General features: G+C 42.7%; 4 protein-coding genes across 14 annotated transcripts; all 4 read right to left on the minus strand.

Moving 5' to 3' along the window:
* Nucleotides 1-14,220: 14,220 nt before the first annotated feature.
* Bnip1 (BCL2 interacting protein 1) lies at nucleotides 14,221-25,398 on the minus strand. Of its 2 annotated transcripts, none has more exons than XM_027425183.2 (6): nucleotides 25,267-25,398; nucleotides 22,831-22,923; nucleotides 19,968-20,059; nucleotides 17,006-17,107; nucleotides 15,739-15,857; nucleotides 14,221-14,820 (listed from the first exon to the last, which is right to left on the minus strand). In XM_027425183.2, exons 1-6 carry the CDS (start codon nucleotides 25,348-25,350, stop codon nucleotides 14,624-14,626), a joined length of 687 nt encoding a protein of 228 aa, XP_027280984.1. In that variant the 5' UTR covers nucleotides 25,351-25,398; the 3' UTR covers nucleotides 14,221-14,623. The 2 variants fall into 2 exon arrangements, with proteins under 2 accessions (XP_027280984.1, XP_027280987.1); XM_027425186.2 differs by having other exon boundaries at nucleotides 14,624-14,820; nucleotides 19,968-20,100; nucleotides 25,267-25,314.
* Crebrf (CREB3 regulatory factor) lies at nucleotides 25,397-93,133 on the minus strand. 10 transcript variants are annotated; one of them, XM_027425177.2, is made up of 10 exons: nucleotides 92,998-93,133; nucleotides 68,717-68,911; nucleotides 66,597-66,722; nucleotides 63,004-64,090; nucleotides 47,301-47,495; nucleotides 45,167-45,356; nucleotides 42,853-42,926; nucleotides 41,906-42,028; nucleotides 34,714-34,849; nucleotides 25,397-25,535 (listed from the first exon to the last, which is right to left on the minus strand). In XM_027425177.2, exons 2-9 carry the CDS (start codon nucleotides 68,723-68,725, stop codon nucleotides 34,734-34,736), a joined length of 1,920 nt encoding a protein of 639 aa, XP_027280978.1. In that variant the 5' UTR covers nucleotides 68,726-68,911; nucleotides 92,998-93,133; the 3' UTR covers nucleotides 25,397-25,535; nucleotides 34,714-34,733. The 10 variants fall into 10 exon arrangements, with proteins under 10 accessions (XP_027280978.1, XP_035303185.1, XP_035303184.1 ...); XM_027425176.2 differs by having other exon boundaries at nucleotides 25,405-25,538; XM_027425178.1 differs by lacking the exon at nucleotides 25,397-25,535 and adding an exon at nucleotides 68,512-68,586 and having other exon boundaries at nucleotides 29,416-34,849.
* A 15,428-nt stretch (nucleotides 93,134-108,561) lies between these two features.
* On the minus strand, nucleotides 108,562-132,318 carry Atp6v0e1 (ATPase H+ transporting V0 subunit e1). The gene is made up of 4 exons (XM_027425187.2): nucleotides 132,143-132,318; nucleotides 125,147-125,194; nucleotides 114,081-114,210; nucleotides 108,562-109,025 (listed from the first exon to the last, which is right to left on the minus strand). The coding sequence occupies exons 1-3, from the start codon at nucleotides 132,244-132,246 to the stop codon at nucleotides 114,117-114,119; spliced, it is 246 nt and encodes an 81-aa protein (XP_027280988.1). The 5' UTR covers nucleotides 132,247-132,318; the 3' UTR covers nucleotides 108,562-109,025; nucleotides 114,081-114,116.
* Nucleotides 132,319-138,041: 5,723 nt separating this feature from the next.
* On the minus strand, nucleotides 138,042-142,846 carry Rpl26l1 (ribosomal protein L26 like 1). The gene is made up of 3 exons (XM_027424817.2): nucleotides 142,841-142,846; nucleotides 141,919-142,380; nucleotides 138,042-138,353 (listed from the first exon to the last, which is right to left on the minus strand). The coding sequence occupies exons 1-3, from the start codon at nucleotides 142,844-142,846 to the stop codon at nucleotides 138,324-138,326; spliced, it is 498 nt and encodes a 165-aa protein (XP_027280618.1). The 3' UTR covers nucleotides 138,042-138,323.
* Nucleotides 142,847-144,179: the final 1,333 nt, after the last annotated feature.

Raw genomic sequence — 144,179 nt, forward strand, 5'->3', positions numbered from 1 at the left:
GTGTAGCAGAGACCAGGGGCCTTGAATCAAACCAATGATTCTTTGCAATGGATGCCTGCACGTAAAGATGTATGGACAATGGGGTTTACTGCGTGACTCAATGTATCACACTGCAGCTTCCCTGAAAAGATTTCCCTTTATCCTTTTTCTTCTTTCCCCTCCTTTTTATCTTAAATTTTATTTTATTTATCTGGGGGGAGTGTTGCAGGTGCAGAGGGCGGATGTGAGGAGACAGGAGATGGGTGGGATGGGGATGCATGAAGTGAAAGACACAAAGAAAAAAAAGAAAGTAAAAAAAAAAAAAGAATGTTGACTCAGGCTACATCATGGGCAAATCTTGAAGGCCTTTTTGCTTATTGAAATAACACTGACAACCTAGAATGCTTGTGGCCCATGCCTGACCCCAGCACTTGGGAGATGGATGCAGGAGTATCCAGTTTTCAAGGCCAACCTTGGTGCATGGGCCCATCTCAAGGTCCTGTGCCTAATTGCATTTCAGGACAGCACAGTGGGGGGATGCCGGAGGGCCATGAACCAGCCCTCATCTCTTGCTGGTGGAGGGTTTTGGGAGCGCTGACATGTGAGGGGCCAAAGTGGACCCAGTGGCAGCAGGAAAGAGACATAATGTGTTGGGTGTACCACACAAATTTGCATGGAACTTACAGAGGGAGTCACCACAGCACTGAAAGGGTGGCCTGAGCACAGTCCAGACACAGGCGTCTCAATCGCCTGTCTGTATGTCACCCACTTCTGGCATTCTTGGTCTTTCAATCTGCTCTGGTATTTGTGATTCAAAAGAAACCCTGTGGGCAAGCACAGGCACATGGAAGCAGACACTATGCTGGGTACCACAACATTCCGCAGTGAAGGAAACTCCCAGACCCCTGGCAAGTCTGTGAAGTTCAGAGAGCAACTCAATTGGATGCCAGAAGATGGGGAAGATTGTTGTCGTGATCATAGGGGTGGGGGGTGTCGTGCATTGGACCACACATCTAATTATCACCCCACAGATCCTCACAACAGCTCTGCCAAGTGCTTCCATCAGTCAAGGACCAGCCCTGGTCTAGAATGGACCCTGTACACATCACCCCGTCACTTATGGCCACAAGCTACTTTGGAGTAGGATCATGGCCAGTCAGGTCCCCACCCTTCAGGTTCTTGTTCTTAGATGGATAGAAAGAATTCTTGGGCAAGGCTTTATGTGACTTGGTGAGTGTAAACCACCTTGCTGGTTCCAGCATCAGAAAGCAACCCAAAATAAAAAAAATGTATCTATAGTTGAATGGGTAATGGCTCTAACACTTGCCCTTGAACTAGGCAGTGGGGCAGCTTCCTAGGTCCGAAAGAGTTCCTTTTAAGTAGGAAGGTGTGGGTTGACTGGGGACCCTACTTGTGCACTCATTTCTGGGTCAGGGGTGACTGTCTGTGGGAAGCAGAACCACATGGCCAAAGCTACCAAGTTCTGCTGCTTTCTCCAGCTTTTGGGTTTTGACAGTTTCCATCACTGCCTAAGTTTGGCTGTTCTGGAATTTGCTCTGTAGACCAGGTTGGCCTCAGACTTAGAGATCTACCAGTCTCTGCCTTCCAAGTTATGGGATTAAAGGTGTGCAACACCACACCCAGTTCTAAGATTTTCTTTAATTCCTTTTCACAAGTTGGAAATTTAGTTAATGGGATCGTGCCCTGAGGTCATTACTCCCTTTATTTCATTTCTTAGTCTATTTATGTCATTGAACACAGAATTTAGCTTCATTCTACCCCCTGGTGCTCCTTTTCTCCTCAAATTGTAATTTTGTATCCTTACTTGCTCAGCTTGCTCCTTTTCATTATAAATCTTCATTAGAGTTAACACTAATAACCACATGAGAGAGTCCATACTAGGCTACTTTGAGATTTCCTCTGCCAACACCATTAATCCAAAACTCTTCAACTTAGTCTCAGGCAGACTTTTCAGATAAGGGCAAAAAGCAGTCACACTCTTCACCAAAATATCACAAGATTGATCTCTAGGCAACATACTAGAATTCTTCTCTTCTGAAACATCTTGAGCCAGGCCCCCACAATTCATCAGATCACACTCAGAAAGCACCCTCTCTCACATGCTCCTATTGGTATGGCCCATTAAGCAGCCCTTAAAGTGTTCAACTGTTTTTCTAATCCACAGTCCCAAGGTCCATATTCCTTCAAAGAAAAACATGGCCAGGCCTATTACAGCAATGCCCCACTCCTGTACTAACTTCTGTCTCAGTTAGGGTTTCTATTGCTATGAAGAGACACCATGGTCAGGACAACTCTTATAAAGGAAAACATTTAATTGGGTGGTGGGGCTTACAATATCAGAGGTTTGGTCCATTATCACACTGTCAGGACATAGTGCTGGAGAAGGAGTTGAGAGTTCTACATCATAATCTTCAGGCTACAGGAAGCAATTATAAGCCACACTGAGCATAGCTTGAGCATAGGAGACCACAAAGTCTGCCCCTCACAGCAACACACTTCCTCCAAACGAGGCCACACCTACTCCAACAAAGCCAGACCTCCTATTAGTGCCACTCTCTGTAGGGGCCATTTTCTTCAAACCACTACAGGGAAGGTAAGTGATCACTGTCTGATGGGGAATGTACTGTGTATGTTTATCTTATTGATTGTTAAATAAAGTTCTGTTTGGCCAATGAAACAGCAAGTTAGACAGGACTAGGAGTCAAAGAGGATTCTGGGAAATGTAGTAGAGAAGTGGTGATCCAGGCCAGAAGTGACATAGCAAGGAGACTCATATTTGAGCGAGGAGAAACAGGAAGTGTCCCTTTTTCCACTTCCTCCCTCAGCGGCGAAATGTGATCCACCAGCAAGGAGGGACGCCAATAAGGCAAAGGATAAGTCTTATAAAATATATAGATTTATGATAATTAAGACTGAGATAACAGATGAGGAATCCTAGTCATTGGCTAAGCAGCTTTGAACCTAATACAAGTTTCTGTATATTCATTTGGGTCCTAACTCAGGCGGGCGGCTGGTGTAAAGTGCACATGTGGCAGTAGGGCTCGGGTGGCTTTTGGCGGAAAGATTTACTGTAACAACTGTCTATGCCAGGAAGCCCTCATTCCTGCTTCCTACATGAGTGATCTTGATCAGGGCTCTTTACAAGTGCACTCTCCACTCCCTCCACCACAGGAGCCCAGAAGCATGTTCACAGTGACTGCTCAAGTACTAGAAAGCCACAGAATGGGTCTGAACTACAGGATCTGATCAGAATAATAAGGTCATAGACTCCACAGCTGCTTCTGCCAGCAATGGCCATGTGATCAATTCTTACAATGAGGTCTGCCTTTCTGTTCACTCCTCTGTTGATGTCCCTGGGTACCTTGGGCACATTTAACATGCCAGAAACAAAAGGTGTAGTGGGCCAGTGTGGGCTGAAAGGAGTGGGTGGCAGTCCCAGGTCTGTCATATGAGTGCCACACACTAGAAGGGGGCTGGAGCCTCAGTGTGGCTTTTATGTTCTATATTTACCACTACTGGTTCATCTGATCCATGTCCAGCGCCTGACTGGCTCCCAGGGGCATTGTTATCACCGGGCTGAACGCCTTATCTCCCAGCAAGGCTCAGGCAGCATTCTGCTTTCAGGTTGGAACCTCCACAAATCAGACTTCAAATGCTTTCTACGTGACAGCTTATGCCCTGCCCTGCAGTCTTCTCCATGGTCCCTCTCACATTGGTCTCAGCCCCTCTACAGTGATCTAATTTGAACTTTGCCCCTCCACTGTGGTCTCCTTACATCGGTCTCTTCTTCCCCATTGTGGTCCCCTCACTTTGGTCTCTCCCTCTCCACTTTGATCTCCTAATGTTTGTCTCTGCCCCTCCAAAGTGTCTCAGAGGTGGCTTCCTAAGAAAACTCCCCCACTCAAGCCACTTTAAAACCTTTTTTTTTTTTGCTCTCTGAACTTTCCCCACAAAGTGGCCAAATACTGTCAAAAAGGGGCTACTATTTGTCTCATGATGAGCTATCCTAGGATTATTCTTCTGGAAGTTCATACCTTCTCCAGGAGCAACTGCAGATCCTCCCCAAGCTGAAGGATGCTCCCTGGTCCTCTGCAGACCACTTCATCATCTGCCATCCCTTCATGAACTCTGCTCAGATGGAAGTTGAGTCCTGCCCAATGATAACTCCTCACAGATATCAGCAATGGAGCATAAGGCTCCCTTGAAAGGGCTGCCTTTGAAGCTCGTGGTAGGACTTTGAAGATCTCAGGAGCAGGGAGCAGAGGAGATCTAGGAAGGATCCATTAGAAGGATCCAAGCTCAGCAATAAAAAGAAGACAAAAACAATGAGAAAGCCACACTTCTGCTAGCCAAGGACCTTGGTTCCCCAACAAAATGCATGGCTGTGGGTTCAGAAGAATGGACCAGAGAACAAAGGTCAAGGAACAAAGTCCTTCTCATTGCAGCTAATGGACCACAGCCATTTCCTCATCCACTCCTTTATTGAGCTCTCAGTACAAAAGGATTCATGGTGGACTCAGTTGGCAGTGTGCCTTGTCTGGTGTGCATGAAGCCCTGGGTCCATTCCCGCACCCATAAAACTTGGTGTGGTGGTTCATACCTATGAGCTCAGCACTCAGGAGTAGAAGCAGGGGATCAGAAAGTCAAGGTCATCCTCAGCTACACAGAGGCTTAGAGGCTACAAGAGGCCCCATTTTAAAAGAAAGAAAAGAAAGCAAGCAGTGGAGGACCCACACTGGCTCTGCTGGTCTCTGCAGTTCTAGGTAACCAGTACAGAACTCCGCCATATCTCCTCCCTCTATATAGACCAGCCTGAGTTCATATCCTGCCTTAGCCAAGCCAAATGCCTGTCTATGTCAATTCCTAGAGCCAGATAATGTGACCTTCTTTGGAAAGGGGTCTTTGCACATGTGATTAAGAGTGCTGAGATGGAAGGCTGGAGAGATGGCTCAGTGGTTAAGAGCACTGACTGCTCTTCCAGAGGACCTGGGTTCAATTCCCAGCACCTACATGGTGGCTCACAACTATCTATAGTAGGATGTGGTGCCCTCTTCTGGCGTGCAGCGACATATGCAGATCATTCATACATGAAATATAGATTTCAAAAAAGAACGCTGAGATGAGGACCTCCTGCACTATCCAGGAACTCTAAAGGCAATGCCCAGTGTCCTTATGAAGGGTAGTACACAGAGGGAGCTGTGAGGCAGGAGATAGTCAGAAGAGATGACAGAGCAGAGGCAGTGAGGTAGCCACCAGTGGCTGGAAGGGGCAGGAAGGACCTCCCTCAGGTCCTGTGGCAGCAACACAGCCCTGAACGTGCCTTTCCACCTCCTGCCTCCAGAGCTGGGAGAACATAAACTTGGCCTCTCTGTGCTCATCTGTTACAGGAACACAGAAAACTAACACACTGGGCTAGACAGCCTACCTTCCTACAGAGTGAACTTTGAACAGCCATGTGAGCTAGCACTGCATGGTGCATGCCACAACTAGACTGGCACAGGACAGAGTTTCAGGAAAGGCTAGCCCTTCTGTTGGAAGCAAGGCTACTCTGTAATGGGTTTCTAGGTGGGGTCCTGAGACCTGAAGACACAAAGCTCTGCTCATCTACCCTCACTCTTAAGGGCCACCTATGGGGTACTATCAAAAGCCTTTGGGATCCTGGACAAGAATGAATTCTAGGAAGGTAAAACATCACACCCCTAGCATATAAGGCAAGTGACACTTGTCTGCATTTGCATGTGCCCTGGACATTGCCTAGTGAGCCTACCCAAGGAAGCAAATGCCAGCATTCAGTTGAGAATTTTTCTTAAAATTTTTTATGTGCATTGGTGTTTTGTCTGCATGTATGTTTATGTAAGTGTGTCATGTCCCCTGGAATGGGAATTACAGACAGGTATGAGCTGCCACGTGTGCTGGGAATTGAATCCAGGTCCTTTGGAAGAGCAGCCAATGTTCCCAATTGCTGAGCCATCTCTCCAGTCCTGTTCTTTTAAATTTTATATTCATCTGAAGTAACTCCTGCAAAAAAAAATGACCCCTGATGACATACAGCTATGCTCATAGATGAGTGTCTCACTCAGCCATTATAAGAGAAGCTTTTCCTTACAATGGGTGGGAACTAACACAGAGACCTACACCTGGTCAATGTGTAGAGAGAGAGAGACTTTGGAGCATTCCATCCTAAGTGGGATGTCTCTTCATCAAGACCTCCCCTCAGGGCAGGATCTAAATAGAAGAGGAGGCAGAAAGAGTGTAAGAGCCAGAGATGGTGGATGACACCAAGGAAGCAGTGTCTTCCAGACACAACAGGACAGAATCACATATGAACTCACAAGAGACTGTGGCAGCATGCACAAGGCCTACAGACAGGTTCAAGCCAGATGGGGTCCCAGCACTGAGAGGGGAAAGTGGACACAGGTCCCCACCCCTAATCAAGAAGCTTTATGCAATTGATACCTTCTAGCAGAGAAAAAAATCAGTTTTCTCCAATGGTGTCTCATTGGGTTTGTTGGCTTGTCATATCTCAGGACAGACCCCATGTCCAAGAGTAATTGACAAATACAAAATGAACTCAACAGCATTTGTGTAGATGTTTTGTCTCATCTTGTTTCTTTTGGACTTTTTTTTGTCTTATCAATCTTTTGCATGTTTAATTTAGTTTCATTTTTGTGTTTTTCTGTGTTTCTTTTTGTTGTTTTATTTTTTGTTTGTGTGTTTTAAAGAGAGAAAAGACAAAATTGGGTGGGGAGGGAGGCGGGGAGGATCTGGGAGAACTGGGGGAGGGGAAAACATGATCAAAGTACATTACATGAAAAAATTAATTAAAAAGTTTAACAATTTTTATTTTTAATTATGTATATTCGGGGGTATATGCATGAGAGCACAGATGCCCCCAGCCACAGATATCAGATCCTCTGGGAGCTGGAGTTATGGTGGTCATGACAGACACCTGTGGTGATATTTTGTTTGTGCCATAACAAATAAAGCTTGTTTGAAGATCAGAGTGTGGAGTTAGCCACACTAGTTAGTCATAAAGGCCAGGCAGTGGTGGCTAACACCTTTAATCCCAGCACTCGGGAGACAGAGACCGACAGATCTCTGTGAGTTCAAGGCCACCATGGGCTATGTGAGATTGAATCAGTCTAAAAGAGAAACAGAGCCCACACCTTTGATTCCAGCACTTGGGATCAAATGCCTTTCATCCCAGCACTAGGGAGGTAGAGACAGGAGTGATATGGCTGGGCAAAGAGAGGAATATAAGTCAGGAGGAGTCAGGAGCTCCATCCATTCAGTCTGAGGATTCATAGAGAAAGGATTTTGTGGATCTGGTCTGAGCATTGGTAGAGGTAAGAACTCTAGTGGCTGGCTGCTTTGCTTCTCTGATCTTTCAGCATTTACCCTGGTATCTGACTCCGAGTTTTTATTATTAAGATCAATAGAATTTGTGCTACAGACACCTGTGCTGGGGATTAAGGTGGAGTCCTCTGCAAGAACAGCATTCTAGTTTGCCTTCTGATTAATGCTATGACCAAGAACAACTTAGTAGAGGAAGAAGTTTATTGGGCTTACAACTTATAGTTCATCATTGAGGAAGCCAGGACAGGGACTCAAGCAGGAACCTAAAGACCCTAGAGGCAGAAACTGAAGCAGAGATATGGAGGAAACCCCTTATTGGCTGGCTGTCTGTAAGTCACCCAGTTACCTTTCTTATATAACCCAGGACCACCTGCACACTGTGGGCAGAGCCTTCCTACAATTGTTAATCAAGAAAATGTCCCACAGACATGCCCACAGGCCAGCCTGATGGGAACAAATCTTTCTTCCATGTGACTCTAGTTTGTGTCAAAGTGACAAAAACCTGGATAAGCAGTAAGTGCTCTTAACCACTGAGCAGTGTTCCCACCCCCATTAAAATCCTTTTACTTAAAAATGACTGTAGATTAATAGAAAGTTGCAGAATCAGCTCGTAGGAGTTTGTGTGTCCTTTACCCAGATTCCTCCAGTAGTATTATATATAGTCAACTGCCTTAGTCACTGTTCTGTTGCTGCAAGGAGCCACCAGGGACAAGGCAACTCCTGTAAAAGAAAACATTTAATCGGGGGCTGGCTTACAGTTTCAGAGGTTAGTCCATGATCATCATGGAGAGAAGCAGACGGTGTGGCACTGGAGCAGTGGTTGAGAGCTTTACAACCTGATCCACAAGCGGCTGGCAGAGAGGGAGTGTTGGGGGAGGGAGGGGGAGGAAAGGAGGAAGGAAGGGATGAAGGGAGAGGGAGAAAGAGACTGGGCCTGGTGTGGGCTTTTGAAACCTCCAATTTGTGAAAAGGAATTAAAGAAAAGCTTAGAACTGGGTGTGGTGGTACTGGACTTTAATCCTAGCACTTGGGAAGCAGAGGCTGGCAGATCTCTGAGTTTGAGGCCAGCCTGGTCTCTATATCCAGTTTCAGGACAGCCAAGCTTAGGTAGTGAAGGAAACCATCAAAACCAGAAAGTTGGTGAAGATGCAATTGAACGAGGGGACTATGTTCTAGCCCCAGCAAGCAGCAGAACTTGGCAGCTTCAGCCATATGGTTCTGGAGTCAAGGATAGAAGAAGGGGCTATGGTATTTGCCTCCATGACTAAGGAAAGCCACTAAGGCCAGGCATGTGTCAGGGGTGTCCCTGAAAGTAGGCCTAGAGAGGCAATTTCATGAAGCTGAAGCTGGATTGTCTTGGAGACCTGAAGATGTTGGAGATGTCAGAAATGTTTTCTCCCAGCAGTTTTGGCATTTGAAGTTTTTCATTAAAGGCTTTGGTCCATTTTTAATTATTTTTTTTATGGTGGATGAGAGATATGAACTCAGTTTCCATTGCTTTGGCTATTTGGAGTGTCTGTTGTGTTTCCATACGAATTTTAGGATTTTTGCTTATAGCTCTGTGAAAAATGTCCCTAGAATTCTGATGGGGTTTTGTTGAATCTGGACACCACTTTCAGTGGAACTGACATTTTCATAAATTTCTGCCAGCTCATGGATGCTCATTCATCTTGGCTACAACTTATCATTTCTAAGTGGCACAAAGCTATCTCTTTGGCCTCCTAGAGTCCCGGGACCCCTAAAAGTCAGTTAGTCTGTCGGTCCTGAAAAGCAAGTGTTATCGTCCTCTTGTCTTCAGGATCCAGCAGTGTCCTCCAGTTGCACAACAACCAAGAGCAGATTGGAATGAAAGGAGTTGCTCAGGAGCAAGGCGTGTCTGCAAGCACTCTTGCTCCTCTAACAGTCCCATCTTCTAACCAATGCATCTCAACTCTCAGGGTGGAGGGAGAGGCCAGAGGTGATGGCTACTCTGTTTGTTTTCACAGCAGCAATGCTAATGACTACAAACTGGGTTTGATCCAAGACAGATGTGGCTGACACCTTGAAGGACTCATCTTTGTCTTTCTGAGACAGGGTTTCTCTGTGTAGCCCTGGCTGTCCTGGAACACACTCTGTAGACCAGGCTGGCCTTGAACTCAGATATCTGCCTCTTGAGAGCTGGAATTAAAGTTGTGTGCCACAACCACCCAGCAGGTGATGGCTATTCTTGGTTGCCAACTTGACTACATCTGGAATTAACTAAAACCCAAAACTGGAGCACACCTGTGAACAGTTATAAATTTTTTCCTTCACCTCCCATACAATGAGAAAACTGGCATACACTGGGCTGCTCTGCTCGGGCTCTTTCACTTGAAAAGGTTTACCCTAGCCCAGATGTGCCAGTCAGTCTCTAGAGGAACAGAAGCAGTAGGTTGAATACATATTCTAAAGGGCCTTTATGAGACTGGATTCTATAATACAGGCTGCCCGGCCTGTATTGTAGTCCAACAATGGCTGCCGGCACACTGGAGAAGCTGAGAATCTGGTTGTGGCTCAATCTGAAAGGCTGGGTGCCTCAGCCTTGCCAATCTGGTACTGAAGGCCTGGGGGATTCCCAGAGAGCCAATGGTCTTCAGTCCATCCATGTTGGAAGCTAAAGAAAGTGGGTTCTGATGTCAGTGACAGAATGCAGCAGCAGCTGCAGCAATGCAGATGCACTCATCAGCAAGGAGGAAAGTGGGTGGGCAAAAGAGCATAGCATTTCCCTGAGACGTCTTCATATCTGAGCGACTCCTAGCAAGTTCTTCCCACACTGTGTCCCCACCTCACTTAATCCTTCCCCAGAAATTCCCCTCACAGATTCAGCCAGAGGGATATTAGTTGATCCAGATCCAGTCAAGTTGACAACCAAGATTAACCATCACCACTGGTCCTGATTCCTCTCCAATCACAGCATCTTCCTCTTTATCTAAGCACATTTTCCTCCAAAACGAGAAAGGGGAATGAGGCCATTTGCTTCTGCTTGGTAGTACACAAGTGACATAAGTGGCTGTCCTGTGAGCGGCTGCTATGTTTACCCTGTGATCCTCCCTGGGCTGGAGACACTATACTGTCCAGAGGTGCTCTAGTGAAACCACAGCACAGAAGGTGATGCCTTAACCCTGGAGACACAGACCAGGAAGAGTAAAATTAGTACTCAAGTCTCCCTGACCATGTTACCATGCTCATTTAAAGACCCACGTGCAAAACATCCTGCCCAGTGCTCTGGGCGCTGGATGTCTTGTGTAGCCTGAGCCCGATGCTGGAGGCTACAGGGACAATGGGGTGATAACACGCCCCAGCCCCACGCTGCAGCCCTTCATCCCTGACAGCACTGCCAGACCGTATATCTCTTAGATAGCTATAGCTATTTTTATTCTGTCCTTGCTCAAGCACAGCTTGGGCAAAGCTGTGAGTAGAGGCCCAGGGAAGACCACCATTGGCCCAGAGAAGACCACTGTAACCCAGGAAGTAAAAAAAATTATATTGCTGTCTTAAAACAATCAAAAAACTTTAAGCCAGGCATGATGACACTCAACTATAATCCCAGCACCCAGGAGGCAGAGACAGGTGGATCTCTGAGTTCGAGGCCAGCCTACTTTACAGAGCAAGTTCTAGGACAGCCAGGGCTACATAGAGAGACCCCTGTCTCAAACCAAAGAAAAACTTGAAGATTTATTTTATGAGTGTCTGGCTTGTATGTATGTATGTGCCTGAGCTCACAGAGGTCCTCTGCAGGAGCAACCCTGAGTGAGTCATCTCTTCAGCCCCCAGAAGTCTGTCTTGAGCAGCATATTCCGATCTCACATACTCACATTTCAGGGTGGCATATCCTCAGCCCTAAGGATCCAGGGAGAAGTGTTAGGGAAGACAGAGCCAGGAAAAGGGTTAGGGGTGAGGTGGGAGGAGACACAAGCACAGATGCCTGCGGGTCCTGAGCTCCTCCGAGAAGGCTGGGACTGGTGACATTCTTCCTATAAATGACTAAGGCTGTGTGTGGGTCCAAGGACCTCAGCTTTGAGGCCACGCAGGAGAAAGCAGAGGCAGGGAGGTCTAAGTGGGCATTTAGGGTGTTCAGAAGATGAACAAAGAGTGAGAACTGCCTGGCAGGAACTTGGCATGTAGACCAGGCTGACTGCCTTTGCCTCCTGAGTACTATGTCCACCATACCCCACCCTGACCACTGCAAACCTGCCTTCTCTCCTGCACTGTGACACTCCTGCACTGTGACACTCCTTATGCTCAGCCACTCACAGCCCTGTGCACTCAGCAATTCCTTGGTATTCCAAGCAGTGTAAATGCTAAGAAAAAAAAAATACTTGTTCCATTGTACTATCCAGAGGATAAATGACAAGTCTATACATACAGGGTTTTTTTTTTTTCCTTTTTAAAGTTGGTTGAACCTGCAGATGGGGAACCCAAGGCTTGCTTCATTTTAACACCACTACCATCTGCCAATCAAAATGTAGTATATGAGCTTGCCTTATTATTTAATCAAATATCAAAGGAACTTATGGAACACATCCCAACCAAACACAGGGAGACCTTCCATATTTAGTTTTTTCTTATCCCTCCCCATTATAAAGGGGGAGGTATTAGAGTATTCCAGTCTATGGAGATGTCACAACGCCTACAGGAGTGCAGAGTAAATGCGGACACTGCCCCCTCATGGCTGAGTGCAGAAGGCCGCTTTCTGTACAGCTGAGAGGGTGAGGAAGACTCAGGCTGCAGATGGGGGATCAAGATACATTCCTGATGATGCTATAAATAGGTCAAATCAGACTTTTCAGGAGGCAAGTAAAAGGAAGGAAGTGTCTAAGGAAGAACTTTTAGGGAGTGCAGAGCCCACGTTTCCATATTGTGAGGACGTTGACGATTAGCGGGAGGAGCAAAGCGCAATGTTCAGACAAGAAAATCCCTACTTGATAATACCCATCTGCTGCACTTACAGCTGGAATCTGAGTGGGAGCTGCCTGTCAGTGCTGCACAGTCAGCTTCATTTGACTATAATTCGTGTGCATAATTTGCACCAAGTACCTTTGGAGGCCAAGAACTGCTTGAGACTCCTCTCTCTCTCTCTCTCTCTCTCTCTCTCTCTCTCTCTCTCTCTCTCCCTCTCTCTCTCTCTCTGTGTGTGTGTGTGTGTGTGCTCACGCGCGCGCGCGCGCACACACACATACACAATAATTCCTCCTATACATATCTTATCTATGATTTTGCTTTTCATGATTTTAGCTATCTATGGCTGACCACAGAAGAAAATATAAAATGGAAACTTCCAGAACTAAACAGTTCCTGGGTTTTTAGTTGCATACAATCCTTAGTAGAAATCTTATGTTGTCCTACTCCACATTGCCTCTGACGGAGCCAATAGTCTACCCAGCATATGCTCTCTGTATAAGCAACAAAGCCACTATTCCCTTAGGAGCCTTCCCAGTCATAGACTGTTCTGTGCTACTGTGTAGAATTCAGTACTACTGGGGTGGTAGTTTCCATCATCCACTGTCACACACACACACACACACACACACACACACACACACAAACACACACACAAACACCTTTCCATTTATAGTGTACTCAGTAAGTCAGTCTGGTATATAGAGCCAATGCCACATACTTGGTCCCAAGATGATCTGTCCCTTCACAGTAGAAGTTTTAACTCTTGGTATCTGCTGCTCAAACAGATCTAAACAGAACTCTTTCCCTGGCAGCAGGGAAGGCCTTGTGCAGCTGCTGTAGGACCCCTCAGGGTTCAGAGTTCCCAGCATTTGTGAAGCTGGATGAAGGCTCAGTAATGAGCCCCATCCGCTACTCTGCATTTCCCTTTCTTTCAAACCTGCCCCTATGAGGACTACCACATCCACTGTGTGGGTGGAGAAGCTGTCACAGCAACATATGGCAATTTGCTCCGGACAATGTGGTTTGCACGTTTGAGTGCCAGTTCCAGCCTATGCTCACTTACTCTCTGCCTCTCAGGTCCTCCAGGGCTGTGAGAGGTGCAAGAAAAACTTCAAGTACAAGACCAGCCAAGCTGACAGCATGGGGGACACTGGCACCTCCAGGGCTAGTCTAGCTGGGAGCCTGGACCTGGCATGGAGAGAACTGAGGCACAGTTGGGCATCAGTAGCACTGGCTTCTCAATTCAGTCTGGACCTCAGAGAGAAGGGAGCCAGCAAGCTCCTCAGTCACCACGATGCCCCAGACTCTGCCAGGCTGGTGGGAGAAAAAGCTGTCTCAGCACTTTCAGATGCTGGTGTGGGCAGTTCCAATGGCGGCTATTTGCAGTTCCTCATGCAGACATCTCACTTCTGTTGCTGCTGGAGGAGTGTGTAAGCATTACAAGTACGTGTGTAATGTCTGGCAATGTCTAGGAATCAGCCTGTGGCAGCTGTTCCACACCTAATTTTCTTATTTATTTGTGTATATGCAGGGACGGACACATACATGCCACAGCTGCACAACTTCCTGGAGTTGGTTTTCTCCTTCCACCTGTGGGGCCTGTGGATGGAACTCAGATCATCAGAGTTATTGGCAAGTGCCTCTACCAGCTGAACTATCTCATTGGCCCGCAATAAATTAAAAAGAAAGAATTCATATGAGTGTTTGTATGTATGTGTATAAGAACACTATGTGCCTGCTTGGAATTGGAATTAGAGGTGGTTGGGAGGCCCCAAGTGGGTACTGGGGAATGAACCTTGGTCTTCTGAAAGAGCAGCAAGTGTTCTTTCTGACATCAGTAATTTCTTGTTGAATGAATAATTTAAGCTCACGTCCTAGGAGTTAGGACACGATGAAGCATGGACATTCCCAGTGGGATATCCTGTAAAACTAAGCATTTATCACTCCATTAAATAAATGAGGTTTATTCAGGGAACAGCCACGAACTGTCATCACCTTCCCTCCCACAGGCTCTTCTTTTCTCCACCAGATCTAGCATTTATGCCTCAGGACATGGAGGGAGGAGGTGCATCAAACCCCAGAGTTGAAATATTCCCTGTGGCAGCCACAGCACTTGCTAGCTGAGTGAACGTGGAGTGCCTCTGTCCTGAAGGCTTCGTTTTCCTCTATTCCACTGCCCTTTCCAAGCAGCTTCTTGCAGGAAACTGGGCTGCTGTGTTTCCCTCCACTGGCTGCACTGAGCAACAAGAGAAAACCTGAGGGGAGGAGCAGTCCAGTTTGGCGGCCCAGCCAGTCCTTGAGAGCCCAGTCCTGAATCGGGAGTGCAAAGGGCCACAGCTGGCAGCTCTCACAAAAATGGAAAAAGGCGCTTCTTCACAATATAAAGGACTGTAGCAAGGAACAGGGCCAGGGCAAGGAAGATGAGAAGTTTGTCTGTCAGTTCCCGGCGGTTGTATTTTGTGATGAGCTTCCGGCCCAGCTGGATGGTCCCTGACATGGACTTAAACTCTTCATTTGCATCCAGGAGAGTCCGTGAAGAGCTGACTGCAACAGAAGAGGAAGGAGCCTGATTCAGACTGTGCCACCTCAGCAACGAAGAGGATGCTGGCCATCTGACTTTCAACAAGGCCAGTGCTTGAGCCAGGCAGGTGAGATTTATTTTTATTATTGTTAGTTATGTGCATATCTGTGTGGGTCTAGGCACATGAAAGTTAGCATGCTAGGTACTGAACTTGGGTCCTCTCCAGGAGCAGTACTTGCTTTTAACCACTGAGCCACCTCTCCAACCCCCTTGTCATTTGCTTTAGACGTGTTGAACTGTTTTCATGGATAATGTATAGAGTAGATAGAGGATGAAGTAAGGGTAGAAATGAATCAAGGTGGCTGTGACAGCCATGAAAGCAAGGTGGGAAGTTCAAGAATTTACCAAACCTCGCCGTCTACTTTGGTTGACATGTGAAATCTTACAAAGAACAAACTCCTTTTCTGTTTCCTACAACTGAAGGGCCCTAGAGGAACAAATTCTCTACAAAGGAGCCATGGTGGGAAGGCATTTGGCAAGAATATGGCAGTCTCAAACAGCCTCCTCTGTGACCTCTGGCTAGGACATTTAAAGGAACTCACAGTAATGGTCTTGTCAGTGGTCCTAATTCCCAAACCTGTCTGGCAATACTAAGCCCACAAGCCAATGCTTAAAAACCAGACTCCTGAACCCCTTGCAAGCATCGATGACAGACCCCATCTCCAGAGAGACTGCCATTCCTGCTTTTCACATGAGCCTAGCAATGCTTCCTCAGGGGAGCACTGATGGCAGGAGGCATGTCAGCACAGCTGCATAGCTGGAGGAGACAAAGAGCAGCATCTACCCACCATCCTGTCCCCCCCCCCCCAAAGGACCAAACTGCCTTGCCATGTCCTGAGGCACAGTTTGGGTGTGCGCTCTGGAGCAGCTTCTCTCCTTACCTAGAGTCTGCATAGCCTCTTCACTCTGCTGCACCTGCTGTGACATCATCCTGCTGATCCCCATGAGGCTCTCTGTGATGGTGCTAGATGTCTGTGCCAAACTCTCTTTGGTAGTTTTCCTGAAAGTTCAGAGGAAGGAGCAATAACTACAAATCCTAGCTTGTAAAAAGCACCATCTTAACCTATCACATCAGTGCTCTTTCTGTTTGTGCTTTGAGATGGGGGTCTCACAATGTAGCTCAGCCTGGCCAAGAGGGCAGAATGTCCTCGTCTCAGTCCACCCCCCACCAGTGAGTGCTAGGATTACAGGTATGTACCACATAGCCAGCTAGCATATATTCCTTTCTTCTTCTTCTTCTTCTTCTTTTTTTTTTCAAGATAGGGTCTCACTATGTAGCCCTGGATGTCCTGGAACTGGCCCTGTAGACCAGGCTGGACTTGCTCACAAGGATCCACCTGCCTCTGCCTCCCAAATGCTGGGATTAAAGGCATGGGCTATTACTGCCAGCTTGCACATTCCTAAACCATCAGTGTGGCTAAGGATGTATGCTGAGCCCACGTTCTCAAGCCCTGCTGGGAGGAATGGAAACCATGCTGCTGTCTGTAAACCAATTTGCACTAAGTACAAAGAGATTAGAAATGTTCATTCACTCCCAGAGAACTTATTGAAGGAACTGGATGAAAACCTGCATTGATGCAGCATACGATACTGAAAAGGCAGAAATGCCAACACACCAACAGGACTGGTTAATAACATAGATATTATGCATGCACAGTTAAAAGAAGAGTCTTAAAAATTGTCAGGGAGGACTGGGAGTTAGCTCAGTGGTGGAGCATTTGCCCTTCATGCATGAGACCCCAGATTCAACTCCTACTACTACAAAAAACAAAACAAAAACAACAACAACAAAAAAAAATCGAGCAAACAAAATCCCAAAATCAAAAACCAATTTTAGTCAAATTTAGTCTGGGTTGGGGATGATTGGTTGATAGAGTGCTTGCCTAGTATGCACGAAGCCCTTGGGTAGGTCTCCAGAACCGCATAAACTTGGTGTGGAGATGCACACCTGTGAGATCTGAAGTTCAAGGCTATCCTCAGCTACACAGCAAGTTTGAACCAGATGGGGATGTATGACACCCAGTCGCAAAAAAAGAAAAAAAAAATACTTATGCATTAACATAAAGTACAAATGTTATGAAAACAAAAGGCCACCTCACATGGCGCTTAGATGTGTTATCAGAGCCCAAAGGGACAAAAGGAAGATACCTTTGCCTTAAGAGGTCTCCTCCCTGCATAAGTTCTGCTTTTTCCAGGTTGTCAATGGCAATTTTGCAGGTAAGATTGGCTTTCCGCCATGAGGTCTGGTTGCTGGAAGAAGAAGGGTCACACATGAGGTTCTGGTGTCACCACCAGGTTGCTTGGCCTAACCAGTCCACTCTCCCAGGTATGACTCAGAGTTCAACCTCATCCCTCTCCACTTCCTCTTCTTGGTAGCCCTGGTAACTACTTTAGCATAGGTTCTAATATCTCTCCTTTGAACCTCTGGAAAATGTTTCCAGAATGGTCTGTCACTATCCCTCTTCTGCTAGGCAGTTGGGAGACCAGGGAAATGGCACTCTACTAGACACAGACCCACAATGGCTTTATTGCCTGACAAGTGTCTTTGAGAACCATGACCTAGCATTCCTCCTCCATACCTAGTACTGGAACCATCACTTATACCTCTTGCAGTGGCTGTTAGAGTGGTTAAAATCCCAAAAGCCAACATTCCTCAACATTCCTCCAAGGCTTGCTATTTTTGTCTATTTGACACCAGTCACAGACACTACAAATATCACAGGGCACCCTGACTGGTGTGATTTATTCACATTCTTCACCTGCTCCTTTGTAAATGATGTCTCAAGTATAAGCAACACGAGATCAGCAATCCATTTTTCACTGACAAACAAGAAAAGCCAACCATATCCCTCTGACAATCAAATCCATGCTTTGGAACTCTCACACAGCAGCTCAAATCAACTGAGCTAAGCTCCAGACACACAAAATACTAGAACAGAGTGCTTAACTAATAGGGTAAATTTCTTTAAATTAAAAAAAAAAAAAGTATGTGTCTATGATTGGGGTGGGGGAGCATTCCGCAACACATGTGTGGAGGTCAGAGGACAATTTTGTGGAGCTGACTTTCTCCTTCCACCTTTTTTTTTTTCTTTTTCTTTTCTTTCTTAAGACAGGGCTTCTCTGTGTAGCCCTGGCTGTCCTGGAACTCCACTGTGTAGACCAGGCTTGGCCTTGAACTCAGAGATCCTCCTGCCTCTGTTTCCCAAGTGCTAGGATTAAAGGCACTCTTCAGCTGGGCTCTCAGATGCTGAACAGCACCTCCCAGCCCATTCCACACCTGCCATTTCAAACAGTTAACATCTTCAAACTGTACACAACAGTGTTCTGCAAGGCTCAGGGTTGCAGAGCTGAGCTCCTGGTCTTCAAGGAGCTCACATTTATTAGGGAGGAAAGTAAGCAAATACTATACAGCTTGGCAAACCTGGTAACCTGATAAACATATCTGCTGCTTCAACATGAATTTCCTGTTTTCTTTCCTCAGACCTTTAAAACCACACCAGGAATAGGAAAACAGGAAAAATGTTTTGTTTTAAGCCCACACTAAACTGACAGTGTTTGGTGCAATTTACCACACCACACACACACACAAACTCCCTGTGAGTTCATGCTTACAATCTGAGAACCTCTGGTGGCACAAAAAGCCATGGCCAATGAGCCAGGCACACTTGCACTACTCACTCCCATGTCTTTGTCAGTCACTCTTAACAGCTGAGTGTTATTCACACAGCTGCTGTTAGTAAGCCTGCAGCTGGAGAATAACTCAACTCAGAAATGAAACCACAAACAGTTGTGACAAGGAAAATGTATGGGAATTCTGACATAGCAGATACTACTGAAATGGCCTTGAACATCATGAGGCTGGGAAAGGTGTGTTTGTAATGACCCTTTTGGACTATAGGACAAAAGTACAACCTGAAGGGAGAAACAGTGATTCATGTTGCCAGAAAAAAAGTTATATTCCCTGGTTTAGAGACTAAGAAATGGCACATACTGCTTTATAATCAAAGACTAGCACACAACTGCAATGTCACCAAAATCTCAATTCTAACATAAACTTACATTCTGTGCATCATTCATTCAGATGATGCCACACTGAAAGCTAAACTATGGTCCATCTTGGGTAAGCAGGCTCACTTTCAATGAGCTTTCCTCATACTAATTATTCTTGAATAAAATTTACCCTGTATTACAAAAGTAATCATGTTCTTAAAAGTTTAATTTTTATTATTTTAATCCTGTGTGTGTGTGTGTGTGTGTGTGTGTGTGTGTGTGTGTGTGTGTGTGTGTGTGTGTGTGATCAGATCCCACTGGAGTTAAGAGTTACAGGCAGTTGTAAGCCATCTAACATGGATGGGTGCTAGGCACTGAACTCAGGTCCTCTAGAAGAGCAGTACACATTTGAAACTGCTGAGCCATCTCTCTAGCCCTGAAAAGTAATTGTATTTTTGTTTTCAACTATATAAAAAGTGGATGTGAGGGTGTAGCTACATTGGTGTGGTGCTTGCCTAGCATGCACAAAACCCTTGCTTTGATTTCTCAGCACCACATAAACATGCGGTGGCGGCACACGCCTGTAACCCCAGCACCTGGGAAGCAGAAGCAGGAGGAACAGAAATCCAAGGTCATCCTCAGCTACATGTTGAGTTTGAGGCCAACTTGGAAGACAAAAGACCCTGTCTTAAAAATAAACAACAGAACCAGGGCCATTGAGATGGCTCAGAGAGTAGAGGTGCTTGTGTGCAGGCCTGATGAGTGGAGTTTCATCCCTAGGTCTCCCCAAATGTCAGGAAAGGACCGACTCCACACACAGCTCCCACACTTACAAAATTTTAAGATACATGAATATACACAGTACAGCAGAAGGTTAATTCTGTAAACATATAAACACTGTGAGCACTATAAACACACATAGCTCCAAATGTCTATGCAGACTCTACTTGTCCCTCTTACCCCCTCCATTTGAGACTTACTAATCTAGAGAACTTCCGGCCTGTGTGTGTTAATAACACCACTACATCACCATTAAGCTAGGCTTATTAGACAAATACATGTGCAAGCCTCACGATTAGCCGGCAAGCCAGCAGAGGTGGCCATAAGCTACTCTGCCTACCTGAGCATCTGCTTTTTGTGGTTCTCCACTTCCTGAAGTAGAAGCTGCTTATCCGACTCCTTGTCTTGCTCCCTTGCTGACTGTTCCAGCTCCTTGGAGGGGAAAAGAGCTGTTAGCCAGAGTGCTTCTGTTTCTAGAAGGGACACACAAAAGCAACTGAAGCATCTTTTACCACAGATACTTGGGAGTGAGAGGGAGCATGTCCAAAACAACCAAATATCCATTTAAAGATATAGGCAAATTTACAAGAAAGAGAAGAAAATCTTGGCAGCCCAAAGGTGATTTAGAAACAGGGTGCTGGAGTGGGCAGCTCTAGAATGGCTGTTCTGGCTGGAAGAGGGGTTGCCATTCCTACAGCCTTGACACTGTCTGAAATAAAGGTGGGGGGGCACACCAAAACAAAAGCCCACTAATCCCAACGCAATATCAGAAGCATACCACACTGATACATGTTTCCAAATGTTGCCCATTTCTGCACCTACTCCAACAGAGCTTTGAAGGTTTGAACTTGTTTGTGAACATAACACTAAGGCCTAAGGCCACCTGACACTGAAGCTGAACTGAAAGCATCACAAACCCAGGCCCAGCAGAAGCTTCCAGTCTGGGGATGTCCACTCACCAGCAGAACACAAACACAGACACTTGTCTGGTTTATTTTGCTTTGGTTTTGAGGGGGCTGGCAGGGGGTGTGCTATGGGACTTTGGGTAGAGGAATGATTTATCTTTCCTGAGTGGTTTGGGAACAGAAGATAAATTAACATAAACAATGTCCCCAGACTTATGACAATCCCTGGAGACTGAGAGATGTGCCCTGGGCCAGGCTGCAGAAGCTCCAGGAGAGGCGTATGCCCATGATTCCAAATAACCAAATACCAAGGAAAAGAGTCTACCATGAGCAAAGGATAGCAGACATGACCAACAGTACCAGAGTTAAGAACTTGAGATAATGGAGTTGTCACACACACTGTAAAGATGCCACAACATCTCATGCCTCAAGTCCTATTTTTTAGTTCCACTTTCAAGCATTTTTAGCCATTGAGCTAAAACATAAACATTAGTTTATCCAGATAACAATCTACTCATTCCAATATAAATTTGCATGTGAATCTATGTATCATTTCAACAGCTCAGAAATGACTTCCAGGTTTATGCCCCTCAAATATTGCTAAAGCAGAAAAAAAGAATAACTGACTATGAATTGAAAAAAAAAAAGAGTAATTTGGCATGATGGCACATGCATTTAAACCCAGTACTTGAGGCAGAGGCAGTCAGATTTCTGTGAGTTCAAGGCCAGCCTGGTCTGTACAGTTACTTATAGTACAGCCAGAGCTACATAGTGAAGCACTGTCTCAAGGGAAGAAAATGGAAAGGGGTGTGCAAATATCACCAGGTATAGACATAAGTTTTTGTTTAGAATCCCCATTCCCTTCAATGCAGTCACTGCACAAAGCACCTTGTGGTCTATTTTCTGCTACAATCTCTTCTGCCTGTGAATGGGTCACTGAAAGGAAGAATGGGTGAATAGGAAAAAGGGAGTTAGAGAGAAGGAGAAATGTACAATATCCTTAGAAGAAGCTGCTTGGAAGATGTCATAGAGAACCTGACATCTTTGGAGAAATGAAAGATGTACTGTTACTCTCAAATGTAGGGAACAGCATATTCAGAAGACAGAAGCCAGTTTTCTTCTACTCACACACAACTTGTTGAAATACACAAAAGAGCACTTAAGTGCTTTTAAGTGTTTCCAGGTATATATAGAGTATGTAAATGCTGAGGAAATGCAGGCAAGAGCTAGGATGGGGCTATTCATTCACTGGCCTATCACCTTGCTAGATGTCATCATCTATGCTTAAGGAGAGGCTGTAACCAAGAGCAAGAGCATAATAAATATGTAAATGTATTGATGAAGATATTTACTTAAAATGAGGAAAGGAAATAAATGCAGGTACTTCTGCAACAGTGGTAGTTAAAAGTTGGAGAGTTGAAGAAAGGCATTTTAAGAAAACAAACTAGCTCTTAAGAATCAAAACAGGGAAGTAGCCCAAATGAATGCCTGTTGGTAAAGAAATGGCTAGAAAAAAATTACAACTATATAAGAAGGCTGGAAGGCTGTTTAAGTGCAGGTCCTTCAGACACAGGTAAGCCTAGAAATTCAATGCTGTGGCATGTCCATGCCCAGAAAGGGAAGACACTGCAAAAAATATCTGTAATCTTTAAGAAGACAAACTCTGGCAAGACATGTAAGTAACAAATCAGAGCTATTTGAAAGAGTGGCACAGAGAACAAATAAAGAACATTACCAAGACACATAACAGAGACTAACAGCTGTGGGCATACAACACACACAAACATAACACACAGGAAGCAATATTTTCCTGCTAAGCAATGGAAGAGTTGAAGGATAGTTTTGGAACAATGTCATTTACTACATGCAGCAAAACCAGGTGGTTCTAGCCCCACCCAGTGATGGGCAGATTCGTAGCATCCGTCCCTGAGGGCACAGCAGTGGATGGTTCTGCTACTCACACAGTTCCCTCTCACTCTCTTATGTTTTGAGACAGCAGTTGCATTGTAGTGAAAGTCAGGTGTGATATGATGTAAACTGTGACTCCAGAAACCATAAGGGGGGGTTACTTCGAAAAATGATAGCATGTAAAACACCCAGGACATGTTGGTGACAGACTCAAGCAGGGAATGAGTGCACAGGTTCCATTCTTTGTTAGTCCATTTACCCTCAGTGTAACAATGTTTACTACTCTCTCCAGGTAGTATGTGAAGAACCTGGTCAACTCTCAAACTCTAGGCCAGAGCTCCCACCCTGGCTACCTACCCTTAGGTAACAAAGGTTTGGAGCCTCACCTACCTGTATCCTGCATCGTAACTGTTGAAACTTTTCTTTCACCTTAGTGTTCAGTTCAGTGAGCTCACTTAAGGGTCCAGAACAATCTCGAATATCCTGTAAGACAAGGAAGAGATGAGGGGCCTTTCTCCAGTCAATGACATATACAGAAGGAAAGCTGATTTAGCCCACAACTAAGGTTGGCCTAGTTTCACCTCATCCTGCTCACTGCTGTTCTCCTTCGCACAAAAGCAAAAACATCATTTTCAGTTTCCTCATCCCCCTTAAGATTAACACTGAGCAGAATACATAAAAGTAGCCGGGATGTACAGTTCAGTGTAAAGCACTTGCATGTGCTTGAGGTCCTGGGTTTCATCACCAGCATCACACACACACACACACACACACACACACACACACACACACACACACACACACACGATATGTATTATTATATGTGTGTAGATAAATAAGTAGCTAGATAAACTCAACCTTGACTTTTACAAAGCACTATCCAGCCAATATGAAAGGCTTGAGCAGCTTACATGTTCATCAAGAATGGGCATCTAAAGCCAGGCGATGGTAGCGCAAGTTTTTAATCCCAGCACTTGGGAGGCAGAGGCAGGTGGATCTCTGTGAGTTCAAGGCCAGCCTTGGTCTACAAAGTGAAGACGATTACACAGAGAAATCCTGTCTGGGGAAAAAAAAAATGGGCATCTAAGAGATACTGTGACTTCATATCCTTCAACTCTAAAGTAACTTAGTCTGATTTTACAAACCATCTATCTGTTGCAAGTCATAATGTTTAAAGATACTGAGAATTTGCTTCTGGAAAGAAATTCAGAATCACTAGAGCCAAGATTTAGTGCAGGCTCTAGACTTGGGCTACTATATGCAAATCCTGTTTACAACAACTTGAAAATTTTGAAAACTTGCAATCTTGAAAAGCCTAAGTTCTCTGTACTTCCAATTCTTCATCTGACCTACCTCAAAGTCATATTTCTTTACATAAAATGCTTAGCAGAATGGCTGGAAGACCATAAGAATGCAATGTATGGGGTTATGCTTACTCAATAGTAACCACAAGAATCCAAAAACCATGGGTCACAAAAGAGACCTAGCAGATCGGAATATGAAAACGTAACTTTTCTTTTTTTAAATTTTGGATGTAGTCTGTTTTTTGTTTTTGAGACAGGGTCACTCTATGTACTCCAGGTTGGCCTCAGATGCATGATTTTCTTACCTCTTCTTTCCAAGTGCTAGCACCAACACACTAGCAGCTTAGTTTTATGTATGTATATGTATTTATTGATGCATTCTGAGGACTGAAAGCAGGGCCTTGAGCATGGCTAAATTTAACTCTAAACTGAGTTACATTTACCCCCAGCCCCTGGTAATTTCATTTGTATAAACCCAATTCTTGTTTATTTTTCTAGAATTGGGCCAGACATTTTGTTGTTTACACATCCCAGGAGTGAGTGAAGTTTGAGACATTTAAGGTTTGCATCAAGTTTTTTCACTTATTCTCTAGCTTATTCTTAAAATCATACCCCCTTGAGGCATAGGATAAACTACTGATGTGGTAAGGTGTGCATCTGGTTTATCAGAGAGTACTACTTCCTCATCCCTTTTTGACAGGGGCTCGAGAATATGTATCCCAGCAACCACCGCCCATTTATGCAGCACTGGGGATGCAACCCAGTGCAAGATAGGCATGCATTCATCAGCAGAGCCACGTGCTCCCCAACCCCCGCCCCTATCCTTTCTTCGTTTGCTGTCACAGATTGTATTATGAGTTTCTTCAGTTGTTTTTTGTTCGTTTGTTTTTCTAAATTGAGGAGCCATTTCCACATTCTCTACTCTTGCCTATGTTAACTTGCTTGCACTACTGTCTCCTACTTACACCTGCTTCCAGATAAGCGCCCCACTTCCCCGTCGGAAGCTCTAAAATGCTTTTCCTAGGCTGGCTTTTCCCCGTCCAGGTCCTAGTATTGGCACTGCCTGCCTTCTGACCCAGGACTTGCACTCCATTAGATGTCTTCATTCAAAAAAAATTACAGCCACGGTCCAGGTTACGTTAGCTTCGGCCAGTGACTCCCGTGTCAGGTGGCCCTGGGTACCCTCTTGGGCCCCTAACACAGGGAAGAGGGTGTGGGAGGTGATCCGGGAGGTGGCAGGGCGGAGGTACCGCCGAGACAGCGGGTGAGCAGACTAGCCCCGGACCTCTGCTGTATCGCCAGGGGACAGGAGAGGGGCGTCGGGATGCCCCAGCGGCGGGCGAACCAACAGTATGCACAAGAAAAGCGCTGAAGGTCAGCGATCCCAGGGACCCGACAGAACGGCGCCGGAGGAACCGGCCTGGAGCAGGGACGCCTGCCGGCTAAGTTGGGCCGTGCGCGAAGGTACCGGAGAACGCCAAGACGGCTAACGAGAGCACGGCGAGGGTCTAAGAATCTGTACCTGGATAAGCGCCTTCACCTCCAGGTCGAACTTGACAATCTCCTGGTTACAGATCCGGACGTGGACGTCCTGGGGAGCCGCCATGTTGGAGACGCGGCTACGGCGAGCAGCGGTGGCCAAACTTGAGCGTGTTTGCGTGACGCCGGCCTTCCTCCCGTATTTCTTTCAATGTGGCACCGGGAGACCTAGTGCGGAGCAAACCAAGTTGCTAGCCCAGACCTGGGATTTTCCTTGACACGTGGAACACGGACAGCCTCTCACGTCGGCTCCTACTAAACGGAAAAGTGAAAGTAATTATGAAGAACCACTAGGGTTGGAAGACACAGCTCATTTGGCGATGGGCTTGCCTGACACACCACAAGGCCCTGGGTTCTGACCCCAGCACTAGCAAAACAACAACAAAAATCCGCTCACTTTCCATCTTTCAGGCACCAGCTACTCTAATGACTTTTTGCACAGGAACAAAAAAGGATCAATTAGGATGCCACTAAAGTTGCATTTTTTCTTTAAAACTTAAAACACAATTTCTACAGTAAGTATGAATTATGGAGTAAGATACAAAAATCTGTAAAAGTGCATAACTCAATGCAGGTCACTGGAGCATCTCCATTAGTACAACCATGATCCTAGGGCTTTCTCAGACACAGAACCTACATTGCCTTCCTTACACATTTTTATGGCTCTGATGTTGCTCTTTGTGTAGAATTGGATTACAAGTATCTAGCAGGAGTGGTTCTGATTGTGCCATGTGAAATGAGGTAATACTTGAAATGCAGCAGTGTTGATAACGTGCTGTTGAACTCAATGACTACTAGTTGCTATTCACGTATTACTAAGCAACATCCTGGGAGTATGTATGTTCATGCATTTTCTATCCCCTGCTTCGATTGCATAGTCACACTTGATTAAATCGTTTGGCTATAGGAAGTGAGAAGAAGAGGAGGACAGAACAAATGGAGTAAGTGAAACGATATATGTATTTTATCTTGGCTTTTCAGAGGCAGGGTCTCATGTAGCCCATGATGGTTTCCAACTGTCTATGTAGACAAGAACAACCTTGAACTCTTGGTCTTCTTGCCTCAAACTCTGAAGTGCTGGAATTACAGATGTTCACCAATGAAGTTGTCAGACTTGCTTTCATAATTCTTTTCCTTTTTGGTGTGGTGGCACACACCTTTATCCCAGCACTCAGGAGATAGAGGCAGAGGCAGAGGCAGAGGCAGGCAGATCTCTGTGAGTTCCATGTCAGCCTGGTCTACATAGTGAGTTCCGGGCTAGTCGGGACTAGAGTCTGAGGTTCTGACTCAAAAAAAAAAAAAAAAAAAAAAAAAAAATAGAAAAAAAATTCTCTTCATAGTGGCCATATCAGTTTACAGTTGCACCAGCAAAATGATAGAAATACCCATTTTCTCTAGCCCACCAGCATGGTGTGCTGACACTGGGAGCCTTACCATTTGGTCTGTTGCTCAAAATGCCTTTATTTTGCATCTCTCATAATGAACAAGACTAGGAATGTTTCAAAGCTATCACATTTACTTTGTTCATTTTTCTACTTTGTCATCAACCTATTTTGCATCAGTTTCCAGGAGCCCTTTCTGTTATTAGTATTCTGGTTGCAAAATTTGCAGAATTCTGTCTTTGCTTATGGTACTTTTTGCCTCTAAGATGACTTAAAATTTCAGTTTCACATAGCATTCGTAGATCTTTATGACTCCTGGACTTAGGTCTATGTTAAAAAAAAATCCTTCCCACTCAAGGATTTAAGATTGTTCACATTCCCTTCTAGTGCTTATACTTTTTAAAAAATACCTATATCTTTACACATTTTGAAATATATATTGGCTCATAGTGTGAGATGCAGAACCAACTTGACATTTTCTAGATTACTCAGTGGCTCCAACACTAGAGAAGGGCCCAATTTTTTTTTTAAACCTTGGTTCTGGATTCCACATTGACTGTGCTATTTGTTCATACATTTGAGTCTATTTCCAAACTCACTATTCTAAACTGCCTGTCCATTCACACACTAAATGGCAGTTTTTATATGGAGTCTTCTATATGATTCGATTAAATACTTGATTTATTCTCTCCCAATCCCAACATGTTTCGGCTACTTCTTCCTCTCAATTTTAACACACTTTGGTTTATTTTGTTAAGATGGTATCACATTTTTAATGTAACTCAACACCAGTAACTTTCAGCTGACAGGTCCTGTTTTGGAGCCTGGTGTGTATTCTACTTCATTTAAGTTTCTTCTGCACTCTTCACTGTAAACTCGTCTTTCAATTTTGTACATTTTCTGTTCCTTATTCCAAGTACAGTTTTAAGATTAAAAACTTTTAAAGAAATAGATTAACACTCAAATCACTGTAATGTTCTGAGTAAAGCTCTCCATTTAGGCCACTGGAGAAACCCCGAAGGCAGTACTGGATTGTTTTTCAGCCTTTGGACCCATGCCTACCTTTCTTCTTGCACAATCAGCAGTCTGCAGCAGCCAGAGCAAGCAGCTCTGCATGTCTACTTTATGTGATACTTTGTTCCAACAAGACAAGCCAACATTGCACCCTGAGCCAGAGGCTATCTCCTAGGGGACAGGTGCACAGCCTGGTACCCACCCACACACCCTCTCATGAGTCTTCCAACCCTATTTTGCTCCTTTCATTGAGGAACTGTCTTTGTTGACTACACTGACTGGGCTTTGGATCTTTTGACCTTAAGATTCTAAGCTGGTTATTTCCCTTTAACAAGGACATTCTACTAAATATTGCTCATGATTTGGCCTGGCTCATTTGAAATGAGCAGGAATTGTCCTCAGAGAGCATCAAGCAGACTCGAGTGTGAACTGAACCTTTATTACCATGGGCTGGATGTAGGGCTAGTACCTACATCTGAGCGCTGTTGGACTCTTCTGTGGAAGGACAAGGCTATCAGCTTCACTGGACCTGATATTAGTAGCCGAGTACTCTTAAACAGAATGGCTAGAAGGCTTGGGGGGGGGTGGAACCTCCACAGCTAAGAACATCTACTACCTTTTAATTCTCAGTCTTCTGGCTGAATAAGGGCAGCACGTCCCACTTAATATTTTTCTTTCAAATCCTCCATTGCACTATAGCTTAAGAATTTGCCAGTTGATGTATCTCACTGATGATATCATGGAAGACTTAGTTCCCTAAGGACTGCTCTGACCCAGTTCCCCTGGCTCCTCAGAGTTCCCAACACTGGGAGAGGTAAATCGTGAACAACAATCAGCCAATCGGAAATCACATCTATTTCGCTTTTTTTTTTTTTTTTTTTTTTTTACTCAAATACAGGGGAAAAGAAGTCAAGTCACCTTCAGCTGTCATTCCTTAGGTGCTGTCCTTTTCAGGAAATGGGGTCTCTCAGTTTCCAAGTAGGCCATGCTGGGCTGTAGGCCCCAGGGATCTATCTACCTTTGTCTCCCTGGCTGGATGTTAAGTGTCCACACCACACCCTGCTGTCCATCTGAGTGCTGGGGATTGAACTAAGATCCTCGTGCTTGCCTGGTACTTTTAACAAACCTGCATCCTCTCCAGCTTTCATGCCTTCTTTAACATTGCCTGCAGGATGTCATACCTTCAGCTTTTCTTGTGTTTTCTGCCATCCTGCCCACATGCCACTCCCCTTGGTGGACTGATTTTTGTAGCAGTCTCTTCAATCACTCTGTAACCCAGAACCTATTCACATGTCCTGAAAAAGTAGGTTCTCAACAGATGCTTTCTGCTGAAGAACATCCACTCCTATGCCACTTTCACCTGGTCAGGTCCCCCTGGTATAGGCCTTAGGCACACAGCTCCCCTAGCCTGAAAAGTGTTTTGATTATTTTGTTTTCCTTGAAGAAATTCCCTGTCCAAATTATCAAAGGACAAATTAAATATAAACTATTGTTTACAAAGAAAGCAAATATTTCTATCAAATAATTTTATGGTATAGCTAAATTTCACTGAAATACTAAAAGCCCAGCTACAGTGTCAATAACCCTTAGCTCTCTGTACACCCCAAGAGGCAGCACAGTTGGCTCCCCTGCTCTGTGCAGCTGGAGACTTCTTAGGGACAGTTTGTACTGAGGAATGGATGGCTGCTGTGTTGCAGGCAACAGAAAGGAGAAAAGACAAAATATGAGGCAAACGATTCAAAACCTTTTCTTTTCATATTTTTTATTTTAAATTACAAAGGGTGCTGCATACACTGATGATTCTGTGTCTGACTACAAGTGCTGAGACAGGTTAGAGGGTGACAGAAAACAAAGCAACCTGTGTATGGCCTTCTCCTGAAAGGAGAACTGCACGACTATTAACCAACGTTGAGTCATTTTTAAACAGCTCATGCGTGAACAAGATACAATGCTTTCTAGACAAGAGACAAGACTGAATCCAATAAAGTGTCACAGCTCCAGCTGGGGGTGGGGAATAAACAAAACTATGGAGTATTTATGATCATATCACAGACAGGATCCTAAGCACAACTATTTGAAGAGGCTGCCAAACCATAGAACAAACACTTTGAATTCTTGCCCTTCTGTGTTGGCAGCTCCGGAGTCACTGAACCACAAATGCTATGCTATGGGACAGACTCTATGGCAAGAAGACAATAGCAGGCAGTGGAGTACAGTGTCGTAAAACATGTGGTGGAAAGGCCGATACAGTACACATACACAGTTTTGTTATTTAGTTCTGGAAAAAACAAAGGGCAAAGGCAAAGGGCAAGACACAGAATCAGTCCCACTCATGGCACCCGGAACTGAGTCAACTACACCAGGTGTTTACACTGTTATGGAAGAGGCAAGCCCGGTTCCCACTTGGCACATAGAGACATAAATCTGGGTGCTCTTCACTAGCCTCTGAGTCTTCAACTCCAAAATACTATCTGGAAGTAGCTGTGAGGTTCTGTTACCTTGATACCACCCCCAAAAGTCTCTTCAAAACAAAATGGCAATTTGGCATAGTGCAGTTCCTAGGTGTCATTTCTATTTTAGTTTACTAAGAATGGGACTATGTTTCAACACATAATCCCACTTGCCTATGGAAGTGTGTAACTCTCAGTAGTACATTTTCATCACATTCCCCCAACACCCTTATTCCTTAAAACGAAACCACCATCCCTACATCTGACATTCATTGTTACATCCCACTGTGTTTGAAATACTAAAAAAAAAAGAAAAAAAAAAGAGAGAGAGACAAAAACAAAAGCCATGAAGTTAACTTCTCATAATGCCCTTATTAAGAGGACAAAGATCACAAAAGAATCCACAAGTATTACGGCACTGTATGAGACTCATTTGTCACGATCCAGGGAAGAACAAGACTGCAGTTCTGTGCAAAGTTGTGCAAGTGGTCGCAGTTCCATGGGAAATGGTATTCCACAAGACTCCACTAGAAACATAGTTGAGACCTTTTCCATTAACACTGAAATTCAATGCATTCTCAAAATTCAAGTTTCAAGATTTGGAGAGATGCTAACATTCTGTCACATAATTAATTAGAAAGCAGTTGAACAGAATTTTAGGAAGACTATATAAAGAAAGGGAACATGAGTTTTGTTAATTCTTGCTGAAGGCAACTTGAATTCATTTCTTAGGAAGTTAACTAAATCTTAGCAGCTAAAATACTATTTAAATGTATGGGATAAAGAAAAGCACATCCATTTTTGACATTTTGGTGAATAAACTAACAGCTTTATTAATGAAGGCAAACATCAGATAATTGTATGAATACTATATATAAAAGAGAAATTCATACCAATAGCATTGTATTTAAAAAGTACTGTACTTCTGTTTCTTTTAAAGAGACTTGTCATCTGTTGTAAAAAAAAAAAACAAAAAAACAAAAAAAAACAAAAATGGGTACTCTTCTCCTAAAAAGTTCTGGAAAACAAAATAGTCACTTTCAAGCAGATGAATGCACCTTTCTGTAATGCAGACTTGCTAAGAAGCAAATGAAGTCAAACATCAGAGAGATGCATGACAACTTCACAAAAGCCAGAGAAGGGATGTAGTAAGATTACTCAAAGATCATTCAAAATTGTCTCTCATACAAGTATATAATAACTACAAAGAGAGGGAACTATGGAACCATGCCCATCTGAAATCCTTCATGATGCTTCTGGAATAGTTCTGATTCTCTTACAAAAAGGACAAAGTTAAGGTTTAGGAAGCAGGAGGGAATGAAGATGTTTCATTTAAGTGTACAAGTAAGGCACAAGATCAAGCCACACCCAAGTCTCTCATGACGGACGTGGAAAGGACAAGAACCCATACATGGTACAGCACAGCAAGCAACCACACTGACAGAAAAACTCACACACAACCTTAACAGGAGCAGCCCAGCAGCGTGCTCTCATGTGGGCACAGACTAAAGAATCCAGTGTATCTGAAACCAGGAAGCAGAAGGTTCATTGTTACTTTTTTACTGTAGTAGTACTAGAGTCAGTTTATGGTTGCTTTTGGAACAATGGGTTTATCTGAGGAGAATTCACAATGCCTTCACTTGGGAAGGTTCTGGACTTCATGAGCTATCTGTATACCATGTATGAACACAGAAAACCTTTAGACAGCTCTCACTCTAATGATTTCCACCCAAAATACATACCACAATTTTAAAAAACAGGACATGTACAACTGCTGGGGTTTTTATGTATTTGTGAGAACTGTCTGTGATACACTAGGTGTAGGTATTTTAACAACAATGGAGGAAGCAGATCATTACTGGCATTAAAAGTACAACCATTTCTAGACGGTTTTAAATGCCACAGAGTCCCCTGGTTAAAATGTAAAGCTGCACAGCTTGCCTATGTCATCTTAAACAGCAAGAGGATTTAACTTGCACTCTACATTTTACTGCCAGGTTTTTATTTAGATCAAGTATCGCTGCAGCGTTCTGACCAGCCCAGGTTTAGCAGCAAATGGCAGGAATCATATAAAATGCAATTTTATAACAAAGTGCTTTTCTAAGATATACATACATATATATATATAAATAGGTACAAAATAAAGTGTCAACATTAAAAAGCTCAACTATTTAAAGGCTTTTCAACCATTTAACTTAAGTAGTACATATAAAACACTGAAATGCACAGGTATGGAATCTACTAAACAGATTCAAAGTCTTTTGAAATGCAAGACCAAAAAAAAGTAAAATTCTGGTTTGCAGACAAGAAAAGGGTATCAAAAAACCAGAATTTATAACAGGGCAGCTATAAAGGGGCAATTTTATAAACTTCACCAACTGAATCGCTATCATGAAGTGATGTTTACTTGACTGCAAAACTGCCATATTCTGGAACTTTCAGTTTACCAAATATACACTGTCAAAACAACATATACTTCCATTTGAGAACCTATGCTTTGCTTTCTCCCACATAAAAAGTAAAAACCTGAATTCTATTAACTATGAGATGTGAGCTCATTGTCTGTTAGGGTGAGTGCACTAACAGGTACATTTCCACCAAACATACAGGAACCTTGTCACAGCTCAGCTAACATGTCAAGACAATTCTTGGTTTCTTATGTTCCATGATGTCAGAGAGGCAAGAAAGACACATTTTTGGATTGTTACTGTGTTCTAGAATTGAACCTTCATGTGCTATAGTTTATACATGGGGAGGAGGGAGAGAAAGGAAAAGAAACTACTGTGAGGACCAAGGACAACCAGTTTAGTTCTATCACTGGGTAATGGAGAAACAGCAACTATGTCTGAAATTTCAGGTTTTTCTTCTAGATATGCTTGCTTTTACTTTTTAAGCCATCAATTTTCATAGTTCCAAATACAAGATTTGAGATAAAACCATCCAGAAAGACAGATGGTAGAACCTGTGGAAGGTTATAACGCTGTCTTGACATAGGAGTTTCTCATCAAGAGGTAAAGCTTGAGCACAGTTAAACACTGACTAATACGGCCGCTTACGTGAGCAAAGAAGAGCACCTAAAAACTAAACGTGTTCATGTTTCTCAATTCTAGAAACTACAGAGGATAAGTCACATGTAAGTTTGAAGAAAATACCTGTACAAAAATATAAAAATTTATAAATTTGTTTTAAGCTTGTGTTGATCTTTGAAAATAGTACATGCACAATAATACATCAATTGGAAAAGTGGCAACTAAAGTATTAGATATTTTTAGCTTTTTTCTTTATATATATATACATAATACAATAAAAATAATCTGTATTTTGGTTGTTTGGTGGAAGTATACTACAATAAGCTAAATAAATTTTAATTTTCAAAGTCAAAAACTATTTTATCAATAGCTTACTAATATGAAATATATTAAAATTTCCTACAATAAGTGCAGAAATAAAAGACACCTAAATGGCCACCAACTTATCTACTATGGAAGCAAACTAGAGGAACAGCAAAATAATATTTGTATGTATGGATGCTCCTTCTGTAGATAATTGGACCCAAACAGAAATAAGATTCACAGTTGAGTAAGATCCCTAACCCTGACCTTTAAATTTTTTCTCTTTTTTGTTTCATACATTCATACAGTATCATGTAAGCTGTGCAAAACTTTACTTAGACTGGCAGTCTGCCATACCAGTTGCATTTGTCTTTGGTAGAAAAAATAAAACAATCGCAATAATGTGCAAGTATTTTCTTCCGGTCAAGTACCGAAATAGGAGTTTTCTAGAGCCATCTTTTTTTGTTTTTTGTTTTGTTTTGTTTTTTTTTATACAATACACAGACTCTGTGGCATATATCTACATTTCAACATAGTCCTATATACATTCAAAAATTTTGAAAAAGTGTTGGAACAAAAAGACATTTAAACCCCATAATTTTCTCATCTATATATATATATATATATCTTGTTTTTCCTCATTAGGGTTTTCATCATACAAAATATTACCAGTTTTAGAATTTCCCCAAAATACAAGGCACAAAGAATATGCTTTTTTTCTTACTTGCACAGACAATTATATATATATATATTTATATATATATCATATTGAGCTCTAAAAATAAACATCTAAACATGGTACACACATCAGTGCTAGGTGTGCCATGAACAAGTGAGATTAATGGCTGTGAAAAATTAGAACAAAAAAGCAGTCATTCTAAAAACATTCTAAATGGACTCAGAAAAAAAATGCTTCCTCGGTATTTCTGTGTGGTTCAGAGCATAAACCCGCCTTAATACTTAGCATTATACTAATACATTCACTCCTCCAAAATGTTTTGTTTTAACAGATGTTTACAATCTGTACCTCACATATACTTAGCATGTGCGCTTCCTTTCTAATGCCAGCAGCAGGGTCACTGGTTTATGCTCTGAAAATGCAATAATCAAGTATTTTGGATCATGCTTCACTTATGCTACAAGTTCTTAAAACAATGTAACCTAATTATAAATGTTTACATAATGCTAATTGACATGCAAAACAGAATGAAAATTTACAATGAATAACGTGACAAAAACAGACATTTCTGACCAGTGGTCCAATGAAGCTGATTATACTTTTGATGCCGGTATCCTTAGTCCTACAAGGCCTCCAGTGGGGTTGCCTTCAGCAGTCTTCCCTAACACTTGGTTAACAAATTCTGAGGTTTGCCCAGCAACTGGGAGACCTGAAGAGAATAAAAGGCACACTTTAAGATACAAATATGGAGAGGACATAAAGGACAGGAAAGAAATCTGAAACACTGATTCTGGCCCCAACCAAGTGCTCCACTACTTGCTGCTGCAGCCCAGAAAACCATCCTACATGGTTGACTTCGTCTTCTAAGGAGACCCACAACAAAAGTCATGAAGCATTTTAAAGTGGTAGATTAACACACAGCAATACCCAAAGGAACCCAAGGCCCACTGGCAGGCACTGTTTCCTAAGTCTACGAGTTTGCTTCCTGTGTCCTTCAACTGTTTGGACCTCGCTGTGTTCTGTGGTGGATATACACACAAATACAACTATAAGTACAAAAGTATGTCTAATAATAATTATCACATATAATTTAAATTCCATTTTATTTATTTTAAATAAAAATGAGTGAATAAGAAAAGGTAGAATACTAGAGGGAGAGAAACTAGGAACAGCACAAGTATGCTGACTTCCTCATCCTTATTCATCCTGGATTGTCAGGAAAGTAATGTTAGTCCTTAAACAGGCATAAGATGTTTTTAAGTATTAAGGAAAATGAAATGAGGAATGGTGACACAGGCTGGCAATCCCATAACTTGAATGACTAACACAGGAAGATCGTAAGTTTGAGGCTAGCCTGGGCTACATAATGGGACCTTGTCTGAGGGTGAAATGGGTGACTGGAAACACACACAAGAAAAAGAAAAGGGGAGTGGAAATCAAAAACACTGATTTAATCACTGATTATGAAATCATATAACAAATTATAAAGATATCAATGCTACCTTAACTATTTAGTCAAACTCAGATGACAACTAATAGGACAAACACACACCATGCTCTTGCCTAATGGAATGGGACAGATATGTAAATTCTTGCCAGAAATTTAGTTCTATCTTGGGATCAACCAGTGAATCACTTACTGCACAACTGCAACCATGTAAAAAGTTGGGCTTAGTCACATATCTTTGTATATCCCAGATCTACAGAAGTGGAGACAGGAGGATCCCTGGGGCTTGCTGGCCATCCAGCTTAACCCAATCCTTGAAACCAGACCACAGTGAGAAAAAAACAAGGTGGATGGCTCCTGAGGAAAGATACCTGAAGTAGACCTCTGGCCTCCACATAGACCTCCACAACATATGCATGTGCAATGTGCATGTGTGCACCTAAACACACACACACACACACACACACACACACACACACACACACACACACACACACACACACACACACACACACAGCTTACTTCACCTTACATGAAGAAATAGATAAATCCAAATGTTGGGACACTTATAAGAGAAGCAATTACTTAGAATTTTCATTTAAAAAGAAAATAGAGACAAAAGAGATATAATCAAATCCAACAAATCACTCAAACAGAACACATGCACACCCATACACATGACATAAAAGGCATAACTGAGCAGGCATGGGTATGTAAGCTTGGGGTACATATTGGAGATCACAGCAGTGCTCATACATCTAGACATACTGCTGGTACTGTGGCTAAGAAGACATACTTGCTGGATGTAGTAGTGCACACATTTAATTCCAGCACCTATGAGTCAGAAGCCAGCCTGGTTTACATAGCAAGTTCCAGGACAGCCAGGGATATGTGAAGAGTCTCTGTCTCAAAAGAGAGACATGATGAAATAGGAATACTTACAAGTTAGCTCCAAATATCCCCCCAAATACACACGTACACATGAGCAGAAATAAAACAAATAGAGTAAAATATCAGCCATTGGTGGAATGAGGTCAATGAAATACAGGCACACACTGTAGTATTTCTTTCTACTCTTCCACTGTAGGATTCAAATCCTAAATGAAAATGAAGATCTAGCAGTACTAACTCCCATTCAAACATTCAGCATCTAAAAGCAAAAACAAAATAGGAGGTGAAACTCAAAACACATTTGTGAGAGCCTTTCTCAGTTTTATTCAGAATATATTGACCCACAGGCAAAGAGGAAGACAACATAAACAGAGAAAGGTAATCTGATTAAGAACACCAGTCAACAAAACATTACTTGGGAATCTTGACAGAGAGCAGAAATCACATCTTTCAGATGCCCACAAAATATCAAATTGTAATAATCTATTCGGCAGTTAAGAAAATCTCAACAAATAATAATACTAGTAATAAACCAAAGTACTTCCTATCTCTGGAGGAATTTTATTTTACTCTTGTTTGAGACAGGGTCTTGTGTAGTACAGGGGGCTCTGAACTCTCAATGTTGCTAAGGATGACCTTGAACTTCTGATCATCTTGCCTTCACCTGCCTCTATGATGCAGCTTCCAGGAGGTAAACACCATGATGGGGTGGGATTCTGTAATGAAAACAGCTATCTAGAGGTAATCAACGTTCCTGCAAGCAACCCCTAACTCATCCTCTCTAAGCCAAATAAACTGATTGGTTCATCAAAATGGACTTGTGGGAAATCATTACTTTGTTCTATTACTGATGACCATCTAGCATGAACAGAAAAAATGTCTCTCCAGGAAAAATGCCCAGGGGGTGGGTGGGTGGGTGGTGGATGGGTGTGTGTGTGTGTGTGTGTGTGTGTGTGTGCAACTGATCCAAGAAATAACAACACAACACACATAGGCACACCCACACCCACATATACACATATGAATGAAAACAAAGTACCTACCATGAGCAGACTACTACTTTTGCTCACATTTAGTAAATTTAAGGTTCTGCAGGAAGCAGAATTTTCTAGGACTATATAAATGATCAAACTGACTCAGAAGGGGCTGCAATGTAGTTTTCCATAATAGAGGTACAAGATTCCAGAAGAAAATGTCATTAGCCAGACAGCTTCTCCAAGTGTTCTAAGCAAAGCATTAATTAATATAAAGAATAATAACAAATAACAACTAATAACAATTATTACAAGGAACCAATAACAAAGTAATTAATAGAAAGAAACCCCAAATGCATCTAACCTGATAGAGACTCTGGGCTGATAACTGTAAGACAATTGTTTATTTACTTATTTTAATTTTTTTTTGTTTTGTTTTTCCAAGACAGAGATTCTCTGTGTAGCTTTGGAGGCTGTCCTGGAACTAGCTCTGTAAACCAGGCTGGTCTTGAACTCACAGAGATCTGCCTGCCTCTGCCTCCCAAGTGCTGGGATTAAAGGCTTGTGCTACCACCTCCAGGTTCTTATCTTAATTTTTTAAAGAGTTTCCCTTGTATTTGGGCAGGATGGTCTTGAACAAATGAACTCAAGTAATTATGACCTCTACATTTGTAGTAGCAGAGATTTGTTTCCATTTCTCTATATAAAATAACAAGTAGCCAGGCATGTAGCATACCTGAAATCTCAGCCCTCCGTGGCTACATACCAAGATCCTGTCTCAAAAGAACAAAATAAAACAAACTCCACAAAAGTCTAACCCCTGAAAAGCTGAGCTACTCAGGACATTGAGAAAAGAGGATCATGTTAGCTCAGGAGTTAGAAGTCACCAGTGGGGACACCTCTGTTAACTTTTTTGTTCTTTCTTTGAGAAGAGGCCTCCTTATGAAGCTCTAGCTAGTTCAAAATTGGGCTTTTTCTGCCTCAGCCTCCCAAATGCTGGAATTATGGGCATGGAGCACCACACTCAGTAGAAATCCTGTTTCTTAAAATAACCAGCCCAAGGAAACAAGCAAGAAGGTATCTCCGTGAGATCTGGATTCTTCTGTATCCCTAACATTCAAGAGGGGGTGAACAAGCCACCCAGATCTGTAAGACATACATGGCATCAGCATCAACAGAGTTTCTGAGACAAACCAAAAGGAACCAATGAACTTGAGAACATAAAATCTAAAGTAGTTAACAGGTAATTTCATGGAAAGCACAGGAGGTCAACAAGATGTGTAGGTGAAGCCTACACCTAGGGGGGATTTTATTCAATCAAGCAGTAATCATTAAATAAAAGAAAGATGCAAAGACAATTAAAAAATAGCTCATTCAGAACTCTGTCAAGTAGCTGATAGTAGCAAGAAGCACTGGTACTAGGACTGGAAATGAAACTGACAAGAAATGTAGAAAATGTCTGAAAGAACAAGATGAACCAGACAAAACAGCATAAGAAACTATAGAAAGCAAGCTGCCATTAACTGAATAGGGAGGCTTCCATGAAACTAGAAAAGCTAGTCTGAACCAAGCCAAATGGACACTGAAAAGGTGGTGTATATATACAATGAAATTTATCCAGTTGTTAAGAAAAGTGAAATTATGGGAAAATGGATCTGTTAAGCATTATGTTAAACAAGGTAATCAGAAAGCCAAAGCCATGTCTACATGGATATATGGGAATGGGGGTAAGTGGAGGTACAGGCTATGGAACTGAGAGGAGGAAAAGAGTCAAGATATGGGGACCACAACAGGAGATAACATGAAAATGGAAAAGTGGCCATGAGTAGTGAATAGAAGGGGAATGGGAAAAAAGAGGGGAGGAGGAGAATCAACAAGAACAAATTTGTTTGAAAATGCCCTAACAAAACCTAGTATGTTGTTTGTACTTTTTTAAGTAAAAAAAAAAAAATCAGGAAAAAAAAAGCAACAGAACAGTGTCAAGTTTAAAATCCCATTGTCTTAGGACAGACAGCAGGCACCAAGATTAGTATATAAGCTGCTGGAGAGATGGTTCATCAGTTAAGAGTACTGGCTGCTCTTCTGGAGGATCCAGATTTAAGTCCTAGACCACAAAAAAGTTTACAACAATCTGTAACTCCAGTTCTGGGGGCCCAAGGCCCTCGCCTGACCTCTGAAGGCATCAGGTACACATGTGGTAAACAGACATACATAGAGGCAAACACACACACATAAACAAATCTTTAAAAAAGATTAGCATATGGAAAGAAAACAATGCCAGAGAAAAAGATTGAAATGCCACCACCATCATTACTCCCCCAAGGGCTATATATAAGGAACAGAGTAAACTCATGTCATGCAAATGTGGTACACAGTGGAAACTACATAAATGACCCATAAAAGACTTCATTTATCCTCAGAAGTGCCTTTATCCTTAATTTCTCTTTTGTCCACATTTCTGTTCTGGACCTAAGAACCTAGCAAGACCAGAAGATGCCCTCTGGACTCCAATACCCACATAAAATACCATAAAAGAGTTGTTCTAAGAAAAGAGAAGCCTGTGGTGGTATATGCCTTTAATCTTAGCACTTGAGAGGCAGAGGCAGGCAGATCTCTGTGAGCTTGAGGCCAGCCTGGTCTGCAAAGTGAGTTCTAGGACATCCAGGGATACACAGAGAAACTCTGTCTCGGAAAAAAAGGGAGAGAATAAGATCATATCTGCAAACAATGAAAGCATGCCTAAAGACTGGATCATGAATGTCATAACATAACCCACTATTAAATCAAAATAAACTCAACTGAAAGAAAAGAAATGAAAGTAAAGAAATGTCATGAGACATGAAAGAGGAAGAGTAAGATGGCTCAGTGTATAAAGGTACTTGCCATCAAGACTGAAAACCTGAGTTCCATCTATGGAACCCACACCATGCAAGTTGTCCTCTGACCTCCACACTCATGTCATAGCATGTGATACACCCATACAATAGATAATTATAAAAACATCAGTAACAAAAGAAGACATGAAGAAGGGAGGACTGCCTGAGTTAGAGGTCAGCCTGGACTATATATAAAGACCCTAAAAAAATCGAAGGGAGATGGTAAGATGGTTTAGTGGGTAAGGTGTTTGCTGCTGAGTCTGACAACCTGAGTTTGATTGCTAGGACCCACGTGGTAGGAGAGATCCACTCCTCCAAGCTGTCCTCTGATCTGGTTAACACAGAACACAGAAAATAAAAGGAAAATTCCTTAAGTTAAAAAATAAAAATAAAAGCAGCAAGAAGAGGTGAGGCTATGGCTCAAGGGTGGTAGTCTTGCTGAGTGTATTTGAGACCCTGACTTCCATGCCCAGAATACATACTCACACTCTCACTAGCACACACACAATCCTATAACATGACACAAGAGTACTAACAGAAAGTGAAAACAAAACAAAAACAAAGAAATGAGATTAAAAAAAGGTTCAAGAAGAAGTGACAAAGAACAGAGATTGAGAAAGGCAAATCTGACACACAAACATCCCCAGGAGAAGCAGGGCAAAGCTACATAACACAGAAACCTCAAAGCACACGCTGAGAGAAACAGGGGAGCAGGATCTGCCTCATGTATCTAGGCAAGAGTAACAATCAACCCACCAAGAAATACTAATTCAGGGATCAGCTCTTTAACCAAAATATTTTATGCAAGAGGAGGAGAAACACCCTCAGGATATTCAAGGAAAGAAAATGCTTGCTAAGAACTTTGTAACAGGTCAAACTGCCCAGTGTAATGGCACACACATTTACAGACATGCAAAAGCTTTTAAATTAAAAACCAAAAAGGTAAAAAGCAATTTTATAATATTAAGTTCTCCCTCAAACTAACACATGAAAACTGGGATGCTTTTAAAGAAAAAGAATACTGGAAGTTCTTTAAAAAAATACATAAAATGGTCCATCTACTTAGGTCAAGCAAACTGCCTTTTTGCTTCGTTTGTACAATTTCACAAGCAGCAGTGATTTTCTAGGACAGCACTTGTTTTTGGACCTGCTTTTCATCTGAGACTGTTTTTGATTATACTACATACAGATGAACACCAGCCTTTTACTGTGGCATGTTTGGAACAGCAATATGCTGTGCAGCCCTCAGGAAGTATGATCCAATGGTGATTTGCTCTTACTGCAACCCTGTAGCATCTCAATTTTATATCTTAGCCATTCCTCTCACAAGCCACCAACCAGCCTGGCCTTTCTTGTCCTCTCCACAGTGTACAATCTGGTCAGGAATGAGAAGCCAGACATGCAAGTTTGCTAGAACCCTGTAAAATACTGAGGGTGACAAATCCCTAGTAAGAGGTAGTGAGGGGAATGAAGTGGGGAGAGTACTGAGAACATCAGGGTTTCCTTAAAATGAAAGAACTATTAGACTATGGTACCACACAGCGTAAGCTGTTGTTATCTAATAATGTTCTCCTTACCGAGTGTGTCTTTAATGAGGATTTCAAGTTTCTGCCCCATGCTGGGTCCTCTCTCTTCTCTTGGATTCTGAACTCGGTTTACAATGTCTTGTTTGATGGAGTTGATTACAAACAATAAATTGTCTAGAAGACAGAACCAAACACTTAGAATATGTCACTAACATGGGAGAATTTGCTTTTAATTATGTAATAAAAACTATACTCAATTAAAAATGGAAGGGCTATGCACACAGCTCACAGGTTGAACACTCACCTCACTAGCACAAAACCCTGAGTTGGACTTCTAACCATGTAAGAAAAAAATAGAAAGAAAACAACAAAATAACCCAGAGTATGAGGAGTTTCAAAAATAAGGATTCTGTTGAATACGATGATACATACCTTTAACCCAACACTCAGGAAACAGAAGCAGGAGGATTACTGTAAGTTTGTGGCTAGCCTGGTCTACATAGCACCTGGTCTAGGCTAGTTAAGGCTACAGAGTTGAGATACTCACCAACAAGAGAGAGAGAGAGAGAGAGAGAGAGAGAGAGAGAGAGAGAGAGAGAGAGAAGAAAACACAGATGTACACTATCCACACAACTCAAGTGAAGGAAAAGAGTAAAGTCAGTCAACCACAGTGTCATTTGTCTAGGGGACCACATATCTAGACGGCCACTCTTATAGACAAGAATGAACTGACAGTGGGCATGTGGTTTTCTGTATAGATAAATACAAGTGAGGAGAGTCAACCTGGGGATTGGTGGCACACACCTTTAATCCCAGCACTCAGGAGGCAGAGACAGGCGGATCTCTGTGAGTTCCAGGACAGCTGGGGATGTGTTGTCTCACACCCTCTTCCCCCACTAAAGAAAACAACAAAAGAGGAGAGCCAAACAGTATGCAGCACTCAGAAGGAAGAACATGCAAACCAAGGAGAAAGAGCGAAGCTGAAGACTGGAATTTACCATATTCAGTGTTGAGGCCCCATAACTTCACTTTATTAGCTTCATACTGGGCTTTCTTCTTTAGCCTACAAGCTCTGTGGAAGAAAGAGCTACTATTAGTTCATTTTTCCTTTTAAGAAAATATTTTAAGAATATATTTCCTTAAATAAGAAAAATGATTTTTTAAAAAAAGAATATGACAGTAGCAAAAGGATTTGCTATCAAACGTTTTTCTTTTTTTGAAATTCTTTCTTTCTTCTTCATGTGTGTGTTTGTGCTTGTGTGTGCACGTGTACATGCATATGCATGCATGTTAGAGAGTTAGAGAATGTATGTGAACGTGTGTGTGTGTGTGTGTGTGTGTGTGTGTGTGTGTGTGTTCAGGCACATGCTACAGAGCCATGTGTACAGGTGAGAGGACAGGTTTTAGAAGTTGGTTCTCTTCTTCTACTGTGGGATCCTGGGACTGCACCTGGTTCATGAGGCTTGTTCTGCAAATGCTTTTACCTGCTGAAGCCATCTCACTAGCACCATAAGGCATTTCCTTTTTTAAAAAAGATTTATTTTTATTTACATGTATGTCTGTGTTGAGTATAAAGCCATATAGGTATGCAGGTGCCTGCAGAGGCCAGAAGAGGTCATTGGATCCTCGTGGAGCTGGAGTTACAGGCAGTTGTGAGCACCATGTGGGTACTGGGAACAGAATTTAGGTCCTCTGGAAAAGCCAAGTGTTCTTAATCGCTGAGCCCCTAAATGTTTCTAATATTAACTCTAAGTCACTTGTTTAATGATGTTTATCAAAGAATTGAATTATATAAACCATACATCACCATTTTTCCAAATCAACATTTAAAAATTAAGCACACATCCGAAAACTAAAGCTGTTATGTACACACTTACTAAATAACTTAAAAAAATAAGCAACTGGCAGTGGGTCCAAGATCTAACACTAATGCACAAACTGACTTAGTGGAGCCCATTCTATATGGAGAGATACCTTGCCCAGCCTATACAAAGGGGTGTGGCGGGTGGAGAGGTGCATTGGTCCTGCTTCAACAAGATTATGGGACACACCTAGACTTCCTAGGGGAGGCCTTACCCTCTCTGTGGAGCAGATGATAGGAGGGGGAATGGGGGGGGGAGAGGAGAGGAAGGAGGGGGAACTGGGATTGGAATATAAAAAATAAATAAATAAAAATGTAAAAAAAATAAGCAAACAACAACAGACAACATGCCAACTGTTGTAGAAGATGTGAAGCAACAGTTCTCAGCTACTCTGGAAGACAGCATGGTTGATAGTTGTGTGTGTGTGTGTGTGTGTGTGTGTGTGTGTGTGTGTGTGTGTGTTTTACAAAGATAAACATATAGACCTGGGCATTTATCCAAAGAAATGTAAACTCATACCCACACAAACATCTATAAGTCAGTGTTTACAGTTGCTTTATTCAAACATGCCAAAAATTGGAAGGAACTCAAAGGTCCTTCATAGCTGATAAGCAGATAAATTATAGTATTCCTATAAAAAGTGACTATACAGTAATAAAAGAAACCAGTAGCCCATGTGACAGAATCATGGGTCTCAAATGCATCACATTAAATTAAAGACAGATAGATTCAGACTACTACAGTATATTCCATCCATGCGTCATTCTGGAAAAGGACTGATCACTATGAGACATTAATAAAAAAAGAAGAAAGATCAATGGGGTCTTGAGAGATGGCTCAGCAGTTCAGAGCATCGGGTGCTCTTACAGAGAGGTCCCTGGGTTTCAATTCTCAGCATCCACAGAGTATCACACAATGGTCTCTGGATCCAACATCCTCTTCTAGCTTCTGTGTGCACCAGGCGGTGTATGGACACACATACAGGCAAAACACTCATACATATAAAATAAAATAGACCAATGGTTGTGAAAGGCCTAGGGTGAGGGCTTGTTTTTATAGTTTTCTAAGGTGATGAAAATGTTAATATATCTCATCTTGGGCATGTTGGTGGTTATATGGTTGGGTATGTCTCTCAAGCTCATAATAGCATACCTAAAATGGATAAATTTTACTGTTAACTGTATTTTAGTCAACCTGACTTACCAAAAAAGGGAACCCAAGTTTTAAAGACTTTTCAGTTACACTGTAATACAATGCACTGACTGTTTGCCTCACCCCCCAATGCTTTTTCCTAAAAGCATAAATGCCATTTTCACTTAAAACAACAACAAACCCCGATATAGGAACTACTTAGTAACTAATTTCTGAGAGTCACCTCTTCCACAAAAATCTCAAGATCTAATCTTACTACTACAGACTACTCGCATGGGTGAGCATCATTAGAATTTACCTGGAAGCCAGCTTGTTTTTTTCTTTCCTTGACCTTGGCCGGGCTGTTAAGGGCAGCTCACTGACTGGAGTCAGGTCACTAATCACCTTATTCAGCTTTCGTAATTCATTACCAATCTGGAGTAGCTTTTTAGGGTTTGGAGTCAGATCTTCCACATCAGTTCTCCGTGACTTCTTAACTGCATATTTCCCTACAGGTCATTTGAAGGGAGTTTTAATTTACATCATTTTAGTGAACAAGACATGCAATTTCTATAGCCACCACCAGCAACCACTTTTCATTTTAGATGCCCTGGCACATTTAAGGAGACACAGAATGTTTAACTTCCTAACTTAGAAGGGCTGCTAGAGAAATGATAGGGATACAGTTCAGTGAATAGCAGATTAAGTGGCTAGTGCACAAAGCCCTGGATTAAACACTTCTGCTATCTTCTAGGTCTGAACCCCAGGATAACAGAGTCCTAATTCTTTGCAGAGTAGGACTAAGTATCTGACATCAAGGACAACAGTTCAACTGTACACAAAAATCCAGGTGCGTTTATGTAAAACAAGTTGTGATTCTGGGAATAAGTAAGTTGTCAGACAATAAAAGGAATCATCTTGGTTTAAAAGCTCTTCTTCAGTTCCCTCCCTCCCTCACCTCTCTCCTCCCCATCTCCCACTTGCCCCAAACCAAAGAACCCCAGGGCCTCATACATACTAGGTAAGCATGACCCCTGAACCATACCCCAGTCCCAGCCCATTCCTCTAAAGTATTACAGTACCCCAATGGCTTTCCTAAGACTCATCACAAGTCTTCCGGAAATATTTACTGGACTTTATATTTTTATTTCTGTTTCTTAAAAAATGTCTGAATATAAAAATTCGCTGAGAGGTAGTAGAGTATAAATCTGGAACTGGGAAAACAAGGCCCGAGTTACAGACAGACTAGGGGGCAATTCTTGTCTTCCGAAATGCTCAGCAAGTGATGTTTATGGCGTGAGTGTGCAATCTTTGCTGTGCTCATTCATACCTTCCCTCTTTGCCTTTTCGGCAGACTGGCTTTGTGCAATGTGAAAACAACAGAAGATATTCTATTTAATCACAGCTTTCTGTATTCACAATTCCTGTCCTGATCTACTGTACAAGGTGGTTTTGTGTGTCAACTTGACACAGGCTAGAGTCATTAGAGAGGAAAGAGCCTCTGTTGAGGAAATGCCTCTATGAAATGCAGCTGTAAGGCATTTACTCAATTAGTGATCAGTGGGGGAGGGCCTAGCTCCTGGTGGGTGGTGCCATCCTGGTCTGGTGGTTTTGGGTTCTATAAGAAAGCAGACTGAGCAAGCCATGGGAAGCAAGTCAATAAGCAGCTCCCTCCATGGTCTCTGCATCAGCTCCTGCCTCCATGTTCCTGACCTGTTTGAGTTCTTGTCCTGACTTCTTTCAGTGATCAACAGCAATGCTGAAGTGTAACCCCTTCCTCTCCAACTTGCTTTTTGGTCATGGTGTTTCATCCAAGTAATAGAGATTCCTATAAACTCTCCTTCTCCACTCCTTTTCCTCAATCATGTGTCCTTTTTTCCCTCTGCTTTTCTCCCCATCACCTTTCACAATTCAATCTCCGCATTAAATTAAGTCTGGGGTGAATGAAAATGGAAGAGAGTGATGAGGAAGGTCTTCTGCTTCCTCCCCAATGTGTTGCTTTTTCTTTTTTCTTTTTTGACAGATTAAGAACCAGCAGTCTTTTGCCCATTTCTTAGAGTTAAGTGGAGGAAGAGGGGGCCAGAAATGATGGCTCTCCACACTGATGGAAACTATGTGTAGGAAGGTGCAATTGTGACTAAAAAGCTCTCTTCGATGCTCTCTCTCCAGTTGGCTGTGAAGGGCTGAAAACCCAAGCACACTGAGCATTATGGTTCATTATCTCTGTTTACAGTGACACCAGACAGGTATGGTAACATATACTTATCTATAGTGCTAGAATATGGAAGAATGAGGCAGAGGGACTCAAAGGTCAAGGCCACACTGGTCTAGACAGAGAGTTAGAGGCCAGTCTAGGCTACATACCAAGACCCCATCTCAAAGATTCAAATAAAAAATACCCCCACTCCCTAAAAAAGAGAAATAGGCATTAAATATTTTTGAACCTCACTTACCATGATGTAAGCCATTTTTCTGATACATGTTACTTGGCAAGGTGTCTCGGTTCCATTCAGATGGCCTAAGAATCCTCTCTTGTTGTGATGGTGTAAGCTGCTCACTGTACTCCCAGAAGTATCTCCTTTTCCCTCTCTTCCGGGAAGATATGGAAGTCATCTCCTTCAAGTCCTCTACAGAGTCGTTTTCATAGCCTTAAAAAAAAGGTCCACAACTATCAAGCTCCATACATTCAATAAGTCTCTCAGAACAAACAAAAAGATCCTTCTGTCTGTAACTTGAGACATTTTCTTTTGTCTGAAGCATCACGAACATGTCAAAATCACTGAATTAAGTTTATAAAGTCCAATATGTAAATCTCAAACTCATAAATATCCAGAAATTAATAAACATAAACTACACAGTTATCTGATGTGGGCTTCCCTTTGGTTTTTGAAAGTTAGCATGAGATACTGCATGATTAAGAAGACAATTAAATACAATCGTAGGAATCAAAGTGCTATTATAGGAAGAAACTAATAAAAATGGTACAAGGCACCACAATAGAGACATGAATTCGCTGATGTCTGGCTTTTTACAAATCAAGTATGCTGGATGTCTCTATAAATCTGTTCAGATAATACAAAACCTGGAAGAGATGCCACCAATGGTGATATACACCGACCTTTCCACTGAAATACTCAAATATGTATATACTTTGAATTTTTGGAAAGTTTAATGATGCTGTCAACTACAGAAAAAAGTATCCCAGTTTACCATGTTGGCTTGGGGTAAGACAAAACTGGCTTAGAAGAGTTCAAGTACATTTATTCCATGTGTACAAGAGAAATGCACTGCATTAATTATGTAAGGTCTTATCTACATGAAGTTGGTTATAGAAACTAGTCTGTAAATAAAACGGTGCCATTACAGGATAGTACTTATACTACACTGTGATTTCTAAATGTCTTTCTTTTAATATTTATGTCTGTTCACAAAGAGCTGTGCACACTGCTATAGTGGTGTCCTACTTTCATAAGCAGTAGTGATCTTCCTTCTACCTTTCATTCTACTCCTTTTGAAAAAGTACAAAATGACAGTTCCCAGGCAGGTTAGCAAATACATGTACAGGTCCATTCCAGGTCATTTTTTTTTTAGTGAACTCAGCACTGCTTATACATTGAAGGGTGTATTTCCATTACTAATGAGAAGTTCCAGAAAATACTTAATTCTGAGCTGCTGGAACTATTGATTAAAATCAGTATAGGATGCCTGCGCCTAAATTCCTTCAGAGAATGATCATTATAGATGAACTTCACAAGGCAGTGGAGGTGCAGATGGGGACACATGCCAAATAAAATGACCACACTTTCCTTCTGAAACATGACTCTGGAACTATCCCTAGAAAGTGATAACATCTGTTCATTAGAGGAAAGCTTTGAATGTTAGTATTTTATCAAGGTTTCTTCAGAGTTGCACACAAATCAGGAGAGTATGATTCTATTTACATAAAATCTAGGAAAGGCAGAAGTAAGGAGATACAATGGCTTTTGGGAGTTCCAAGGGAGGAAAGGTATGAAGGAATTCAGAGGGTAATCAAAGCACTTTCTGTATCTTTATTGTAGACTACATGCATTTGTCAAAACTTATACACCCAAACAAGGCATTCTTACAAGACACACCACAAGCAGAGTCAGTTTTGTTGCATGAAAATTGTACCTCAACAAACAAGATTTTAAAAAGAAGTCCGAACTGGGCTGTGATGGTTCATGTCTTTAATCCCGGCACTTGGGAGGTAGAGGCAGGCAGATCTCTGTGAGTTCGAGGCCAGTCTGGTCTACAAAGCAAGTTCCAAAGCTACAGAGAAACCAAGTGATTGGACACTTGCTTGGAATGTGTAAGGCTGAGGGCTGAGGGTTTGTACTCAAAAAAAAAAAAAAAAGATAAACCTTTAAAAAGATGAAAGATAAATTCAAAGAGCAGAATATGTTTGAGCAATGGTGCAGATAAACCTTGTACTTCATTCCTCATATTTACAGTACATTCCTGTGTGGCTCAACAACATAGAGAATGTGACGTTAGGCTTCTTCCTTTTCTGACCCTCAAAGAGTGTATACATACATAGAAGATAAGGTATATGCTATATGTGCTTCACTTCACCCTGACCAAAGTATGTCATAACTATGTCATCATAGAATACCTGTGTTTCTTCAAAAGCAATGCAGAACACAGTGTCAACCTTAGGTTCTTCTCTTAAAAATAAAACAAAACAAACAAAAAACAAAGGTGCACAGGCAAGTGAGATGTATCAATGGTATAGGCACTTGCTATCAAACCTGAGTTTGATCCCCAGGACCCACATGGTAGATAGAGATAATTGACTCCTACAAATTGTCCTCTGATCTCTACATATGCACTATGGTACCCTCACATATACAATAGATAAGTAAATGTAATAAAAATTTTTAAAAAATGGGTACACAAGCTAAGTGTGTTGGATACACAAAAGGACAACTTAATATACTTGTACATACATTTTATTTCAGATCAAAGGATTTTGCCTTGCTCTAGTTATCAACTCACCTTTGAAAGAGAGGAAGGGTCACATTGTGCCACCAAGAGAGGCATTTTTAATTGGTGCTTAGTTCACAATAGCTACACAAAAAAATTACTGGCTCACAGGGATCACACACCCCAAAACAGACGGATAACCAAAACAATCCTCCCATAACCAGGGTTTTACACATTTAATTTTACTTTAGGCCAAAGCATAGGGAAGATTTTATTCCACTTCTTCAAGCAATCTCCCTTTCCCTCCATATTTTAATATGTTCCCTTAGATGGCATCTAACTTTGCCAGTCTGCAGGTTGCAAGACACCTTCATTCACTCAATATTCATGCAATTCATTTGACGTTTCTAAGAACCCATGACAAAGAGAATGCCTCAGTTGCACAAGCTAACATGATGACAGAGGCCTGATATGATTACAGAATTGAGATGAGTCAGGTCTTATGACTCAAGGAGCCTACGCTGAGTCCACGTCTCACTCCCCTACCTAATTGGTTGAGTGATCTAAAAATTTTGCTCATTTCATGCTAAATTAAGAGTCACAACAATGTTTATTTCTTCATCCCATCTAAACCAGGTATTAGATTTACTTATATGTCCAATCTTTTCCCAAGGAGCATTTAGGATGCCAGCTTTCTGACTCAACCTTTTCTAGTAACATGTTGCAATAATTTATCACCACCCCATCTTCAACTCAGAGTTGTCTCCAGCCATATGCTTTCCAATATAAAGGCCATGGTGACCAAGAAGAACAAAGAAAAATGACATGTTCACGTTATTGGTCTAACATTCAGGGCCATTCATTTTTCTCACAAAATATGCCCTAAGGAATACATTGCTGTAACAGAAATTTCACCACTACCACTACCCAAATGGATCTGTGGTCAAGTTAAGTTCTATGAAACCATGATCCTGCATCTCTGTCTGGCTAGGCCACACAGCACATAAGCATATGAAGAGGCTCTGAGAGAACCTGGTGTAATGGTGTACACCCTTAGTCCTAGTACTCAGGAATACTTCAATTCTAGAACTCAGGCAAGCATATCTCTGTGAGTTCAAGGTCAACCTGATCTATATAGTGAGTTCCAGGACAGCTGGGGCTATAGAGAGGCCCTGTCTCAAAAAACAAAGATAATAAAGAGAGACTCTGAGAGGAGCTGGGAAGGCTGCTCTGTGGTAGAGTTAGCTACGGTATATCATGCAGAAGGCCCAGCACTGCAATGGACAGGAGGTACGACTGAGAAATCCCAACAGCAAATAAATCGAAACAATTCTAAATTCCATTAAGGGAAGGAACACATTAGTCTCCATAGAACTAATACTGAATGTATACAATGACTAATATAACACAGATACTAAAGCATGTTTTGAGAAATGATTTCTTAATTCCCTTCTTCACTCCCCTTCTTTTTTGATATGTTACCATAATGTTCTAACTCACTCCTTGCTGATATGATAAAAAGGAAGTTAAGCTTGGAGTGGTGGTGTACTTGAGAAGGAAGTTGAAAGGATCAGGAGTCAAAGTCATCGGTAGTTATATACCAAGCCATAGGCCAGCCTGGACTACAGTAAATCGTGTCTCAAAAACAAAACAATGACAACTAAAAGGAAGTTTAAAACACTATTGTAGTGAGAGATCTTCTAGCCATATTCTCTGGTTCGTGCAGACTACAGGTAAAGTCAACTATGAAAAATGCTCAGTGAGAATTACAAAATAAGCTCTCACTTTTAAGAGAGTGAGTTCTTGTTCTTGAACCATGTAATTTCACAACCCCAAACAGTTGTAGCCAGTCTACAGGCTCTATTAGCATTAGGCAGTTAGTCCAGACTAAAACTCTGTTTTGCACCTCTCCTGGAACTTTGCAGGCTCATTAACTGTACAGCCATTTGCCAAAAAACATCATCTTGAGAGCTAGTCATTGCAAAAGGGCCTTTGTAGACCAATCACCAATCCTAGACTAGTGCTCAGACAAGAGTATAACTAGCCTTACTTTATTCATTGAAAAATGTCTTCCTATTTTTCACCCACAATTTACTTTTACACCCCTCAAGTTGTTGGTTTAAATCTTTCCCTTCAAGGAATGAAATAATTTGCACCAGAAACTTATTTTAAAGCCCAAATAACTTCTACAAAATTGTGTTAATTTTATGGTTCTAGTATGTCATTCATTGACATCTAGAGCACTGTCCAAGCAATACTAACCAAAAGAGTCACTTCAAGTCAACTGAAAGTGAATGTATTTAATGCCATTTTCATCCAAACATTTAGCAGGGTTATTACTTAGATCCGAAAAGAGAACACTTCTGCTAAGTGCCAGCTAATGCATAAAGCCACTGCCTACCTGCTGAAGAAGAGCAATCTCACAGACAAGGATTATGCATTTGCAGATGAACTGCAAAACTTGTATTCTGTGTATGAATCAAAATAGTAAGAAAATGAAAATGATGGCATGGGGATTAAGAGTGAACAGTTCACCCATATGATCTCAAAAAACTAAAAATGCAAATCTAATATAGTGAGCATACCAACATGGTCTATTAGAATCTCCAGGGAATAAACTGGGAAAAGTTAGAAGACAGCTCTCTGAAGCATCAGATAGTGGCTGCAAATCTGCAGTCTAATAGTGAAGTAAAATAGAAACTTAAAAAGCAGAAGAGGTCCTTTATCATCTTCCAGCTACAGTGGAACTGGTGTCAAGATGCAGCCTTCTATAAAGAATTTTACAAGGAAGACCATCACACTTGAGGCTGAACCCTCAGATACTATGGAAATCATAAAGGCCAAAGTCCAGGATAAGAAAGAATTCTTTCTGATCAGCAAAAGGTGATCTTTGTTGGTAAGCAATACCAAGAGTGATGTTCTTTGTCTGACTAAAACTTCCAAAGGATTACACCTTCATCTTCTGTTAAGACTGTGGTGGGGCAAAGGGAAGTAAGAAGTTGTATACTACTATCAACAAGAATAATCAGCCAGGCAGTGGTGGTGTATGCTGCCTTTAATCCCAAAGAACTCAGTAGGCAGAGGCAGGCAAATGTCTGAGTTTGAGGCCAGAATGGTCTACAAAGTGGATTTCAGGACACCCTGGCTACACAGAGAAACCCTGTCTCAGAAAACCAAAAACAACAACAAAGAATAACAATAAGAGAAAGAAGATTAAGTTGGATGTACTGAAATACTATAGGGTAGACGAAATATCAAAATGGTTGGTCTAGAATGCCCCTCTGACAGACACTTATGTGGCAAGTGTTACAGAAAACAAGTAATTATATGAATTAATAAATACACAAAGAACTGGAAAAGAGTGAGGTAGGGCGATTATATAGGTGGCTCAGTCCATGACGTTGGCTGCCAAACCTAACCACCTGAGTTTGATCCCTAAGACCTACATGTTGGAGGGAAAAAACTTCACAAAGTTGTTCTCTGACCTCCACATATGCACTCAGGCACACATACCCACCCACCCACCCACATATATATGCAAACACATACCAAATAAACATAAATAATATATATACATACATACATACATACATACATACATACATACATACATACATTTAATACAGATGAGGATGTTAGCCTAGCATGCATGAGGCTCTTGGATCAATCACCAGGGAGGGCAAAAGAGATAATAAAACAAAAAGTAGAACAGAAAAAATATAGAGTCCACTTCAGAGATGAACCTGGGGCCACCTGGGAACTAGGAGAGACTGCCAGGAAAGTCTTCTCTTGATCATTACTTGAATAGGACAGCCCAATACCATCTTAAGAAGACCAAAGTGGCAAAATGTATTTTTAAAACAGTTTTTATTGATTTATTTTATATGCATTGGTGTTTTGCCTGTATGTATGTCTGTGTGAGGGTCACATCCCTGAATCTAGAGTTACAAAAAGTTGTGAGTTGCCATGTGGTTATTAGGAATTGAACCTGGGTCCTCTAGAAGAGCAAACAGTGCATTTTTTTGTAAAATGTATTTATTTTTATTGGTGTTTTATCTGTATATATGTCTGTGTGAGGATGTTGGATCCTGGAGTTACAGACAGTTATGAGCTGCTAGGTGGGTCTGGGAATTGAACCCAGGTCCTCTGAAAGAGCACTCAGTGCTCTTAACCACTGATCCATGTCTCCAGCCCCCAAAGACAGTGCTCTTAACTGCTGAGCCATCTCTCCAGCTCTATAAGATGCATTTTTTAACTTTCTTTTTTATTTATTATTTGTGTATTTCACATCATGCATCTTGATCCTACCTGTCTCCCATCCCCTCACATCCACTCTCTGGCCCTTGCAACCTCCCCCCTACAAAATAAAATTTAAGATTAAAAAAAAAAGGAAAAAAGGGAAGAAAGGGAAAATCTCATCATAGAAGCTGCCAAGTGATACAGTGAATCATGCAGTATATCTTTACATGCAGGCGTTCATTGCAAAGTATCATTGGTTTGATTCGAGGCCCCAAGTCTCTGTTACACTATCAACACTGGGTCCTCATTGGGTCCTATTGATGCCCTGTACAGAGGAGAGCCTATAGCCCTAGGTCCACAGGATCCCCCCCTTCCCACGCACACACACCTGAGATCACAGATGGGATGGATGTTGGGGTGAGCCAAACTTAACCCTGGTTCTGGGCCTGGGTAGTTGCAGGTTGGTCAGTCTGCCACCTCTCTCCTGTCTTCACCACCATGGTGAGTTCTCCACCAATGCCCTGGCTAGATGACCGCTTGCAGCAAGCAGTGGGTCAGTTCTCCAGCTTTCACATCCTCAGGATTGGTTCTCCCACAACTACACCTCAGGACCAGCTCTACTGTGTTGCCCAGTTGAGGTGTAGGGGCCACTCCTCCCAAGTGCTACAAGCACAGCTCTCCTGATCTTATATCCTCAGGTCCAGCTCTCCCACCTGAGGTGGGGGGGAGTCCCCCCCAAGCCACCACATGACAGATAAGTAATGGGGACAGCTCTCCCACCTGCCTGAGGAATTGATGGGTAGGGAAATATGCAATTTTTAAAAGACCCCTACAGAGTCATAAGCTTGCCCAGCTGGGCACACTGGCATATGCCTTTAAACCCAGGACTGAGACGAGGGCAAGCAGATCTCTGTGAGTTCAATGTTAGTCTAGTCTACATAGTGAGTTCCAGGACAACCAGCTACATAGTGAGACTTGTGTCTAGGAAAGAAAAAAAAGAGGGGGGGAGGGAGGAGAGAGGGAAGGAGAGGGAAGGAAGGAAGGAAGGATGGAAGGAAGGTGCCAACCCAAGACCTTCGGTGAACCATACTTTTGTAAAAAACACAGGACAAGAGTTACCAGACTATATGATGAAACCTGACAAGCACACTGACTAAAAATGTAAGAAAGTCTGCATCAGAACCACAAAGTACTCAACAAGGGAGAAATATAGCTGGAGAAAGAGTTAGCAAAGGAACACGGACATAGGTTCCAAGCAGCCTCAGGACACTGGAAGAGCCACCCAAAAACAGACTAATGATCTGTGACCCTATCTGTGAAGGACCATTCAGGTCTAACAGACATCTGGAAAGCAGGAAGGACCACTGAGAGTTGAGACTGCAACAAGCAATCAGGGAAGACTGCATTCAGACTCTACCTCACACCAAGATCTTCCGTTCATCTGTAATACATCTTTATTCAATACCCAGTGTCAATTTAGCAGTCAGTTCTATCCTTCTGTTCTCTTACTCCTACTTTGCCAATCCCCTTTCCTTTTTCTCCCCCCACTCCAAGCCTATATTCTTTGCCTTTTTATTTTCCATTTGATAGGTTTTCCCAAAGAATATAGGTTAGCCTGATCTGCAGGGTCTCCTTATTTCATCATCCTGAGACCTGGCAATCTTTTAAATTATCTAATTGCATCTCTCTCTGGTTTTTTTTTTTTTGAGACAGGGTTTTTCTGTATAGCTCTGGCAGTCCTGAACTCACTCTGTAGATCAGGCTGGTCTCAACTCAGAGATTTGCCTTCCTCTGCCTCCCAATAGCTGGGATGAAAGATGTGTGCCATCACTGCCTGTCCCTGATTGCATTTCTTTTTTTATTTTACTCATTAATATTTTATGAATGAGTGCTCTGAATGTATACCTGCATGCAAGAAGAGGGTACAGGATCTCATTACAGATGGTTGTGAGTCACCATGTGGGTGCTTAGAATTGAACTCAGGACCCCTAGAAGAGGGGCCACTAAGCCATCTCTCCAGGACCCAATTGCATTTCTTTGCATCTTTCTTTTCATTCTTCTTTAATTAAACTGCCTCACTGTGTCCTTATTTCACCTTCTCTATTTTTCCTTTCTCTACTTTTTTCTGTATCAACACAATACTAATCACAACTCTTCTTACTACATTTCTACTCATCTGACAGTAACTAACATCTTTGTCTGCCATGCTTTCAGTGTCCCTTTATTTCCTAAAACAAGTAGAGCTTAAGAGGTGATTGTTTCTTGGCTACTACTGTAAAGTCACAGTGGGCTTCTATTTTGCTAGTCATTTTTTTTTCTGTAGACAGTATTTTATTTTCAGAAATGTATCAAACAACAGTATAGCAGAGCAAAAGGACATCTCAATCCTATTACAACCTAATATCTCTCAAATGTTTTAAACACTTCTACTGGAAGAATCAGAGTGCTTTGAAATGAAAAAAAGATCAACCAACAACCCAGTCCCAGATGCATAAATCCCAATGCAAAAATATGAAAACAACAAACATAAAAGGCCACATGACCCCTCCAAAATTTACCAATCCCACAGTAATGTCCTTCAATGACATTGAATTAGATGAAATCCCAGACAAAGAATTCCAGAGAACAATTATAAGTATGTTAAAGAAAAAAAGAGGATATATAAACAAGTTCCTGAATGAATTCCAAGAAAACACAAACAGGTAAATGAAAAACAGAAGTCAACACAGGATAAGAGTGCAGGCTAGTTTTTGGTTTTTTTTTTTTTAAGATTTATTTATTTATTTTGTATATAGTGTTCTGCCTGCATGCCAGAAGAGGGCATCAGATCTCATTACAGATGGTTGTGAGCCACCATATGGTTGCTGGGAATTGAACTCAGGACCTCTGAAGAGCAGTGAAGTTAAGAAGTGCTCTTAACTTCTGAGCCATCTCTCCAGCCCTGCAGGCTAGTTCTTAAATGATAAAAATAGGCTAAAGGAATTTATGACCACCAAACTAGCTCTACAGAAGATACCTGAAGGAATGTTCTGAACTAAAAAGAAAGATAAATCCTATGGAGGGATCTGTCTTATAATGACACACACCACGTTTCTCTCATTTGGGGTGCCTAGGTTTTACATAGATACATAAAATCATGTATGTATATAAGACATGAAAATACAAGTGACACTAGGGTAATAAGGAGAACTAAGCAAGAAGGGGAAGAGTGGAGATAAGGAGAGTAGTTGGGTAGTGCTTTTCAACCTTCCTAATGCTGCAGCCCTTTAATACAATTCATGTTGTGGTGAAGTGAACCTCAAGCATAAAATTATGTTTATTGCTACTTCATAACTGTTATTTTGCTATTGTTATGAATCTATATATCTGATATGCAGGACATCAGATATGATATACTCAAAAGGGGTCACAACTCACAGGTTGAGAACTGTTGTCATAGGTTATGAAGGGAATATATTCAGCATATTTTCTTGTGTGTATATGTGGGAAAGAGAGGGAGAATATTAATAAGAATATCAAAGAATTACAAACGAGGATTGGGAGGGCACCACAGTAGAACATTTCCCTAGAGTTTTGTTCCCCAGCACCTCAAAACTACATTCAGACAGTCAGAGTCTAACAAATTAAGCAAATCCTTACCTATCAACACTCAACAAAAATACAAAGTAAAGTGTGGTATGGAAATGCCTCTAATCCAGAAATTCGGAGGGTGAGGCAGGAGGACACAAGTTCAATGTCAGACTTATGTACACAGCAAACTTCAGGCAAAAGAGACACTGAAGTGCAAGAGAGTTGAAAGGTGGTCCATGACATTATGGGTGCTAGACTTGTAAGTAAGATGGGAAGGTGGTCCATGCACTTAGAGCATACTTTAAGCAACAGGCTATCATTAAAGACAAGGAACTAAGCATACTGGTAAAACTTGAAAATGTACCCACATCAAAACACCTAACTATATAAGCAAATAGTAACATTACTGACAAGAAAAACTGCATAATTTAGTGATGAGGAACTTAAATACTTCCCAACTTTGATAATGGACAGACTGGAAGGAATGAATAAGGACATAGCAGATTTGAAAAACATTAAAGCAACATGGACATACACAGAAGCTGCCATCCCATGGCACCAAACTACACATTCATTTAGAGAATAAACAGCATTCTCCAGGACAAACTGCTAAAGCTACAAAACTGAACTAGTCTCAGAAACTTACAAAGAATGAAGCATTTCATTTTTAAAAATTTCTGACAATACACACCCACACACAAAATGTAGACAACAAAAATAAAAAATGTTAGCCCGGCGTTGGTGGTGCATGTCTTTAATCCCAGCACTCGGGAGGCAGAGGCAGGCGGATCTCCGTGAGTTCAAGGCCAGCCTGGTCTCCAGAGTGAGTGCCAGGATAGGCTCCAAAGCTACACAGAGAAACCCTTGAAAAACCAAAAAAAAAAAAAAAGAAAGAGATACAAACTTTAAAAAAATAAATAAAAATGTTTTAAGAATTTTATTGCCAGGGCTAGAGAGATGGCTCAGAGGTTAAGAGCACTGGCTGCTCTTCCAGAGGACCTGAGTTCAATTCCCAGCACCCACATAGTGGCTCACAACCATCTGTAATGAGATCTGGTGCTCTCTTCTGGTGTGCAGATATACATGGAAGCAGAATATTGTATACATAATAAATAAATAAAATCTTAAAAAAAAAAAACGAACATCCACCACCCTTTCCCCAGAAAAAAAAAAGAATTTTATTGCCAAGCATGATGGTTCTTGTCTGTAATCCCACCATTCAACTGGCTATGTAGGAGGACTGCCCTGAATTTAAGAAAAACCTTTGATACATAGCAAGTACCGCCCAGCCAGGACAATACAGTAAGACCTTGTAGAAAGAGGGAAAGCAGGGGAGAGGGAGGAAGGCACAGACAGGTACTACAGAATAATATACAGAATAATATCAAAGACCAATTGAAGATTTTTTTCCTTTTAGTTCTTTTTATACAAGTGTAGAAAATTTCACATTTGACACCCTAAAGTTGTTTGGTTTAGGAAGAATTTAAGTAAAAAGTACCTTAAGTTTAATGTGGAGGAAAGTAACAGAAGGAAGAGGAGGTGGTATAGAGCAGGAAAAAAAGAAAAGGTAGAAGAAAGCCTAGGAAGGAGGAGAAAGCAAGACGAGACTGAGGCAGAATCTAACACTGCCTCAGTAGGTAGGCCCCAAATCTACCTCAAATAACAAAACTGACAGAGGTTAAGATTCCACAAGCATAGGTGATGCAAGCAGAAACAGAGCAAGGGGGTTTAACAAACTAAAAAGCTTGAGAACAAAACTAATCAAAACAGTGAAGAGACAGCTTATAAAACAGAATATATGCTAGCAGTAATATCCAATATTGAGTTACTATCCAAATAACCCAATTCACAAACAGGATAAAGGACCTAAATAAGTACTTCCCAAAAGATATCCAAATGACCAACAAGTATATGAAACCATTTTCAATACTACTAATCATCAACAAAACACAAATAAAAATCAGAGAGACAGGAAGTGGTGGCACACGCCTTTAACCCCAGCACTTGGGAGGCAGAGGCAGGTGGATCTCTATGAGTTCAAGGCCAACCTGGTCTACAAAACATGTTCCAGAACAGCCAAGGCTATTACACAGAGACATCCTATCTCAAAAAAAAAAAAAACAAACAAAAACAAAACAAAACAAAAAAATAGACACTATATCGCACAGGTCACAGTGACTCATCAGAAGTTGGGCAGCAACTGTTGTCAATGAGATGGAGAAGATGTTTCATTATCGATGGAAATGTAAACTTATATAGTCATTATAGAAAGCAGTTTGGAAGTTCCTAAAAAAAAAAAATTGAAAATAACCTGGTATGTTAGCATGAACCTGCAATCCCAGGGCTCAGGAAGCTGTGTGGCAAGAGGACTCCAAGTTATAGACTAGGCAAGGTTACGTACTTCAGTGCCAGTATAAAGTAGATGGCCAGACCCTAGCTCAGAAAAGGCAAGCCAGAGGCTAGGGATATGGCTCTCGGTGGTACAGTACTTGTCTAGCACTTGCAATAGCCAGGGTTTGATGCCCAGTGCAGAAAAACAAAACAAAACAAAGAAACCAAGGGCTACAGATACAGCTCAGTGGCAGAGTATAGTTGCCCAGCATAAAATACAAGGCTCGGTGGTCAACAGCACTTTCTGCTCTTTCAGAAGACCTGAGTTTGATTCCCAGAATCCATGTCAGGTGGCTCACAACTGCCTGTAACTCCAAGTCCAGGGAATCTGACACCTCTGGCCTCTGAAAGCACCTGAACTCAGGTGTACATACCCCACATACATACACACATACACACACATACACACTCACACACACTTAAAATTTTTCTTTAAAGATTTTTTATTTTATATGTATGAGTATTCTGCCTGCATGTATATATGCACACAACATGTGTGCTTGGTACTCAAAGAAGTCAGAAGAGGGCACTGGACCTCCTGAACTGGAGTTACAGATGGTTGTGAGCCACTGCTTGGGTGCTGGGAACTAAATCCGGGTCCTCTGCAAGAGCAGCAAAAGTGTTCCTAACCACTGAGCCAGAAAAATCTTTTTCTGGTTTGTTTTAAAAGGCCAGCTGTGTACCTTTAACTTCAGCACTCAGGAAGCAGAAGCATGAGATCTCTTGTGAGGTGGAAGCCAGGATAATTTGTACAGCAAGTTCAGAACCACCAGAGATATATAATAAGATCATTGTCTCCAAAAAAGTTAACAAAAATAGAAAGCATTCTCTTGTAAGCTACATTCACCACAACACTACCTAATATCCAAGGTGGGTGTAGAGATACAAAAATGTAAATACATACAGTATTACTATCCTTTAAGGTTTACATTAATGGCAAGATGAATTTACTTGTTATGTCAAGTAAAGCAGCATAGGCAGAGAAAGATAAGACTGCAAAGTCTTTACATGTGGAATCTAGTCAAATATATAGAAGCAGAGGGCGTGGTTGCCATTGCTAGAGACACAAGGACATGTGAGGTGTTGGTCAACGAGCAATTTGTTTTGCAGAATAAGTCTAGAGATCTAAAATACAGAGAGCACAGTAAATGTAGTTAACACTATACTGCTAACAGAGTACGTCTCAAAAAAGAAAACAAGATAATTATGGCAAATGATGGATGTTAATTAGCATGTGATAACCACAATGTAATAAACACATCCAACTATCATGCTGTTTATCTTAAACAGATCTCAATGAAGTGGCACAAATTTAAGGAAAAGTAAAATCACAACCAACATGTCATGAAAGCACAGCCATTGCCTGCCTTGAGATGATGAGATTTACTGAACCTGGGATCCACCTGCTCATAATTACAACTGGAAAAGGCACTTCTTACCCACATTTCCATCCCCCTTACTTATCTGTCCTCTCTGTGCTTACACTCACGGCCCTTAGCACTCAACCCTAATTCTATACAAGAATCTCATGTTAGCTTTAATCTGCCAGACTTTTAAGAGCCACACCTCACAGGGAATAGAGCTACCCCTATTATACCCAGCCAAATCTTCCTTAAACATCTCAAAGAAGAGTTTATCAATGTACCATGAGAAAAATGGTCCTGGCAAAGAGGAAAGACAGCTCTACCTATATTATCCAGGATTCTAAAGTAAACCAAAGAAAGAAAGGTATGAGCCCTTTTCCTCCACTTTAAACTTGAAGTAATTTAACTTACTTAAAACTACCCCAATCAAACAACTTGTGGTATCAAATGCATAAATCTAAGCACTTGAATTTTAAAAACTATCTAAAGGAAGAAAAGCTGTCATGAATAAAAGTACTTTGGAAGGATGTGGCTCAGTGGTAGGCTTACCTAGTATGTGTGAAGCCCAGGATTTAACCCAACACTGCATCAGCCATACCCACTTGTGCATACACACAACAAACATACACCTACACACATACATACAGGCACACATATACAGTGCTGCACTAGCTATGACATAGTCATTGTTCAGAGTCTTAGAATAATGTCAACATTTAGAGTGCCTGAAATGCTAGCAATCACCATTTTAAACAAAAAGGCTCTTGGATAACTTACAAAGTTTAATTTTAACTGGTTTTATGCAGAATTCTTAGTATCAAAACTAATTTTGAAGCAAGTAAATTTTGCTTAAATTTGAAAAGTTTCACTTCTTTGTGCATTTTTAACTGTGTGCCACTTGGCCACAACATTTTTATAAATAGTGTCAGCCAATAGTGGCTACAGTTCAAACATGTAAACGCTAAGGTGAAGCAGCTCCCCGTGGAGTCTGTTTTTTTCTCTTCCATTTATATGTACTGTACACAAAATGGAGCATCCTTCTTCATGCTCTTCAAACTGTAGCATGAACTTTCTCTTTGTACTTTTTTCTATTTATTGCTTTTTAGAGACAGGGTCTCACTGTGTAGTCCTGATTCGCCTGGAACCAACTATGTAGATGATTAGGCTGACCTCAAACTTGTTGTGATCCTCCTGTCACTACTTCCAAGTGTTGGGATTATAGGCATGCAGCACATCTGGTATAGCATATACTTTCTTAATAAAATACAGCAGACAACAAAGAAAAGGCTTGCCTTCAAACTGTTCACTTTTGTTAGCTACAAGCATGAGTGATATGAGCTGACATCAGTTCACTATTAAAACAGGGCAATGTAGTTTAAACCTTCACTTAAGTGTTCAAGAGTATGGCAAAGTAGGTCACTTAACAAAAAATAATCAAAGAATCAGGATAAAAATTATGGCATGGTCACAAATAATCCTAAGCATAAATAATGGTTTTAGAGCTATGTGAATAGAAAAGGCTACTTTTGATCCAAATAAAGACATGAAGTTATTTAATCACCAAACTAAAATAAAGCAACGATCCAAAAAGCTTTCTAGTTCAAACAGTGAATAGAAAGGTCAATTTAATAAGCTTCGAGAGTTATACCTGGTTCAGAGAATGTGTCGCTAATATCATCATCTCTGTCATCCTCATAATCCTCTTCCTCCTCTTCCTCCTCTTCATTTTCAGAAAGCTCATGCTCACTACCAAACCCTTCATCATGGTCTTCATCATCAATATCATCTTCATCATCCTCATCATCTTCGAGACTGCATTTGGTTGGCTGTTCTCTCATGTTGTCAGAGACAAAAAGAGAGTAATTGTGCTCTTCTTTTTTCTGGGATGAATCTGAAACAGAAGTGCTGGCAGAGAGGCTGCCACTCTCTGCTGTGGCAATTGACCCAGGACCACCCTGGAGCAGAGGACTAAGTAATAGTTCCTGGGTTTCTTTGAAAGGCAAAGCAGGAGTGCCATAACCCTGATGAGGCTCCATCCCCCTTTTCTCCTGTCTCTTAGCCACAGCTCCACAATAGCAGGTACTCTCCTTGGCTGCATCTGTGTGTGCCTGGCACAGCAAGGGCCGGCCCTGTTGCACAGGGCTGATCTTAACCTTTGCTTTTTTCACATAGTCTTTACATTCAACATGAAAATTCACCTTTTCATTATGATACATGTGGGTCTTCACCATGATCTGTGTGCTTGAAGTAGGTTTACTTGCTTTTTGGACACAGTCTGACAATGGTACCTCAGCCTGAAGTGCCTTTGAAGAACACACAGGGGCAGCTGCTCTACTTGTGATCTTTTTACTAGGGAATGAAGGGGGCAAGGGATTTTGTTTGACACTGAAGAGTGAATCTGGATAATAAAGGGAATCAGAAACAGACTGAGAGTCCTCACTATTAAGCTGGGCCAAGGTTGGAGTTTTACTTATGACCTCTTCATCTTGGTAAGGACTAGAAAAGTCATCAAGGCCCAGGTAGTCCACTTCTTTTGTACCCCAGATGTCACAGCTGGTTAGTTTGGTGTACTTAGTTAGGTCTTCACAGTATGTATCCCACTGTTCCCAGTTTGAGGTTAAAGCATCCTCATTATCCAGGACATCTGTGAAAGACTCCAGATTTTCAATGTCTTTGCAGTCTTCCAAAGAAAGGAAGTTGTCTCTAGGATTCTGTTGATAGTTCATCTCTCTATCCTAAGGAAGGTTTAAAATGGGAAATCATATACCATGCTTTAGGAAGAAAATATTCACCTCCATCCACACCTGCAAATATCAAAAAAAAAAAAAATACTCTACCTCTGGTCTGTTTTAAGATAGAGGCTACTGACATAATACCTTCCCGTTACATCTATACAACTTCATTTCATTGGGCAAGAAAAAGTGGGAAAATACATTCTTTGAGGGACTAGTATGAGTCCAAATATCAAAGCCTCTTGTAGTTTTAGAAGCTCTCTTTAGAAATTAATTTCAAGTAAGAAGCAAATATTGAAGACCTTACCTTCCTCACAGAATACCTCAACTTAAGGAGGAAATTAAATATGAAGGCAAAGAGCCCAGAGAGTGCTGAAAGTTGACTGTAAAATTGTAAAATCTTGTATAAAATCTAAGTAATAACTCTTGGCATGGGAAGTCAGATATTCCTCATGCATTGCAAAGATGTAACTTTACAATGTAGCAAAAAAGCATACAATGGAGTGGTAGCACACACTATCAATTCATTCAAGAGGGAGAAGCAGGACTGTCTCTGTGAGTTTGGGGCCAGCCTGGTTCACATAGCAAGTTCCAGGCTAGCCAGAGTTACATGGTAAAACTCTGTCTCAAAAATAAATAAATAAAATGCAATTACATTCTATAGCCATGGAAAAAGAAGTTAAGCCCTAATGCACTGACACAAAAGGCTATCTATTACACATTTTTTAGTTTCTTTTTTTTAATAATTTAACTTTATTTTATGTGCACTGGTGTAAAGATGTCAGATTTCCTAGAACTGGAGTTACAGACAGTTGTGAGCTGCCATATGGGTTCTCTGAATTGAACCTGGGTCCCCTCAAAGAGCAGCCAGTGGTCTTAACCACTGAGCCATCTCTCCAGCCTCCTATTACACATTTTTATGTTTAGAAAAAGTAAACTCCAGTTGAAGAGAAGGCTCAGTAGGTAAAGGCCTGCCACCTCAGTCCAGCCTGAGACTTACATGATGCAAGAAGAGAACCATCCTCAGTTACCCTCTAACCTAAACACATACACACAAACTAAATAAGTAAGTGTGTGTGTGTGTGTGTGTGTGTGTGTGTGTGTGTTGGAATAAACTAAAGGATACAAGTATATTATCCATCCAAACATGGAAAAAGCATATTCAAATGTCTACATATTCATTGTATCTGCTAGCAGTAGTTACCTTTTGGGGAAAATCTGAAGAGTAGAGGCTCAGAAAGGGAACGGATTCTCAGTGTTCCAGTTTACTTTGTTCCAGTGGATTTTTAGTTTGTATTTATTTTATGTTGGACTGTGTGTGTGTCTCTGTATACATGAATAGCTTCATTCATTTAAGTAGTTTATATATACCATACCCTGTTTTATTAGGTATAGAATTCAATTATTTTTAATGAATTCACAGACTTGTGTACTCAAATTCGCAACTTTTCTACATTTCTGTGTTATTTAAATTACATATAATTAATAATTCTATTGTGGCTAGAAAAATGACTTAGCAGTTAAAAGCACTTACTGTTCTTCTAAAGGAATCAAGCTAGGTTCCCAGCACTGCTGTCTGAAAGCTCACAACCACCTTTAACTCCCAGCTCCAGGGAGATATGACACCACGGGAGGCCTCCTTGGGCACCTTCACTGATGTGCACAATTAAAATATAAGTTGTTTCCCCCCCTGGGCTAGGCATGGCAGCACAAGCCTTTGATCTCAGCACTCATGAGGCTAAAGTGGCAAGTATCTGTGAGGTCTGAAGCTAGCCTAGTCTAACATATAAAAGTTCCAGGCCAGCCAAAATTACAAAGTGAGATCCTGCCTTTAAAAAAAAAAAAAAAAAAAAAAAGAGGCGGGGCTGAAAAGATGGTTCCAGTTAAGAGCACTTGCTGCTGTTGCAAAAGGGCCTCAGTTCCATTCCTGACACTCACATGGTGGCTCACAAATGTCCACGGACTCGGACATCGTCTTCTGGCCTGTATGAGCAGTTTGTACATGTAGCGCATGGTACCCACACACAAAATAAATGATTTTTCCCTTTGGGAATTTTGTGTCTATCTCAGAAACTTGGAGGAGCTAATTTGTCATACCAACTTTACCATATGTCTTGGGCATGATCATTCCTTAATTTGTGAGCTAAAAAGCCCTTTAGCAGTTTAGCATATCACGCATACAGCTTACTTTCTTTATGAACAACTAGACTTGAAGACACATAACCTCTTCACATGCTACTTTAATCCATTTGGGTATCTTTCAGAAATTACTAGACTTAGTCACAAGAATCAAACCTAGCCCCTAGTCACATCCTTTTCCTTTTCTTAAAACCTGATCTGTGTGACCCTTGAAATCCTTCCTCAGCATCTTAGGTAATGGTTTTACCTGTGTAAGCCTCCATATCATGTGCATCATTCTCTTTTTTTCAGACATTTATAAATAAAAACTCTGTGACTTCATTTTTGGTCCCAAATCAATTAAAACTAAAACCAAGAAAAGATTGCTTACCAGCTCATACATGAAATCTGGATCAGAACTGTTGGCTAAGAGATCTGTGCTCATCAGAGTCTGTTCTGAAAAGGTGTGGCTTCGAAAGGCATCCCCAAAAGGCGGGTCCATTCCGCTTACGCTGGGCTACAACAAAACCATTTTCACTTTAGGAGGTTAAAGACAGCTTCAAGTCCAACTTACTACACATACATCTGTCCTTACCCCAGCACGTAATTTATTTCAGGAAATAATTCCATCTCTCCTGTAAAGCACACCAAAAACTTTAACTAGCACTGAACATGGACCTCTACAAGGAAACCAGCCAAGATGTATAAAGAAAAAAATCAGAACAGCAATTCTTAACAAGAACTTCTACAAACTAAAGTTTGGTCACTAGAGACAACATACAACATTGGACTATTTTTTAAAAACTATATAAACATTTCTTAAAATCCTTCTCTAACAAGACTGTTCTAATTCCCCTGAAGTAGAGAATGCTCTCCTGTTTTCTTAGGACTAAAGCAGTAGTAAGTCAGACTTAAAGCATATTTCTGAATTCAATGTCTTACTTCCCCCAACAAAGATAATCTTGGTATCTTTTTATAATTTTATTGGGGGGGGAAGACATGTGGAGGTCAGAGGACAACTTGCTGAAGTCAGTTCTCTCTTTTCATAGTGTAGGACTGGGAGACTGAACGCAAGCCAATCAGGCTCCATGGCAAGAGGACTTTTTAGCTCATGAGCCATCTTGCCAGCCCAACTTAAGTATCTTCAGTCCAACCAACAGGAACAACACAATAGCCCCCCAAATCTCTAAGACACAGCTAGAAATGTGGGCTTAACCTTCTGGTTTCTCTCTCTCCTTTTTCCATTTCATCATCTATCCAAACCACTTCAGCTGTACACCCCTGGGTCAAATAAAACAAAAACAAAAAGCCACACTCTGAAATCAACTGCAATAAAGAAAGCAAGAAAGACTACAAACATTCTTACTTGTCCATGAGGTGGTGCAGCAAAGAATTTTATATGACATTAGAAGTCCATGAATCTACTTTCTACTTGCATACCACCCACCTACCCTAACCTGCCTTCTCAGTGTTCTCCTAGCTACTCCCATATCAGCTGTTTTGCTCTGGGATCTTTCTGCCTAGAAAAATTTCATTTAACAAGTTTTAGGGCCCTAATTCAAGTAGTCAATAAACAGTAAACCATATCTTGTTTGGACACAAACTCTAAAAATAGACAAGTGGTCCTTTTGTCACAGAGCTTGGGGTGAATGCCAGCCTCTGGCCTTTTAAGTATAAGTTACCAAGTCCTCTTCTTTAGACTCTGCTGCAAAGTCACCAATCCATCCTAACATTTTTTTCTTTAATCCCTGTGCCCAAAGGATAGTCCTGTACAGTCCCTCCTAGGAGTCCCTAACTCTCATTATTTCTAGATTTCTTCCCAGCATTCAAACTGGCAGTGGGGCAAAAATTAACCATGAAAAGGAAAAGGGGAAGAGTTTGGATAAGAATGTGGACAAATAAGCTTTCAGTTTTTATTTCAGTGACTGCCTCAAACCCAAAGAGACCAATTAAAAGAAGTTGTCTCAGCCTGATATGGTACTGTATGCCTATGATTCCAACATTTTCAGGGCCAAAGGAGGAAGATTGCTAAATGAAGCCAGTTTCACCTACACAACAAGACAGAAAGATACACACACACACACACACACACACACACACACACACGTTTACAGAACATATAGATATGTGTGCTTCCATATGTGAGACAGAATCACTACTTGTGAAATGTTGAAAATGGAAAGGAAGAATTAGGAAGCAAAATATCAGAATATCAAAAATGGCGTTTGGGTGGCAGATTAACTTTCTAAGCAATTCATTCTATCCTTACAAAGAGATCATATTTAGTGACTAACCTACTTACTCACCGTGTTCCTTGGGTCAAGCTCACTGAAATCTTCAAGGCTACAGCAAATGAGGAACAGGAGAGCATGTACTCACATCTAGGTGAGGGCAGAAATAAACTGTCTTTGAAGCTAGTGTGTCAAGCTGTGTTAAGATGCAGAAAGGGCAACACTGCCCTTTCAGCTGCCACAGAGAATCAAACTGCACCCTATTCCACATGTGATTTACCTGAGGCATTTCCAAGCCCAGATCCTGTGAGTCCAAATCCAAACTTCTTCTTTTTCTTGTTTGTAAATTCCTTTCCAGCTTTACTTTTAATTCCAAGATCAAAGATGATTTTCACAATAAACAGCAGGTTTTCCCAGAATGCCTTCAGTTCAATTGCTTGGGTCACCACTTTTTTTAAAAAATAATTTTGTAGTTCTGTCAAATAACAGAAAGTAATTTCACTGAGCTCCACTGAAACAAGCTGACCTTTCAAAAGAACATTAATAACACTGTGCTTTAAATAAGTCTTATAGTTGAATTTTCAATAATTTAGTCATTTTTGTAATATCTACTATTTTGAAATATACCCTTTAACATTGTTTATTTCTGAAATAAGGTTGGTCAATAATCAATTAGCAGCTGAAAACAATAGCATACACCTGTAATCCCAGCCCTCTTGAGAGATGAGACAGGAAGATCACAAGGTTGGGCTACCCGTGAGTTACAAAGAAGGTTTTAGGCCAGACCGGAATACTCAGAAAGACTCCATATCAAATAAATAATCAAGTAAATAAATAAATCTATAACAGTTCTTAAAAACATTTTAATAGCCAGGTGTTGATGGCCCACCCCTTTAATCCCAGCACTCGGGAGGTAGAGGCAAACGGATCTCTGTGAGTTCAAGGCCAGCCTGGTCTCCAGAGTAAGTGCCAGGATAGACTCCAAAGATACACAAGAGAAACCCTGTCTCAAAAAAAAAATTAATATATCCTCCTCTTCTGTGATATGAAAGATATTTTAAAGTCAAGCTCTCATTCCCTTTACCATCTTAACATTTTACTGTATAATGACTGTGAAAGCGATCTACAGCTTATAATCTCTTGTAACTCTACAATTATCATCACTAAACAGCCTGTAAGATTATGAACATTACCCTTTGACTTATACATAAAAGCTGTCCTTTAAAAATTACTGTTTTATGCTGCAAGGAGCTCTCTAGTTACTGCCCAGCCCAGTGTCCCATAATTGGTATGAAGTATATTCTAAACTATTGCTCCCCCCCCAAAAAAAAGAAAAAGTTACTCCATTTTTAATGGCCTGCATCTAGTACATGGGACAAGAACTACCTTGCACAGTATTTCCAAGGGTTGGGTTAAACTGACTGCAATCACCTGACATGCAAGAGGTAGAGGCTTTCTTTCCTTGCTTATTAAGACCTTAATTGAGAGAAACTGAAAAGCTATGCCCACCTCCATCCTCTCCAAAAAGTGATTCTCAGAGAATGATCCTGAAACCATCAACATCAACCTGGATGCTTTAGAAATGCAAAACCACAGGCTATACCCTTAACACTAGAACATAAATTGAAGGAGTAGAGCTCAGCAGTGCACTTTAATATGCCCTCCCGGTCTCCTTAGGAGTTAAGAACCAGTGTCCTGGTCTTTCACATATTCAGTCCAGACACAATGTCACTTCTTTAAAAAAAAAAAAAAAAAAAAAAAAAGCATCACTCCTTAAATTGAACTGCCTTCTGTAGTTCTCACATTCAGTAGATTAGAGGACAACAGCGGTACACTATTCAAAGACTGATTGCTTAAACAAATCAGAGTGGAGAAGAGACTCTAATTGTTCTACTTAATTATGCTAATGAACTGACAGCTGTTTGAATTTCTTGGACGCATGCTGGCCCTTTTATAGTTGGCTCTCACTCCTACTTATACTGGTCTGCTGAGGAAAAAGTGTCAGTGTCGTTTAGGCCCAGAAGCAGAGTCAATAATGCCTTTCAGTCCAATCAACAGTCTAAGGCAGCAGTTCTCAACCTGTAGGTCGAGACTCCATTGGCCTTTGGCCAGTCTCTACCTCCATAAATACTGACATTATGATTCATAAAAGTAACAAAATTACAGTTATGAAGTATCAACAAAAGTAATTTCATGGTTGGGGTCACCACCACATGAGGAACTGTATTAAAGGGTCACAGTATTAAGAAGGTTGAGAACCACTAGGAGATAAAAGATTATGCACACACCTAACAGATAAGCTTTTGCTCAGGTAACCTGCTGAGGCCTACAGGTATGCAGCCTACTCCTACTCTCTCTGATTCCCATGGAAAGGAAATCATGCCATCTTTTCTAGACTCATTATTTAATTCTAAGAAGGCAATTCCTTCCTGTCACGCTACTCAGCCAAATGAACTAGTAAAATCCTGGCAGTCTACCTAACCTGACTATGGGGCTGTTACTTTCTAAAACCTGAAACTTACTGTTACAAGCACCAAGGTTTGAAACTGTGAGAAGAATGAAGTCCTAGTCAACACATACTCACTGTTGTCTACTAACGATGCTACCCTAATAGCCTGGTCTAGCAGAGAAGCCAGAAAAGGGCAGGCTCTGTTAGTCACAGTTTTCACTTAGACATTACACAGAACTCAGTTTTGTCATCTCTAAAAGGGGGAAAAAGGAAAGGAAAGGAAAGGAAAGGAAAGGAAAGGAAAGGAAAGGAAAGGAAAGGAAAGGAAAGGAAAGGAAAGGAAAGGAAAGGAAAGGAAAGGACAAGACATAATTGGTATGATGTTATGTCTATAATGGCAGCTATTCAGAAAACCTGAAGCAGAGGGTAGTGAATTAAAGGCCAGCTTGGGAGGCATACATAGAAAGAGACTCTAGCTCAGACAGAGCAAGAAAGGGAAGGAGGGAGGGAGGGAGGAAGAAATGACAACTGAATATATGACATAAAAGCAGAATGGGGGACTATTTAGAGGCAAGAATGGAGTAGAACACTGGAACAAATGGATAAGAACAAAGTATTATTACACATATATACAAATGTGGCTTAATGAAACCTATACTTTGTAAGCTAATTAAAGGGCTGAGCAAATAGTTCAGTGGGCAAAGGCACTTGCTTCTCAAGCTTGAGTTCCATCTCCAGAATCCACATAAGGTAGAAGAAGAGAAACGACTCCAAAAAGTTGTCTTCCATTATCCACATGTACTCCCTGGAGCATACAAGTGCAAACACACACACACACACACACACACACACACACACACACACACACAAGAATTTTTTTAAACATTGAAAGCCAGGGATAAGGCATGGTGCACAAAGCTTTAATACCAACTCTTAGGAGACAGAAGTAGGCAGATCTCTTTGAGTTCAAAGCCAGCCTGTCTATATAGTAAGTTCCAGGCCTGCCAAGGCTACACAGCAAGACCCTGTCTTAAAATAAAATTATGTCTTATTTATTACATCTGTAATGCAGGCTATTTTTCCTTAATTATGTAACGAGAGTGGAAGAAAAGATAGTTACCTATTCTACAGCAATTACCATCACACAGCATCCCCCATAATGAGACACTGCTATAAAACTGTGTTGTGTAATGAGCAGCATATTGAAATGGGACATTAGTGTCTGTTGAGTATTGAAAAATCCCAGGAACTTAGATGACAGAGGTAGGCAGGTCTAAGGAGGAAGGTCTAACAACTTGCACTCAGGGAACCTTCATATTCCACTAGCCTCAGAAATTCATATTTTGCTCAAATTTTTGATATCAAAATATACCAAAAGGATATAATTATCACCAAAAGGGTGGTAATTCCCCAAAGTGTGACTAAGGTATACTTGTGAAAAAGTGTAGCTAATCAACCAAAGGACTGTTTGAAAAACACTAACAAAACCACCTACTGTCATTATTGCTGGCTTTAAGGAGCTGCTGCGCTCTGTACATCTCAAGAGTAGAACACAGCACATGCCATTTCCCAAAGTTGTTCATGACATCTTCCTCTCTGCCCCAAAGACTACATTTTCCAGGTAAGAGACAAACAAGTTTCCCAGTCACTCCTCCTTTTGCTCACAGCATTGGCTCACCAGTTCTCAGGAAAGTTTGTGTGTGTTTACCAAGGGAGACAAAACTGGACCATCAGCGTATCTGCCAATAGAGTTTCTGTACCTGGGCTTTTAAAAAAATATTCAGTAACATTCTCTAGGTATCATCATCAATTCTGCTCTAGAGGCCAGCTCTTCGAAGCAGGGAGGCAGAGTCAGTAAATGTTGACCAGCAACAGTACCTGAAGAAAAAGTAGTTCCAATCTCTTTAAGATTTAAGAGAGCCCTGCCAGGTCCTGCTCTCTGATTTTTTGGTTCTCTGAACACATGCTGAGGCTTGCTATGCATGTCAGACAGGGCAACAACTAAAATAAGACAGTACAGTGAAAAGATAGCTTACAGAAGCTCGTCCCTAGCTCCATGCAAACCATTCATGATACATGACTTCAAAAGCAAAACCCAAGAATTGACTGGTGAGCCCCAAGCCGCTCTGCCCCTCAAAGTTTTGGCTTATTCACTAGCCACATCAAGAAACACAGAAGCCTCTTTATAGACTGACTGAACCATGGTGGCTCAAGCAAATAATCCTAGCAGTTGGGTAGCTGAGGCAGGGGAATCATTGTTCAAGTTCCAGGCTAACTTGGGCTACATAATAAGTCAGTTTCAGTCTCTCTCTCTCAACACAAAAAAGAAAAAGAAATACACACATGCATATACACAAAACCCTCTTTAAAAATTGAAATATCTTATGAATGAGTAAGCAGATACTTTATATGACAGTCAGAATTCCTTTTTATTGCAGTAGTTTAGGTCACTCACTTCTTTTAGTAACTCAAAAATAGTTCCTCACAGTAGTAAACTGTCTTCTGAGTCATTCAACATCACCAGAGCAATGTTTAAAATTTTTGACACACCCAATGGGATAGCTATTATCTAAAAAAAAATGGATGGAAAGTATTATGATGGGGGATGTCCCTTCTGTAAGCTGTGAACACATGTTTCTCTTATTGGTTGACATACAAATTTGTTTTGGTCAATGGACAGGCAGAATGCAGCCAGGCAGAAAGTATAGGTGGGGCTACATGACTAGGAGAATGCTGGGAAGAGGAATTCTGAGAGCAAGTCGCCAGGGAGATGCCATGTAGCTACTAGGAAAATAGGACACTCAGGCATTTTCTGGTAAGCCAAGATCATGTAGAAATGGGTTAATAATTAAGACAGAGCTAGCCAATAAGAAGCCTTAGTCATTGACCAAACAGTTTATAATTAATATAAGCCTCTGTGTGTTTATTTGGGACTAAACGGCAATGGGATCAGGTGGGACAGAAACTTCTGTCCACAATAACAAGTGTTGAAGAGGACAGGAATAATCAGAACCCTCATGAACTGCTAGTAGACATGTAAAATGGTGCAGATAGTAAGGGAGAGTCTGGCAATTTCTCAATAAATTAAAGACTTATCACATGATCCAGCAACTCTATCCTTGACTTAAACAGCACACACCCACAGACACAGCAGCATTAAACACAATAGCCAAGAGGTGAAACCAACTGAAATATACACATGTATATACATATTTCAACTGAATATACACATTTCAACTGAAATGTACATCCATGTACACACAACAAAATAAGGATGAATGCAATTTTAACAGACATTACAATAAACCTTGAAATCATTGTGTTAAGTTAAATAAGTCTGATATAAAAGGATAATTGTATGATTCCATTTACCATCAGGTGCCTAGAACAGAGAAAATTCATAAAGACAGGAAGTATAACAGAGGTTACAGAGGACTGAGAGTTGTGATTTAATGGACAGAGTTTCTGTTTGAGATGGTTAAATGCTTGTGATCAGTTAGTGGTGATGGCTACACAACACTGTCAATGTACACACATAAAAATGGTAAAATGGTACCAGGAATACTGGCTCATGCCTGTAATCCCAGCACTCATATGAGGCTGAGGCAGGAGGTTTGTCACAAGTTTGAGGTGAGCCTTGATTACACAGTAAGTAACAGACCAGCCAGAATCATACAATGAGAACCCTTAACAAATTCGAGATGTTTTATGTATAATTTATATTTCTAAACTGTTGCTTCTTAATTAAAATTTTATTGTAAAGAACTTACAAATAAAAGATATCACACAGCAAGATTAGACAGATCCAAAGCCTATCCATCTCAAAGAACTTCTAAAGTTATCCGGTGTTGGTAGTGCATGCCTTTAATCCCAGCCCTCAGGAGGCAGAGACAGGTGGATGGATCTCTGTGAGTTCAAGGCCAGCCTGGTCTACAGAGCGAGTTCCAGGACAGGCTCTAAAGCAATACAGAGAAACCCTGTCTCAAAAAACAAAAAAACCAACAACAACAAATTTCTAAAGTTATAACAGCCATGCTGAAGCTGTGAGGTTCACTTTGGATTTACACTTTCACAATCCATTATATGTATTTTATGCATTTATCCATCACACAAAAACAAAAACAAAAAATCCATGACAAAGCTAAAACTAGAAAAACAATTAGCTTTTTATCTTTTTTCATAACTCATGTGTTCATTATTTAAATCCCATCCTTTCTCAGTACCTCCTATTTGCCCTTCTTGATCTCCTTTCTACATGTAATATTACACCCATATATATACATTAAGTGTATATGCACACACATGTACATTACACTAGGAACTACATGAAGAACATGTGGATTCCTTTTTTCTGAGATTGTGTGGCCTTGATTATTAATAATATACATAGTAACCCACTTTATATATGTGCCAGATTTTCATTATCCATCTGCCTGTTGATGGTGTGGTGGTTTGAATATGTATGGCCCACAGAGACTCATGTTTGAATGCTTGGCTTGTAGGGAGGGACACTATTAGGAGGTGTGATCTTGTTGGAGGAGGTGTGGCCTTGTTGGAGGAAGTATGTCACTGTAGAGGTGGGCTTTGAAATCTCATATATGCTCAAACCACACCCGGTGTTACCTTCAGATCAAGATGTAGAACTCTCAGCTACTTCTCCAGCACCATGTCTGCCTGCATGCTGCCTTGCTTCCCACCATGACAATAAAGGACTAAACCCCTGAAACTGTAAGCCAGACCCAAATAAATGTTTTCCTTTTTAAGAGTTGCCTTGGTCATGGTGTCTCTTCATAGCAATAGACACACTAGCAAGACAAAAAGACAACTAGGTTGGTTCCAATTCCTTACTATAGTGAATAAAGTAATAAACACAAGCTTGCAAATTTCCAAGTATTTTAGGCAAGAAATACCAATGCACTATATTCTATTGTGTATATAGTGTATATACATAACACATAGGACATTGTTAATTTAATCTGTCCTAATCTTTACTAGTCTGTACTCCAGATTTTTTTTAAAGTCTTAATACAGACAGGCCATTCTAAAATATGGTGACTGCCAGGTGTTGGTGGCGCACGCCTTTAATCCCAGCACTCGGGAGGCAGAGGCAGGTGGATCTCTGTGAGTTTGAGACCAGCCTGGTCTACAAGAGCTAGTTCCAGGACAGCCTCCAAAGCTACAGGGAAACCCTGTCTCGAAAAACCAAAAATAAAATAAAATATGGTGACTAACACTGGGCACATTGGTTTACACCTGCTATACTAGCATTCAGCAGGCAGAGGTAAGAAGATTTCTGTGAGTCTGAGGCCAGCATGGTTTACACAGCAAGTTCTAGAACAGCCAAGGTATATATATAGAGATCCCAGCTCACAAAAACAAATAAAAAACAGGTGGAACTGATTCCAAGAACTAATTTAAATAATGGGTTTCTCCAGAGGCTTAAAGAAAGAAAGGAAGCAAAGGAAGGAAGAAGGGAAACAGATGTGAGGGGAAGGAGAAAGAGGAGACAAACAGTAATTTGGTCACGTGCACCCCCAGAAGACTTCTCTTGTTTGAAAAGAAAGTAAGTCATCTAAGTACCTTAGCCAACCAGAGCCCATCTGCCACACATGGTTCATTCTGCTATGCTTCATTTGCTCTCTTCAATTCTTTCCCCTTTGAAAACTACTCTGCTCTAGTCAAATTAATCAAGCCACTAATTGCTAGTACAGCAGAGCTAAGAGGTCCCAACACCTTCACACTATTAAGGAGGCAAAAGCTTCTGCCAGAATGTACTGGGGGAAGCCCCCTCACAATGCAAGTCCTGTCCTTGTATTAAGAACTTCAGTTAAATCACATTTTACACTTCAATAGTATTCTTTAGACTTAATAATTTACAGACATGTAAATTCCAAAATAGAAAATTAAAATTTGGGCCAAGAACCACTCCCCAACAGGCTTTCTCTGTATAACAGCCCTGGATGTCCTACAACTGTGCTCTGTAGACCAAGCTGGTTTTGAACTAACTCACAGAGATCTGTCTGCCTCTGCCTCCCAAGTGCTGGAATTCAAGGTGTGCATCATCAAGCAAAAATTATTAGTGTAAGACCCTCATTACTTATTTCTCAAGTCCTACTGCTATTAGATCTTAAAGGTGAAAGACAGACAAGGCAAGATGAGACTAAGACGACAGATTAGATTTTTCTTAAAGATCAAGGGAGTGGATTAGAGAATGGTTGAGGCGAATATGATCAAACATAGTGTATGCATACATTAAATTCTCAAAGAATAAATATTATTAAAAATAAAGATCAAAAGGTCATTTGAGTAGCCCAAACAGTACTGAGCTACTGTGATCCTTCTACACTCCTACCCTACAAACCCCTTTATTGTACAGTCAATTCAAGTCTTCTATTAGTTGTACAAGAGTTTTAAAAATATAAGGGCTGGCCGATCATGGTGGCACATGGCTTTAATCCCAGCACTTGGGAGGCAGAAGCAGATGGATCTCTGTGAGTTCAAAGCCGGCCTGGTCTACAAATCAAGTTCCATGATAGCCAAGCTACACAGAGAAAACCTATCTCAAAAAAAAAAACCAAAAAAAAGTATATCTATAGATAGAAAGACAGATAGATGGATGGATGGATGGATGGATGGATGGATGGATGGATGGATGGATGGATGAATAGTAAGTTTGCAATTGAAAGCTACATTCTGATGAAAATCCTGAGGACCTAAGAGTATGTAAGTCTCAAAAGTGCTCTCTCTTGGTGCTGAAGAGATTGTTCAGTGGTTAAGGGCACTTGCTATTGCACAGGTTCATTGAATACCATCATTGTGGCACATAACCATGTGTAACTCCAGGTCCAGGAGATCCAAAGCCCTCATTTGACATCTGTGGGTGTCAGGCATATACACTGTGCACCTAAATACACATAGGCAAAACACTCATACACATAAAATGATCTTTTAAAAAAAGTGATCTCTCTCCTTGAACTGAGGTCTTGAAGACACAAGACTTCTCATACTTTTATTCATTTCCTTTGGAAAGCTAGGCAAACAAATAAACAAACAAAACACTATCACACCTCTGAATTAATCTAAGTTAGATGGAAGGGCTACTTCTTATTTCTCAAAACTATTAACTAGAAGTCTGGGTTTATGCATTTAAATTGTTCTAGAGCACAGGGCCATGGGAAAATTCTCAACATAAGCAGAGAACATTTCTAACCCAGCCATTCTTAGTGATCACTACAGACAAAATATTCAGTTTATATTTGTACTGCTGTTTACAAGATTCAAAGCTGGAGAAGTAACAGGAGTCAGGGTTTTGGTAAAATTATACTAGTGAAAGTTCACCACTGCCCCATGCAGTCTATTGTACACTAATTAAAATAAAACAAAACAACACTTTAGCAAAAGTAAGCGATCTGGCTAAGGTCATTAACTAAATGATGCCTCTCAACAAACCTGCTACCACAGACACTCTACTCTCAACCCCAAATTTCCTTCAGTTTCCCAATATGCACGCATACAGGAACCATCTTCAGCTAGGCTATCTGTGCTGACACTCCACCACCTCACAGACACTATGACAGCAACTCCATTCTTCCAAGTGCGCCTACTCCAAAACAGAACCATCTCTTCTGACAGCCAGATGTGAAGGACTGATCTCAGATTTAACTCTTCCCTAACCATTTTACTAATTCACTAATTTTATTAATAAAGATATACTGACCACTTACCTGACACTGCAAACAAATACACCTTTCTAACTTTAACCTTTATTTGGCCTGCATTACTCTGAATCATTCTAACATTTGCCTATACAATTTCCTCTCTCTAGGTCTTAAGTTTCCCCCACCCCCACTTTTTGTTTTTTGGGTTTTTTGGTTTGTTTTGTTGTTGGGTTTGTTTTTTGTTGTTGTTGTTGTTATTTTAAAACACAGTTTCATTGTGTAGTCCTGACTGGCCTGGAACTCACTATGTTGATCCAGCTGGCCAACTCAGAGATCCTCCTGCCTCTGCCTCTCTGGGATTAAAGGTTTATGCCACCACATCCAGCCCTATTTCCCTAAAGAAACTCAGTCTGAAAGACAACTCAATTCTTTGGCCTGTGCCAACTGAACACTAGAATTATAGGTATGTGCTACCATGCCTGGCATGAGGCCCTATTTTGAATTACAGGTATGTGCCTGCAACCCTAAGTCTTCTGTATTGTTTAAAATATTCAAGATAACAAATGAAACAATCTTCCCAACCCCATCTTCCACTTCAAATAAACATGAATATTAGACCGACTGTACCAACTCCCTGGCATCCTTCAGGTGCTTACAAGCCAACTCCAGTCCCCTAAGGCTCTCCAACAGTGAGACTTTGGCTTGTGTATTTTTGCTCACGTTTTTCTTCTTCCTTGCTTTCACTGACAGTAACGTCTCTGAGACTAACTATCAAATTCCTTTGTCTATTTCACTATAGTGCCAAAACTAATTCCTTTGTGAGACCAAAATTGGGCAGCTTGGCAGACAATGAATGAAAAATCTCTGAAGACCACAGATCCTTGGGGACAATGAGTCAGAAGTAAAGCACTTTTCGTACTCAGTGAGGTCATTAGGAAGAAGTCTGACATTCAATGCTTACTTACTGAGCATAGTGGTCCATGTGTGCCAAGCATCTTACAACAGCTTCCTAATTTGTCTTTAAAACACTAACATCAGATAGTAAAAATATTAAAAGTTGAACTTTTTTTTATTTCCCACAAAACTCTGTGTGAACTTGAGTTGATTTTAGAGACCTACAATAATTTTTGTTTATGGAGGTCAGGATAAAGGCTTATGATTTAAAATGTAAATAAAGGTACACACCTTTAATCTCAGCACTCGGGAGGCAGAGGCAGGCAGATCTTTGTGAATTCAAGGCCACCTGGTCCACAGAGTAAGTCCCAGGATAGCCAGGGCTACACATAGACACTGTCTGGAGGGGGAAGGGACAGTAAAAAATAAAAAAAAAACTTAATCCAGGCTTTGAACTGACATGTCTTTTATTCAAACTGTTTAAAAGAATCCATCTCCCTTAACAGATGGTTTCTCAAATGTTCTACAGAAATCTACAAAACATTAAGAACAGTATGGTTAAGAGCAGCAGCTTAAAAACTGGCACTGGTACAAGCTGCAATGAATACAGAGTATGCACCAAGACCAGGTACCCTCCCAACCTCTAGTGCTCCTGTCCTCAGGGACTCGGGCTGCTCCCATCTTTTTTGAATTTTACACCTTTCAAATGATTGAAACAGGCTGTATCATAAGCATGACAGTAGGGTAACAAGGTCTATAACAAGTTATAGACACAGGGCTACAGGAATTATGAAGTTTCCAGTGACCTCTTTTCAACTCGAACACAAAAGCTAAGTGTTGTTTTAGCTTACTGCCCAGAAAGACTTATATGAGGAGATTCCAGATTAAATACTCTGCTTAAGATGAACATTGTAGTCTAAACTTTGCCATTCCAGCACTAGGGAGAGGCAGAGGCAGCATCAAGATTTGAAGCCATCTTAGATGACCACTGAGTTTCACAGTCTGGGCTACATTAAGACCCTGTCTCAAAAACTAACACTAGGGGCTGGAGAGATGGCTCAACAAAACAGTCTGGGCCTCTTCCAGAGGCCTGGAGTTTGGGTTCCAGAACCCATTTTGAGTGGCTTACAACTGCCTGTAACTTCAGCTCCAGGGGATTCAACAACCTCTTTTGCCCTCCATCAAAACTCATGTGAATATTGAATACACAGATATGTATACAGATAAAAACAAATCTTCAGAAAAAAAAACAACAAAATCAAAACTGGGCTGGTGAGATGGCTCAGTGGTCATCTGTTCTTATAGAGGACCTGAGTTTGGTTCCCAGAACCCATATCAGAAACCTTATAGCCACTTCTAACTCTAGCTCCAGAGGTTCCCATCTCCTCTTCTGGCCTCACTGGACACATGGCACACACGATACAAAGGCATGCATACACAGACACACACAGACATTTTTTAGATCCTAAACCAACAGTAACAACAAATCCAAAAACAGTGGCTCAAGCCTATATTCCAAAGCTCAGGAGGCTTAGGCAGAAGGACAGCTCAAAGTTGAAGGTTAGTGTTACACAGTAAATTCTGGGCCAGCTTGGGCTACAGAGTGAACCTTGTCTCAGAAAAAGAGAGAGAAGAAAAAAGCAAAGCTCAAACAAAGACAACCCTAACAACTACCACCCAAAAGTCTTTTTCTTTTTGGTTAGGGTCTCTATGCAGCCTTTACTGTCCTGGACACTCTATGTGGAACAACCTAGCCTACTCTTTCCCTTTTATAATTTATTTTGTTGTTGTTGCTCTTTTCTTGAAACATAGCCTATTACATAGCCCAGTCTGGCCTCAAACTAATGATCCTTCCACTTCAGCCTCCAAAACGCTGTGATTACAGACAAGCACCACCATGCCAGGAAAGGGTTCTATTTCTTGAGTAAATATTGAGAACATCATTCCAGACACTTAATTGCCTTTTTATGTAAGAATTGCCATCTCTTACTTTGCAGGAATATTGTGATTCTGTGATTAAAGTGTACAGTCAGAACACAAAATAGACAATAAATGTGGGCCATTTCCTCAGATTCCTTCTTTAGTATTTAATCAAATTCCAAGGATTCTGCTGTTATGACGGTATAAACCCAAAACGAGTTTAGAGTCTAATTCCCAAACTTATCACAAGATTTATCACAAATAATTCCAGCTGCCTGGAATTAAAGTGAATAAGGGATACTCAAGAGCTGAGACTTGTGGCACAATTACATCTTCTAGGACAGTGGTTCTCAACCTGTGGGTTATGACCCCTTTAGAGGTCTTAAGGCCCCTTTTGGGTCACATAGCAGGTATTCTGCATATCAGATAATTTATATTATGAGATTCATAACAGTAGCAGATTTGCAGTTATGAAGTAGCAATGAAAATAATTTTATGGTTGGGAGTTATTACAACATGAGGAACTGTATTAAAGGATGGAAGCCTTAGGAAGGTTGAGAAACACTGTTCTAGGGGATGGGTATGGAAGAATTGTGTGTTCAAGACACAGCTCTGGTACTCAAAAAGCTCTCAAAAAGTTTTTAAAAAAGAGGCTTGGGGTGTATCTCAGTAATAGAGTACTTGCTAGCATGTAGGAGACACAAGGTGCAATCCCACTTCTCAAAAATATAATAAAATACATTTACTCGGACCATTCAAGGTTATTTATTACTCTTGTCTCAGTTTTTCTGAGGGTCACTGTGAATTATGCTGGCTAAATCAGAAAAACAATCTTGGAATTCACAAAACAGTTCACAAACCTGCCAGCTAATCATCTCTGTAACATGAAAGAATTAGCAGATAGAGTACAAGGGAAAAGAGCCTCTTCACTGCTGTCATTGCTCCAACAACTGCATGAGTCCTAACTTTTATACTGGCTTCACCAAAGATTCTGGACAACTCACGTCTATCATACTCAATATAGTTTCTAATAAATGTAAAGTTTCATCTTTGTCATACTTATCTCCAAAAGGGTCCAAATAAACCAACTAAGGGAAACAGATTATTCCAACTGTCAAGAAAACATAGCATTGAATACAATCAACGGTTATCCAAGGAGAAAAAAACATAGGATAATCAGAACCTGGTCCCAACCATCCTTTAGGCAGGTACTCAATACTCTTTTTTAAAAAATATATATATATATATATATATATATATAATATATATATATATATTTTATGTATACAGTGTTCTGTCTGCATGTATCTCTGCAGACCAGAAGAGGGCACCAGATCTCATTACAGATGGTTGTGAACCATCATGTGGTTGCTGGGAATTGAACTCAGGACCTCTGGAAGAGCAGCCAGTGCGCTTAACCTCTGAGCCACCTCTCCAGCCCCCTTAATACTCTCAATATCTCTACAACCAGAAGAATAAAATCTTTTTTTTTTTTAGTGATTTGTTAGTTCTAAACTTGAAGATCTAGGATCATAGGACAGCTCAGCAGGTAAAGGCACCTATCACCAAACCTGACCAACTGAGTTAAACCCCCTAGCAAATGCATGCTGTCCTCTTACCTCCAGACATGTGCCAAGATGAGCTCATGCAAATAAAATAAAATGTTAACTTGAGGATTTGGACAATAAGCAAGTTATACTCAGCTATTTAAAAAAGGGGAGAGGGGATGGCCTAACTACCAGAAGAAAATACATTTCAATACAGAAGACTGGGCTGAGGATGTAGCTCAGTGCAAATGTAGCTCTGCTGGCAGACTGAGTGCTTGCACAGCATACACAAAATTCATACACAAAATCTAAATAAATAAACCAGACATGGCAGCACACACCTATAATCCCAGGCCTAAGGAGATACAGGCAGGAGGGATTCCAAGATCAGTCTCAATTACATAGTGAGTTCAGGGAGAGCCTAAGATATGCAATACCCTGTCTAGAAAATAAATAAAACTGAAAGCAAAAGTCAAAGTTTCAAAGCAAAAGTCTCAAAATGGACCATAGCCAGATTTCAATGCCCACAGAATGCTTCCGTTTAGATCCCATTCTAGGGTTGTTTGGTTCTGGGGGTTGTTTATGTTTGTTAACAATTTAAAATTTAACTGCTAGCACTTAATTTAGAAATTTCAATCACATTTCTAATTCCTACTATATTATTCTCTTGCAGGTAAAAAAAATCAGACCTTATACACTGAGCTGAAATCTGGAATTTAGTTGAAGAGAGGGAGGAATGAAGATCGAAGGGGTCTGTACCAGGTTGGAGAAACCCACAGAAACAGTTGGCCTGAACAAGGGAGAGCACATCGACCCCAGATGCTGTCTGGGAGGCCAGTACAAGACTGATCCTGACCCCTGAACCTGAACATGGATGTCAATAAGGAGGCCTCTGCACTCCAGGGAGCCTCTGATAGTGGATTAGTATTTTTCCCTGGTGTAAGAAGGGACTTTGAGAGACCATCCCACGTGAAGGGAGACACTCTGACCCTGGCCACATGGGGAAGGGCCCAGGTCCAGCACAGGAAGATTTGGTGGACTTTGCACAGCCCCCATTGAGGGCCCTACCCTGCCTGGGGAGTGGTGGGTGGATGGGGTGGGGGGTAGATTGGGGGTGGGAGAGGAGAGATGGGGGTGAGGGGAGGGAGAGGGAGAAGGGACTTACATGTGAAACAAGCTTGTTCCCTAACAAAAAGAAAAAAATCAGACCTAACCACACTGGGTACATACTCCCAAGAAGATGACCACTGAACCCTGGTGAGACTACTTCCTCTAAGCTATGCTCCCTAGCCTACCCAGACCATTCATACATAGGCATCTAAGCTGACAGGTACTCCAAACTATAGATCTTACACACAGTCAATTTATGAAGACAGCCAACTCCAGGAATTTCCTCTCAATAGTTCTGCAGGGATGCCAAGTAAAAGGTGGCTAATATTAGAAAAGCTATTTAAAAGACTAGCACAGGCGGGAGGTGGTAGTGGCACAAGCCTTTAATCCCTGCACTTGGAAAGCATAGACAGGAGGATCTCTGTGAGTTCAAGGCCAGACTGGTCTACAAATTGAGTTCCAGGACTACAGAGAGAAACCCTGTCTAGAAAAACTAAAACACTAGCACAAAAATGTTTTCACCCACAACTTACAACAGCCTAAAACCTGGATCAACTCAACCACTACCATCTGGTGAGCAGGGAATCACTGTGGTATAGCCACAGAATAACTGACAAGGACCAAACTGGCACACAGGGTATCTCAAGAACATTAGAGGTCAGACTCAAAAGACAATGTAGTACATAAAATTTATATGAAATTCCATTGCTGACCATAACAAGACAAAGCAATTTCATGCCTAGCGCCTATGGTGAGGGAGAAGGGCTAACCAGAAAGGAGGCACTGTACAGTGACAAAAATATTACAGATTTAATCATAGCAGTGGCTAGATAGTAGTTATTAAAACTCAAAATTCTGTGAACATTTTTTCTTCTTCCACTTTTTTTTGGGGGGGCAGTATTGAGTTTGAATGAAGTTTCATGTATGTGACAATCTTTAATAATGTCTACTCTACAGAGATTTCTATCTTGACATAGCAGCACATGCCTGTAACCTTAGCACTCAAGAGACTCAGGCAGGTGGATTGCCCCGAATTCAAAGCCAGCATGGGCTACATTATGAGACCCTGCTTCAATAAGCAAAATAAGGTGGGTGTAGTGACACACTTCTTTAATCCCAGTACTCAGAAAACAGGTGGATCTCTGGAAGTTTTAGGCTAGTCTGGTCTACAAAGTGAGTGCAAGGCTAGCTAAGGCTACATAGTAAGACCCTAAGTAAAAAATTAAGTTCAAAAAATGAAGGCTATCTAGACATCTCAGTGGATAAGGGCATTTGTAACAAGGCTTGATGATTTGAGTTTATTTCCCCAAACCCACACAGTAGAAAAAGAGAACTGACTCCTGAGCATTTCCTCCACAAGCACTCCATTGCATATGTGCACACAGCTATACATTCATAAATAAACACAATGAAAATAAAAGTAAGCTTAGAAAGGGTAAAAAATATAAGTGCATCAGAAAAAAATTAAAAAGCATAATGAAATGAATGGGTAAAAGTAAAACCTTCCAAGAGTAGAAGAAATGAGGATAAGGGTCAAAATCACAGGTATCTGGGCACCTATAAATCAAGAAAGTTGGTGAGTTAGACACTAGTCAGAGACTAAAAGAAAAACTAAAAACAAGGGAAGAAGCCAAATGTAATGGAGCATGCCTAAAATTCTAGCACCTGAGAGACTGAAGTAGGACAAATGGCACAAATTTTTGATCCATCTGGGGTCACTGTCTCAAAAAAAATTTCTCTCTCTCTCTCTCTCTCTCTCTCTCTCTCTCTCTCTCTCTCTCTCTCTCTCTCTCCCTCCCTCCCTCCCTCCCTCCCTTTCTCTCTCTCTCCCTCCCTCCCTCCCCAAAAAGAAAGCACAGTGAAAAGAGAACAATAAAAGTGCATATGGGGGTGGGGTGACAGAAAGAGACAGACACCAAGAACTCAACCATGCAGAGCACAGGCCAAGAAAATTAGACAATACTATGAAAGCAAAAGTTCTTTCCTCCTAAATCTCCCACATCAGCCACTCCCATCCCACAGCCCTGGTGTCTACACATCTTGCATACTTACTCAACTAGACCAGAGTGCTTCCCTTACCATTCCTTAGGACTTAGTTCAGTCCCACATACCATTTCTATAAAGCATCTCCAACTTTAACAGTTAAACCCTAAGTTCTGAAATGCTGCTGAACACTGGATGCTGCAGCTGTCTTCTCGGTTACTCTATAGACAACTCATGTCCAAGAGTAAGGACAAAACCTTACTGAATGTAAGTTTAAAAACCGGTAAAAGGCCAGGTGGTTTAATCCCAGCACTTGGGAGACAGAGGCAGGTGGATCTCTGTGATTTAAAGGCCAGCCTGGTCTACAGAATGAGTTCCATCCAGGAAAGCCACGACTACACAGTGAGAATCTGTCTCAAAAAATCAAAACTAACAAACAAAAAAACTCTGTAAAAGTTGTGCTGGAAAAATGGCTCAGTGGATAAAGTGTCTACTGCATAAGGACAAAGACCTGAGTTCAGATCCCCAGAACCTATATAAAAGCCAGGTGTGGGTGCTGCATTTGTAACCCCAGCCTTGGGACTATATCTGGTGGAGGAAACGGCAGATCCCTGGAGTTCGCTAGCCAGCCAGTTAGCCAGCTCCAGGTTCAGTGACAAGTTCTGTCTCAAATTATTCTCCCTTGTGACACAAACACACACACACTCTCACTCACTCACTCACTCACGGGAATTTTCTTTTTCCTAATACATCTGCTCATTCTGAAGAAAGAAAGAAAGAAAGAAAGAAAGAAAGAAAGAAAGAAAGAAAGAAAGAAAGAAAGATGGATGGATGAGGGGGAAATGACAGCTCAGTGAGTAAAGGTGTTTGCTCTGGGGTCAATCCCTGGAACCCACATAGATGTGGAAAGAGGGAACCAACTTCATAAAGTTGTCATACCAGGATGCACATACCCACCCACAAACACCAACATGCTCAAGTACATAAATGATGTTAGAGCAACTGAGGAAGACATTTGACATCAACATCTGCCCCCATAGCCATCTACACATACCACCCCCCCTCTCTCTCTCTCTCACACACACACACACACAGAGATGGGGGGAGAGGGAAAGAGGGAGAGAGGGAGAGAGAGACTTTAAAATGTTTATAACATTTCTTTGTGTGTATGAGTGCAAAAGTTAAGTCAGAGGAGATCTTGTTCTCCCACCAGTGGACTGAGCTCAGGTTATCAAGCTTGGTGGTAAGCACCTTCACCCACTGAGCCATTTCCTCAGCTCCCCCTACCCCATTTGACAACATTGATGGAATGCTTGAAGCCTTGCTGTTTTAAGGTATTCTGATTCTTTGTTTTAAAAAGGTTTATTATTTTTAGGTGTATGAGTGTTTTGTCTTGATGCATGCCTGTGCTCTACAAGCAGGAAGTGCCTGCAGCAGCCAGAAAAGGGTGTACGAATCTCCTGCAACTGAAGTTACAAATAGTTGTGGGTGCTGAGAACTATATGGGGTTCCTCAGCAAGCACAGCCAGTTCTCTTAGTCACTGTGTCATCTCTCCAGCCCCTCTACATGAATCTTATGAACAGAAGTACATTTACCCTACCCCGAATTCTTCCCTATAGCCATAGGACTTTAAAAAATTATTCTTGTAGTGTTTCAAATTCCTCAGTGAATGAATGGCAAGTCTGTGACAGAGAAGGTTGCAGGTCTATCAGGAAGAGCCAGCAGCAGCAAAGGAGGAGTTTATTAAGAGCATCACCTCAAACCTTCAGACACAATATTATACTCAAGAAGGTGCCTAGAGACACCCAAGAAACCCACAGGATAACATCAGCAAGCTTGATGGGCATGGTAGCACATACCGACCACTAAGGCAGATAGATCTCTGAGTTCAAGGCCAGCCTGGTCTAATGAGTAAGTTCTAGGACATCGAGAACAAAAAAAAAAAAAAAGAGAAACCCCATCTAGAAAAAATAAAGGATCAGCAAGCTTAGTCAAGCACTGTGACACGCGCCTTTAATCCCAGTACTCAGGAGGCAGAGGCAGGTGGACTTTTTGAGTTCAAGGCCAGGCACAGTTACATAGTTAGACACTATCTTAAGAAAGAAAATCTATTTAAGTGAGATATCAAAGCACTGTTAGTGTTGAAAGGACAAAATAGTTGGACATGGTGTCTCATGTCTGTAATCACAGCATGTGAGAGGTGGAGGCAGGACTATCAGGAGTTCAAGGATGGTTTCATCTACATAGTGCAAGTCTAGCTTAAGACTGTCATCTCAAAACAGACAGATGAGAAGAAAGAATTGGGTAACCGGAATTAGTAGAACAGGAGCTTAGAGAACTTCTTACAAATATTTTTTGGGGAAAGGTCATGAATTTTGTGAAAAGCAGACAAGACGTGGCACTACAGTCAGGAGGTAACACAGAAGTTCTCTGCATCTCTCCTAGTCTACTTTGTCCTACCAGTATGAATCAGAGTAGTCAGCGAGGATGATTTTATAGGCCTAGCAAAATGGCTCATCAAATAAATGCACTTGCCACCAAACATGACAACCTGAGTTTAATCCTTCAGACCCACACAGTGAAAGGAAATGATCAACTCCTGAAAGTTGGTGTCTGACCTTCACATGCAGGCCTGTATACACAAATGTAAAAAAAAAATTTGAAAATGAATTTTTGAAACCCCCCCCCCCAAAAAACAAGCAATTATCACAAACCAGATGTGGTATGGTGGTATATGCCTTTAACCCCAGCACTTGAGAGGCAGAAGAAAGCAGATCTCTCTCTCTCTCTCTCTCTCTCTCTCTCTCTCTCTCTCTCTTTGGTTTTTCGAGACAGGGTTTCTCTGTGGCTTTGGAGGCTGTCCTGGAACTAGCTCTTGTAGACCAGGCTGGTCTCAAACTCACAGAGATCCGCCTGCCTCTGCCTCCAGAGTGCTGGGATTAAAGGCGTGCCACCACCGCCCAGCTAAGAAAGCAGATCTCTGTGAGCTCAAGGTCAGCATGGTCTACATAGACTATTCCTGGACATCCAGGGCTATATAAAGACCCTGACTCAACCCTACTGCCCCCCAAAACCCCATTATCACAAATAAAATACAAGGTTCTTGTCAACATAGTAATGAATGCCTATAATCCCCTACTGGCAACGGAGGATCAGAATTCAAGGTCATATTTCTGGCCTTATAGTGAGTTTGAGGTCAGCCTGGAGAACTGGAGACCCTATCTCAAAAAAACCAAAAATCACACAACAACAACAAAACAAGTTATAGACCAGGCTGGGCAACATAGTGAGTTCAAGCCGGTCTAGCTAAATACCAAGATGCAAGTCTCAAAAAGAAAAAAAAGCACCTTTAAAACAAACAGAACTATACCAACAGTTACTTTAAACAGTTTCAAAACATCTACATGGGTATAAAATTCTAAAATAGGGTGGTGCCTATGTTCCTATAGTAAAACTTTTCAAGGCAGGAGATATTTCTGTTCGGCTACTGAGCCAATACTATCTGAAGTGTGTATTTACATCCTCTGCAAGTCCCTACCACCTAAGCACTTCAAACTCAGCCAATGTCTTCAGACAGAGGTTATCAATGGCCATGGGCTATAAGTAGGCACAGCTTGCTCTAGTAAATAAAGTTTTATTGGAATACATCTCAAACACATTCTCTATGCTGTCTTCTTATCAATTATCACCATACAAACCAGAGCTGAACAGTCTATTATAGAGATTATTAAAATTTACTATTTAATCCTATTCAGTAAGAAGTTCAACTACTCCTGTCCTGGGATAATTTAGAACTAACAACTGGGCACTGTGGCATATTGAGGCAGGAAGTTCATGGCATTCAAAGCCAACATGGGCAACACAGAAAGACCCCACCTCACAAGACCAAACAAAAACAGTGTGACAAATTCATGACCAGGATTGTTTACCTTGGAATGAGACATTACTGAATGTGGTAAAAGTCAGTGAGACCTTTCCCGAAATAGACCAGTACAAACCTAATTGAAAATAAACCTATACTAATGAATCTCAAAATCCCATTGTCAGTCTTGACTAAAAATTAAGCTTTAAAAGCTAACAGCCAATTCTGTTTACTATCTTAAAAACCATTACTCTGCCAAGTGTGGTGGTGCACACTTTTAAGCCCAGCACTCAGGAAGAAGAGAAGACAGATCCCTTGTGAGCTCAAGGCCAGCCTGGTCTACATACAGTGAATTCCAGGACAGACAGACTACAAAACAGAGACCCTGTCTCCAAAAAACAAAAACAGACAGACAAAAAACAGAAATAAAAACCACTACACTGATTCAATCAAGATACAATGTCTTTGCACACACACTATCCCTTGTATTTAATCCCCAAACCAGGGACTTTTATAAATTATTCTTTTGCTCTAGAACTCAGGCCAACCAAATAGGTTATCTTCTTCATCAAAGTTTCAGTTTCTTATACAACATTCAGAATGACAAGGTAAATGGAGAACCCAAAATGGGTCCTGAAAAATATCCTTTTTCTATTCTTACTATACTAAAAATTCCAGTGCTAGGCACAGTGGTACTTGTTTGAAGTCCCAGCATGGGAGAAATACTTGAAGCCCTGGAGTTCAAAACTAACTAGGCTACAAAGTGAAAAACCCTGTCTCAACAATTCTTTAAACCCCAAAGCTTACTAATTTACTTAAAAATTTTAAACTCCAAAGTATACTAAGCATGTAAAAGAATTTTAGTCAAAACAAGTTCTGGTGTATATTATTGCCATTCTTAAGAAGTTTATTACATAAGCAATGAAAACTGTCTTGAATAGTAGTATGGGTATCAGTAAACAATTCTTGGTTCCTTTTATAACTGATTATGGCATTATAGCAGATTGAGATAGCAATACAATACTAAGTGATAAAATATAGGGTTAATATTTTATTTACTATAAAATTATACTTTATAATTTTAGGCGGTAATTATAAAGGCGGTAGTACTTTAATCCCAGCACTTGGGAGACAGAGGCAGGCAAATCTCTGAGTTTGAGGTCAGCCTGGACTACAGAGTGAGTTCCAGGACAGCCAGAGCTACATAAAGAAATCCTGTCTCCAAAAAAACCCCAAATAAATAGAAATTATACTTAATTTTTAAAATACATCAAATAATCTGGGGTTATTATTTTTACCAAGTTTTAACAAAACTGAGGGTCAGTCACATAAAACTAATACCAAAGTTGATGATTAATTTATTTACCATTTGTTAAGATTATTCAGCTCAACTCTTGAAGAGCACCCCAGAATGACGTATCTACAGTGTGTTCCTACTCCTAAGTGCTTAAACAAAGATGCATCTATAGCCTGGTACCTTTGGCAATATGAATGTGGTCACAGGCTATAAGCTCATGTTAAGGGAAGCTTAAATAAGCATTTAACAAGGCTAGCATGGTGCCAAGGCAATCACAACACAAATAAGTGGTTTTCTAATTACATATCCATACCATTTCCCCCTTTGGTATATCTCTGTTATTTTAGACTAGATAGCGCTGGAAAATGATAATTTAAAGTACAATCAAGTGACAATCATTTTTACCATATATCACATGATTTACAAAGAACTACTACTTTCTGTTTTTTAAAAAGTCAGACCTTGATCCTCTTTCTCACCTGCTGGTACTGGAAAGACAAAATCCTAAAAACCTTTCAGACCTAAACACTTTCCTCACAGATCAGTTTTCTCATGAAGTTGATGTGTGTCAGTTTCCAATGTATGTGAGCAAGAGAGGCAAATTAAGATTTAGAAGCACAGGGGCCTGATCTTTGGAAGGTGTCCACATGGAAAAAAAAAAAAAAGGAAACTCCGCCCAGCCCTCAACTTTCTCTTTGCCAGTCCGGGTTTTCTCTTTGCAAAACCCAGAAATGCACAAGTTCCTCTGACTGACTGCCTCTACTCGAGGCCTGGTACAAAAACACACCGATAGTTACCCAAATACCTCCTTAAGGTAGTCATAAGACTCAAGCCCGCTCAGAAACAGCAGAACGGTTTGCTTTCTCGGGTTTAAAAGAGGGCGATTACAAGGTTTGGCGGCAGGATTTGTCAAGCAGCAGAGGGCCGAGCAAGAGAAGCCAGAGACTAAGCTCCATCTAGTCCCAGGAACCGCCCCCTGGGAGGCTAGACTACACTCGGTACTTCCCGGCCACCTCCACTCGGGAGCAGCTGAGCCGGGTCCGGATCCTCGAGGCGGCTTCCGGGTCCGCTGGGACTCCAGCCGACACCCGGCCCGCCCCCGGCCCCGGCTCCCTGCCCCGCTCCCTGCCCTTAGCCCCGTCTCCGCCCAGCTCAGTGACCCCCCACCCCCGTCCCCTCCCATCTAATATGGCCGCCCCGCCCGCCCCACCCCCGGCACAGCCTAACTTACTGGGGGCCCGCGGCACCGCCTCCCTGCGACCATTGGCGCCAGGGCCCCCGCGCGCCTCCTCCATTGGACAGCATCGGCCGCCACTCGCCTGCGAGGGCTCCGCCTCCGGGCCGTTCAAGCTGCTTAGAGAGGACATATAAACAAATCCCGAGAGGGAGGCCCCCGGCGCCCGCCGTCTCCGGGGAGGGGCCGGGGGGGAGCAGCGGCCCTAGACGCCCCTGCCCGGAGTTCGCCTGACCCGCGCCTCTGTCCCTAGCCCTCCGAGCGCCAGCCGTGCCGGCCTCCCTCACACGCCCCTCTCCTCCCCTCCCTCCCGGCCCCTCCACCCGCTCGCCGCTCTGACAGGCCGGTTGCCGGCAGCCGCGGCCCCCGCTCCCGAGAGCGCAAAGGGCCGGGCCGAGGAGGGGACGGACGCCCGTCCGCGCTCCCGCCTTTTATGTAACCGTCGGCCACGGGAGCAGCCTGGCCCAGCTCGCACCGGCGGCCCCGCTCCGCGCGCCTCGGCCCGGCGGCCCCCGCCCCGCTCGGCCGGAGCCGGACACCCGCGCCCCATGCCCGTAGCTCTCAGCCGTCGCACCCCGCCTGCCCGTGCGGACGCTCGGCGCTCACCTGAGGCTGAAGGTGGCTCAGGCGCTGGGTTCGGTCGCGCTACGGCGACCACGGCCCCTCTCCATGCTGCCTCGGGTTTGTTTTGTTTATGTCCTTCCTGACGGGTTCCCGGAAATCGCGTGACTCGCCCCCCTCACGTGGGCCGCGGCGAGGAGGAGGAGGGAGGCGGGGGCCCGCCGCCCCGGGCCAATCGCGAGGGGCCCTGAAGCCCGACCTATCAGGGGCTCGGCCCGGCCGGCGCCCTGTCACGTGATGCCAGAGGGGCGGGTTGCCGGGGAAAACCAGGAAGAGAGGGCGGAGCGGGAGCTCGGAGGCTGCTGCTGAGCGTGGGCGTGGGCCGCCGGGACTGGCGAGCGGCAGGCTCGCGTTCGTGCATGATGTTCTTTTCAGAGGCTTCCATATTCAGCCTGGAGGCTCAGAACTAAGATGAGGCCCGAGGTGTCCGAATGCTCACTTTACGGTTTAACTGAACTACGGGGGACTAAAGGAATATTAGTTAGTAGGTGGCTGTATGGATATTCTGTTTCGTAAATGACTTCCCGGTTTCCCGATAAAATTGGCCTTATTTATCAACTAATATTCACTAAGTCTGGATGTCCAGACCCTGGATCACTTGCGTGCACTTTTGAGATAGAGCCTGTATCCAGCTGTACAAACTGCTACTACTTGTTCTGTAGACAAGCCTGTCTAGCCCATGATCCTGGGATTTGCTTGTGACTCTTAATCCTGTTGACAGTTTATTGGATGTGTAGTATGTGGTAGCTTCGTTATTTCAAATAGTTCTCCCAACAGATACATGCAATAAGAGAACCATTTTTCAAAAGGAAAAAACACTCAAAGGAATTATTGTTTGAGGAAATAACCTACCTAGTTATCACAGCCTGCGTTTCCAGAATTCGCTTCATACTCAGGATCCTCCTGTCTTAGTCTTCTGGGTCTGTGGTTACAGGTCTGCACCAGCACACACACACATACACACGAACACAGAAAACGTATTTTCTTAAGCAGAGGAAAGAGGATTAAAGGACAGAGAAATTTCATCAGATTCCCTCCAAATATCAGTTTCCCTTGGGAATACCTGCCACTGAAAATGTGGCTTCGAAGCTGGGGATAGTGGTTAACCCTTGTGGTCCCAGCACTCAGGAGATGGAGGCAGGAGGATGTGAAGTTTATTCTTAGCTACACTGAGTTGTATGATAGCCAGGTCTTCCTAAAAACAGGTCTCAACCCACCCTTACACCGCCCCTAAAAAAGAACCACCCCTACCCCGGCCCTGACTGCCACTATGGCATACATCCTGGCAAGTGTTGGGGTATCAATATCACAATCACGGGCTGGGATGGGATGTGGTGACACACATCTGTGACACCAGCACTGGGAAGCCTAGGGCAAGCCCAAGCTACATTATGATAGGTACCCTGGTTCAAAAGCAAACCACCATAACTTGGGAATAAGAAAGATTTGCTGAGATCATGCTCCTGAAGAAGACTGAGTGGGACTAGCAATGTGAGATTCATCCTCTGCCATCCATGCCAGACATACAGCCAGTCACTATGTTACTGACTTAGTAACACGCTGGATTAGAATACTTGGTGGACCACATGTGAACAAGTACAGATTATTTAAAGCTTGATGAAACTGGAATCGGAATGAGAACTGAGTGAAATAATTTACATTGGGTTGGTAAAGCACTTGTAACACAAATGTGAGGACCTGAATTTGAATGCCCAGAATCGATGTAAAAGCTGGCTGTGTATCAGGAACATCTGTAATCCCAACATTCCTGCAGGGAAATGGGAGTCTGAGATAAGAGAGTCCCCAGAAACTCACAGGCTGGTCAGCCTGGCATACACAGTGATGATGAGACCCTATCTCAAACGGTGGAATGCAAGGATGGACACCCAAGTCTGGACACCATGACACATCTGCATGCCCACATTCACACACACGAGTGCAAGCATGCATACACACGATGTATATATATATACATGCATATGTAAAATAAGATAAAAATATTGTCTAAAAATAAGTCATATAACCAGCATGCCTGCCATAGTTAGCACATAATGAATACTACAACAGTAGTAGTATTAGACTATCCTAAGGGCATCATTTAGAAGATCAGCTGTAGGCTAAACAGCATAGACAACTCAGCAATTTAACAGCCACTAGACCAGGCCAACCTTAAATTTGTGGCCATCCTGCTTCTGCCTACCTCCAGAGTACATGTATTACAAGCATGAACCACCATATTAGGCTAAAACAATTTTTTTGGATCCCAGATTAATAGGTAACTGTAGATGCATAGGAAGAAAGTAAAACAGTTTATCTCTCCTCCAGAATGCCAAGCACACAGTTGGACCCCAATGACTAATGATGTGATGAGTATTTACTACCTGGGAACTAAACAGACTATAATTGTCTTAAGTCTGACCATAGCTGTGTCGAACTATCCCCATTAGGTAGAATGGAAAATTGAAAATCCAGTAGAAAAACTGGTTTGAGAAGTTGGAACCATGTCCCTGGATTTATTTATGTGATGTTCATGTTTTAAATCTCCAGAAGTTCCCCCCCTTGCTTATTCTTTCAGAGAGCCATATTTGGAAGCTTTCTAGCAAATGGCTAGCCCTTCTGTTATTAAACTACCTTTCAGACATAGGCATTTGCATAGCTACCAGGCAGCAGGTTCATATCCTATCACAAGGCTCTGCCATTAGTGGCATCTGCTGGTCAGTTACACCACTGTATAGCCTTTGTGTTTTCTGTTGTCTAGCAAGGGACTGAGTTTTGTCCAGTGGAGACTTTCCATCAAGGTTTAGATTCTGCTCAGGAACTGAATGAAATCACAGGCTTATGATTGATCTGTGTTTCTTTAGGCTTTATGCAGCCAGATTCTACTACAAAGTTGGCAGAAAGACTCAGGGATAGCGTTGGCTTGAGGGTTAGGAGGCTTTTATTCTAGCCACAAAGTGGTGGCCAGCTGGCATTACTACTTCCAAAAGTCTGTAACAATGCTGCTCAGAAAAAAATGTATGTAGTAGAACAGCCTGGATTAGAAAAACAAGACTTTACACAAAGATGAGACAATGGTACAAACAAAATAAGAAATGCATAGGATGCCACTAAATTCCTCAAAGTAATTTATTTTTCAATAGGTAGCATTCATATGTGGTATAACACTCAATAGCTCAAAAAGATTCAAGCAAAAAGACCTATTCTAGTAGGTCACTCTGGGCTACATAGTATGTACCTTGTCTCAAAAAAAGTACAAAAATATTTCTGGCGACTGTTAACTTGTTTGGGCTCTGTGATTTCATAGGTGTTCCCCATATCCAATCTCCCTCACTTTAAACTTAAATGTGCAAGAGGCTGAAGCAAGTGAGTTGGTTGACTCTAGGGCTTTGACACCAGCCTGGGTAACAGAGTGTCCCTCCAAAAAACAAAATGCTTCAGGCAATGGAGGTGCACACCTTTAATCCCAGCACTCAGGAGGCAGAGGTAGGTGGAACTATGTGAGTTCCAGGCCAGCATGGGATACCAAGTGAGATACTGTCTCAAGAACAAACTTTGGCCAAGACCCTAATTTTGTGCTATGCTATCCAAGGTGACCAGGGTTCCAGATTATTCCCCATAAGAAATTTACACAGAGCAGATCATGCTCTGTGACTCTGTATGCCCTAATGACATGAAAAACAGAGAAATCACTTTAAAGAAAAGTTATCAAAGGCCTTGCATTTTCTTACTATTTCTGTTTGTTTGTTTGTAGATAGGATCTTATGTGGCTAAGCCTGGCCTTGAACAACTGATCCTCCTGCCTTTGCATCCCAAGTGCTGGGATTACAGATGGGCACCCCCACACCCAACCCTACATTGCCTTATGACCTAAAGATTGCACTGTGTGTGAATCCTCATTGGAGCAGACTGGGTCCTGCTTGCTGATTCCACACGTCTGTTTAAGTGTCAACCTTCTGGGGCTAAGTGATTTTTCTGTGGACAACTCTAGACTGTGAGATACAGTCGGGAGTCGCAGCTTCAAAAGCGAGAATAATTAACCCAGAACTGGAAAATCTCCAGGAAAAGCTGTGTCCCTGACACTAGGCACTGACTTTTTCCTGAGAATATGACAGTATTGCTGAGTAGTCGAAAAGAGGCTCATTGATGCTGGCAATTGGATCACATCCCTCATTCATCTCATCTAAAAAGCATTCTTTAGGGTGGATGTGATTCCCACTGTGATCTCTCAATGGGACAGTGTCCTTATGTAATAGCTCTGAGCCTCACTTTCTTATTTTACCCTGAAAACATCCAGTTCAGGCCCCAAGTACCCCATTATTTATCTATCCTGGTCATACTCAGCACCAGGCCTGCCATAGTATAGGGCAGACTTGTAGATCTAAGGAGCAGATTAAGATCCAAACCTTATCCCATATTCCAAGGTTCAAGACCCCTCTCTCCTCTGTGCAGTCTACTTGCCCCCACCCCTCTCCTTTCCTCCACTACCCATCTAAGCACAGCAAATACTTAACTGCCTTGAATTATTCATGCCATGTGTGTCAGTGTTATTTCTTCAGTGACTCAAGTAGGCATACACTCTAGCAGACTGCCAAGTTACACGCCCCAGCCTATCTTTATTGACAAAAGAGGGAGATGAAAGAAATAGATATGTTTGAAAAGTTTTAGTAATATACACAAGACACTGTCCTCATCCTGACTGACCTCAGAACCCAGTGAGGGAGAATGAGAAAATTCATGAGAAGGGACCCTCATGCTGATTTGAAGAGTGGGACACAAACCTCAGTGCCCCTTTCTGTTAGCTTACTTGGGCAGATTACTGACCCATCTGATACTTCATTCCTCTTCTCACTTGCCTCACAGGTTGGTCTGAAGGATCCAATGAAGGGCTTTGGTGCATAAGTGGCTCCCCTACCTCTACCTCTCTGGGAGGAATGCATCTAGGAACTTAGAAGAAAAGCAGTAGAACAGAAAAATGTCTCCAGGCAGAGAAGTGGCAGCAGGCAGCTGGGATTGTTCTCTTATCTTCCAGTGCAGCATTCTTGTCAAAATTGTTTCATCTCTTTTGCTGACTGAACACTTCTGGGACAATGAATTGGGTTTTTAATTTGGTTTTATCAGGGCTGAGCTGAACATACACTGTTTGGATCAGTGGCTGTAAGTGATAGCAAACCAGGAGGCCAGGGAATGAGAACAATCCAGCATTTGTTGTGGAAAGAGTCCCTGCACACCGGTATAATAAGACACTCTGTTGACGAGGCCAGAGTGGGAGGATGAAAGCCCAAAGCAGAGGGACAGATGATAAGAGCCAGGAACCCAGACCCAAAGCCATAATAGCTCGCTGAACTAGGAGAGGAGGCGTGTTCCAAAAAAAAACCAAAACCAAACTGAAACAAACAAACAAAAAAACCCAAACTGGTATAATACCGCAAGGCTGGTTTCTCAAGGGCAGGAAGTAAACAATTCAGAAATGGTTCTAAGGGAAAGAGTGCTTCAAAGAGAAGAGAGAAGAGGGTGGAGCCAGGCTCCTCTGCAACCAAAGGTTTGATTTAATGCAAATTTACGAAGTCACAAATTTCCTTGACCTATGGGAAAGCTCAGGACATGCTCATCAGCTTGCTTTTTAGGTTTTAGTTTTTATTTTGTTTCCACAAAGCGTAGGCTTAAGACGGTGTAATTAACCAGTCCGGCATTCCACAACTGCAGCAGCAGGTCACAAAATTGCACAAACAGGTCTCAAACTTGTGTTCTTCCTGCCATGGCCTTCTGAGAAACTGGGATAAAGGCATGCACCACTACAACCAGCTATTACTACTAATAAAAATGATTCTGAACATTTCTGGGGGCCTAAAGAAAGCCATAGACATAGGGATTTGTGGATTCCAGCTAGGAACCTTAGATGTGAGTTTGAGGCCTGCCTAGTCTACAGAGAGTTCCAAGACAGCCAGGGATACACAGAAAAACCCTGTCTTGAAAAACCCAAACCAAAAAGCAAAACAAACAAACAAACAAGAACACTTGCTCAAAACTGTTTGAGAGATTGAGACTGTCCCAAGTGATGCACTCCTGTGATCTTGATACTAGGGATGCTGTGACAGGAGGAGTACAAGTTCAAGGCCAGGTGGAGGTGGGAAGGATGGGGAGTACAGCTCAGTGGCTAAGAAGTTGCCTTACAAAACACATGCACAAAGCTCCGCGTTCTGTACTCAGCACCATAAAAACTGAAAAAGAGTAAAGCTATGGTCACCAGTTTTAACACAGAGAAGATAACTGGAGAGTTTTTGTAACTTTAGACACTTGTGACATTGCATTATGTAAACTCAATTCCCAAAGATCGGAATTTACTAAAAAAGTCATCTCCCATGGGATTCTATTCTCCCATACTACTAACTCTAAGTAAAGGAACATTGCAAAATAGCTCCTTCATGCAAAATTGTAGGTATCAAATACCTGAGCAGGCCAGCTGTGGTGGCTTACTCCTGGATTCCAGGCAGGATTTCTGAGCCTTCAAGGCCAGATTCATCTATATCATGAGTTCTAGGACAGCCAGATCTATATTGTACATAAATAAGTCTCAAAACAACCAAACTAAACAAATGACAAATGTATTGACAGAGATAAACAAAGATTACTATGAGAACCCAGAGGGGCCAAGTACCTCCAGGCTAGAGCCTGGGCTCTACAGAGCTAAGTTGAGAGGTATGAGGCATTCCTGAATAGGAAGGAGATTCCCCCACAACACTCACACACTCTAAAGGCATATGCAGGTTCCATCCTGATTCTGTCCTTCAGGGATGGCTGCAGAGAGGCTAATGTTGCCTTGTACTTGGATGTGCAAGTTCAGGATGGCTGTGGCTACACTATGGGGGTTTCATGGACATTCATCAAGGGTCTGCTGAAGCAACTCACAGCTTAGCTGACTGTGGGGGATGCAGGACGCCCCTTTATTTGCCCGAGGTCCTGGAAAAGTTACAAAAGTAAAGAACTGCTTTTAGGCCTATAGTTGACCTCCAATAAATCCAACAGGCCAAGGAGGAAAGCTGGGGAATGGAGGAGATGGGATGTGTGGGTTAACAGGAAACCCATTCAGAAGCTGCCTAGAACAAGAACCTCCTCATCCCTAGCTAGGTTTCCAAATGGCTCCTAGCCTTATTTTCAGGGATCTATTGACTTTACCCACCCACGCCCCTGTTCTACAACTTTTTATGGTACTGGAGCTATAAACCAAGGCCTCATGCCAAGTACCATAGCTCTACCACTGAGCAACACCACTCATCCCTGTTGGCTTGTTATATTTTTTGAGACAGGGTTACCACTTTGTAGCCCATGCTGGCACAGAACTCAAGACCCTCCTCATCAGCCTCCTTGAGTAGCTGGGATAACAGGCATATGCTTTATATGTTCAGCCCCTGTAGGCTTCCAAAAGGAGATATTGCCTATGTTTAGGTATAAAGGATCTGTCTGAGCTAGAGGAAGCTATAAGTACCAAGTAACTGAGAGTGAAGACCATGACTGAGTGAAGGGGAGGTTTTACCCTGGAAGAATGTCAAGGACACTCAATGGCAACTCTGAACCCTAAAATCAGATTCTCCTAAGTTTTGATTTATGTTTTGTTTATTATGTGTGTATATGTAGGTATGTGCACGTGAGTGTGGGGGTCAACTGAGGCCAGAATAGGGCACTGGATCCTGTGGAACTGGAGTTGCTGGTGACTATGAACTGGCTGATGTGGGTGTCAGGAACCAGCTCAAGTTTTCTGCAAGAGAAATAGTGCTCTTAACCACCAAGCCATCTCTCCAGCCATTCCCTCAACTCCTGCTGTACCTGAGGCCCAAGCACTGGTAAATGGAACTGTTGTGTTTTTACCAGCTAGACAAACATCAGGGAACAATTGCAACCACCAAAACAGCTCCAAAAAGAACTAGAGTTCATCTCAGTTAAGTGTGTTAAGAAGGTAGGACTTAATCATAGTGTTTGGATGCCTTTGGGAAGTGATGGAGATTAAAACCTTTGGGGGTAAGCCTCTATGACTGGGTCTCCTGGGAGTTTTATAGGCAGTATATGTCTTAGCTCTTGCCATGTGATGCTTTTGTTATCAACAGATGTGAGCCCTACACTTTCGACCTCCAGAAGTGTAAGCTAAAATAGCTCCCCCATCTTTACAAAGGAACCTGTCTGGGGTATTTCATTACAGTCCCCCATATGGACTAAGATGCTTTATATAACTTTATGACTATTTAGGCAGCAAAGCCTCTGAATGAGAATTCAATGTACCATTGGCCTGTGTTTCCAGCTACAATAAAAGTCATTCTGTTTACTTCACAGGATAATGTATGTAACAATTTTGGTAAGGTGGAGGGGAGGGTGGTTCTGACAGCTGTCTGAGCCATCCATGGTTCTTTCACAAGGCTCTTCCTTACAGACTACTTTCTTGGCTTGCCTCTTGGGGATGGGTACATGACAATAGGGGCCTCTAGATGGTTCCTTTACTTACACAATCATGAGTACCCACAACTCCAGCTGTCTGTGTTGGCCGCTTACATTCTCATCTCCAGCTTGTACTTCCTGCCCTCCAGACCTATGCAACCAGCCCCAGACACCATCCCCTGCAGACACCTGGGATCTGTCAACATGAATTGTCCATTGCTGAATTTGACTGTGCCAAGGCTACTGAATCACAGTTGAGCCACCCAACATGGGTGCTGAGAACTGAAGTTGGGTTCTCTGGAAGAGCAGGAAGTACTCTTAACTGCTGCACTATCTCTCTACTCACTTCCCACTCCCAACACCCTCCCCCCAAAAATCCATTAAGTGGCCATGAAGCAAGCACAATTGGCAGGCAGAGCCCTGAAACATCTGAAGCATAAAGGGGTGGTGAGAGCTGAGGTGAAGCTAGCACCATACCCAGCAAAGTACACTTGCTGATCTGCCTTCAAAATGACGTGAACATGGTAGGGCAGTAAAAAGGCTGATGGGGATCAAACGGAGTGTAAGCTTGCTAGGCAAGCTCTCTGCCACTGAGATACCACTCCAGCCCGATAAACCATCCTTTATTGTCTTCCTTACTGTACAGCACAGGAGTAGTATCTTGTTTACAAGATACAGTTTGCAAGCAGGCTCCTTCTGTACAAACAGGTGCTGGAAATACTTGCTGAAAAGCACTGGGGGCTGAGAGAGTCATCCCAGCATCTCGTAAGTCATACTTTCTCAAACACCAGCTTACTTTTACATAATGTTTACCCTGCTTGTTCCATTTTGGGGTGTCAGGCCATGGTAGTAGTGCTTTTTGGTCAATGTGAAAACACTTTGGAAACCATGCCAAAACCCTGATGATAGTCTAAAGAGACTCTTGTTTGAATGGAAGAACACTGGGGCTTTCTTTAACCTGTGTGGGACCCCAGCACATTCATAGCCCCCACATTTCCACTTTCTGTGTGGGCAGAATCAATGTCAACGCTCCCTTTTCATCACCCCACAGGGTCAATGTGAACACCTACACAAAAGGCAGAGAGAAGCCTCGTACTCTGACGGGTCTGAACTGCCTAGCCAAGGCTGTTCACAAGTTATCTGTGAATCAACTGCTTTTTCCTGACTCAGAATAGTTTTTGTATCTCAGTCAATCTGATTTCACTTCCCCTGACCCTGAATGCTTAGCAGGGAAAGGATGTGTTTATACAGCTTGAAGGAAGTACTGACTTTTTTGACAACAGTCCTTAAGAAACACAACCCCCTCCCCAACCATAAAAGATTTATGACAACTTGAAAACTATACAAAACTGTGAAAGAAGTAACCATGACAATACTGTGGACTACTTCCCATCATACATTTTTCTGTGAATAGATACTTACAATCCAGAAGGGTTTTCTTTTAACATTCTACTATCTTTTGTTAGTAATTGCCATATTTCTTTTTTTAAGTTATTATATTCATGATTGTTGAGACAGGGTCTTGCTATACAGTACAAGCTGGTCTGTAATTCACTCTGCAGCCCAGGATGGTCCCAAATTCTAGATCCTCCTATTTCCAAAGGGCTTACAGGCATTCATCACTCACTCACTCACACACACACACACACACACACACACACTTAAAAATTTTAGGGGCTAGAATGATGATGGCTCAGTGTTTAAGAGCACTGCTGCTCCTCCAGAGGACTTGGGCTTGGTTCCTAGCATTCACATGGTAGTTCACAACCATCTGCAACTCCAGTCCCAGGGGATCTGATGCCATCTTCTGGCCACTGCACACACATGGTGCCCAGAAATACATACAGGCATAGTTTTAAAAAAAAGTTTTAAAAAGTTAAAAGATTTATTTTATTTATACATGTAATGATATGTCTATACACCACATGTATGTAGGTGCCTGAGAGGTGAAAAGAGGGCATCAGATCTCCTGACTTAGCTCATGGGCATTTGTGGGTTCTGAGAATGAACCTGGGTCCTCTGGAAGAGCAAGAAGCACTTTTAATCTGCAAGTCATCTCTCTAGTTCCCCACACAAGCCGTTTAATAGATTGCATTTTTGCCAAAGAATGTGCTGAAAAAGAAAAAAAAAAGAAAAAAAAAGTTAAAATCACTTGAAATCATTTAAAGGTACAGTGGTTTCAATGAGAATGACTCCCATAGGCTTGTGTTTGAATACTTGGTCCTGGGCTGGTGAGCTGTTTGGGAAGGAGCAGAGGGGTGGCCTTGTTGGAGGAGGTGTGTCATGGGTGGCTTTGAAGTTTTAGAAGCTTCTCACCATCCCCAGCGAGCCGTTTCCTTCCTGTTTGTGGCTAAGATGTAAGCTCTCAGCTGCTGCTCTGGCAACATGCCCGCCTGCCTGCTGCCAAGCTCCCTGCCGTGATGGTGGTGGACTCCTATCCCTCTGGAACTGTAAGTCTCCAATATACCCTTCCTTCCATAAGTTGGCTTGGTCGCAGTGTTTTATGACAGTGATAGGAAAGTAACTAATACAGAAGGAGGTGTTAATTTTGTTGTTTTTCTTTCCAATATCTTCCAGAGATGCAGTTTTAAACAGAACTGATCTGTTACTCAATTTGGTGGAGGGAGTGACAGCTTCTCTTTATCTATCCTCCTGCCTCATCTGTAAGAACTGTGCACCACCACACCTCCCTGATAAGCCTTTGGTCTAGGACAGCAATGCTGTTTCCAGCTGTTCCAGGATATAAATATCCTTTATGTAGTATTTTGTGTCATTTTACTTTTAAAATTATGGATTTTCCACCACTTCATCCACTTAAGTAGAAAGCTCTAGAAGGGATGCAGCATGAAAAATAACCTGTACTTGTTCCTTAAGTCTTCACTTACATTGTAAATACATCTATTCTCCAAATGGGTGTGGGCTGTAATCATCCTAAAACGCTTAGATCTAACAAAGCACTGACTTTTAAAGAAGGATTTACTTGTTTTTATTTTGGGTGTATGAATGTTTGCCTACATGTTCATATGTGCATCACGTGGTGCCTGATGCCTGGTACCTGCAGAGTGAGAAGAGGACATCAGATCCTCTGAAACTGGAGTTACAGATAGCTGTAAGGTACCATGTGGGTTCCGGGAACCAAACTTGGGTGCTCTGCAGAGCAGCAAATGCTCTTAACCACTGAGCTGTTTCTCCAGCCCACCACTGATTCTCATGGTTTGGAAGGTAAAATCCAATAATTCATTGACTCAGCAATAATTTCAAAGTTTGGTGTGGTAGCCATGCCTGTAATCTTAGCACTTAGGGGGCTGAGACAGGAAAACTCCATCAAGTTGGAGGCCAGCATAGAGCTACATAGCCCTGTGGGGGAGGGGGAAGTAATATCTAAATTCCCAATTTGCTTTGCCATGGCCAAAATGTCTTCCTTTGCAAAAAAAACCTAGAGAGACATACAAAAGAATTATGTTTGAAGCGACATTAAAAAGAATATAAAATATCAAGCTGGCTAGTGACAAAGCTACAAAAAGGGGCTGGAGTTGTAGTTTGGGGGCAAATACTTGCTGAGCATGTACAAGGCCGAAAGGCCCTGGGGTCCATCCATAGCAACTGGCAGGCTCTTCTAAAGTATGCCAGAAATATTTCCTCCCTGGGGTGATGCCTAGTAAAATCTGCAAGGCAGGAAGGGTGAGGTCCAGCCACTCATGTTATGATCTCAGGGCTCATGCCAGGCACAGGTGCTTTTTATTGATTTTTCTGGAACTCTCTAAGTCAACTGGCCTATCAAAAGGGAAACAGGTAGGAAAAACAAACAAACAAACAAACAAACAAACAAACAGTCAGCTGTCCCTCTGGGTCTTATTTTAATAGAAAAATACGGCCAGTGTGCCCAGAGGACTTGATCATTCACTGGGCAAATGTCCTGTGTGTAATACTCTAATTTACATATCAGCCTCACCATCATTTGGTTAATAGCTTTGCATAACAGAAAAGGTAGGTAGAAGTTGGCTACATTGGCCCACACCTGTAAATCCCACTTCTCAAGACACTGAAGCCTTCATTGGATACTGAGTTCAAGGTCAGTTTGACCTTCTCAAAACAACACCACAAAGTGAGATGAGCAGAGGGCATCCTGGCACCACTAAACAGATAAGGAAATTAACGTTCCTCAAATAACTGGGGCTCAAGAATAAACTGACTGCCCAGGCAAACAGAACTCAGCAAGCTTTCCTCAATCTGAACCTATTTCATTATCCTTTTATCTCAAAGCCACTGACACAGTGAAGTGATGGCACAGGGCTGTGCCTGACCTTTAGAGGCTTGCAAGCAGTCTTTCTGAGAAGTCTTTCATCTCTGGCTTGGCCAAGAGGAATTACTTTCTTCTCTAGGTATCTTGCTGTCCTGCTTCACACAGGTGCCATGGGGTCTCAGTGGAAGGCAAGTCACAGGAGGGCTGACAGACAAAGCTATAGGTTCAGGCCTTTCATGTCCCTTGAGGGCTCCAGAGCAAGACAGTGTACTGAAGAACCATCAACACCTGGCTGGCATGGCACAGCTCTGGAGCCTTCCACACACACATCTGTCCCCACCATTGTCAGCACAAGTAACACACCAAGCATCCTTACTGATGACTGCAGGAAGTGACCCCACCAAATTGAAAACAAGATCACAAGCAAATCAGCAGTGTAATTCAGGCCACTTCCTGATGGGTAATTTGATTAGAACAAGGTAGAAGCATAAAAGTGGATCAGTAAAAACAACCCGCAGACACAGATCAGCCTTCAACTGTGCTGCCATTAAGCCACCAACGTTGATGAGAAGTGCCCCCCAAAGCTGCCCTCCACCATCACTGCAAGTCATGACACACCTAACATTCTCCTCTACCAGACCAAGTGCAACTACCTCAACAGGGTCAAATGTGATGCAGCTTGAAAAACCCTACTGCAAAGACACTGAGCTGATTCAGTGGAGGCCAGCCTTGGTGACGTAAGGAGGCCATGTCTTTTGCAGCAAACAATTAAGCAGATGCTTCAGTCTGCTGGAGTGTGTGTGGGGGGGGGGGAGTTACACAGTGGGAAACAGTTTTCAAATGGATTATCAATGATAATGGGCTGCAAGGCTTCACAGGGAATCCATGGGCATAGATACAGCAGAGGAACACTTCTGGGTGCTTAGAGCTGGAAGACTGAAGAGTCCTGTGCACCTGCTGTAACCACCAGCATTGCTTTCTTAGATGACAAATAATCATTAAAGGTCATACAAGTTGCTCTGGAGGAAGACAGCGTGGTTATCTGTAATAGCAGATTCATTCCCCAACTAGATATCTAGGGCAGGCTACTGGCCAGTCTGAGTAAGGCAGGATGATGGCCAGGGACTTCTAAAGCACAGATCCTGGGACTGGAGAGATGGCTCAATGGTTAAGAGCACTTGGCTGCTCTTGTAGAGGATCCGGGTTTGGTTCCCAGCATCCACATGGCTGCTCACAACCATCTGTAACTCCAGTTTCAGGGGATCAAATGCCCTCTGATGGCCTCCACGGGAACTAGGCATAAACATGGTGTGTGGACATAGAGACAAACCACTCATATGCATTGCCATGGTAACTTCGATTTCAAATCTTTAGTATTTTACAGGTTGCACAAAATTAACTAAAGAGGTTCTTTGGGGCCACTGAAGAGACTTGGTGGGTAAAGGCATGTGCTGCTAAGCCTGACAACCTGAGTTCAATCCCCATGGCTGACATGGTGGAAAGAGAGAACACCAACTTTTGCAAGTGACCTCCACATGCACACCCAAGCATATCACCCAAATAAACCAATGCAGTAAAGAATATTTTTAATTAAAAAGAACAGATTCCTTGGTTGGGAATATAAAGTGTAGAGGTACCTAATTCTAAAAGAATCCTGTCTGGGGGTAGGGATGGGACAAGAGGGTGGGTTAAAGGGAACCTAGGGCTTTGCACATACTAGGCCATCTACACTGAGCTACACCCCCGGCTAAACTTTTAGAAAACTTTTTGAGTTCAAATGAAAGTAAAGGACTGGAAATATATCTCAGGAGTTCCAGGAGCCCTCACCTACCATGTGTAAGGCCCTAGGTTCAATCCCTAGTATATGGGAGGGTACAAAGCAGGATGGTGTTAAAACTGAAATAAAGAAATGAAAGCAGAAGCAAGCTGGTGGGAGAGGCAGGAGGAGTATAACTTCAACTCTGTGTCAACGTAAGAAAGAAAGCAGGAGAGACACTTCAACTTGAAACTCTCTTTAGTCCTAAGGGCAGAAGCAAATAGTCCAGACAGTCCAGGACAACTAGAAAAGTGCAAACTGCAAAACAGGAAATAGCTCTTGGCTAGCTGTCAGAGAACTGTGAACTGCTGAAAATTCAATCTATTTTAATTTTGAGTTTCTTTCTTAAAACCCAGAGTCTGTGCAAGACCTGGTTCAATCCAGTTCCGCAAAACAAACTTAACATAGCCCCTCACTTAGCAAATTATTTAGATGTCTGCTACTAAAACATGTTCTGACCCAAACCTTTAATCACCCTAGATTTCTTATGTCCTATTTCTGGGAAGGTTACAGCTCTACCCACAGCCATATTTACTGTCTTGTCACTATGGCTAAACATCGCCCTCAACTTGTTTACCATCAAGAATCTTTTTATTTTTAAAGAGACACAGTCTTACTGAATTGCCTGGGCTGGCCTTTATTTTTAAAGAAACACAGTCTCACTGTGTTGCCCGGGCTGGCCGCCAAGTTCTGAGCTCAAGTGACTCTCTTATCTCAGCTCAAGGAGCGGCGACCAAGCTGTATGTACCTGCATCTCACCGTCATTTCCAAAGGTCAAGCATGACACTATGTTACAGCTCTATGCATAGGGACTATATCTCTCTCTAAACAGCCTGTAAACTCTTGAGCATGCAGGGACCCCGATTCCAACATTGCCTTGCCTACAGTAAGCTCTCAAACGGTTACTGAATGATCAAGAAAAGTACTTACCAGTCTCTTCAGGCGTCTTATACACAGCCCAGATTATACATCCAACCTAAGGCTAGACAACAACCTCATTTTTAAAAGGCATTATCTAGAGACAGAAGAGCTTAGAGAATCAAGCTTTTTAAACACCGGAAGCAGATTTCCATAGAAAGAAGAAAAATAATTTATTCCAAAGATGTAGAAGTAAGAAATTCATCCTGAAAATAGAGCTTGATGTACATCTGCTTGGGTAGAGCTTCTCTTGGGCGGGGACTCCTGACTGCTCCACCGAGTCTTATTTGTCTTGCAGCAATTTTAAACACATCGCTGACTCTCATGTTGTGAGCTGGCAAGAGCCATATTCAAAGCCACGGGTTCCAAGACAACAGTAACAGATTTCTCGAAACGGCATCTTTTCTCTCGGCGGAGTACAGACACATCTCACAGAGTCAGCTAAGTAGGCACATAATTCTTCAGAGTGTGAAAAAGGTGTAGGGAAAAAATACTGTATGCAGAGGAAGGTCTTCAAGTGTAAGGCCGGTAATAATGCCCAAAGTAGGCTACCGAAGAAAGTGGTCTGGGTGTGGAGGTGGTTTTGCATCTAGAAGGCATTCTTTCTCTGATCTGCAAAACAAAACAGTTTTAATAACTTAAGATCCTCTAACATCTAGGTCCTTCACCCTTCAAAAGAGCAGAAAGGGGGCTGGAGAGGTGGCTCAGCAGTTAAGAGCACTGCTGCTCTTCCAGGGGATGTGGGTTCAATTCCCAGCACACACAGGGCAGCATACAACCATCTGTAACTCCACTCCTAGGGGATCCAATGGCCTCTTCTAGCCATCAAAGACATTACACACACATGGCACGCAGACAGACAAGCTTGCAAAACACCCGAATGTATGTATGTATGTAAGTATGTATGTATGTATATATGTATATAAAATTTAAGAAATGGGGTATTAAAAGCCAGGTGGTGGTGGTGCACACCTTTAATCCCAGCACTCGGGAGACTGAGGCAGGAGGATCTCTGTGAGTTCGAGACCAGACTGGTCTACAAGAGCTAGTCCAGGACAGCCTCCAAAGCCACAGAGAAACCCTATCTCAAAAAACCACACACACAAAAATAATTAATAATAAAAATAAAGAAGTGGGGTATTAAAAGTAGCCAGGGCTACAGCATACATACAACCAAACACCCTTACACATAAAATTAAAAAATGGGAGCAAGAAGAGATTGATTGAGGAAGGGAGAGATCGAGCAGACCTGCAAACCCAGCTGCTTCAGAGACTGAGGAAGGAACCATAAGGCTAGCCTAAGCAACTTAGTGAGGTCCTCTCTCAAAATAAAAAGTGAGCTGTTTGTGGTGCTGCACACCTTCAATCCCAGCACTCAAGAGGCAGAGGCAGGTGGATCTCTGTGAGTTTGAGACCAGCTTGGGCAATACAGTGAGACTGTCTATTCTTCTCCCCTCCCCCAACACAAAGTTAACCAGGTCAGTACTTTAAAATCAAACCTCAGATGAAGACCAGGCTTATTCATCACACAGGTTTGGGCAGGTTCTAGAGGAGGTCCAATTACCAAGGACATCACTATCATATAACTACACAAACAGTAATGTGACTTACGAAAAGCAGGAAAAGAAAAAAAGCTGACTAACACAAGAAGCTGGAATTTAGTGAACTCCTGAGCTCTTTGCTTCCCCTCTCAGTGCAAGCTTCTTGTCTTACCCCTTGGACTCCAGGCTGCCTTTCAGGCTGTTCCTCATTCTGACTACCCCAGGCACAGGTGACAATGACAACACTACCCATGTAAAGATGTCAAATGTTTAATGTCAGTGTCTCCACACTCTGGCTGCTCAGTAGGGGGAAGAGAGGCAGCTCTGGGGCTACACAGATGGCTCAGCAGTTGAGAGTGTGTGCTGTCGGGCTGGAGAGGTGGCTATGCTAGGCTCACAACCAAAAAGACAAGAGTGCCTGCTGTTCTTTCAGGACCAGAGTTCGGTTCCTGACAACTCTTATCAGGAAGCTCACAACCACCTTCTGGGGCCCCATTAAGTCTCCTTACAGGATACTTCAAACAGCATGCATTCAACTCAAGATTTAATGAGAGGCAGGTCTGGGACTGTGGCTCCTTGACAGAGTGATAGAGCGCATGCTCAGCGTGCCCTGGACCCTGAGTTCAATCCCTTGTATTTTTGCCTGGCTCCATATTGGTAATATCCCACATTACTAACATAAAGCATGCCACCAGTAAACCACACAATCCTACAGGACAAGCAGTAGTTGAGAGATCTAATAGGACACTAAAGGAGATGCTCCATAGACAGGCTTGGGAGACTAAACCCCCCAAACATAGGTTGCATAATGCTTTATTAACACTAAACTTTCTTAATGCTAATGAGAAAGGACAAACAGCTGCAGAACGACATTGAACAATGGAAAGAACTGCTGAACTAAATCAGCCGGTATACTTCAAAGATGTACTAACCTTTGTATGGAAACCAGGACATGTGTTACGATGGGGTAGGGGTTTTGCATTGGTTTCCACAGGAAAAGAAAAACTTTGGATACCATCAGAGTTGATCAAGATTCGAGTTGAAAAGGGACCTCTGGATGAGGAGAAATGACAAGTATTCTACTAAGGTATATCTCATAAACTAAATAGAAACCTCCCAAAAGAAAGGGAAGTGTTTTGCTTTTATCTTCACAGGAAAACTCATCTCCAGAAGTCAAAAAGGACACTGCATGGGTAGATACTTAAGAAGAGAATGTAGCTATAACCATCAAACAAAACGAACATGCCATACGGTAAACTTTACAGCTGTCTCTCAGAGAACTCTATTTCTCTTTATTTCCTAGTCCCTATTCAATTAAACCAATGCTGGATTTAGAGGTGGATTTGGCTTTCCACCTCTAAAATCCAAGCACGTTGTTTAACTAAACTTTAGCATTTCTGTATTGTATCAAGAAGCCAATTGATGTAATACAGAATAAGAGAAGAATTTGGGGACTGTCTTTGTCTTTTCTTGGCTCTTTCTTTCAAGGTGTATACCCTCTCATAATTGTCATGCTCCCATGGTTGCTTTTTCCAGTATACATACATACACAAGCAAACATTTCTCTGCTAACATTTATGTTTGAGTCCCACACAGCCAATGAAGACCTGCCTGACAGCAATCCCTGGACTCCCTGGAAAGAAAATGGGCCACACCTCCTCCACTGCACTGGATCCAACGTGCTCCATTTCAATGGACACTCCGGCCAGAGCTTTGGGTACTGACTTCAATCAAGTTGAGGATTTCAAGCCAGATCTTCAATCAAGTAAATCCCATCTAACATGGACTGGATACAAACTATTCAAGACTTTCACTATACTAACATTTTCTTCCCACAGGACCCCACAAGGCTATCATCATCCCATTTCAGCAGGAAGTAACTTGGAGGATGCTACGCCCCCTTTCCCCATTGTTGTCACTTAGGATAGTATATATACCTAGTTAGGGATAGCTTCCTATTGTTTATGGTTGGGATTGGAAGGACATGTTCAGGCTTGGACACCTCTTTCAGATGACTTTAGGGCTTAGCTAAAATAGACATAGTTAGGATGTGACATAAGCAGATTGTTGTATCTTCTTATATTTCACCTTTATGATTGTTAATTTTGGATACTTTACACTGCTAAGTGTTAATTCTCTTTTAGACTGAAAGGGGAATTGTAGGGGATGCTGTAGCCATGCCTGCTTAGGGACTGGCTACAAGTGTGCCTGACCACGCCTGTGAGGGCATGGTGAGGGTGACGTGACATAGGGAAGGTTTAAGAGTGAGGGACACTCACGTGGCGGCCCTGCTTTCTCTTTCATCTTTAGCTCGCTGTACAGACTGCTGCCCGCTGGCTGACTAGGCCACTCTGTAAGTAAAGCTTTTCCCTATTAAATTCCCTTGTATTTTTACCTGGCTCCATATTGATAATATCCCACATTAAGTGGCCATGAAGCAAGCACAATTGGCAGGCAGAGCCCTGAAACATCTGAAGCATAAAGGGGTGGTGAGAGCTGAGGTGAAGCTAGCACCATACCCAGCAAAGTACACTTGCTGATCTGCCTTCAAAATGACGTGAACATGGTAGGGCAGTGAGAGGCACAAGAGCTGTGTATGCTAACGAGGTAACAACATGAGAACTGCAGGCCTGGGACTACCAGGTCAGGAGCAGAGGCTCGGGAAGGAAGAGGAGGTTCCACATCCTACAGTACATCTCAAGGGGTGCATTGCCACTAAAACTAGATACTCGGGTTAAAATGACACAACCTGAGCCTGCTATAACCAGAAGCTGCTGCTCAAAGCTTCTAGGCATACAGCAGTCTTTCTCAAAAAGTGTGCCGAGGCTGAAGGAATAGCATAGTGTTGGCTGCTTTCACAGAGGGCCTGCGTTCAGCTCCCAGCACCCACATGGCAGCTCAGAAATGCCTGCAACACCAGTTCCGGGGATTTCATGCCCTCTTCTGGCCTCAGGCTCTCCATAAATGTGATGCACAGACATACAGGCAAAGCACTCACACATATAATGTGTGTGTATGTATGTGTGTATTTGTTTATATGCATGCTGAGAATATTGCTCAGTTCTGTTCTGAACACTTGAAACTAACTTGCATTTTAAGAAATAACAGAGAAAGGAACAAATCAGATGGCAAGTGTCCTGCCATTCAGTCAGTAAACAAACTTTTGCATCCTGCCACTGCTTACCACCTGGATTCTCAGACTCAAAGCTGCCGTTTTGAGGCCAGCTTTCTTCTTGTTCTATGCTTTTTGAATAAGTCTCACTCTGTAGCCTAGGCGGGTCTGGAACTTGCTATATAGACCAGGCTGGCTTTGAACTTACTGCCTCGGAAATAAGTGCTGGGATTACAGACATACACCACCATTTCCAACCTGCGGAGGTGCTTGTTTCCCTGTCTCCAAAGCATTCTAAGACATCAATTTAAAATATTATTTTAGCCACTTCTTAAGAATTACTTTTCTTCTTTCTTTCCTTTTTTTTTTTTTTTTTTTTTTTTTGTTCTTAGAGACAGATTTCTCTGTGTAGCTTTGGAGCCTGTCCTGGAATTCACTCTGTAGACCAGGTTGGCCTCAAATTCACAGAGCCCCGCCTGCCTCTGCCTCCTGACTGCTGGGATTAAAGGCATGCACCACAATGCTGGAATGAATTACTCATTTTTAAACTGTGTCAGAAGCCTACATACAAGCTTATTTTCATAAACCACACACACACACACACACACACACACACACACACAGAGAGAGAGAGAGAGAGAGAGACAGAGACAGAGACAGCGACAGAGATCAGAGGAAAACATGTAGGACTTGCAGCAGGTGGGTTCCAGGATTTGAACTCAGGTCTTCCAGATTGGCAGCTTTTGCCCACTGAGCCATCTCACCAGCCCTAAATTACATTTTAAAAAGGTAGGATAGTCCCAGACTTTAAAAGAAAGGAATCTTATGGATAAATTCCTAACACATATGCAAAGAAAGTGGTTTGTTTTAATCATGCCCTTGTTCTTCAGACTATATATGCAAACTACAGTCTGCTCTTTAGTTGTCTTAAAACAGCCATGAAGTTCTGAAAGAAAAGCCATAGCAAACGCTCTAGCTGACTGGCTGAGTGTTCATGTGAAAGGGCATAGTCACCTCAGGGCCTGGGCACTGTGGAGCATGTCTTCATCCTCAAGGCCAGTGGTACTTCAGATACCAGATGGTTTCATTTTTCAACTGTGGTCCAAAGAGAGGATTGAGCTGGGCCAGAATTGCAATCAGCCAACTAAAATTTGATAAGGGGGGAACAAGAGCAAAAAGTGGTGAAATTGGCTAGAACATAACCATTTTCATACACAATGGAAACCCATGTTAGTCAACTTCAATATATTCCATTCTGACCAAGGCTTCACTACACACTGTGCTCCTGGGAGACAGCTGAGTGGAGAACATTTCCCAGGTTGCACTGTGCCTTCATTTGAGATAATCCACAGAGTAGGGAGGCTCCAGCACAGCTGAGTCACTCGATACCTTTCCTCAATTACTGTGCCAAGTATGTGAGCTTTCACAAATTCATGACATCCTTACCACCAAGCCTATTCACCTCCTCACAGTTTGTTACCATCACAACTTCCTTTCATCTTCTCCAGTGTTGCAGACATTAAGGCACTAGTTTAGGGATACAGCTGAGACCTGATTTTAGCCTACCATCACGATAAAACACAGCAAAGCATTTCCTGATCCCCACCACACAGATCCAAATGGGCATTTACTTCCTCATCTAAATCACAAGGTGTGCCTCTGTACACACAAACTAGAGAGGAAGTACAAGTGTCTCATTTTATCTCAGAAACTGAAGCAACATGGTTAGATTTAAATTTTTCACATGCTGCTCGTTCCGATAATTCATGGGCTGAACGGAAGTTGAGAACCACTGAGTAAGGTCAAAAGCAAGGAATAAAAAGAAAAGCAGCCTGCAGGTGTCTAGTTATTTAACCATTTTGTTTTGCTTACTGAGCAAATATTTAATGAGTAATTACTAGGTCCCAGGGTAACTGTGATCAGGCAGTAACTGCTACATAGAGAAGAAAAGCAGGAGGCTGGGGAGGTGGGGGCGGGGAAGGAAAGGAGGAAATTTCCAAAGAGACCAGAATGATGCTGAATCCACACTGCCTTTAGTTCCTATTCAAAACCCGGGAGTCAATTAGATAGTCTCTGTGGTGGGCAGGAGGGGGGGTAAATATGGGGTGCAAGGACTGATAAACAGAAGCATGAGTTTCAGTGGCATCCCCCATGCTATCAATTCCCTTTCATGTACATTAGGGAGCTGTCTCTTTCAAACTCCCCTCCAGGAAGGGGACCAGCCAAACACAACTAGGCCATTATCAGTTGGGTCTTTTCCTCCTTTGGCTGCCATTTTTGGAATCCTTTTAATCATAAGACCAAAAGGCTGGTTCTGACCACCAATGCAGAGAAGCAGCCAGCCCAGCATCGGGGGCTGGTACCCACAGACACACGGTATCTGCCTTCCCAGCCCACAAAAGGTCATTTTGTGATGAGAAATGTGATACAGGAAGAAACCAGGCCAAAACAGATACCTTAAGCCGATTCACTTCACAAACAAAAAGTTAATTCAGATGAGATTCCTTGATCACCCTTAGAACTAGGGGATTAAACATAAACACAACACCAAGCCTTTTAGTAAGGCTTCACACACACACACACACACACACACACACACACACACACACACACACACACACAGAGGAGCGGACAACACAGGCAGACAGTGCATAGCAGAAGAGCTCTGAGGCCAGAGAGTCATGGAAAATTCCACCCAAGCCCAGGGTTTCCCCAAACCCAGCAGGAGATACAAGCTGCCCTGAGGAAGAGCCCTGTGCTCCATAGGACTGACTTAACTGGCAGCACTTAGAAACATCAAACTATGAAGATACCTTAGCCCTCACATATCCCCACAGCCTTTCCTTGTCAAGAGTGTGAAGTAAGCAATACAAACATCATATAGGGCTAGTGGGCACATGGTTCAGTGGTTAAGGGCAAATGTGGCTTTTGCAGAGGACCCAAGCTTGGTTCCCAGCATCCACAGTGGGAGCTCACCACTGCCTGTATGTTCAAATCCATATATGATGAGCCTCTACACACACACACACACACACACACACACACACACACACACTGGCACTTCAGGAGTGTGGAGGGGCCTTCTCAGTTGCATTAGACTAGCCATCCAGGAGCTTTTTTGAAAATCCTTGGGGCAGGTCAGAAGGGAAAATCAGAGTGCTGTGGTAAGGGAAAGGCTGGTTGAAATCTCTCACTAATAGCACAATTAACAAAATTTACCGTGAAGACTGCCTACAGAAAGACAATACTCCTTTTTTACAGGGATATTTCAAATAAGAGCATTAAAATAGGAATGGACTATGCTCAAGGCCAAAGCATATTTGACTTTTGACGTTTGTCTTTAATCTTATCCCTTTCTTAGGTGTAAACTGTGACTTCCTGTGGCACTCACCAACAAGGTTTTGAGGTTTGTTTATAGTCAAGACTAATGTCTTAACTTCCCTATGCCTGGAGCCACTTCCACCCTGTGACCTACAGCTTAAGGACCCATCCTATGGTCTCATTTACTACAAGAAACCTTTAAAAACGGTGCCTCAAAAGCTACCAACATCACATATATAGCTATTGTTGAGACATAAGCATGAGACAGGGTCCCATGTAGCCCTGCTGGCCTTAAACTCCTTTATGTAGCCAAAGATGTCCTACACCTCCCCAGGTGCAGGGACCACAGGTGTACTGCACTGTCACACTCACCAGACACTGCTGTTTCCCAGAAACTTGACACCATGTGTTGAGTGTGTACTGTCCCTTGCCAAGAGGTCTCTCTCTCAAAGCCCATGCTTAGATCTATGCTAAAAACCTGTCTTGATAAACACTTTTTCTTCAGATTGACTCATCCAAAAATTCTTTTTTTGTTGTTTTTTTGTTTTTGTTTTTGTTTTGCTTTTGTTGTTGTTGTTTTGTTTTGTTTTTCAAGACAGGGTTTCTCTGTGTAGCTCTTGCTGTCCTAGAACTTGCTCTGCAAACCAAGCTGGAACTCCAGAGATCCTCCTGCCTCTGCCTCCTGAGTGCTGGGATTAAAGGGGTGCACCCTGGGATTAAGATCTGCCAGTTGATCCTAAATTTCTTTACAATAGCCTGGCCACAAAGGACTCATGAGTGGTCTCTCTTAAAGAACTCTTCAAGCACCTGCAGGAGGCGTCATATCACCATACTGTTCTAACACGGTTTAAGAGCCTGAGGTAGAGGCAGGCTAAGTGATTTCTAGTCGTTCACAATACTAAGTAGGCAGATGCAGGCAGCAGGTGACCAGAAACTAGGCCAATCTAACACGGCTCTGTGGACAGCTAACCTTTGCGGTGCTTTAAGTGAGGGTGAGAGTTAAGCTAGGTCTAAATTGTGAATTAGAGAAGTGAGAATCCACAGCTTTTGGTGCCTGCCCATGGAAAAGAATAGGTATCAGTCGAAAGAACGAATAAAGACCACTTTGCTCTCTCAGGTCAGTATTTTGGAAGTTTCCAGATTTACACACCCTCCCCAACCTGCAGTTTTGGGGGGTTGGGTCTCATTAAGTTGCTCATTAGGCTGGTTTCAAAGTCCTAGGCTCAAGGTATCCTGAGTAAAAACTAAGTCACCATCCACCATCCATTCAGCTTGTAAAGATGGAATTATTTGTTTTGTTTTGTTTTTCAAACAGTTTGAAAGATAAGAGCCTAGGGCTTTGTGCATGGTAAACAAGCACTCAAATACTGAGCCCCAACCCCAGCCCCAACCCCAGCCCTTGACACTATTTCCAATACTTCAAATCAAGAAAAAAAAAAGTCAATCTCAACCCCCACCCCAACACACATACATGCCACAAAACAAATCCTGTTAGGAAAGTGCCTCGAGAAACAGTACAGGCTATTTCATTTGAAATTCTAGCGGAATTTTCCCTGTCTAACCAGCTGAATGAACTCAGTGCCTGCCCACAGACTTAAAATTTCCCCTTAGCTGATAAACACACAGCACTGCAAGGAAGAAAGAAGCCTGCTGTGACCTGATGGAGCCAGTGGAGGAAGGGCCTGTGCTCTGGCGGATCCCTGCCTGGTTGTGTAACCAGAAGGAACGAACTGTACCCTTCCGCTTGCCCAAACTGTTCCACATGGCTCCACAGCCCAAAGGCCTAATAACCATCAGCTGAGAGGCTTCTGGAGGACAGCGGTGACATGGCAACAGTTAGGGGAGCTGTAGAACTGGGGTGGAACCAGTGCAAACCCAAGCTCCTCTTTTGAGATTACTGGATTCAAAGTAGGATCTGAAGATGCTAGGTGAGCACTCTATCACTGAGGTTCATTCCCAGCCTACTATCACTATTATTATTATTATTATTATTATTATTATTATTTTGAGGTAAGGTCTTGCTAAATTATCCAGGCTATTCTTGAATTCACTGTGTGGCCCAGTAGTCTAAAGATGCCCATCCTATTCCACAATCACTCCCAGGGGTCATGGTCCTGTTGGGCTCTGAGGATGCCAAGGCTGATGCCAAGCTCAGGATGCCCTGAGCTACCAGGGATGGCAAAGGACTGTGCTCCCCACAGACAGGCCAGTGGCCCCCAGTCCAGCTGGGAAAATTCTCCAAGCACAGACTACATTGCTCTGCCATGAAGCGGTAACTAGTTCTCAAATCCGGCTTAGTGGTTTTGTTCCACAAGAAGGAGGAGGAACAGGGAACATGGGTGTGGCCTAGTTCCTGGTGAAGCACATGTAGGACCTTCTTGACTTCCTTGTTGGAATGGGGGAAGTCCAGCCAGGATGGTTCTTCTGTCCACGGTCCTCCTCGTACAGGTCATGACAGGAGTGACCTCTGCCGGTGGATGACTTATGTGACAGCAGAAACATATGCAAGTGCCTTGCCCTGGCTCCCTTCATGACTACATAAAATCCTTTCTCCAACCTAATGACACAAACACTTTGAAAAGCAGGGACGCTACCTTGAAGCTACTACAAAATAGGGAGATGTGGTACCAAAGCGGGATTTTAACTCCAAGCATCCCAAATGCTGGTGGGAATGGCTCTAGGCATTTGGTGGCCTACAACCAAAGTCTGTTTCCATTTGTAAATACTTGCCTCAAAGTGTTAGGAATTAAAGAGATAATAGAGGCTCTTGCAGTGGCTGGTAAGCAGAAGTTCAAAATAACCCATGCTTCTTGCTTTCTTGGCAGATTTCTGAGGTATCCCCCATGTCTCTCAGGTTCCCTCTATGTGACAGACGCTCCTATAGACTGTATCACACCACAGAGCAGGCTCAAAGAAAGGGACATGTATGTTTCTGGGTAGACCTGAGGTGATCAAGTAACGTCTGAGAAGGGACAGGCCTGTCCGTCAAAGACATGGACAAGCAACTGCCCAGGTTATAACCTCACTGCCTTTCAGTCAGTATGTGGCAAGGATATGCTATGGAGTTGCCATACTTCCCCTAAAAATGAGTTCCACTTTTTGCTTTCTCGAAAGACAACTGAGGGGAACTGTAGGTCTGGGCTGGAGGTCACTGTGTGGGTGTGAAAACACTGAGAAGCTCCTAGGGGCTCCCTGATCGGGAAGTCCTTGGCCTGGCACTAACATGGAACCAGAGCCCTGTGGGGTATGTGCCCCAGACTGGTACAGGGGCATCCCGAGCTCCTGCCTGCCATCCAGGGCATGACCTCCTGACTGCCCCACAGCTTTAAACAACTCAGGCCTGGCATGATCAGTGTACATAACTCCTCCCTCATTGGCTGAGCCATCCCTTCCCCAGTGACATCTGAATCCCATCTAAGGTTTTTCTTTCTTGGCTCTTCTTCCTCCTTCAAACCTGCTTCCCCTAGTGCTGGGGATGGAACCCATAACTTCCTGCATGCTAGGCAATTGCTCTACCACTGAGGTACAACTCTGTAACTGCTAAAGGGTGAACATGGGACAGAAAGATGGGTCAGGTGAAGGTGCTTGCTGCCAACCTTGCAACCTGAGCTTGACCCCCAGGACCAGAAACAATTCCTACAAGCTGTCCTCTGACTCCATTTATTACTAAGTAAATAAATGTGGGAAAATCCCTAAAGGGTTGAAAGAATCCCACACAAAGGAGATGATGATGCTGGTTTTCAAGATGGAGGGGCCGAATGGAATGTGAGTGGCCTCTAGGGCAGCGGCGGGGTGGTGGCTAACTAACAGCCAGTGAGGAAATAGGGACTTCAGTCTTGTTACCACAAAGAACTAAATGCTGGCACAGCCTGAGGGCTTGGCAGAGAACCCCAAGTTCCAGATGAGAAGACGCAAACATGTTTTCTATTAACTGGCTGCCAACCTTACCACTGTGGCTCCTCTGCTAGCACAGGAATACGCCCTCATTTTGCCAATTTTAAACTTGAAATTTTTTCCCTTTTTTTCCCCCAGGTCTTCAAGACGACTCATTTTCTAAACTAGGCCTTTCAAACCAAAGTACCTACTAAGGTACTTTGTGTGCAAGGGAGTGAAAAATGGGGCCTTGAAATACCACTGGGCACAGTCCCAGTCCCATAATCCTCTTAATCTGCTGTACTATAGTGGAAAAGACTCTAATATATGTCTCCATAAACAGGTAATGATAACATGCTGGGCCAGGCCCCGTGGTCTCTCCTCTCCTATATATAGACATCGTAAATGTACCTCGGAGAGAAATTAAGCAATTCTCAGGTGGAAAATTAAATGATGGCAATTATCCAAGGAGCAGAGTGAGGTGCCTGCAGGCACTCTCCACAGCTGTTGGGTACAGATGAGCCTGGACTTTCACCTGCAGATTTTACCAGGCTGAGAAACACCAAAGCCCAGGGTCCTCCCAGAGCCGCCAGTCTGAGAAACCACAAATATCACTCCAGGAAAGCTGGAACCCTAAAGGCTTTTATTTTTGAATCCTGAATTAACTGGAGAGAGAGACTAGCTGGGGCTGCGGACAGAGTGGCTCACTGGCAAGCCTGATAACTTGATGATTTCCACGACTCCTAAGGTGGAAGGAAAAGAACCGACTCCTGAAGATTGTCTTCTGACCTCCACACACCTGCCCCATCCCAAATAAATACATTTAAACGTATTAAGAGAGGGTGGGGGTGGGGAGGGGATTACTGGAAGACAGCTTAGCAGTTAAAAGCACTTGCTGCTCTCTCCCAGAGGACCCAAATTCAGTTCCCAGCAATATCACTGGGTGACTCACAACCTCCTGTGATGTGACAAGAAAGAATAGGGGAACAAAAATCTGATGAAATAATCAAAACAATAAAGTAGCATAAAATTAGCATGTTAATCGTTATATTAAGTTTATATATTTAAAAGATAAATACTGCTGGGTATATAGAGCCACATGCCACACGTCTGTAAATACAAGGCAATATGCCCGCAATCCTAATACTTGGGAGGCTGAAGCTCTAAATTCAAGGCAGCCTGGACTATGCAGTTAGACTTGTCTCAACAAACCAAAACTAAATTAAACTAAAAGACGAAGACCCTCAGCATTGACTAGGTCTACAAAGTGAGTTTCAGGCCAACCAAGCTCCATAATGAGGCCCTGTCTCTAAAGAAAAAGGAAATAAGGAGGGAGAGAGAGAAAGAATGCTCAATAACAGAAGAGACAGGAAAGAAACTCATACATACATAGCAAAACTATTTTGAATAAAAAAAAGCTGGAACTATTTAACGAAGCAAGAAGTTCTCAAAAATTGCTAAAGCACAGAGTGGTAGTGCATACCTGTAATCTTAGCACTCAGAAGGCAGAGGCAGGAGGGTTAGGAGTTCACAACCAGCCTGGGCTACCTACTGAGATGCTCTCAAGACACAGACACAGCAAAGGAATGGCACAAGTGCTAGGAATGTAGCTGGGCAGTGGAGTGGGCAAGGCTCTGGATTCAGTCTCTAGCACTAAACGAGAAGAGAAAAATGAAACCTGGGCAGCAGTGACTGTCTGTCTTCATCAGGAAAACATGGCCAGCCAGCCCTGAGCTTCTCAGTGCCAGCAGCCTAGGGGAGCAGTGGTGCCTAAATGCCCAAACCTGACACTGCCCAGAACTATGGGGAGTCTGCAGATCCAACCCTGCCTAATAGGTCTACAGGAAATAAGTTCAATGGCTCTCTTACCTTTGCTCACCCTGATTTTGCAGAAATCCAAACCTCCCAGGTTCACCCATCATGACCTAAGCCCCATTCCTTGGTATTTTCCACTGCTGGTTCCTCTCTCATTCCTTCAAGTTCTCCCAAGCAGAAGGTGGACTACTCTTGGGCAATGAGGTAAGAGACATTTTTCTTCCCCTGTGCTACTGTCAGGCAGTTCCCTTCCATCTTGTGCAAAGGGACTTCTCTGAGGAATATGCAGCTGGTTTTTCACCTATCAACCCTTTGGCTTTCCCAGTCCAACCTCCTGCCACAAAGGCTGCTCTAGGCGGCCCTTCTCTGCCACATTTTCATCTAAATAGTAATCCTATCTCACCTATGTGGGTCCTGTTCCAAGACATCCAGTAGACCCTGGATCACTGATACCCAACTTTAACCCACACAGCTTCCTAATGTACACACACCTATGGGAACACTGAAGTCATAAGCCAGGCACAGAAAGAGATCAGCAAGACAGAAAGCATTACAATGAAAGTTATGTTATCTCTCTTGAAAGAATCAAGACAAGTACTACTATTTCTGGACTGCACTTGATTCTAAATGACTGGAAGTATGGCCAGTGAAGGCCCAGGAAAGACAGAAGACCATGCCACATCTCAGTGTTGGCTCTACTCACTTCTCTTTTTTTCTCTCTATCCCTTCCTTCAGGTCAGGGTTTCTTAACACTGGCACTACTGACATTTGGGATCACAAACTTGTCAGGAGCAAGGCAGAGGTGTCCTGGGCAGAACACAATGTTGATTTGTTAGCACCCTTGGCTTTTACGGTGCCAACAGGAGTGCCAATGCAGCACCTCCCCAAGAGCACATTCACCAATTACAAGGTGCGATGCTTATGTGGCTCGCTATCCACACAAACTAAATAAATAAGACAATCAGGGAAGTGAAATGCAATAGGCTAGTTGGTGATAGAAAGGAGTTAATTTTAGAGCATGGTAGTCACACTGTGGTTATGTCTGAAATGGTGGTTATCGCCAAGACACAGAATAAACCAGATTTGCTTCAAAACAATCTGAAGTAGAAGAGAACATGAGGGGGTGAACCAAGCTTGCCTATGAGTTGGTAACTTTTAAAGGTGGGAAAATCAGAGAGAGAATACAGTAGGTTTAAAAAGTCAAAATCAGGCTGGGAGTGACTTTTTAATCCCAGTGCTTGGAAGGTAGAATTTCCATGAGTTGAGGCTAGCCTGGTCTACATGGTGAATTCTAAGCCAGACAGGGCTTCAGGGAGACCCTGTCCCAAATGAAATAAACTTGATGATGACACATAAGATTGCTCTTTCCTCTTCAGCTATTGTAAGATACCACTCTACTTGGTCTTTGTCAGACTGCCACCATACAGACTAAGTCATCAGCTCAAAGAGCCTCTTTTCCTTTCTATCCAAAATACACAGAAAGGTGAAAAAAGTGAACTCCAGCCAACCCCATCGTCAAGTTTAGTGTCGGTACAGCCAGACACCACGAGATCATTTAGCACCTGTAAGACAGATCTAAAACCTTGCTTAGGAGTCACTGAAGGGGTGTGCAGAAAGCCAAGCATCTTGGTAGGAATCTCTCCCCACTTATACAAACTTCATTAAAATCCTTGTGCAGAAGCCCCAGGATACTACACATTCATGGGTGCCGAGCATGAGGGTCCTGTCCTTTCATTTCAGGATGGATGGAAATTGCCATCTCCTGCTCATGGTAGCACTAAACTGAGAAGGCTAAGGAGCCAGACCAGAGCCATGACAGGTTTCTAATGGCCCCTGCCAGGGACCAGTCCTTAGTTTCCGTTTATTGGAGGTGGCTAGAGCTAAGCAAACAGTTCTCAGGTAGAACCACAACTCAGGAGCAATCAATCAACCTTCTGTTGGCTCAGTAGAGGACAACAGTCTCCTAATAGCTAGATAGCTTTTCCTACCCTGCCACTTTAAAGTCCCTAACCACTAGGCCTCCCACCAGTCAGTCCCCCAGACTAATGTTTCCTCCACCAATCAGCCCCAGATTAACCCCTCCCTCTTCCCTGGAATTCCCCTAACTTCACTTAAAAGGAGTTTATGACCTTCTTGGAGGTCACTATTTGCCACTCCAACATTGGATTAAATAAAGCACTTTGTTTATTACACTTGTGACTGTTGGTCCCAGCACTCGGGAGGCAGAGGCAGGTGGATCTCTGTGAATTCGAGGCCAGCCTGGTCTACAGAGTGAGTTCCAGGATAGCCAGGGCTACACAGAGAAACCTGGTCTAAGGGAAACAAACAAAAAAAGAGAACTTGCTGCTCTTCTATGGGACCAGATTTGATTCCCAACACACACACAGTGGCTTAAAGCCACCTGCAGCCTCAGTGCCAGAGGCTCTGAAGCCCTTTCTTGGCCTCTGTGGGCGGGCGCTGCACTCACATGGTGCACAGACACAGGGAGGCAAAGCACCCGCATGTGTAAAACCATTTTTACCCATCTGGGTAAAAAAAATGTTTTACCTTAGCAAAGACATTACATTCAAGTGAAATATGTAAGTGAAAAGAGTACAATTAAATAAATATGTCACAATAGTAAGATATAAAGTAGTATAATTATAAGTTCCAGATAATTATAAGCTTAACATTTGCAGCAATTAAATTACATTTGTATTCCCATCTGCCAGCTCTTACCCAACACACTGAGCACTTGAAAATGTGCAATTCTGAGCATATTCGATTTGAGGACACAATTTGTAGATATTAAGCAAATATAAATAAGTGCCAATGACCCAAAATGTATCAATTAAAACATTATAATACCAAGAATAACTTGTTGTTTTGTTTTGTTTTTCGAGACAGGGTTTTCTTTGTAGTTTGGAGCCTGTCCTAGAACTGGCTCTGTAGACTGGCTCTGTGACTTCGAACTCACAGAGATCCGCCTGTCTCTGCCTCCCAAGTGCAGGATCAAAGGCGTGCCCCGCCACCACCACCCGGCAAGAATAACTGTTTTTAAGACAAATTATGTATAAAGACAAGATACTTACAAGAGATAGCAGCAAATTGAACAGGTCACCAACATGGTGATAATAACTCTAAAAAAGAAAAAAAAAAGCCATTATTAGACATCAGTGAACATGCAGACCTTGCAGAATGGTTTATATCCCTTCCCACTCTCCTGGACTGTAGGACTGTGTGTGTACCAAGACAATGGACCTGCACTTAATCCAAACATCCAACACACTGCAATGAGCACTGAGTGCAAGTTTAAGTACAAAATCAAAAATCTGTCTTTAAAGGAATGTGTTGGTGCCAGTTTGATTGGAAACGAGATGTCTGTACTGACAATTCATTTTGACAGAACAACCATATTTGATAGTATTCCCAGCAATGAATTAACACTGTTAAAATTATGCTCACTTTTGGGCATATACTCACACAAGGACATTTGCTCAGCTATGTTCATAGCAACATTATTCATAATAGCCAAAACTTGGAAACAACCTAGATGTCCATTAACAGAAGAATGGATACAGCAAATATGGTACATTTTTATATATAGTACAATGGGGTGCTACTCAGCAGGAAGAAACAATGACATCCTGAAATTTGCAGGCAAATGGATGGAACTAGAAAAAACCATCCTGAGTAAGGTAACCCAGACCCAGAAAGACAAATATGGTATGTATTCACTCATAAGTGGATATTAGACATAAAACAAAGAATAACCAGCCTACAATCCACAACCCCAGAGAATCTAGAACCCTCTTCCAGAAACAGATGAAGCAGATAAGAAATCTACAACTAACCATTGGGTGGAGCTCCTGGAGTACAATTGAAGTGAGGGAGGAGTAATAACATGAACAAAGGAGTCAAGACCATGATGGGGAAACCCACAGAATCAGCTGACCCGAGCTAGTGAGAGATCACTGACTCTGGTCTGACAAATGGGGAACCTGCATAAGACCAAACTAGACTCTCTTAATATAGGTGACAATGGTGCAGCTGGGACAACATATGAGGCCATTGGCAGGGGGTTCAAGACCTAACTCTAATGTACAATCTTACTTAGTGGAGAGATACCTTGTTCAGCCTAGGCATGGGGGGGAGGGGGAGAGGGGGGGAGTTCCTTGGTCCTGCCTCAAGGAGATGATGGGACTTAATAGACTTCCTAGGGGAGGGCCTACCCTCTCCGAGGAGCAGATGGGAGGTGGGGAGGAGTGAGTGGGAGAAGTGGGTGGAGAGGGGGGAGAGGGAACTGGGATCGGAATGCAAAAAATAAATTAATAATAAAAAACTAAGCTCATTACCTGGACCCCTCCCTATCTCTATTTATGAAAAGTTAAAGTTGGGTCTCCGACCAGCAGAATTTCAGCATTTATTTTACAGGCATTATTGTTTTTCCTGCATGTATGTCTGTGATGGTGTTGGATTCCTAGAACTAAAGTTACAAACAGCTGTGAGCTGCCATGTGGGTTCTGGGAACTGAACCCAGGTGCTCTGGAAGAACAGCCAGTGCTCTTAACTGCTGAGTCATCTCTCCAGCCCAATTTCAGCATCTGTAAAACAGAACTTGTACTCAGCACATCCTGCTCTTACAGAGGGCCTGAGTTCAGTTCCCAGCTCTCACAACTGCCCTTAATTCTAGCTCCAGGGGACCTGATGCCTCTGGCTTCTACGGGCACCCACAAACATGTGCAAGCACACATACAAATTTAAAAATAATATATCTTAAAAAAATCTTAATTTTAAAATAAACAGTAACACCAGAGCTCATTATCCTCTCTCTAAGCACTCCTGTTGGTCCCCAAGGCTGGGGTGTAGCTCAGTGGTAGAGCAAGCATGAAGGACTAATACAGACACAGTACTCATAAGCACCCTCATTTCCCCTAATCAACTTTTAACTCTGCCATCTCCTGCTACAGCTTCCTCTTCATGTCCACCCATGCTGTGGGTTTGTCCTTTGTAGCATCTCCCTCTTCGATGGATTTCTTTTTTCCACTCACTTGCCAGCAACAAAATTCGCTGGTTTGGTTTGGGTAACTTATTTCGGGCAGATTTAAAAGTTTCTTCTAGGCCTTTTATTCTCTCTACAATCAATCAGATCAATCTTTCAGAAATATCCTTTCATTACACTCTTCAGTGAAGCCTATTTCCCCCGGGGGGATTGCCACACCCTGGAGCAAACAGGACAAATGTCAGAATATGCATGCATTTCCTGTGGTTAATCTATTGGTACATTCCTTCACTCCACAATTCTACCTGAGTACCCAGGGTGTATCAGGTTCTAGAGAATTAGCAATGAATAAGATTGATTTAAAGTGTCTACACTGGTAGTTGGAGAGATGGCTGCTCTAGATTTAGTTCCTGGCACTCACGTAGTAGCTGTCTGCAACTCCAGTTCTAGGAGATCTGATGCCCCCTTCTGGCGTCTCTGGGAACTACATGCGCATGTTGTACATGCAGACAAAATACCCATACACATACAATTTAAAAAAAAAAAAAAAAAAAAAAAAAAAAAAAAAGATTTTAAAAGGTCTATCCTGCCCTTTCCCTGTGAAGTTTACAGGCTTGGGGAGAGGGGAGAGCAGACAACACATAAGATGAACAACAGACAGACAATTATCTATCTTTAACATACTGAGGGATCAGCAGGTGCTGACCTCTGAAAATAAAGCAAGGGGAGGAAGACAGATGTGCAGGGGCTGTGGTGATGTTAAAGAGACTGCAGATGTTGACTTGGGTGAGTGAGGGCTCCCAGGAGCGGGAGAGTAAACTCGGGCATGAGCTGAGAGGGGACTTAGAGGTTCGTAGGAAGGATGTCTGAGCTGCTGAAACAAGACTAGCAATAAATAGCAAGGCAGGCTTGGGAGGCAGGAGGTGAAGTCAAAGAGGTTTATCTCAGAGCCTGCCTAAAACATTACTAGGTGGGATCTGAAGAAAACTAAAAAAATCTGGCATGACTTCTCCCATGATCTCTCATCTGGGTTGAACTAGGGTGGGGGAAGAGAGAGAACGTGAAAAGGCAGACTGAGCAGGAAGGAGGGTGTGTACTCGGAGGCTGGGGCTTCAGAACTAGTGGAGAAGGCTTAGAGCGGTGCGGGTAGCAAGAGTCGGTCAGATTTTGGATACATTTTATTTTTAACTATTTGAGTGTGGGGTGGGGGAGTGCACACGACTGCAGATGCTCACAGAAGCAGAGCTTTTGGATTGCCTGACGCTGGAGTTGTAGGTGGTTATGAACTGCTTGCTGTGAGTCCTGGGAATCAAACTCTGGTCCTCTTCAAGAGCAAATGTTCTTAGCTGCTAAGCCATCTGTCCATCACCTCTACACACATTTTAAAGACAAGGAAACATGACAGTTGTACAAAACAGTGAAGACCTACGTAATCACTTGTAGTCTAATCCCTTTACCCAACTGGCTATGGTGGTTCACACCTGTAATTCTAGCACTTGGAAGGTCAAGACAGGAGGTTGGTAAGTTTGAAGTTAGCCTAGGCTACATAAAGATGGACAGACAGGCAGCCTTCCAAATTGCAACTCTTCAACCTCTTACTCCTGAAGGCAGGCACCTTTACCCCGCCTCACTCTGCCCCCAACACATGTGTATGAATGTCAGTTCCAAGTTTCTGCTTTCTCCTGTTCCTGAGCCTAGCTTAGGAGCCTAGCTCTTCTCCCAAAGAGAATGGAAGCACCTGAGGAGCCTTTGTATTACACACCTAACATTAGCTACCACAGGAAAACGCTCCTCTTCAAACACTGCCCCACAGGAACTAGCTGCACACAATCATGCAGGAGTGGAGAGTCATAAGCTGCAATTTATTTTCAAATGTCTCAGCAAAAGTTTATACATCTATACACACACATTCATATGCATTCACAAACCAGACATGTATAAATCTATTGTGGTATATGGCCTTGACACACAACCTTTTAAAAATATTTATTTTGTATTTTTAATTATGTGTATGTGCTCGAGCACATGAGTGTGGGTGCCCACAGACACCAAATCAGGTTGGTTCCCTAGAGTTGTAGTTACAGGTTTTTGTTTGTTTGTTTGTTTTGGTGTTCGAGACAGGGTTTCTCTGTGTAGCCCTGGCTGTCCTGGAACTCAATCTGTGGTCCAGGCTGGCCTAAAACTCAAGAGATTTGCCTGCCTCTGCCTCCTGAGTGCTCGGATTAAAGGCGTTGGCCACCACCACCTGGCTTTACAAGCAGTTTTGAGCCACTTCATGTGGGTGCTGGGAATTGAACTGAAGTCCTCTGGAAGAGCACTAATTCCAGAGGACTTAGGGCAGGAAGAAACCAAAGAACAATTTGTGGGGTTGTCAGACATGGTAGCAAGCACTTTTAGCCACCAGCCAGCCTTTGATATGTGACTTTCTATATCCTTGATGCTCCAAAATGTTGATGAAGCAAACTGGATCAGACATAATCCCTGGCCCACTAACCCCTGTGTGCTCCCCACATCTGGCAAGGAGGGCACTGAGAAGAATCTAACACTTCTGGAGAATCTGTGGCTTCTAAAGAGAAGGACATCATGAAGGATAGGCATGATCAGGAAAGGTAAAAGCAGGCACAAACAGGAGCTGTGTCCTGACCATGTCCCACTGCAGGAAAAACCCAAAGAAGAGCAAAGGGCTGGCTCCCTGCTACCCACACATTGGGAAGGGGCCTTGTCCCTCCAGCACCTTGCTGTCTCACTGGGTCCTGTTAACTCCTAACCACACCATTTTCAAAGCACTGTGAAAGGGAAATCATCCAACACAGAGGTCCTCTTTGTTTCACTCCTCCCTTACACAATTCCTTATTTCCTTAATGAAAACCTCCTAGTCCCTCAAATCCGAAATGCTTTCCTGTAGCAAGCATTGGGCATGGTGGCTGGGGATTCAGCTGGGTGGTAGAGTGCTTGCCTAGAAGGTGGGAGGCTCTGGGGAGGTTCACTCCCCAGCTATCCTCCCTCTGTCCCACCACACACACACACACACACACACACACAGAGAGAGAGAGAGAGAGAGAGAGAGAGAGAGAGAGAGAGAGAGAAATCACCAGAACCAGGTGAAAATCCATGAATCAGGCCAGTTCTTGCATAAATTTCAAAAAAATATTTTGATTTACAATTTTTTCTGGGGGGGTGTAAAAGGGAACTGGTATTAATTAACCCTAAAATGTCTGTGTTTCAGTTAAAAAAAATTAGGAACATGGAAAAGCTAACTAAAAATCTTCCAAGGTCACAGAGCTCAACCACTTTGCAGCAGTGTTTCTCAAAACATAAACCTCTAAGTCCTAGGAGGCACCATTTCAAGACCTGCTCAATCCTGCCAAGAGCAGGAAGCACAAGGATGCAGTGGAGGCTGTGAATGGGACCCAGATACTGCGTCACTGCAGATCAAATAGACTATAAACAACTGACTATAAGCAGCAGGGGTTTCATTACTCTACATAACCAGGGGTGGGGGTGGTACCTGATCCGAAGGATGGGGAGAGCAGAGTTTTAAGAAAGGAGTGGTCTGAACTCCAAATGTTAGTAGGGGTTTTTCTGGGGACAAAGACCAGAAAGTCAGACAGTGATGGGATGAAACACAGTTGGTATAAACACAACAGTGACATTTTGTTGTCTTTAGCTCCAGGAAGGGGAAAAAAAAAGGCGTAATTTAATTCAGTTAATACAAGTCACTTTAATAACTCCAGAATTCTGATACCATAACAACTGCTATAAATTGAAGATCCTGTAGAACTATATTAGCCAGAGGTGGGGCTTGATGCTTGTAAGTGATAGAAACTGACTTATCATTTCCCTTTAAAAAGTGATTTATTTGGGGACTGGAAAGATGGCTCTTTGGTTAAGAGCAATTGCTCTTCCAGAGACCTAGGTTGGAATCCCAACACCCACATGGCAGCTCATAACTGTCTGCAGCTCCAATTCCAAGGGCTCCAAAGCACTCTGTGGGCATTGCACGCACAAGGTGCCCTTATATACATGCAGGCAAAACCAATACACATAAAATAAATAATAAAATAAATAACAAATAAATTTAAAAATGGTTTTTTAGGTTAATAGAAAGAACATTTATTTTTAAAAGTCAGTGTTTTCCAGACAGCAATAGAGGCCAATGTCACAAAACACAGTAAAACTTCCTTTAATAAAAAACGTCCCTCTCAATACACATTATCTACTCTGGGAAGTGCTGTGGCGCTAAGCACCATGCAGCCACCATTTACTGTCTGACCCATTAAAGCAAAGGACGTTTCTGACAAAGGCTTCGGTGTAAGTGTCACCTCCACATGATCTTGAGTTGATATGGGAAAAAAATTATTGAAATTCAAAAGAGGAACTAAAAAGAGGGTGTCTCCTCTGAAGAGGTCCGGTTTACACTATAATACAGAAGTTTATTTCCAAACAAAGAAAGCACCATTTAGCAAAACCTTGGGTGGGGGAATGAAAATCTATCTTGGCCAACCACTGTAAATACTCATTTACACGCAAGAACAGGAGCGCCCTGGAAGGTATGACGCAGAGGTTTCTAAACAATACCTTCGGCTCGGGTGATTTAACCTCGCTTAGATCAGGCTCGCCTCCTCCTGGGTTGGGCCCATTAGATGCAAAGGCTAAGCTCAGTACTGTCTAGCATGCTTCTCAGACTCCTCCACTGCGGCAGCATCGGGGACGGAGAGGGCGATTTCTGTTTTCTCAGAACCCTTTCTTTGAAGTTTGGGCAAAAAGCCCCTAGTGCGTGAATGACAGGATCAAAGCAGTGAGACTGGCTCGGGAGGCGCCCTAACTTCTCCGCAGTCGATGTGCACACCTTCAATCCATCAAGACAAAAAGCATTCCCTAAAAATCACTTCCGGGAGGGGCTGCCAGAGGTGACCTCACGTTCCGGCCAGGGATACTAACAGGCTCCCAGAAGCGCATGGGGTCCTCCCCTGTGTGGTCCACCCCGCCTCATCCTCCAGCTGCAGTCCTCCACGCGCGATCCTTCCCTCCGTGATCCTCCCGCCGCGCTGCTCCGCTCCCACGGCCTCGGGCCTGGCGTACTTACCCCCGGTTAGGACCCTTGGGGATAAACCAGGGCACGAGAAGGCCCACGAAGCCCCAGAAAACGCTCATCACGATCAGAGGCACAGTGAGGCCGTGGTACGCCATGCCTGTACCCCAGAAGACGAACCACTCCGCAGCCTCTCTCTGGTCCCACCCGGAAGTGTCAACAGCGGCTCACGTGACCTGCGCGCGAAAGTCCCCGCCCCCTGCGCTCAGCGTGACTCGCCCGTCGGACTCCACCCCTTGGCTAGGAGCCTTGCCCTCACCTGGCCTGTCTCAAGGCTGCAGCATCTAGAAGCTGGTCAAAGTTTTCTGTCAAGAATTTAGACCCATTTCCTCGATGTGTTATTTACAATCTTATCAATACTTTACGCGCAGATGTAAAGAGCTTAACAATAGTAGATTACTGTTATGAAGTCCGGTGTGCCAGGCTCCTGACTGTAAGCTTTGCATTCTTCTATAGTCCTTGAACTACTTGGAATTGTAATCGCTGCTTCAGGTGAAGAATTTGACCACAGTCACATAGTAAGTGGGAAGGGCCAGGTTCCAGCCTCTGGCGATGACTTTTCAAGACACAGGCTCTTGGCTGTTGGCGGTACTGTATGTCTTGTACAATATGCTAGGGTCTGAGTTATAGAAGTACATCGGACAGCCCTCTGAGAGACCACATCCTGGGAAGAAGACAGACCTGCAAATAGGCCCCAAGACAGACTGACAGCTGAGGACGACCAGGCCCTACATTGCATTCCTGCCTCTTGTCACAACAGATTCAAGAAGAGTAGGAATTAGTCAAAAATATTAAAGTTGTGCTTGCCAAGATTGTTGTAGGCTCATCATACTATGTACTTTCTTAGGCACAGAGGAAGGAAACAATTCTTGGAGGGTTGTTTTTTTGTTTTTTCTTCTTTTTTCATTGGGTCAGGGTCTCATTATGTGGAACAGGCTGGCCTCCAGCTCGAAATCCTCCTGCCTCTGACTCCCAGGTGCTGGGATTACAGGTGAACCTCTGTGTTGAGCTGAGGTTGACTTTGAAGAAGCTCACAGACTGAACAAGGTAGGAAGGAGATCTCTCAGCTGACTCTAGTGTGAGGGCTGTGGATCAGGTTCCCAGCAATAGCCACATCCCTCCTTCCTTCATCAAGTAGAATGGATTTATGAATCAGCTGGAACTTTCAACAGCTTTACCAACTCTTCAAATGATTTCAAGACTTTAGCTGTCTAGCACACTTCAGAGTTAAAACTGGTTGGCCTTCTTAGAAACAAAATAATTTATTCTTTGAGAATTCCACACTAGGTATTTTGCTTCTTTGTTTAAGGAGGAGGCGTTTATTTTGAATCATTAGGTACACTTTGTGCTGATACTGCTTTCCTGCATAACTTAGCTCAGCAGGAATTATGATGTTTGTAAGTCCCAGGCAAAGCACCGCTGAGGCCCATTGCCTGCTGTTAGCACATCTGTGTCTGTGTATGACCTTGTTCAAACCCTTCAGAGTGTCCAGCCTGTGCCTGAGGACAGCTATGAATGTGACCCAACAAAGAATCTTAAACTTATTTAAAATCTTATGAGTTTTTTTTGTATTTTTTTGGGGGGGTTGCTACTAATTGTGTGAGTCTCAGGTGTGAACCTTGTAGATGACAGTGTCACATTGGCACGTCTTAAGTTTGGACATGCCTACATGTTGCTTCTGGAGGACAGGCACTGTTCAGCTGCTTGTTGTTTCTGGGAGTATATTAGACATAGAATGTGTTCACTTAACCATTGTATGTACTAGACATAGACTGTACCCACTGAACCACTGTGCAGCTGAACTGAATAGACAAGACAGTGTGAGATCACCAGAAATAAAGGCGAGAAAGCAGCTCTTCCCTGCCTCCCTCACATATAACTTCTTGTTTCCTTAAAATCGTCTATGATACATGTAGCATACAATTTGTCCTAAGACTGTTTGAAGCAATTGTTTACATTGTTGCTCAAACAATCTCTAGAACTCACACTAGACCCCAGGATAGATCAACTCTGTGATCCCCTTGCCATGACCTCTCAGAGTAGTAGGATTACAGGCAAGTGCCACCATGCTCTCCGGATGTTTCTCCTATTTGTTAAACAATTGCCTCCCACCAGCCCTCCCCGCACCAACTCTCCCAGCAACCCCTGACAACCACTGTTCTACTTTCTCAGTATGTTTGGAACCCCCTAAAAGAGGAACCACACGCTGTTGTCTGTCCATGGTGGGTTTATTTCATTTAGCATAATAATCTTCAAGGTGTGTGTGGGGGAGAGAGAGAGAGAGAGAGAGAGAGAGAGAGAGACAGAGAGAGACAGAGAGAGAGAGAGAGAGGAGACTGGTTTGATTATATAGGCTAGGCTGCCATAGAACTGGCTATGTAGCCCAGGGTGCTCCCCAATTTGTGATTTCCTGTCTACAGCTCCTGAATGATGGGATTACAAACATCTCTATTTTTTGTTGTTGTTTAGTTGTTTTTTTTTTTAAAGACAGAGTTTCTCTGTATAGCCTTGGCTGTCCTAGAACTAGCTCTGTAGACTAGACTGGTCTGGAACTCACAGAGATCTGCCTGCCTCTACCTCTGGGATTAAAGGCATGTGCTACATCGCTAACACCATTACCCAGATTGTTTTCTTTTTTTAAAAAAATATTTTTAAAGACTTTAAAAATTTTATGTGTATATACATGCATGTATATGTATCCATGTGAGATTTGTGTACCTCTGCAGAGGTCAGAGATCATAACTGATGTGGGGGCAGGGTCCTCTGTAAGAACCTTGAGTGCTATTAACTGCTGAACTAACTCTCCACCTCATTTCTGCTTTCTTTTTCAAGGTTTTTTTAAACAGTGAATTGCAGGAGTCCTGCATGTCTGTCCTGCTGGCATCAAGCTTGCCCCTGCATTCCTTGGCAGCAACTATAGATATAGTCCGGTGTGCCAGGCACAGTGCTTTTCCCACCTCATTCCTGTGCTTTTCAGCACATGTTCTGACATACAGGCAAAGGTTACAACTCACTCTAATAAATTAACCCAAGTGCCTCCCAAGAGGTCGGTGGTGGTTTGAATAAGAATGGTTTCCATAGGCTCCTATATTTGAATGCTTAGTTACCAGGGACTGGCACTATTTGGAAGGATTAGGAGGTATGGCCTTGTTGGAGTAGCTGTGTCACTAGAGATGGGCTTTGAGGTTTCAAAAACCCAAGCTGGGCCCACTCTCCGCCCCTCTCCCTGCTGCCTGTGGATCTGAGATAGAACTCCCAGCTACCTCTTCAGCTGTCTGCATTACCCCATGCTTCCCGCCATGATGATAATGGACTAGACCTCTGACACGGTAAGCAAACACCAATCAAATGCTTTCTTTTATAAGAGTTGCTGTGGCCATGGTGACTCTTCACAGCAATAGACACTAAGACAAAGCCATAGTGCCTGCTGGCCTTCTGAGACCCAACTGGGCAGGTGTATGCCCATTGAGGAGGTGAACCCCATTATGGCTTCAGTGTGTCTCTCAGCCAGAAACCATGTTAGGGTGGGGAATATGGCATATGCTGGGTTCTGTGTGCTTGTGTGGGAATCTGGGATGGAGGAACACAGCCCCATGTTACACTCCAGCCACCATACCCTCAGCAGCCACAGCTTTGAGCACCATTGCTTCCTAAGCTTGCAGGCTGTGTGATGGTTCACATTGGTCGTTGCCCTGCCTGAATCTGCAAATGACTGAGAGACAGTTGGATACACCAGGGAGGGATTACTTTGATCAGTCATTTGAAGAGGGAAGACCCAGCATAAAAGAGGGTGGAACCCTTGGGTGGCAGTCCAGAAATGAGATCCAAGGGAAAATCTTGTGAACTGAGCAGCTACTGGGTTCTTTGTTTCTCCAGTGTGAAGACAGCCACTGTTTGATGGCACAGGCAATACTGTGTAAGTGACTTAACAAATGCCCTTTTTGTATATATTCATTCTATAGATTCTGTTCCTCTAAAGAACTCATATAGCTGTAAACTTAGTCTAGTAGGATATTAACTTTTACTCAACTTCTGGACTCCTAGGTTTAAGCTGATTGAGAATGAAGACAAAATTCAATAGAAAATAACCAGCACGAAGCTAGAGAGATGGCTCAGCAGTTAATAGCACTGTCTGCTCTTCTAGAGTCTCCAGTTTGATTCACAGCACACACACACAGAGGCTCACAACCCTTTTGGGTTTTGTGATGTCTTCTTCTGGCCTTCTCAGGCACTGCATGCACATGGTGCACATATACATACATACATACATACATACATACATACATACATACATATGCAGGCAAAACACCTATACTAACACAAATCTCAAAATACTCAAAAACAACTGACTTCACTCATCAAGTTACACCTCTGGTGTAGTAGGCAACCACTCTGTACACTGAGTATATATTCTAGACACAAACCAAGTCTGTGTGGATTTAAGAATTATTCAAATTCATGCTGGGCAGTGGTGGTGCACACCTTTAATCCCAGCACTCAGGAGGCAGAGGCAGGCAGATCTCTGTGAGTTCGAGACCAGCCTGGTCTACAAGAGCCAGTTCCAGGACAGCCTCCAAAGCCACAGAGAAACCCTGTCTCAAAAAAAAAAACAAACAAAAAAATTATCCAAGTTCATGACACACACACACACACACCACACACACACACACACACACACACACACACACACACGGCACTCAGGAGTGGAGTTCGGGTGAGAGGGTGGAAACTAACAGAAACAAACATGTGACTCCTACAGTCAGGTGGCGTTGGTGACCTGCTAATTTTCACAGCTAAAGATGGGCACTGCTTGCCTGTGATTCTGACGTTTTGAGGCAAGAGGAGCATGACTTCAAGGTCAGCCAGCTAGTTACACAGTGAGGCCTTACCTAAAAATTACAGCAATTAAATATTAAATCAAGAAAGAGCAGTTCTTGCTTTTTATTGTTATAGTTTTTCATACAGGGAGAAAGAGCAGAGAGCAGAGTTGGATGGTACAGCATGTTTCTGACATGTGCAAGGCCCCAAGTTCCATTCCAGTGTGCAAAGGAAAAGGGGCTGTTTAATACATTCTAACCAAAGGATGACTTCCTGGGGTGGGAGTACTTCAGCCAGAAACTCAATCTTGAAGTTTAATGGAACCCACGTGCCAGTGGGAGTCATACAAGTAAAGGCAGGAGGGAGTTCAAGCCTCAGCCTCAGGCCTATACAGGAGGGGAGTGAGGATGCCATGCAAGCGGGCCTAACAGGCATTCATGGGAATCTCACATGAAAAATGCTGGAACGGATTAAGAACTAAAAGCACAAAGACAAACTCAGAGTCAAATCTCAGCACAGGCTGCTAGTTCCTGAGTTAGCTCCAGTGGAAGAACACTTCAATTAGAAAAAAACGTATTTACAAAGTCTAGACCTTGGGAAAGGGAGCCTGGGCAAGGAGCTGCAAGAGACCTGCCTGGTTCATCTGGTTAAGGGATATGGGAGGCAGACAGTGGTGGCACACATCTTTAGTCCCAGCTCTTAAGAGGCAGAAGCAGGTGGATCTCTATGAATTCAAGGCCAGCCTGGTCTACAAATCAAGTTCCAGGATAGTCAGGACTACACAGAGAAACCCTGGCTCAAAAATCAAGGGGGGTCGGGGCACACAAAAGAAGGAATCTGGGAACAGCAGCCAGGAAGCATGAGGATCATCAGGCTGGGTGTGCCGGGAAACAGCAGCGGGAGCTCAGTGGGCTGAGGTGCCAGTTGGTATCTTAATAGCAATCAGTCAACCCCCTGCCTCAGAAAACCAGAGCCCCACCCTCCCCCCCTCTGCCAGAGCAAAGAGCAAGGCCTATCAGTGCTACTGTGCTGGTGGATGAGAAGGCTTTCATTTATAAAATAATGTAAATGCCACTTGACTTTGGGAAATAGTTCCAATTTTTATTCATAAATTATCAAAACTGCAAAAGGAGATTTACAGAGTGACAGTTCAGTAGCAAAACAGGTGGACAATGAAACACATCAGACACACTTTGAAAAGTTTCAAAGAAGCCGGCACAAGACAAGGCCTCTGCAGTTAGCCCTGGGTGCACGACAGCTCATTTCACTCCTGCATCCTCCATGAGATCCCTACAGTGGCCTTTCTCTTTCCAACTTGATGAGACTTGGCTTTGTGTTGAAGAATTCTTTTCCTGTCTTAGTCTGGTTCCAGCCTGGTGATAACTACCTGTTAGGAGACAGAGTTTTAAATGGAAGGAATTTATAATCTCCATTTATAACCCCCCACAGCAGAGCCTCCCTCGGGTTCCTCCTGACAGCCAAGCTCAAGACCTCAGATTCCCTGAGGTTCCCATGAGACCTTTTGTTTGTTTGATTTTTGGTTTTTCAAGACAGGGTTTCTCTGTAGCTTTTGGAGCCTGTAGACCAGACTAGCCTCGAACTCACAGAGATCCACTTGCCTTCAGAATGCTGGGATTAAAGGTGTGCGTCACCACCGCCCAGCTTCCATGAACTATTTACACAGTTCAGTAATGTGTTGGTTATGGATGGAAATTTTGCTTACATCTCTGGCTGGCAAGATACACTGCTTAGAAAAAAATCTTGGAACATTCACACCACAAGGACATTTGCTCAGCTATGTTCATAGGAGCATTATACAGAATAGCCAGAACCTGGAAACAACCTAATGCCCCTCAACTGAAGAATGGATAAGGAAAATGTGGTACATTTACACAATGGAGTACTATTTGGTGGTAAAAAGCAAAGGACAACTAGCCTACAGGTCACAACCCCAGAGAACCTAGGTAACAAAGAGGACCCTAAGAGACATATACATGGATCCACCTAGGGAAGGGAAAAAGACAAGATCTTCTGAGTAAATTGGGAGCATGGCGGGCAGGGGGGAGGCTGAAGGGGAGAGGGGAGGAAGAAAGGGAAGTGGGGGAAAATGTATAGCTCAATAAAAAATTTTAAAAACATATGGATTCTCACTAGCTACTGGGCAATAATACAGGAACTATGAAGACAGGACCCTAACCACTCTGTTTACGGATCTGAAACTAAGGGAAGAAAACTCCAGTAGTGTGAAATGAGAGTTCAAAGGTGAACAGCACATCTTTCTTGGGTAGGGATGCCCAGGAAGAGAGCTCTGCCCTTTTCTCTTAGGACTTTTTCTAGTGGACAAGTGATGCTTAGAATGCCTGAGCCCTCTTGCCGCCCACTTGGGGTGATAGCCATCATCAAGAATGACAACACAGAAGAGCCTTTAGACCAGTGGTTCTCAAGCTTCCCGATGCTGGGACCCTTTAATATGGTCCCTCATGTTATTATTTCATTGCTACTTCATAACAGTTGGTACTGTTATGAATCATAATGTAAATGCCTGATATGCAGGATACAGTATCTGTGACTCCTGTGAGGCTTGCGACCCACAGGCTGAGAACCACTGCTGTAGACTCTTGTTGATGCCACTGAGCCTGCCTAGCCTGTCTCTAGGCCTTAGTCACTCCCATGATACAGACAGTCCTGACATGCCTTCTTATGCTGTCCCTGCTTGATGTAGCTCAAGATGCTCACTTCTGTACACTTAGACTGCCTTGCTGACCTGCAGGCATTTGTCACATCCTCAAACCATCTAGGACAGCACAACACATGGAGGAAGCTGTCAGGAACACATGGGCTAAACATGCAAACTTCTGAACAAAAGCAGACTTGGCAGTCAGAGATGACTTTTTGTGCTATATACTTGTCTTATGGTTGGTTGTGTAGAGATTGTTCACCTCTATTTATTTACTTAAGGAAGAAGAAAAATCCTTCTCAGCCAGGGATAATCATTACAGAAGAAGTCTTGAGATTGAAAACTATAGGGCAGGAAAGATGGCTCACCAAGACCATTGCCACCAGGACTGAAGACATAAGTTTGATTACTGGATCCCACACACTAGACAGAACTCCCACAAGTTGTCCTCTGACCGCCATATGTGCATTGTGGCACACATGTATCCATACGCATAACACAAATAAATAATACATGTTTTAAAAATTAGTAGAATATAATCATTCCCTAAATATCAAGACAGAAGCCAGGGTTTTACACATTAGGATTTCTACCACCAAGCCACAGTCTAGATTTCAACATCTAAACAGAAAATGTGTTTAGGAAATTTTATAGCTGGGAGGTGGTGGTGCACGCCTTTAACCCCAGCACTCAGGAGGCAGACGCAGGAGGATTTCTGAGTATAAGGCCAACCAGATCTACAGATAGAGTTATAGGACAGCCAGGACTACACAGAGGAAACCCTGTTAAAAGAGAGAGAGAGAGAGAGAGAGAGAGAGAGAGAGAGAGAGAGAGAGAGAGAGAAAGAAAGAAAGAAAGAAAGAAAGAAAGAAAGAAAAGAAATTTCCAAAAGACTACTATGCATCCATTTCAAACCCACAATTTAAAAACTGTATTATGGGCCTGGGGATGCAAGAGCACTTGCCTAGTATGTACAAGGCCCTGGGTTCAAACCCTAGCACTACAAACACAAAACTAACCTGTGGCTGGGAGTGGAGGCAGTGGCGGAGAGTGTGCTTAGTATGCACATGCCTGGCACTGCATAGGTCTAGCACAGCAGTACATGCCTGTAGTTCCCGTACTCAGAAATCATGGTCATCCTTGATTCCATGTTCTGAGTTATTTAACTGGAGTTTCAGTTTCTTCATATCTAAAAGAAAACACAATTCATACCTCATATATACTGAAAAAATCTCCTTTATCGTACCTTTCATATTCATCTAGTTGATAATTTTTTTCCTATTCAATGAGTATTGACCCTGCCCTGCTAGGAGAGAGATCTGGCAAGTTGGGAGTTGTTATCACAAAACATACATTGAAAGCTTGGAGAGAATACTAAACAAGGAGGAATGTTAGTCCAGACCCAGGCCTTGATGAACTCCGGGATCGTAGGGAGAAAAAAAAAAATTAATCATAAAAGGAGTCTGAGAAGTTGCAATCAACTGCAAGCATGAACTCAACTATGGTAGTGCCACCTGTAATAAATATGGCCACTGGATTTAGCCAGAGGTGATCTCAGCTCAAAGCAGATTTTACGAGGCAGCAGGGACAGGGATGAGACTCAAGGGCATTCACAAGTGATCCAGAACACAGTCCAGGCAACTTTTATTTATTTATTTATTTATTTACTTTTGAGAAAAGTCTCACTCTGCAGTCTAGGCTTCCACAGTCCTGTTCATAGCTTATGTCCAGAACAATGAATGCCTGCTAAGTACATAGTCCCCCTTTCAGCAACCAATCTAATCTCTGCCCATTTCATCCTCTACAGCCCTGACACACCCTATGCTCCAGTCACTGGGAACATATGGTCTTTGGACATTTCCCATCTCTGATTTGCTGCTTCCAACTCATTTCTGTCACATCTTGGTATCCTTGCATGGTCGACTCCCTCATATCTCTGTCCACTAGTTCTGCTAAACTCAAGAGATACTGTAGCACCTTCTCCTTCAAAGACTGGCTCAAGGAGCCATCATGAGCTACACTTAGCAAACTAAAGGCCAGTGGGCTAAATTGAAAAAGCAGATGTTTGCAGCCTTGGCATAATATTTTATCACTATTATCGAGGTAACGCTCTGAGGCAGCACAGACACAGAAGTTGCTCTCATTTACCACGTCTGCGTAACTCTGTCGCCTTCCTCAGGTCTTGGGGTATGTGACTCCTCCGGGATTCCGTGCGAAGGGGGTGACTGAGCCATATGTTCTGGGGAAACTAGAATCCGAGGACTCCTGGATGTACCTGGACCTCGTCGTCCTTGCAGATGGGCACGGAAGGGACGTTGTACTTCTGCCGCAGTTCCTTGGATAGCCGGGAAGACAGGGTCTTCCGGAGCATGTGAGAGTGGACATTGAAGTAGCGTTTGAGGCTTATGCTGCGGTCCGAAGTCACCAAGCGGTAGAACTTCCCGGTGATCCCCTGTAAAGAGCGTCGCAGGAGGTAGGGAAGAGCCAGTTCTCTATCCAAGAAGGGGTCTTGAAGAAACCGCCACCATTTACCCACCAGTTCCGGCTCCGGTGCAGTGCGCGCAGGACCGGATATGACGTTTCCCCGTGGCTCACTCGCAGAAGGGATACGAGGCTCCGCTTCCTGCTGCAGGGAAGCGGAACAGCGCCCCCTGCGGCTGGAGTCGAGTCTCGGCACTGGTCTCTCCCAGTAGTGGAGTGGGCAGAGCCACAGGCCGGAACCCGTAAGTCTTAGGGCCTAAAAGATGGGAATGCTTTGTAGGACCTGCAACAGAAGCTTCTCGATGCTTCTCTGGCTTCAGTTTCCGGTTTTGTGCTGGAGACCGAATCCAGATTTTTGGGACCTTTTCTAGCCTGGCCTAGTGTCTCATTCCTGTCATTCCAGCACTGGAGAGGAGGAGCCTAGGGGATCAAAAGTTCAAAGCTAGCCTAGACTATATGAGGCGCTGTCTCAAAAACAAAACAAACAGCCAGGTCCTATTCTGTTGGGTAGACAGACAGCTTTAGCCTACTCGGAGGCCACTGAGGAGGGACTCTCCCTTCAGATCAGCTCGGCCTCCCACCTCTTGTTTTCTTCATAACACACCAATTTCAAAAAAAGGAAGCACCCTCCTTAAAGTTTAAAATACCAGAGGAATGGGAGGATCCTTAGTAACCAGCTGAAATGCTGACACCGTGGGCATCACCATCCCACCCACCTCCATCTCCCCATGCCCCTACCAGTACCCACAAGCTGCTTTCAGACCTCCACTACCCAGTCTGCCTGCATTCTTGGACCCTTCCCTGGATTCTTCTATCCCTCTCCTCCTGGTAGCAGCTGAGATTTACAGCTTGCCTACCCATGAGATGGTTTTCAACTTCATTCTGAATCCAGTTTTTAAAAATTAATTTTATTGCAGGCCTCCTTTGTACTCTTTCACAATCTACAATTTCCAAGTGTACACGTTGCACTGTTTGTGTTTGACCCCCTGACTTGTAGCCAGCTTGTGTAAGACCCCTTGCAGAATGAGAACGATAAAAACAAGAAACCCACCTAGTCTGTTACAACCATATTAACACGGAGGCTTGCCTGCCTACTTTTTTTTTTTAACAGTTTTTTTTTTGTTTTGTTTTTTTTTTTTTTTTTTTTGCTTTTCGAGACAAGATTTCTCTGTGTAGCTTTGGAGCCTATCCTGGCACTCGCTCTGGAGACCAGGCTGTCCTCGAACTCACAGAGATCTGCCTGCCTCTGCCTCCTGAGTGCTGGGATTTAACGTGAGTGCCACCAATGCCCAGCCTTAAACATATTTTTAAGTAATATTAAAATCATGTCTTTCTTTTTGAAAGATGGAATACATTAGTTAAAAGTTTAAAAAAAGGTTAATTTTATCAGTAAGACTAAAACCCACTCTCTATTTCCCAGTAACACTTCTATCACCGAGCCACGTGCAGTCCCATTTCCTTGCTGATGTCCATTTAGTTTCTCCCCAACACTCCATCCCACTGCCCTCAACAAAGGAGTCTGTAGAAGTCGCATGGGTATGTACTGCACAGTTGTTCTCAGCATCCTGGTTACAGAACTTCCGTCCATGGATATTCAAGTCTATTCCATCATAATGCTTGCATATGAACATAGTTCATGCATGTCCTCCTGCATACTTAATCATGTCTAGACATAACATTTAGTACAATGTAAAGGCTACATGAATTCTTATATTGTATTGCTTAGAAAATGAAAAATCTGTGCATGTTCAGTAGAAATGAACAATTATTTTTTATCTAAATATTTTCCACCTGTGTCTGGTTCAATTTCTGTGAAATCTGCACGTGTGGCAGACTGATTGTACATTGTCCAAATTCTTTCAACACCAAGACACACCATTCAAAAACCATCTGACTGGCTTCTTCAGGATTACTAAGATCAAAATGCAAAATTTTAGGCCCTACTACATGGTGGGGGCTGGAGAGATGGCTCAGCGGTTAAGAGCACTGGCTGTTCTTCCAGAGGTCCTGAGTTCAATTCCCAGCAACCACATGGTGGCTCACAGCAACCACATG

Source organism: Cricetulus griseus, chromosome 7 (genome assembly GCF_003668045.3).
Source record: "Cricetulus griseus strain 17A/GY chromosome 7, alternate assembly CriGri-PICRH-1.0, whole genome shotgun sequence".
NCBI lineage: Eukaryota > Metazoa > Chordata > Mammalia > Rodentia > Cricetidae > Cricetulus > Cricetulus griseus.

Coding starts and splice junctions, on each gene's coding strand:
- Crebrf (XM_027425177.2), bottom strand. Junction 45,357..47,300: donor GAAAAATGGCTTACATCATG/GTAAGTGAGGTT, acceptor AATGACCTGTAG/GGAAATATGCAGTTAAGAAG. Junction 42,927..45,166: donor AAAAACAAGCTGGCTTCCAG/GTAAATTCTAAT, acceptor TTTCTTCCACAG/AGCTTGTAGGCTAAAGAAGA.
- Rpl26l1 (XM_027424817.2), bottom strand. Junction 138,354..141,918: donor GCAAGGACGACGAGGTCCAG/GTACATCCAGGA, acceptor GTCTCCTAACAG/GTAGTTATCACCAGGCTGGA.
- Bnip1 (XM_027425183.2), bottom strand. CDS start 25,350: ATGGCGGCTCCCCAGGACGTCCACGTCCGGATCTGTAACCAGGAGATT. Junction 22,924..25,266: donor AGGTGAAGGCGCTTATCCAG/GTACAGATTCTT, acceptor CTTGTCTTACAG/GATATTCGAGATTGTTCTGG. Junction 15,858..17,005: donor GGAGACCTCTTAAGGCAAAG/GTATCTTCCTTT, acceptor CTGAACTTTCAG/GAAAACTACCAAAGAGAGTT.
- Atp6v0e1 (XM_027425187.2), bottom strand. CDS start 132,246: ATGGCGTACCACGGCCTCACTGTGCCTCTGATCGTGATGAGCGTTTTC. Junction 125,195..132,142: donor CCCAAGGGTCCTAACCGGGG/GTAAGTACGCCA, acceptor TTTCTTTTTTAG/AGTTATTATCACCATGTTGG. Junction 114,211..125,146: donor TCAATTTGCTGCTATCTCTT/GTAAGTATCTTG, acceptor ATCAAATTTTAG/TTGGCTGATTGCAATTCTGG.